Source organism: Nuphar pumila, chromosome 10, assembly GCF_984573655.1.
Source record: "Nuphar pumila chromosome 10, dmNupPumi1.hap1.1, whole genome shotgun sequence".
Classification (NCBI taxonomy): Eukaryota; Viridiplantae; Streptophyta; class Magnoliopsida; order Nymphaeales; family Nymphaeaceae; genus Nuphar; species Nuphar pumila.
The window spans coordinates 76,175,810-76,319,546 of record NC_143258.1 but is presented as its reverse complement, the minus strand read 5'-3'; the positions used below and the strand labels follow the sequence as shown (position 1 = coordinate 76,319,546).

The 143,737-nt window shown below is 39.4% G+C and overlaps 2 protein-coding genes across 2 annotated transcripts; one reads left to right on the top strand and one right to left on the bottom strand.

Moving 5' to 3' along the window:
- The first annotated feature begins 29,710 nt into the window (after nt 1-29,710).
- LOC149826873 (ubiquitin-conjugating enzyme E2 22-like) lies at nt 29,711-99,518 on the top strand. Its single transcript, XM_090019012.1, has 3 exons — nt 29,711-29,840; nt 97,896-97,996; nt 99,005-99,518. Exons 2-3 carry the CDS (start codon nt 97,959-97,961, stop codon nt 99,327-99,329), a joined length of 363 nt encoding a protein of 120 aa, XP_089875138.1. The 5' UTR covers nt 29,711-29,840; nt 97,896-97,958; the 3' UTR covers nt 99,330-99,518.
- A 5,391-nt stretch (nt 99,519-104,909) lies between these two features.
- On the bottom strand, nt 104,910-112,690 carry LOC149826872 (calmodulin-7). Its single transcript, XM_090019011.1, has 2 exons — nt 112,528-112,690; nt 104,910-105,615 (listed from the first exon to the last, which is right to left on the bottom strand). The coding sequence occupies exons 1-2, from the start codon at nt 112,601-112,603 to the stop codon at nt 105,242-105,244; spliced, it is 450 nt and encodes a 149-aa protein (XP_089875137.1). The 5' UTR covers nt 112,604-112,690; the 3' UTR covers nt 104,910-105,241.
- Between the last annotated feature and the right edge of the window lie 31,047 nt (nt 112,691-143,737).

The window sequence follows — 143,737 nt, the reverse complement described above, 5'->3', positions numbered from 1 at the left end:
TTCTGCCCCTTGCGATGATTCCATTTATCATTTCTGACAGAGTGAGTGAAATGAGTTTTTTTCTTTGATTCATTCTGGTTGTTGTGCTTAGCAAAAGTGAAGCCCTCGTAAAAACCATTTTCCATACTTAACTCGAGCCATTCGGCTCGCTCTGTTAACTCAATAAATGTTCTGGATGGTGCAGTAGAGATGAGGCCTTTTAGAGGATGTGTACTCAAAATTAGGGACAAAGCATGCCCCTCTGATATGGGGTCTCTCATCTTATTGCAAGCTGACCTCCAACGATGAATGAAATCTCTGGCCTTTTCATTTTCTCTCTGCTTGAGGCCGCAGAGATGACTGAGAGTGGGAAGCGCTTCAGCATTAAAGAGGAATCGTTCAATGAACATGTTTACCACTTTGTTAAATTCTTTCAGCTCGATTGGGTTAACATGCTCTGAGTACCATTTGGTTGTTGTTCCCTCTAGACTGCGAGGGAAATAAAGGAAAAGTGCCCGGTTATCTCGCTTGAATTTGGAACATTCAACAAAGAACATAGCGAGGTGTGCCTTGAGATCACCAGAACCATCGAATTTAATGAATTTCTTAGGGAGATTATCCAGATTGTCATCTCCCTCCAAACTGTCACAGAAGTCTTTGTTGGTGAAGACCCTTTTACCCTTGTCGCGGACCTGTAGATTTCTAACTATTCTGACCATCTCCTTGAATTGTGGCTGGTCAGAATCATTGACGAATTGCTCTTTGAATTTGTGGGCCGACCTTTGCCCTTGGGTTGATTTCTGAAATGCCTGATGAGTTTCGAACTCTTCATCTGAATCTTTCGCTGACTCTTCTTCATCGGTCGCATCGGTATACTGAATGGACTTTTTGGCTGCCTTCGAGGATTCTTTCATTGCCCGACCTCTTTCCTTTTGCTTAATTTGGGTCTGCTCTGTACTGGCTTCAGCTGGCTCTGCCAGCATTTTGGTCATCATCTTTTTAAACATAGCATACATTTGAGGATCAATGTCATCCTTAACCTGCTGCCCTTCTCTTCTTCTGAAGCTGTTGAGTGTGTCATGCCTTCGACTGGTGCGGTTTTCTTTCCTGACCTTGTCTGAACCATTGAATGTCACGAAGGCTCTCTTGAAGTTGCTAACGCTCTCTGCAGAGCAGAATTGGTGGTTAGGCTTTTGAAAGAAAATTTGATTGGAGAAAAAAGTTTACTGCGAATTTTAGTAGACAATTGAAAGAGTATCCCATTACTAGGGATTGAGTCATCGCTGGGGTTATGACAATTGTGTTGTCATTCCTTTGCAAAAATAAACAACTAAAAAATATGTCTTGTTACCTAGGCGCGGTCGTCAAACCAAGATAGGATGAAATTTAAAGGAATTTTATTAGTAATACACTTGACAAAGGGGAGGGGGGCAAATAATTTTCCACCACTCCTGATAATCAGAGGACACTCGAGGACCAGGAAAAATAGTAAGAGTAACAAAAGAATCTCAGCCATGTCTGGCAGAATGGTATGCTCCGAACCACTGATCTGATGTGAGATCGAACTCTGGCAAGATCCCTGATACTAGACGAATTTCTATGCGCTTCTGTCTCTGGGAGAATTGCCTGACACAACGCTCTGGATGATAGCATGCGTAGAAGAATGGGCCAAGTAGCCTGAACCGTTTGTCGTATGCATAAGTATATTTGGGAGATGATTCCTGACGATCAAAATAATCTCACATGACTTCTTCCTCCTGAAGGTTGTCGATCAAGAACCGGTATCGCGCAACTGGAAGAATCTTTTCACCATTGTATCTGAATGAACTGGCTCGGGCTGGCACATGTCGGAGGAACCAAGATTGTAATGCGTAGATGCACCCTTCAACTGGAATTGATTCTCTGAGTGTGAAACGGGTCAACCCTTGGTACAGAAAGGTGAGTGCGGCTATGGTTATAGAGATGCGGTTGGTCTTATGACTTCCCCACCTTCGCAGAAGTTGAACTATCCTGATATCCATGTAGTTTCGTCCATCGTGAAAGAGAGTCAATCCCACAGTGCATAAGAACATCGCATGCTGGATTCTCTCTCGGGTTGTTCGAGATAAAGAACTGACTTCCACAAATGCTCCATACTGTTTATAGATTTCGAGCAGGTCCACATATTCGTTTCCATTCTCCTCGATCAAGGGCTAAGACTTGCGTCCTGTCATGCGGGCTAAAGCGTCTCGGGGGTCCAGACCCTTGACATTGATCAAAAACTATTTCTCCAATGGATCTTCAGGCTGACCAACTGGTTCAAGTAATCCCATACTCTCTGAGAATTCGTCCATCAACAAAGTCATTTCCCCCCATGGGAACCAGAAGGTACTAGTGCTCGGATTCCACCGCTCTGCCAGTGCATGGATCAGATTGCCGTTAACTATCTGCTTTCCCACTGCGGATGCCAGTTCCAATCCACAATCGTCCAAATGGTCCGGAAACATACGAGAGAAGTTTTTGAGCCATGAATAATACCACCGGGGAATGAAGGATCTGGTGCTGAGGACTCGATGCTCAGGAAGACTTTGTCGCACCTCGTAGGAGATGTGACCCTCGGGAAAGACCGAATCAAGTTGACTGGATGCCATCAGACTGGAAAACATAGAGAATTGGAATAAGACTTGGGAAAATACCGGAATTTTGAAAAGAATGCAAGCAGGATAAAAAATGAAGCTGGAAAATTCGAGATCCAGAAGAAAGGAATGATGGAAATCACCTAGAGTTTTGAAGAAAATAAGAAGAATTTGGAAAAATCGCCCAGGTTTGAATAAAATAGAAAATTTTAGACAGTATATGGAAACAAATGAAAAAATTTAGGGATTTCTGAAAAATCGTTCAGTATTTTGGAAAGCTTGTAAAAAATGTAATAAAAGAAGCTAACATTCAATCGCATCTTGTATAATCAAGTATGCACATACAACATTCCCTAAAAGCTGACTCTAGATGCACAAGTTTTGAAATAGTTGTAGGACCTTAATCCTGACTCTAAGGTTCAGATCATCTGTGTCCAATCATGCTATGCCTATATACTCAAGCCAAAGCTCGATGTATGTGGCATAAAATCAATTTCTCCGGTTCTAGGTTCAAGTTTTTCAACATCCTTGAGCACCTGCCGATATATGTTGGACTATGGCCTTTGGTACGTGGCAGGGGGGGTTTCACCCAAATAGGTGGCCCAGTTGTGAGGCTTTGTCCCGAACTATGGTTCTGGAAGAAATCCTAGCAACGTGAAGACCGGGTAAAGATAGGTGGGGTGGCTTTTGAAAATATGAGCACATGCAATCAAATCAGAAGGCTCTAAAACCTAAAGAGATAGAGATTTTGAAAAATTTGAAGGAGCAAACATTGTTTTCAATCAAACCTATATTAAGAAGGGTTGTATTAGACCTAAGTCTATGTGAGCATGAATAATTCTCCTCAATATAGTCCTATCAAACCATACTTAGTCTGTATGCAATCCATGTCAGCTGGGTTCAAGTCTAGGCTCCTAGGTTCACATGATAACAGAAAGTAAAAGCTGACATTCCATGGAACACGATTTTGACAATTTGAGCTAAGTCAAGCATACAATTGATAAGGCGAAGACAGGTCCCATCACGGTCGCCAAACCTGTTATCATCGCAAAAATTTTACTTTTGCGAGTCAAACTGACATTTGAAAAAGATTTTGAAAATAACTCGCCTCCGTTTTAAAATGCGGGATAATTCCGAAGAATGGGACTCGCCTGTTGGTACGAGGTTCAACCGTTCCTGGCACCTTTACCAGGGGTAATCAAACCAAGGATCAATTGTATGCTTAACTTTGCTCAATTTGTCTAAATCATATTCTATTTCCTAAATGCACAAAGAATCAGGCCTGTGCTATGAATTTCTGAAAATGCATATTTGAAAACATGATGTTTGCTTCAAAGATTGGAAAATATTTGGAGATTCTTGGAAAAGATAACACTTGAAAAATCATGAACTTAGTGAGAGAATATTTCTGAGGAAAGTGAAAATCGATTTCTGAAGAATTTCAGTGTTTTATGAAAATCGATTCTGAGAAATTTGGAATAACTTTGGAAAAACTTAATTTCTTTGAATTCAAACTTTGAAATATAACTTGAAAATCAAAATTTTGAACTTGGGAAATGCTTGAAATATCATTGGAAAATCAATATTTTGAGAAAATCAATTTCTTAATAAGACTTAAATTTTTTTGAGAAAATCAATTTCTCTGAATTGAAATTGGAATTTTCAAATGAATGAAATGAATGAAATGAATGAATATGGATTTGAAAGACTTAATTTTGAGGAATTGAGGAAATCTTTTTTGTATTTTTGAGAAATGCACTGCATTTTTTTAATTAGCCTAAGAGTGTAGGCTGAATGTGGCTAATATGAACATTACAAATCTGGGTATCATTCGTATTCTGACTATAGTCATAAATACAATTTCCACCGAGTTTGTTAACTCCATAAGAGCTAGTGCACGTGCCATTCGTGTAGACCATAGTGAATTAGTAAAAATATACATGAATTGGGCATACATTGCAGTTATATATCAAAGTTTAAAATTATATGCAATGCAAACCTTAATCTAAGCAGAAAATATAAATTCTTATTCCAAAGTTTACATTTAATTTACATCACTAATTGAATTTAAATACAAGAATGTAAAGGAAAATAAAGTCTTCAATGTTCCTGCAAAACTAGAAAACTTGTTAGAGAAGAAATGTTGGCTTTTCTAGATTTATCCAGTAATATCTAGAAATTACTGGATTTTGCTAGACATAAGCCATTTTCCATATGATTCCCTTATATAAACTAAATAAAATATGAAATAAGATGTAATGAATATGGAAATGAAATTTGAAATTTCGAAATTAGGGTCAAAATGACCAAAATACCCCCTGATAACAAGAATATGACCTTGAAATCAAGGTTTTTAGAAAGATATTTTGTAAAATGCAAGTTTTAAAATTCAAATAAGGATAAATTAAACCAAATATGATATGACATGATTAAAAATGAGAAAATTAGGGTTTGGAATTTCGAAATTGAGGGCAAATGACCAAATTACCCCTGATAGCAAGACTATGGCCTTGAAATCAAGGTTTTCTGAAATAGATTTTGGTAAAAACTTGGGATTTATGATTGAAATAACCACAAAATCAAACATGAAACACACTAACATGATTTTAAACATGAACAAACCCTAAAAACACACACTTATGCACAAAAATCAAGAAATATCACAAAAATTATGATTTTGGCAATGTTTCGGGATCCTGCGGGTGCCCTATTTTGCAATTTGATTAATTCAAGCATCAAACGGATTCGAAAATTCATAAAAAATGGTACCTGCACTTTTTATGACCCTAAAATCAGATTGAAATCATAAAAATAAATTTTTGACATTATTTTAATCCGAAAATTATATTAAAACCCTAAAATATGTTATTTTTAACCTAGGTCATAAACCAGTTTTAGAGTTAGACCCGAATCAGGAGTCAATCTTCCATGAAAATTTCTGAATTTTCATAGAGGCAAACTAGACATAAAAATAGAGGTTTTCCTATTTACAGTTTGGAAAAAGCATCTTCGGTTAGGGAGAAACCTTTCCGGCAAATTGAACCAAAATATAACAAATCTAACAGGGGTTAAAACAGATACTTCGGGTTGCAAATACAAAAATAAATAATAAACTTAATCAAAAATTTTTGAAATTTTAGCAGTGAACAGAAGACAGAAAAATAATGAACCTCCTTTTTTACAGATTTTGAATCAGATCTGCGGTCTGAGATCTATGATCAACACAAGTCAGATTAGGGTTTTGGTAAACTCTAACGAGTTTTAAATTTAAAATCTGACTCTCTATTAGAGGGAAAATACTAAACAGAGACCAAAAATTACCAAAATTTTACAGTAAATAGATGATTTCAACATGAATCCATAAAATTTTACGAATCTCAAATCGGATATAGGATGAGAAAAATAACATAACAGCAAGTTACTCTTTTGATTTTAACAATGATTTTAAAGCTTGAAAATCCTGATTTGATGTCTGATTTTTCTGTTAGGGTTCCTGAATCCCAAACCCTCTGATTTTTTACAGTAGTTCATTACACATCCATGTATCACATACAAAAAAATCAAAAATTAACAGTGAATATTTCAATCCTAAATAACATGCTCTTTTCTGTTCTAAACTAAAAACACACAGAAATTTGATAAAACCTAATAAATCATGCTTTAACTAATGAAAATAATAATAAAAAATACCAAACAGCAAAACAAAATTAATTTCTATGCTAAAACACATGTAATAAACATAAATAAGTAAAATAAATAAATAAACACAGGGAATCCATGGCTGGAATTCGATTTTACCTTAAAAAGCATGGATTTTACCCATTTAACGGGTAAATCGCATGTTTTAATGGTTAAGAACATGAAAAACCACACTATAATCGATTCTAATGGATTAGAATCCCTGGAAAAACATTAAAACAGAGTTAAATCATTTTCTTGAACCTCTCTTGAGGTTCTTGAACTTGAATCCATGGTTTAATCCATGAAGGGAATGGCACCAATGGCTAAAATTGATTTAAAACATGAAAAGTATTGAATAAAATTAGAAAAATATTAAAAATATTACCTTGGTGCTTGCAGCAATGGAGGAAGGGCTGGAGAGGAGAGAGAAGCTCCAAGTATTGCCAAAGAGGTAGCTTAGAAAATAGTCCCCCCTATAGCCTCTATTTATAGTAATTTTTTAGGTTTTAAAAATCACACTTTTGAAAATTTTGGACTCTTCTAAGGGGGGGCAATTTTGGGGTGGAGTTACCTATCTACCCCTAGTCTAAATTATCCTAATTAATTCCTAATTAACCCCTAGCTAATCCTAAAAAGCCCCCAAATGTGGTGCCACTTGGCATTTTCTCACATTGGGATTTTAAAGTTTTAACTAAAACTTTTAAAACCAATAATTTAAAAACCAAACTTTGAAAATGAGTTTTCAAAATAGATTTTAACTCTTATAAACTTCTAAAACTAACCAAGATACTGACTAAGCCTAAACTAACCCTGGCTTTCTCAAATGTGGCGCCACCTCGAGTGGGCCCTACTTGAGTTTTTCAAAACGATTTTAAAACTTGAAATTGAGAGAATTTTCAAAAGATTTCCAAAAGTAAGCTTGAAATTAAAAGTTTTGAAATGACATAGAGTTCCAACTGGGTTAGAACTCCTCTGAATGTGGCGCCAATTGAGCGATCCCACATCAGGTTTTGAGAAATTTGAAATAAACACTTAAAATAACTTGGAAAAGAGGTTAAAATCAATAATTGAAATTCAAAATCTTTGAGAATAGAGTCTCAGGCGAACTGGAACTCCGGGCTAGAGTCCTGGAATTTTAGGACTTTGAGATTTTGGGTTTTAAAAGCCAAATGAAGGAGTTTCTGAAAAGACTTTATAAAAAATGATAAAATAAGTCAGAAAACATTATGAGGGTTAGACTCCTAACTCAATCAGGACTCTGAAATAGAGTCCTGATTAATTGGACTCTACAAAATGACCTAAATTTTGAAAACAAATAGAAAGAAGCGAAAATGGAAGTAAAAACAGACTACTGACTAGACTAGGACTCTGGGACAGAGTCCTGATCGGACTGAAACTCTAGAATTTTTTTGGTATTTTCTGAAAAACAGACGAAAGAACTTGTCAACACAGTGAAAACAATAACGAATATTAAAATAAAACAGAGTTCTGATTCAACTAAGACTCTGAGGACATAGCCCTGATTGAACTAGAACTCTTCGATTTTTGGATTTTCTAAGAAAACAAATGAAAGGATTTTGAACAACAACTGAAAATGAGGTAAATATTGAAGTTTTGGTTCAGAGTCCTGGTCTGATTAGGACTCTGAGAAAGAGTCCTGATTCGATCAGAACTCTAAGAAATTTTAGTTTTCTGATAAGCAATTGATGAAATTTGGGCAAAGCTTTTGAAAACCAGTGAAAATGAAGTATGAAAACCAATTTTGGATAGAGTCCTGATTCGATCAGGACTCTGGGATAGAGTCCTGATTTGATCAAGACTCTGGGATAAAACCTCAGAATTTTAAAATTCTTTGATAAAAGTATAACAATTTTGATAGATGGAAAGATTTTTGAAAGATTCTTTCAAATTTGAAATCAGGATCAGAGTCCTGATCCAACTAGGACTCTCTGAACAGAGTCCTGTTTTGACTAAAACTCTGAGTTTCTGACTCATTTTGAAATATTTGATTGAAAATAGATAAAATAGCTGTAAAAGATTAGAGTCCTATTCTGATTAAAACTCTGAAGAAGAGTCCTGATCCTACTGGATTCTGAAAAAGGGTCATGATCCAACTAGGACTCTAAAATTTTGGGCCAAAACAGAAGATTTTAAAAGGTTTTCTCCGAAAACAGGTAAAAAGGTAGTGAAAAGTAGAGTTCTGATCTGATTGGATTCTGAAAAAGAGTCTTGATCCCCCTAGGACTCTAAAATTTTGAAGATTTTTGACAAGTAAAGGAATCCAGAAGCGACACCACCTAAATGGGTCTCGTCTGAGAATTGAAATCAGTTGAAAATTGAGTTTAAAACGAATCCAGATTGTTTTCTGAGGAAAACACTTCAAAATATAAGGTCCTGAGGGTTGGCGAATGACATAATGTTGATTAAAACCTCAGGTTTTAAAATTGATTTTGACAAAAAAGTTTAAAAAGCTCGAATCTGGATTTAATATTTTGAAAACAAGAGTTTTGGATCTCGAAAATGAGATGTAATGACATGCAATGCTATGCAATGTAATGAAATGATATGTCGAATGCATGCAATGATATGCAATGACACATGAAATGTAAGCACTGGATGAGGGTGAAAATTTGAGGTGTTTACAACCATACAAAATATTTATCTCAGAATTCACATCAGGAATTGAATTTCCTCAAAAAATTTATGGGACTTACACCTATGCCGTCAATCATGATTCATATTAGCACTGATGCTAATTCAGAATTGAAGGAGATTGTCAATCCACAATACTCAGCTTGAAAAAATAAAATCGTATTTTGAATGACTGGATCACTGAAACCTTGTCCAAAAGTGTTCTTGAACTTGTTGGATTGGAGACATCAATGGAGATATGGCTGACTCTGGTCGTCACTTTTGCCCAAGAATCTCAAGAAAGAGAATTTCACCTTATGCACATGTTGACTATTATCAAGAAATATACAGATTTCATCGACACCTATATTAAAAATTTTAAATCTATTTGTGATGATCTTGTCGCCATTGACAAACCCATTGAAGACGATAAAAAGGTTTTTTGGTTGTTACAAGGATTTATTCCTGAATATGAGTCCTTTGTAACAATCATATTGAAGTCTCTTGTCCTTTCATATAAGAAAATTATTCCTCTCTTACAAAGTCGAGAAGAAAGAAATAAAATGCATGAGTCCAACCAACCACAAATGACTTTTTACAGTATGCATCGAGTAAATGAAGAGGGCATATAAATAATAATTACATGTTTAACTCAAAGGGTCATTTTTTTTAAATAAAAGTTTCAATGATTCAAAGAAAAATGGTGAATCTCAACTGCAAAATGAAAAAAAGAAAAGAAAGGAAGTGGTTGTTGTTTGTCAGATTTGCAACAAGAAAAATCATGATGTATTGAAGTGTTTCAATTGTTTCAATCAGACTTTTAAACTTGATGATGCGCCTCAAGCTTTGGCAACAATGACGATGTCTGAGAGTCAAGATGTTGAATGGTTTGTCGAAACTGAAGCCATGGCACACATGTCAGAAAACTCAGGTAAATTGCATAACATGAAATCTTATACTGGCAATGACCTTGTGATGGTGGGAAATGAAGAAAAAATGCCCATTACTCACACCAAAAGTGCCAGTATTAAGGCAAATTCAGTTTTTATCCATTTACAAGATGTTTTATATATTCCTTCTCTCAAGAAAGACCTTATATCCGTCAGGCAGCTAATAAGGGACTTGCTATATATTTTAAAATTTTCTTTATTTGAATATGTTATAAAAAATATGAAAAATGGGAAGAATAGTGGCCAAGGGGAGTAGAAAAGGCGGCCTATATGCTTTTGGCGGAGGTCCAGAGGCATTCTTCTCTACATGGTTCTGAAAGGTTTCAGAAGAAAAATGGCACGAGCAGCTTGGATATCCACAAATGAGTACTGTGAGATGTTTGAATAAAAAAATGCATCGATGGAATTCCCAGTAATAAGAGCACCATTTGTGCTAGTTGTCAGCTTGGTAAGGCTTGTCGCCTACCATTTTTAGATTCTGATAATATAGCTCAAGAACCTTTTGAAAATGTGCATTCTGATATTTGGAGACCATCTCCCACCCTATCTCAAGATAATTATCACTATTATATGGTTTTTATCGATGATAATACAAGGTTCACGTGGATATACTCTTTAAAGCGAAAGTCACATTTTTTTGAAAGCTTTGTTCACTTTCATAAATATGTTGAACGCCAGTTTGATAAAAAGATTAAAGTGTTTCAATCGGATGGCAGTGGTGAATTCATAAGTCATAAATTTATCAAATATCTTGATGATATTGGCATAAGACGTCAAATATCGTGTCTCATGATACCACTACAAAATGGTGTTGTGGAAAGAAAACATTGAAATATCATTGAGCTGGGTCTTACCATGATTTTTCACAGTGCCATTCCAAAAAGATATTTGGTAGAAGCATTCTCAATGACCTTTTTTTTTATAAATCATCTTCCCCCTTCCAGTTTAAACATGGATTCTCCATATTTTAGACTGTTTGGCACACAACCGGATTATTTGAGCCTATGAGTTTATGGTTCTCAATGCTTTTCCTATTTTAAAGATTATGGAAAAACTAAATTTGATCATAAATTACTTTCTTGTGTTTTTTTATCATATAGTGTGCAATATAAGTGATACAAGTGTCTTCACCCCGCTACTTGGCATATATGCATGTCAAGATATGTTGTTTTTTATGAGTATAATATGCCTTACAAAGACTCGCCTTCATTATATAAAGATAAAAACATTTCAGGAGACTTTTCGGTTAGTAAATATTGGAATCACAAAGGTTTTTTTGAAAATTGAGAGACCAATAGTAATTCAAAATTCCTCGAAAGTACTAAAATCTTTGGGGTCATAGACAACTGAAATGTTATTTGTTATGATAACCAACAACTTACTGAGAATATGTAGGTCTTTGATAGTCAAGGTCCTAACACCGACAGTTAGGAGATGGGCATCGAGCAACCTCTCCCCAATACTAATGAACATTCTAATCAGAGAACAACCATTCCGAATATTGTTTAACAGCCAATACAGATTGAAATGGATGCTAACATATAGTCTTACCATCCTCATGAGCTGGATCTCAAAGATCATCAGGTTCTTCCAATGCAACATGATGTGGCTACTCAGGAATGAAATCGGACCCCTCACTCTATGGTGACTAGAAGTATGACATATATCTTCAAACCAAATCCCAAATATCTTAATCTTCACGTTTTATATGATTTCATTCCAAGAGAGATGAAGTCCATCAAAGAGCTTGCCATAGATGAAGAAATCACAACTTTAGTTGCCAACCACACTTGAGACTTAGTTCAATGGAAACCATCCATGAACATAGTGGGTTCAAAATGAGTTTTTAAAGCCAAACTAAAAGTTGATGAAAGATTGGATAGATTTAAAGCATGTTTAGTTGCGCGTGGTTTCAATCAAATCGAAAGGATTGATTTTCAAGAAACTTTTTCTCCTGTCATACGCCCTGCTAGTATTAGAGTTGTTCTCACGGTGGCCACTGTTTAGAACTGGGCTATCAAACAATTAGACGTAAATAATGTTTTCCTTCATGGGAACCTGAATATAGTTGTTTACATGAAACAACCCCGAGGTTTTGAAGATAAAAAACAACCTAAGCATGCTTGTGAACTCAAGAAGGCTTTATATGGGTTGCGCCAAGCTTCTCGTGCCTGGTTTGAATGATTGAGAAATTTTTTGTTCTCCTACAATTTTTTTAGCTATGTGTCAGATCCTTTCATGTCTACTTTTCATTCCAAACTGAATATTTTGATTTTACTGGTTTATGTTGATGATATGGTTTTGACTGGTAATAACAATGCTCTTATAGATGATTTTTTTGGCGAATTGCAAAAAAAAAAATCTGTCAAAGACCTTGGAAAACTTCATTACTTCCTAGGCATCGAAGTTGTTTATACTAAAGATGGCATGTTTCTGTGTCAAACTAAATATGCTAAAGAAATTTTGGAACGGGCAAAAATGTTTGAATGCAAGCTGATGAAACCCCCATGATTTCCAAGGGATAGATAAATAAGGAGAGTGATCAAGACTTTGAAGATCCTACATTATATAGAAGTATTGTCGATTCTCTATAATACCTCACCATCACAATACCAGAAGTCGCTTTTGGAGTAAACAATGTTAGCCAGTTCATGCACACACCAAAAATTGGACATTTCCAAGAAGTTAAGCAAATTCTTTGGTATGTCAAAGGAATCATTGATTTCGAGATGAAAATTCTCTATCACAACACTCTTGAGTTATATGTGTTTTGCGACGTCGATTGGGTTGGTTGTCCAATCACTAGGCGATCAACAATCCGATTTTATACTTTTCATTAAAGTAATTGCATATCATGGAGTGCAAAGAAACAAAATATTGTCGCTAGGTCAAGTTTTGAGGCAGGAGATCGTGTTATGGCATAACTGCTGCTGAACTCACTTGGTTGTTGTAAAACCCACAAATTTTTCATATTTTCCAAAAAATAACATTGAATTAAGGCTAAATATTATTTAAGATTAAGATGAGAATTAATTTATAATTTGAACATTTATTAGGATTCAGAATAAATTTCCAGTGAAGAATTTATTCTAAATTAGGGTTTCGATTTTTAATCAGGTTTGAATTTGAATTCAGATTTAATAAATGTCTCAAATATTATAATTAGATTTGAGTTTTATTCAAATATAAATTAAGACTTAATCGAATGTTAATTTAAGTTTGAAAATTACAATAAATTATATTTTAATTGAAATTGAATCTACGATTTTAAATTTAGTTCAGAAGTAATACATGTGATTCTTTAGGGTATTTCTAATAAATAAATAATAATTTTATGAGAAAAAAGCATAAAAATATAAATTAGCCTAAGAAGAATTATAAAAAATATCGTATGAAAACTTAAAGTTTATTCAAGTTGTTTTTAATGGAATTCACATTTAGAATCGAATTTATGAAAAAGATCAAAATTTAATAAAATAACTAGGATTTAAGACAAAATTAGGATAACTCGATATATATATATGTAATATAAATTTAATAAATTTGAATTTAGTTTCATGAGTTTAAAATCTAATCTACAAAAAAATAAAATAAAACACTGCAAATGACACTGGGTCCTGCCGACCCTGGTAGGGATCACATTTGAAGTTCATTTTTGAGAAAACATTATTTAAAAAAAAATAAAATAAATTGTCTAAATAATGATAATTTGTGTTGAGTATAGAGTTTGTAGGACTTAGACAAAAATTTCTAAGTATAAGAAACACTCCTACGCGTCCAAAGGTCTCATCGACCCTATTGAGTTTCAATTTTTTAGAAATTATTTCTAAAAAATTCAAATTAACCTCTCAAAGAATATTTAAAATAAATAATTTAAATACATAGAAATTAAAAAATTTATAAATAAAATCTAATTACATGTAAGCCTAATTCAGAGTCATTTAATGTCATTTTATCTAATTTCATATTTGAATTTGTAAGAATTGAATTTTTAATTTAATTATGCATGAAATTAGAGTTTAATCATAAATAAAAAAATTTATATGGATTTGGACCTTAAATTAGGTACTGGATTTAACTAATGATATTTGGATCAAACCCAATTAAGTTGAATATAATTCATAACATTTAGATCAGTTTAGGGATAGATTAGATTGGATATAACTTAAAAAATTTTGAATCATATATTATTGGATTGGACCCATAGGGTCGGACGCTCTGAAAAATGTCATTATTGTTTTGACAAAAATTTTGCCTGATAAGTGGCTTATCTATTAAATTGGAGTTGACCTTGACGTTCCTCATTTTGAGGGCATCAAAAATGACTATTTATATGCCCAAATTGGTGTTGATTTAAGCATTTTATCATCGACTGAAATTCATGCCTAATTGTAGGTCAAAAATTAACATTCTTCAATGTCAACTAAATTTTTTTACTGATCCATATGCGTATGATTAAATCTAAGACCACCACGATAATCTATATTTTGAAAGCTATCAAATTGACTATTTAAACATCAAATTCTGATAAATCTCTAGATTTGTAGGCCTCCCAAAAGGTTACCATGTTACTACAGCCCAGCCAGGGTAAAAAGTCCCTACTTTTCTTCTCTAGCTTAGTTAATTTCAAAATTTAATAAGTTAAAACCTATAATTTATTTAGTTATTTTATTAATAAAATATATTAATAGATATAAGATGAAACTCTTGTCTAAGCCCATCTATAAATAGAGACCCTCATAAGGAGGATTAACAATGTTAGTTCTTTCTCCCTCTCCTATTCTCATTAGAATTCTTAATCTTCTTCTTCTTCCTTTTTTTTTCTTTCTTCCTTCTTGGAGCTTTTCCAACAGTCATTGAAGTTTCTCTAAGGTTTTAAGATAGGAGATGAAGGTCGATCTACGTTTGAGAATCCGATTATGGTAGGGAGTTATATACTCTACACGTAATCTAGAATTCATGGGTATGAATTCGTACATACCATAAATCATGCCTCCCATATGTGGGTTTGGTTTAGGGATATCGAATCATATAGTTGAAAGGGGTTTTCGAAAGAAAACTCTTCTAAAAATCGTTTTCTATCAAACCAATTTTCTCAAAAAATAAAATCTTAAAAATTATAAAATATGTGTATTACTTGATTGTTTTTTTGGATATTTTGATTTGGGTTAGTAGATTATGATGATATTAATGTTTTGTAAAAATTTGAAGAATTTCTATAGTCATTTTCATGAGAAATCATATGTTTTGGAATTCGGGTTTATTAGAAATTTTTTTAGTATCATATTTCTAGCCTAACACCCGATTGGTATATCGCTCGTATCTCCCTCGTTCAAAGAAGTTTTAGTGAGTGGTTTATTGTGTTGGAAGGCTAACAAAATTTTGCATCTACTATGAAATTTTGATCTTTGTTCATGGAATGAGCATGAATTTGTGATAGTCGGAACAAAAAAGCGTAGGTCTACACTAAAATGTTCGTAACTCCCTCATATGAATGATTTGCGGCATTGGAAAGCTGACAAAATTTTATATGATCTGAGAAAAGTTCAGATCTGTCCACCATACAAAAAAAGTTTTATAGCTTCTATAACAGTCATATAGAGTTAAACTTTTTACAAATTCAGGATTGGTTCAAGAACCGATCCTCAATGTAGGATTTTGGATGTTATTGTTAAAGAAAGATTATCTAAGCATATAGGATAAATTATTTCATGTATAGCATGATTAAACAAAATGTCATTGCATAAAGATTTCATGTTTCATGATTGTTTAGGGTTTTGTATGATTCTTGCATATGTAAGCATGCTTGAGATATTTCTTGATGGATTTGTGATTTTGATTAATGTAGGCTATTGTTTTAGCAATGATTAACATGAATCAATACAAGTATGCATTATATGATGATGTTACCATGTTTGGAGCATCAAAATTTATGAGTTATGTATTTTTACCTTGAGTCTTGTTCTTTCTTGATGAATCTTACATGTGTTTGAATCTTGTTCTTTCCTGTCCTCATTTTTTTTATCCTAACTTATTTTAGAAAAAATCAATATCTTAGTAATAATAAAGCCAATAAATTTAAATAAAAATATTGAAGTGTTCTACACATCAAGAGCTTGAAATTAAAGTTTTATTTTGCTTTGTTTGGATTAATATTGAGTTTGAAACGCTCCTTGCAACAAAGCACAAATTTTCTACTCTGTTTACATGATTGTTTCGACCTACGATTTTATGGTTATAAAGACCCATCCAAGACTGATCAAAATAAAAAATAAAAAAAATGGGTGAATGATTATATATAAGATGATCATGTAAAAAGAGTTTTATGAAAAGATTTATCTGTAGGTTTGGAGAAATTCTCCAATCCGAACAAAAAATCTGTAGATGATAGGGTCTGTCTTATATTTTTCCTGAACAAGATTTAGTCCCAAAATTTTCTTGATTTTACTATAACGAATTTTTCAGTTCTGTTTCTTGGATTATTTTTGTGAGACATATGTGCATTCATAGTAAAATTAGGAGAGTGTAAACCAGTTTCTGTAATTTCTAGTGAATTTTCCAAAATCAGGTTAATAAAATTTTGAATATGCACAATATGATATGTATGATTGCTTAATTGTACTTGATGTTATGCATGCAAAGTTATGAAAGTTTATCATGCTAATTATGTATATGTGCACCTGATTCTTAAGTAGGATGTATGAGTAGATGATTAAATGCCCTATTCAAAACATGCATTCATTGGTTCCGAAGTGGCCAAATCAGCTTTCATGAAATCTGTTATGTTATTACATATAAGAAATTAATGCATATAAGTGAAACCATAACACTAAAGTAGTGGCTTGTAAAGAGAGCATAAGCGGTACTGTTGGCTTCGTAAAAATGTGTTTTGAGTATAAAAGGTTGCTCCTTCTACACCCACGAAGATAGGAGAAAACCTTTACAAATACTACAATGTAGAGAGTATGGAACTCATGAGAAAATTCTAATGCATCGGGTTAGTGATGTTGGGAGTCTTTATCCTCTTGGCATCCTGCAGACTGGTAAAAGGTGCCCGATCAGGCCAAAGTCACCATTGTATGAAAATACTCATGTGTCATAGTCCTTCACCAGATAATTGTTTGTGTTCGTACTCACGGGGCTAAGAAGTGAAACCTAAATGTGTGTGTATTAAATAAGTATCACATGCATCATATAAGAAAGAAAAGTTAATTAAAGATAATAATTGATGCATGCATATGAATGAATTCTACTTTGGTACGTTTATACATTTTTAACTGTTCATGCATTTTACTTGATTAAGTTGAATGATTGATGAATAAATATTAACTTTTGATAATTACATATTTACTTGAGATAATTATTATACTTGTTGAACCTTATCATATTTGAATTGGTACGTGCATGAAAGTCTGAAGAGATTCTTGCTTATGAATTCTAGATTATATGTTTAGTATAGCTCTGCCCTACTAAGACATATTTTGTCTGATCCTATGAATTTATAATGTTTTTCAAAAAGTAAGTGAGCTTTCATGCAATGACAGAAGGTTGCGACAAGGACCGAGTCATACCTTTCTCAAACTTCTGAAGTTTCAGAATAAGAGCATATTAGTTGCTCAGGACTCTGATATATAAATTGATAATTATTATTATTATTGATGGACATGTGAGAATATTTATTTCAATTATGGATGTTTAAATTTCTAAGTTCAAATGCATGTTTGAATGTTAATGTGAACAAAAAGTAATGCGCAAAGTTTTATTCTTGTTTGATTTTCCACTACAATTTCTTAAAGGAATTTAAAAGCATTAAAAAATCATGATTTTTGAGACTTTCAGTCACTCTCATTATTGCATGACATTAGCATTCCTGTTACTAAAACACCTACTCTTTATTGTGCCAGCATCAGTGCTCTTTACATGCCTATTAATCTTGTATTTCATAACAGATCAAAGCACATTCATATAGACTTTCACTATGTCAAAGAGATGGTAGCTCATGAAAATCTCATCACAAAGTTTGTGACATTGGACAAACAACTTGGAGACATTTTTATTAAGGCATTAGAAAAGTATTAATTTGAAGTTTTGAGGGGCAAACTTGTATATGCAATCAACTTAGTTTAAGGAAAACTAAAAGCATTTTTTATAAGAAAGTATCTAACAAAATATTAGATAGAGGTGATACAGGGGATAAAGCTACATTTGTGGATAGAGAACACAAAATGGAAAGAGATCAAGAAAGATTACCTCAAATGAAGGAGTCGGTTATGGACAAGATGGACAATTGCAAGATTATGATAAGGTTGGATCAGTTGAAAACGATCGACCTTATCATATTGTTCAGCATGAGAATGCTAAAGAGATGGAGGATCGTACTTACAATGATTTGCGATTTTTCATCTCAAAAATCAAGGGAAAGAAATCCATGGACATAAGATTTTCAAATTCAAACCACGTTTATCTTGTGTCTTGTTCTTTTACTTTTATTTTATTTTCTCTTTATCAGTGTTAAGGAGATCCTAGAGTTGGATCCAGTGAAGATAGGAGGTGGCAAAGACGCGGAGGAAAGGGGGGTTGAAAGCGAGGCCGCAGAGGTGCTTGAGGGAGAGGGTGTGAAGTGAGGGGAGGCGGAGAGGAGGGAGTTGAGGAAAGTGTCCAGGAGGAGGCAGGGGAGAGAGAGGGAGAGGAAGGTGGTGGCAGGACTTGGGGAGGAGGAGGGAGGGGAGGGTGGCATAGGGGATGGAAGGAGAGAACAAAAGATGAACGAGGGAGACGAATGTTGGGGTTCCCCCTAATGTTGTGATTTCACACCCCCATCCCTTAGGGTATGTTTGATGCGTCGTTCCTAGCGTGATTCAGATAAAAATCTTGCTGGGAATGGCAATTATCAAAAAACGTTGGACACGACGGACGACGTTTCGTACATCCGCCGCGTCCTTATACACGTGAACTTTTCATTCCACCCTCTCCTGTTACAAAAGTAACAGGGATGAAGGGAACGTTGATTTCATCTCGACGGGCACACCTCTTTGAGCCCCATGCCCTCCGCACCCCCCTCGCTATCTCCTCCACGAAGCTCAGGGGGCATCACAATCTCTCAGAGGCCCATCGACTTGTAGTATGCCTTTCCATCGTGGTTCTTCGTCATGTTGGAGACCTGCGAGAATAAGAGGGATCCGACAGAGTTGATGACCTGATCAGCGGAGATGTCTGGCAACAACAAGCGAGCATCAGCATTGTAGATAACAATCTGATTGGGGATGCCGAAGGTCTCGCTCTTCTGTGGGATTCAGAGCTCGGAGACCGCCTGTAGCATGGAGTTCCTGTTATGGAGCTGCTCGATGGCCTTTGATGGGTCGATCACGTCGGCACCAGGGTTCCTCATTGCGAATTTTGAGATGTTATATTTTGTACTGCCATTGTTGATCAATAAGTTAAATTTGAGGTCACCGTTTTTGTCAATGTGAAGTTGCACTTCAATTGTTTGTTGTAATGTCTGCAAGAGATGGTAACCCATGTAATGGCCATAGCAGAACTCCATTTAGAACACCTCAACAAATGAAACTTTGATTCTATTTGGAATGCTAGATATTATAAAAGAAAATGGAATCATTTTTTGTGAAATGATTATTTTGTGTCTAGCTTAGTCTTTTCTCTTGTACATGTAAAACCTATTTCAGAGAAAAAATGCTCCTGTATAAGATGTGTCTCACTTGTATATTGTCTAGTGTACCTTATCACACACTTACTAAAAGAACAAAGGGTGCTAATGAAATTGACCTCAGTCACAAACGTCTTTGGATTTTCTAGGACATGCTAAATGTTTATTCATCCCGATAGTATGCTCTTTGCATGATTATTCGACTTAGAATGATATTTTCCCAGAAAACAAAAGAGAATGAGAAATCACAACCATGGTAAATGTCTCATTTTCATGCAAATGCTCATTTCTTGGAGAATTTTCAACTGCTACATGTTATGTACTTGTAAAAATGGTTGTCATTATCATTATACTCATTGAAACTTGGATTTTTGATTGCTATTTCGTTTTCAGTTAGTTATTTGCAATTTAACTGTTGGAAAGCCGTAAGGAATTTTCTTGAATCTATGGGTATGTCTGGTTGGATACAAATGTGATTTGGAATATCATGCAAGTGAGAATGAATCTCATTTTCACAGCTAACCAAACATGTGATTTGGAATCTCATGCAAATAAGAAATGGAATGTGGTTCGAAATCACATTTGAAGTGAATCTCATGTGATTCTAAATCACATGGAATTTGTGATTTGAAATCGTATGACCTCAAATCACATTTGATTCCATCTCATGTGCTTGCTTCCAAATCACATGAGATGCAACCAGACATACCTATATGTATAACCTAAGCATTGCAAAACACATGCCTAATGTTTTGAATGGGTTGAAATACTCAAGTCCATTGAATTGGTTCAACAACATCCAATGCAAGCTTATCCTTGTTTCCATAAGTCACATGATGTATTTTCACTCTACTTAAATTTCTATCCGGAAAGCCATCCAATAAATAGGTATGGGGACTGACTGATTGAATACACTTGGGAACACCTTTTTCAAAGAAACATTGTCCTGTCAATTTTATTAGTGATCCTATCTTGTCCAAAAGTTCTTGATTCTCACTGGGTCTAAAGATGATCGATGCAAAGCAAGTTTGCTTCACAGAAAAAGATAAATACTGGGCACTCCTGTGAATTTGTTGTTCCTAAGTAGTACTCTTTTGAAAATTATGAGCTCTGTCTTTGACTTGCTTAACCTCTTGCCTAACACCTGTATCATAAATTCACACTTGTCTACTTCAAACTTCTCATAACCACATTTAGCATAGCATATCATTTAACATTCTGATCCTTTCAGTATGCTATCTAATGGACCGTTCTATATTCCTTTTTCAAATACCATGCATATATCCTGTGTAGCGTGGAGGGGCCTCAAGAGTAAGGTGTGGTGCAAGGCTATCATCAATTAAGTACTTTGCTTGGAAGAAGCAAACAAAACAAAAATATGAATATTTGTGAAGTACATAATCTGCTTTAGCACCAGCTAGTTTCCTACAACATGACTAACAATTAACCTGAGGATACTCGGGGACATCTAATATTGCTATTTTCTTTGCCTTTATAGGGATAGAATTGAAAATTTTGATATCCTAAACATGCATGCTCATTCCATGCATCTCTTGAATAGTCCAAGTAGTTTGGAAGTGGCGATTGCACATGTATGCTTGGATTTGGGAAATTGCTTCTTGAGCATCTATATTTCAGTTCTCTTGAAAAAAAGAAAAAGAAATTCAAAAAGATAAATTTTGAGAAATCATTTTCCTAAGTGGAGTTCTACATTTTCAAGAAGATGATAATTCTGGTTTCCCAAACAGGTTTGCACTATAGTCACAAATATTGGCTAATGAAAAATCTAAAGAGATGATTTTTTATTCAGAATATATTATTGTTTTTTTTAGGAATTAAAACTTGTTTAAGAAATTACATTTTTTCATAAATGTGTTAGTATTTTTTGGCAAAAATTTCTTGTCCAGAACAAGTTGTATTTGTCCAAGACAATTTGTCCTGCCAACTCAAACATAGGACAAAAGCTGGTATTAAGCCTAAACAAGTTGATTTTTGGCCTTGGAAGTTGAGGTTTTAAGGTATTAACAATGACCTTTTCATTCTTTCTTTATGGAGCTCGTTTGTTTATTTTATTGTTCATCAAAATGTTATCAACTTGATGCTACAAAATATGATAACGGTAAAAATTGAAATATTGGCAGTTTCGTGTGAATTTTGTTTGCTTTATGAGAATTTAAGAATATGAAAATTCAATTCAAGATCCATATTCGGGGGAAAAAACATTTTTTAAATTCATATTCAGGGTAAAAAAATCATGATTTTAGATATAATTTCTTAATTGAATTTATATCCCGGCAAAAAATCATAATAAACTTGTTAAAACATATAAAATGGTGGATGAATCAGGTCATACGATCTAAAACGAAGTAATTTGACCCGTTATCCATGACTGTCCAAGTTGTCTGCGTATTGTCATCAAACAACAAACATTTGGAACATAGCATTTGAGTATAATCCAAACAAACATTTGACTTGGAACAGTAGTTATAGATCAATCAAACGTAACCATGTTTTGTTCCATTCTTTTTGTTCATTTTGTTCAACCCTGGATAAACCATCAAACATACCCTGAACGTCTAAACCTCAACTTGAGCATCAAAATAATAAATGGTGGATGTTAAAGATCTGATGGCCAGGAATGCTCACTTATTGGACAAGGAAAGAACTTGAAATGTGAGCTCCACAATGATGTTTCAAGTGGACCGTTCAATCATCGATGTCCTCATTCAAGATATATAGGCATGAGCCTCACAGGACAGCCTCTCGTGACATTATCATTGCACGCCATCTGTCCAGTGTCCATTACATTATCGTCTCCATCATTGGGGTTTAACGTTTAAAATTTAAATGCCTATTCTCTTTATGGAGTACGCACTTTAACGTCAACCGTCCATCCCTGCAACGTTCCACGCCAATTTGGAACCTCAGCCGTTCGATCGAGGTAGGCTATCCCCACTAACGGCTACCTGCTGCCAACCTTGCGTTGGACTTTGTGCCAGCGCCAGCGGCTACGTTTCACGGTGTCGGGCCCACCGCGATCCCACTCTCTCTCTTAACCTTGGTTAAAAGCATGACGGGGAACCGGAGCGTGGGGCCCACTTGATGGGTAAAGTTTTATTTTAATCTTAAAATGGATACGCTTTACAAGAATACCCTCCATGTTGTAATCTGACCACAAAAATACGCCGTGATGTCTGTTTGAGAGACTGGATCAGATCTACCCAATTTGGTTCGAATCTGGCAGAGTTCGGATCCAAATCAAATCCAGTAAGAGTCTAGGTTCTAGTCCTGCAAGTCTCAAGTCAACTATTTCAGAATCTTCTAAGGGTCCATCAAGCTAATCCAGTCTATACACGACTAAGCCAAGCTAACCAAGTCAACCTTGACTCTTTTTTTAGTAACGGGCCTTTGACTTGAATGAAATCAGGTAAGCAAATGTGGTCAGGACTCGTACACGAATTAAAAATAAGAGCATAATTTGACCCTTCAATTTTCTCCGCATGAAAATTGATAGATTTTACCTATTTTTAGTGGATTTGGTATTAGTAGGACAAGTCATGACCGGATCGGGGTCTCCATGACAAGATTCGAGTCAGATCTAAATTCAGAACAAATGTTCACTTTTTAAAAATCAGATACAGTGTTTTGGATTAACCCGGAATTTTACCTTGCAGGGATACGGGCCCATTAAGTGAGCCAGTTCTGGGTAAGTCGGACATAATGTTGGATTGATCATATCTGACCCATTTGCGAAGTAAGGATATAAAATGGTTTAGATTTGGATTAGATGTGGCATATGGCTCCACATACGTGGCTAGGACTTAAGGACAGTCAGCTTAAGGACTTTAGGGTTTCAAGCCGAAGGATGTTGAGAGTTTGATGCTGGGGTACGTCTCTTGCTACAAGGCTAAAGCAGCAGGCCCTCTAGTAGAAAAGAGCTGAGGTGTTTTAACCAAGTTGTCAGTATCGGTGACGAAAATTGATACGATACTAACCTGAATTAGCTATTTTTTAATATTATTTTAATGGTTTTAACATGCGTCACATTTTGATTGGACATAAAATGTTTTTTTGTGCAAATTACGTTATATCATTCTCGCCAAAGCTCCACCACCTGACCTTGGGTCTTCTTGTTAAATATAAAAAATAAATAAATTTATTGTATTTTATTTTTCAAACACAATTAAAGAGTCTCGTTCCCTCATCAGGGACCATGAGAATTGCGGAGAACGCTAAGGACAGGGATGCAGTGTCCTGTCTCTTACTGGCAGGACGGGCTTGAAAAACAAAGATAAGAAAAGGTCTGTGTATTGCATTACTTTGGAGACAGACGAGTAGGTTATTTATAAGTTGAACAATGTACAACCGTTTACATACATAGAAGAATGATAACTCTAAAATTATCATTTTTGATCATGATTAACACAAACGATAATCAACAATCTTTAGTTGAACTCTTCATTGACAGGACTCTTCATAGGTTGAAATATTCTGGACACAGGAGAGGTTCACTATGTTTTGAAGTATACGTAGTACCTGTGTCTACCGTATCCTTATTATGCTCCTGCGAGCTCAACGTGGCATAAACGATGTTGAGCTTATCACGAAAAAAGATGAACCTTGAGAACGAAAGAGGCTTCATGAGCCCATCAGCCAGTTGGTCAGACGAGGAAAGAAATTGAACCTGGATATAACCCTTTTGCATATGATCCTGTACAAAGTGAAAGTCGATTTCAACATGTTTAGTGCGAGCATGAAAGATTGGATTTGCAACAAGATAAAGTGCACCAATATTGTCACACCAAAGTATAGGTGGTGAAGAGGGGGGGCGACCAAGATCAGTCAAGAGAGACTGTAGCCAAAGAAGCTCTGACGCAGCGTCGACGAATGACTTGTAGTCGACTTCAGTGCTGGAGCGAGCTACGGTCTTTTGCTTGCGGGAAGACCAAGAGATCATATTGGTACCCAAAAACACAACAAAAACCACTTATGGATTTGCGGTCATAAAGACTCCTGATCCAGTCGGTGTCGGAATAGGCGGTGAGTTGAAAAAAAGAAGACTGTGAGAAAAAGAGACCATGTTGAATGGTGTTTTTAACATATTGAAGAATACGCTTGACTATCGACCACTGAGTCACTGTGGGATGATGCATGAATTGACACACCTTGTTGACGACAAAAGCAATATCAGGCCTAGTGATGGTGAGATACTGAAGGTCGTCGACTATACTCCGGTATAGTGTTGGCTCATGGAACGCGGAGGCGTTATATTTAAGTAGCCGAGTAGTTGAGCTCAAAGGAGTGGAGACGGGCATCGTATCCGCCATAGAAGCACGATGAAGGAGATTCAAGGCATAAGTACGCTGGCACAAATGAAGACCTGAGGAAGCGTAAAGCACTTCAATGCCCAAGAAATAATTTAGATGCCCAAGGTCTTTGACAGAGAAGGCACAGCTAAGATGTTGAATTAACTTGTTGATGGCATTGTGTGAACTTCTTGTAATTATGATATCATCAACGTAGACGAGAACATCTATAATCAAAACACGGTTCCGAAAGATGAACAAAGAAGCATCAGAGAAAGACATCTGGAAACCACATGATAAAATCTGAGGCAGTGGTACCAGGCACACAGAGCCTGTTTGAGACCGTACAAAGCATGGTCCAACTTACAAACATAATGAGGATGAGAAATGTCTTCAAAATTGAGAGGTTGTGCCATATAAACATCTTCTCATAGAAGACCATTGAGAAAGACATTGTTAAAATCCAATTGATGTAGAGGCCATGCGAATGAGACCGCAAGGGCAATAACCACACAAATAGTGGTAGGTTTTACCATGGAGCTGAAAGTCCCAGAAAAATCAATACCTTCTTCTTGATGAAATCCCTTGGCAACAAGTCGAGCTTTGTATCGAGCAATGAAGCCATCAGGGTGGCGTTTGATCCGAAAGACCCATTTGGAGCCAACAACATTATATTGAGGAAGATGAAAAACAAGGTGTTATGTGTGATTAAGCTGCAGGGCGTTAAATTCTTCTTGCATAGCTGAGCAATACTTAGGATCAAGACTAACCTGTTTGAAAGAGTTGGGTTCAGGTGTAAATAAAATCGGGCTAAAGAGAGCAAGTTAAATCGGGTAGCGAGAGGAATAGATTAATACGCGGTTTAAGTGAGTTGGTCATGGATTGAGTAACCATATGATGAACATGATCAGAGGGGCGGTTTAGAATGGGTTCGAGAGAGCCATTGGGTGGTAGAGATGGAGGTTGTAAGGTTGGTTTAGGGAGGCCAACATTTGGTACGGGACTCATACCATTAGTGGGGGACGGAGGGGGAAGAGAGGAATCGGGTGGAGGTGGTGGTTTAGAAGTCGACAAAGGTAGGTAATTCGAGGGAAGAAGAATAATGGGTGGGGAGAGAACCCAGGTAGAGAAGGAAGGGGAAGGGGAGCAGGATTCTGAAAGTATGAGTCCAAGAGTAGGCTCATCAAAGTAAACATGGTAGGAGTCATAGGTGTGGTTACGAGACGAATCAAGACATAGATAGCCCTTGTGGCAAAAAGCATATCCAAGAAAGATGCAGGGGACAGTCTTGGGGTGAAATTTGGTGGTGAGATATGGTGTTAACAGGGGGTAGCTACGGGCATAAAAAATGCGAAGATGATCGTAGGTAGGTGGTTTATTAAAAGGTAGCTCGTGAAGAGTTTTATGATGAAGGACTAAGGTGGAAAGACTGTTAATGATATAGACAGCAGTACAAAAAACTTTGTCCCGGAAGGAGTGTGGCAAAGACGAAGAATGAATCAGGCTCATACCAGTTTCAATAACATGTTGATGTTTCCGTTTAACGAGACTGTTTTGCTCGGGAGTGTGCGAGCATAAAAACTGATATAGCATGCCATGGTCTCATAAGAAGTTTTCAAACTCACGACTAGTGAACTCTCCTCCATTATCAAACTGAAAGGTGCGGATGAAGGTTTGCAGTTGCTTTTCAATAACAAACTTAAAAGCTTTAAATCATTAAAAAACTTGTGACTTAATTAGTGCGCAAAGGAAAAAGTCTGGAAACCAAGAAAAAGTAACAACAATAAGACGATAAAAGCAAAAATCTTCACGTGAGTTGACTGAAGAGGGTCCCCAGACATCAGAGTGAAGAAGTTCAAGGGGAGATTGTGTGGATGAAGTTGAGTGTCCATAAGGCAGTTTATGAGCCTTGCCACTAAGACAACTTTCACACACCTTTATTTTGTTATTTTTATTAATAAAAATAACAAGACTAGAATGTAAATGAGAGATAATCTTCTTGTTTGCATGATCGAGACGTTTGTGCCAAATGTCAAATAAAGCTACTTTGTCTGCATATGCCGACACCTGTGTATGAGGATCCAGTTTAATTGGGTAGAGCCCTAGTGGGATTTTGGTTCCCGTCGATGAATCTTGCTTGTCTGACAATCCTTGACAAGAAATTCAAAGGGAGTAAAAAATACAGTCATTATCTTAAGTAAACTTCTCCACAGATAAAAGATTTTTCATAATAGCCAAAACGTGAAGAACATCTTTAGGCGAAAAGTGAAGCCTTGAGAATTCAAAACAAGATTACCGGTGTGGGAGATAGAGAGCATCTTACCATTACCCATCATAACCTGCTCACCACCATAATATCATGTTTTTTTAGAGGATTATTGATCATCCATGGTTAGATGATTTGTAGCACCAGTATCAAGATACCAGTAATCATTATTGGATTGCTGAAGAGACATGACAAAAAAGACTTTAGGAATATCCCAACAGGTTTTAGCAGTGTGTCATTGTTTTTTGCAAAACTGACAGGTTATGGTGTCATGCTTGCCTTGATAACCGAGGTTATTATTATTATTGATCATGTTGGGAGAGGGACTTCTTTCTTGACCCTTCCCACGACCTCTATTAAAATTACGGCCTCAGCTCTGACCTCTGAAAGTGGTGAAGGCTATTTCCTGGGATCCAGATGTTTTAAGAATCTTGATCTGAGATAATAGTACATGTTTTTTCTGATTCAGAAGTAGATCATATAAATTCGTAAAGGAGTATGATATTGAATTGGTTGTAACAAATGTCATAAAGCTCTCATATTCATGAGGAAGACCATTCAACGTAATTTGGATTAATTCTTCATCATCTACGGGGTGATTTGCGTCAGTGAGTGAGTTGGCTGGAAATTTGATGTGGTCCAAATAAGAAAGTATATCCAGACTTTCTTTCTTAATGAAAGTTAAGTTTTTCTTTAGAATCATGAGTCTTAAAGGAGATTGAGACCCATATGATTTTTCTAAAGTAAGCCAAGCCTCACGTGCTGTTTTGGTTCTTATAATTTGACCAAGAGCAGTTTCTGAAATGGTAGCTTTCATCTAGCTAAGTGCTAGTTGGTCGGAGCGAGTCCAAATAGGATAACTTGGATTCTCTATATTACCTTCGTCTAACATGGCAATAAGAAGCTCTGGTTGAGGAGACAACCCATCAACAAATTTAAGAAGGTTCTGGCTGATCATGACAGACTCGAGCTGAGATCTCTACAACAAATAATTGTCCACATTAAGCTTAATCGAGATGAGGCTTGCAATAGCGTTCCACTGGGTTATAGAGCAGGGAAGAGATGACAATGAGGCCATGTCAAGCTCGATGGTGAGTCGTGGCTCTGATACCATGAAAGAACTACAACAGAGAGAAGAAAATGTTTGTGTATTGCATTACTTTGGAGATAACCGAGTAGGCTATTTATAAGTTGAACAATGTACAATGATTTACATACATGGAACACTGATAACTCTAAAATTATCATTTTTTATAATGATTATCATAAATGATAATCAACAACCTTTAGTTGAACTCTTCATTGATCAGACTTTTCATATGTTGGAATATTCTAGACACAGGAGAGGTTCACTATGTTTTGAAGTGTATATAGTACCGATGTCTATCATATCCTTATTAGGGTTGTCCCACCATGTCCACACACCCAAAAAATGATTTATTTATTATTTTTTTCAAGTGTTCATCCTCCGTTGTTCTGTAACGAGGAACAAAACAGCAGAGGATGCCACACGTGAATGAGAGTGGGGCCCACGTGTAGAGCATCCCGCGGATGTGTGTGTTTCACGAGTCTAAGTACAACACCCAAAACTCTTAATCCAGCCATTCCAGAGAGTAGGGATGGCAGACCAGGGGAAAATGGGGCCCCACCCCGCCTCATCCTGTTTGGACCGGGGATGGAGGCAAGGATGAAGGTTAAAATCAAAACCCGTGCGGGGATGGACTTACGCTTTCCCCTGCCTCGCCCCATCCCCATCCTCAATCTCCACTTTGCCCTGCACCGCCCTATCTTTGATCCTTCTTTAGAGATGGCAGTGGACCGAAGGGAAATAAGCCCCCGCCCTGCCTCACCCCGTATGGACTGGGGATGGAGGACATGATGAAGGTTAAAATCAAAACCCGTGCGGGGATGGAGGGTAGGATTTTGAGATGGGGTGGGAGTGGAGACCTTGTCCTCTGCCTCTGCCTCGGTCCACTGCCATCCCAATAGGAGAGCCTTGTGGATGGACCAGCATTACAGGCTACAAATGGATCCAGACTCATTATTCTATAAATTGAACATCAAATCCAAACTTAAACTTGTAATTGAACTCAGACTTACATGACCGCATTTGTTGGATTTGGATCCAGGTTCAGATCAGCATTTTGTTGGTTCTGCATTCGAATCCAAATTCTTTGTACTTCTTAAGATGTAAAACAGTCAAAATCTGAGTTTTTTGGCCATTTCCTTGTTGAATCCAGGTTCACTATATCAATTTTGGATCTGGAGAAAAACCAGTTTTATTGGATCTATTCATATTCGTTTCAGGACTACAATGTTCAGATTCAGTGTAAAAAAAAGGTTCATGTAGAGATCTGGATCTACTGTGATTCGGATCGTATCCAACCCGTTCTTCCCATTTGGTAATAATTTGACGATGGAGCGAGCGATCGTATACTGTGATTCGGATCTATATTTTGACGATGGAGGCTATTTTGGTAATAATATCAAATTAAAAAACCTTATCAGTTCTTCCCAGTTCCCAACGGCAAAATACAATACGATTAATTATAGTTTGGCGTCCGCGAATCCAAAAGAGCCCGAATATGAATACAAAACAGATGAGTGTCGCGTTATTTTTGGCCCCGGAAAATTCCTCCCATTTCTTTCTCAAAATAGTCTTCGAAGAAGAGGAGGAGGAGGGAAGAAATCATCCAAAAGGAGGAAGTTTTCACTTGTTCTCCGATTCTCCTCCCTAATCCTCTTCAGGTTAGCCCTCTCTCTCTCTCTCTCTCTCTCTCTCTCTCTCTCTCTCTCTCTCTCTCGCGCGCGCGCGCGCGCGCTCGCTCGCTCTCTCGCTCTCTCGCTCTCTCGCTCAATATTCTATGATTTTGAGTAATCGCTGTTTCTTGTGAATTATACTGCGTTTTGGTGTAGATCTTTCTCGTTTAGTTGGTTTCATTTTCAGTTTCTTCTGTTGAAAAGAAATTCTCCTCTATCGGGCTATCTTTTCTTTCGATTGAGATTGCATCAGCATTTTCTTAGTCTGATTTTTTATTTTTAGTGTAGATTGTTCTCGTTTAATTAGTTTCGTTCTCAGCGTTTTCAGTTTCTTTTGTTGAAAGGTTCTCCTCTATTGGCCTATATTTTCTTTCCATTGAGATTTCATCAGCATATTTTTAATCTGATTTTTTATTTATCATCGACTTTGGTTTCTGGTGAATAACGTGTTTTTTTTCTTCTATTTTTTGTGATTATTTATGGTTGTTTTGACTGATGATTGTTTCTGAGTTATTTTGGCCTATGATTTTGTATTTTTTCAACGTATCGTATCTTTGTTTGCTGTGTTTTACTTATAGATTGATTAATTAAAAAAAATCCTCACTTGAGTACGTAGAATTTAATCTGATTTTCCTTTTATCATGCAATTTAAACAATTTTTTATTTAGATGACTCTTGTCTGTCTTTTAAATCTCGAAGTTTTTATTTCATTTACCGTGTTCAGTTTTGTTCTGCCAATTGCCTTGGTTTGATCAATTGTGAGATTAAATCTGCATATTCTTTTTAGTCAGAAGGTTTAAATATTGTATTTTTTTCTGGTTCCCGGTACATGTGAAGAAATTTTGTGAAAATTTCTTCATCAACTCATCTTCTACCCGTTTGACGTAATACATCATTTTGTGTCTGCTAAATATTTTCGATTCTTGTGGCGTTTACCCTTTTATTGTTGTTTATTTGATATGAACGTACTCGTTTTTTCCTTTTCTGATGAAAAAGATCTTGAGCTTATTTCTGTACTTGAATTTTAGGCTGGAATATTTTGGAGATATCTCCATTTTCCGCAAAAGATTCTGTTAATGTTTGTGGTCGCTCGTTTTAATTTGTTTTCTCATTTAAATAACTTCCATTTCTTGTGAGTAATCTCTGATTTATGAGAAGATTTTTTTTATTTTTTTATTTATTTTGCGTATACCTTCTTTATTCCTGCAGATGATTGATGAACCAATCTGTATTTGAACTCTGGATTTTTTAATATATTAGGTTTCTGTTGGCTTATAAATAAATTGATTACAGTAAAATAGTTCTTTTTTAATTTTTAAAATTTCTTTTCTGTATAATGAATCTTTCATCTTCCTAATTATTTGAATGTTAGACCTAAATTTGTCTCTGGGGGACTACTGCAGATTCCCCCAGGTTGATGATCTTGCTTTTATTGGAGGGCTACCAAACCCTTGATTCTTGAGGTCTCTTGCCCTTGTACTTTTTACCCCAGGTTGATGATCTTGATTAGCCCTTGTACTTTTTACCTTTCCAATTCTGGTAACTAATTTTGCTTTTTACCTGTAAGTTTTTGTCATTCTCTGCGTCTTTCTAAATAATGAACATGTGAGCAAGATGTGATGAGTTTTGCCCGATTCTTTACTAGCATCGCTTTCAACTTTTGGTGAATGACACAGTTTAGGCTGTTATCTTACTTTCTGTTCTTATTTTTTTCCCCAACTTTTGAAACTTTGTAAATTTTTTCTTTTTAAGTTTTCCTGTTTCTATGTAAAATGTCTGCTTTTTGATGACTCTTTTTATTGGCCTCATAACTGTCGTGGCTTTGTCAAGTTACATTTGGTTTGTTCTAGTATTCATCAAAGTAAATTTTGATGCCATATGAATACCTAAATTAGTATACTTTTTACACCTTTCCTGAATTGCTCCACCTTATGGCCTTGCTTCCATTTCCACTTATTATATCCCTGTTTCCTTTAGGGGCCTTATAACACTCCAAAAACTAATTTATTTTGTTTTCATGTATAGAACTGCAATTTCTGCTAAGTGATCAAAACATGCTTAAACTTTATCTATTCATTAAAACAAATTAAAAAAAAATGAAATTTTCATATCTTTGACTTGGTTTCTTTTTATTTTAAGAATGTTGATAGTTGTGCTCTATGTTACAAAGATATGTGGACATGAGGATGCATAATGTGGGTCCTACTCGCAAGTTCAAAATTTTGTTGGAAAACTAGACACATAATTTTTATTTTTAATTAATAAAAACTATTTTTGATATTTTAATTAAAAATAAATTTTATTGAAACAATACTAACAAATTTAAAAACATTAGAATAAGATTAAAATAGTGGCAGCATGTGTCAGTGTTTGGGTCCTTGTGTCACGAGGGACACTGCCAAAATGGCATGTCCATGTGACATACATAGATTGTGTTTTTCATGATGACCTTTTTTATTTATATTTTTATGTGAATTTGTTACTTCTTTTAGGACTTAATGGTCTTTTTCTATTGAAGAAGCATCCCTTTGGTAAATTAAACATATATCTTTTAGTCACCTAAATATGTAGGTGTCTATATGTTCCTATGTCACATGGGTTATGGGTACAACGGGTACAACACCACAATTCCAAAAAATGTGAGTATGGGGATACAATGATATCTGTATCGTTAAAGGCAATTTCTCGGCGAGGGTATTTCTCAGAGAGATTTTCAAAAGTTGATAAGTCTCAGGAATATCATGGAAGTTAAAAAAATTGAAAAAATATAAATATCAACAAAAAAGCTAAGAAAATAATAAGTGTTACATTGTTTTTCTTCTAAAAATATAAAGAAACATGTTTTAAAAGCTTTAAAATATAAAAGAAACAAAAAAATAGGAAATGCAAATTTAAAATAAAAAAGAATTTTTTTTCAAAAAATATCATGATATTATCGCAATAATATCACGATATTTTGACTTTTGGTGATAATTTGAAAATATTGCAAGATATTACCTTTAATATCGGCTACCTTAAAATATCGGTATTTCTCGTGATATTTTCAAAATATAGATGATATCAGTGATGGTGATATATAATATCAATAAATACAAAATAAATTAAAAAAAATCAAAATCCATTTTTCCAACCAGAAGACAACAACATAAATTAATTTAACATTTAACAATTATAATTTAACAACTAAACTAAATGTATGAAAACACCCTATATTTGTAAAACCCAGTTTTAACAAAAAAAAAAATCGGACCCGGGTCGGGTCCAGACCCGACCCGAATCCAACCCGTGCCCAGCCCCTCGAAAACCCCTTTTTCACAGGGGCTGGCAGCCCACGGCAGGGGGAGGATCTCCAACGACACAGGGGGCGGGCCCTGTGTGCGCCCCCTCCCTATAAAAAGGCGAGAGGGGAGAGGGGAAGGCTTAAGAGCCTCCCCCGACCCCCCGACTCTCTCTCGGCTCTCCCCTCTGTCTCTGCTCTCTCTTCCCCCCGACTCCATCCCTCGCTCTCCACTCCGGCGAGCTTCCTTCACGGCAGCCACTCCCCAACGACCTCCCTTCCCTCGGCAGCCCAAGTAAACCCCCCTTCTCCTCTCGTTCCCCCCCCCTCTTTCTTCCTCTGGTTCGTCGGAAGGCCAGCAGGTGGCCGACGGCCCCTGCCGAGCCTTCCTCCTCCCTTTTCCGTCAGGCAAGGGGCTCCGCCCCCCTTGCCTTCCTCTTTTTAGCAGGCAGGGGGCTCCGCCCCCCCTTGCCCTCATCTTTTAGCAGACAGGGGGCTCCACCCCCTGTCCTTTTTATCGTTTCGACAGGGGCCATGGCCCCTGCCCTTCCCTTTCATGTAGGGGCCGGTGGCCCCTACCCTTTCTCCTTAAGAAGGGAGGCAGGAGCCGAAGGCTCCTGCCTCATTTCTCGGAAACCCCTGCGCTCCCCCTCCCTACTCGTTTCCTTGGCAGGGGCCATCGGCCCCTGCCCCTGCCCCTTTTCTTTTAAAAACCTGGCAGGAGTCGAAGGCTCCTGCCCCTCCTTTCTTTATAATTCTTTATAATTCTTTGGATCTTCTAACAGCACTCTTTGTGAAGATTTTTCTAAGTCCATGCAGAAAGAATTTGAAATGAGCATGATGGGAGAACTCACCTACTTTCTTGGACTGCATATCAAGCAAACCAAGGATGGAGTTTTCATCAATCAATCTAAGTATGCTCGTGAACTTCTGAAGAGGTTCAACATGAACTCAACTGCTTCAAAATCTACTCCTATGAGCACTACTACTGTTTTGTACAAAGATGAAGATGGTAAGTCTGTTGATACAAAGGTATACCGAGGTATGATAGGATCACTTCTTTATTTAACTGCTAGCCGTCCAAATATAATGTTTAGTGTTTGCTTGTGTGCTAGATTTCAGTCAAATCCAAAAGAATCACATCTTAAAGCTGTAAAAAGAATAATGAGATATTTAAAAGACACAGTTGATTTTGGATTATTCTATTCAAAATCCTCTACATTTGATCTAATCTCATACAGCGATGCTGACTTTGCTGGAAGTAAATCTGACAGAAAAAGCACAAGTGGAACATGTCACATGCTAGGGCACTCACTAGTATCATGGTTCAGTAAGAAACAAAACTGTGTATCCTTATCAACTACTGAAGCCGAATACATTGTTGCTAGCCTAGCCTGTACACAAGTCATCTGGATGAAACAAACTTTGAAAGATTTTGGTTTAAAATTCGAAAATACAACTATTTTATGTGATAATACAAGTGCTATAAACCTTTCTAAAAATCCTGTTTTACATTCTCGAACTAAACACATTCAAATTAGACATCACTTTCTAAGAGAACAAGTCTTAAATAATATAATTAAACTAGAATTTATACCCACAGATAAACAACTAGCAGACATCTTTACTAAACCTTTAAAAAATGAAGATTTTATAAGAATAAGAAGAGAGTTAGGTATATGTAAATTGAATGATATATAAAACTAAAATATTAAGTTCACTCGAGTTCATAATATTTACTAAATTCATCTTAATAAGGATAATAAAAGAACTTTAAAAATTTAATAATCGTGTCTTACTTTTACATTTTTTTGGTTTTACAAAAGAATCATTTCTAAGGGTCTCGAATACCACAAATTGCCTTAAAAGTTGAAACTTCATGTCAAAGTACATTCTACCTCTTGTCACAACATCTTTCACATCACTTTCATAATTATTGTTTCTCATAACTTGACTTTCTCTTTACTATATAGTTACTTTAGTTACTTTTCTCTCTCTCACACATACGATTTGAATCTCCATTCATAACTTTGACTTCTTTACTATTTTCCTAAAGAAACTATGACCCCTTCAATCGAATTCCTCCAAAAACCTTGTTCCTCTAACCAAAACTTCTATGAATAACAACACATTCTTTATGTCTTTCATTTGGTCACCTTTCAAGTACACATTAATAATCACATTTTGTCCTATCCTCCTCCACGCATACCCATGAGTACTACCTTCTTTAAATATAGGTAATTATGACACTCTTTCATATCACTCATCTCATAACATCCTTTCATCACCTTTTGTCCTCTTGTGACAACCCCTCATACGAATAACAATCTTCTACACTTCAACCCATGCACTATATTTTAATAACACCCACTTGTTTCTTGTTTTAGTAGGCCATCATTTCTCACTTTTTTTTCTCTCTCTCTCTCTCTCTCTTCACGAGTTTGTCTTTGTTTCTCTCAAAACAACTTTATGTCTAATCAAAATATCTTCTTCTTTCCATTATCATCACTCCTCTCTCTCACGATAGGCTAGTCGATCTTCAACAGAATAGTATATTCCTCATATTCAAATGATATATCTTTTTCTTTGTCCTATCAATATACTTCTCTAAAAACTTGGGTCAAAATTTGATTATTTATCCATCAATCTTTTTGTTGCTACACTTCACTTAAAATTTGTTTTACTATATCATCTACTATATCATAGCTTATGTACAATCAATTATCGTCTTTAGCAATCATGACCTTTTTCATATTGTATATCTTTCTCTCCAATCAAGACTCATTAAAAACTTCCTCAAGAAAAACTTCATCTTATAAAAGAAGTTTTATTCCACTTGGATCACTCACACATCTCTATTTGTCTTATTCCAAACACATTCTTCACGAATACTCTCCATAAAGCAAAAATATCTTATAAAAGGATATTTGTTTTTATTAGGCCATTATTTCACCTCATCTCTCGAAAACCTTTAACAAAACCATAAAAATTCACTCTTTTGACTTTATCACACATCAAGTCACTCCATACATGACACAAACTCACAATTTGATAAAACTCTCACATGATAATTCTTTCTTATATAAAAGAATAATTCGAAACCATATCCTCCTTGACTTCCTCTCAAATATAATACACTATCTTCTAAAATTGATTTGATTTGTCATTCACAAGCCTCTTGATTCACACCTCACAGATTTCCTCTTTCAACTAAAATCTAAAAATCACCCACTTCCAATGTCATTCATTTCATATCAACAATTATTTTCTTCTTTCTATTTAATCAATTGGTTCATCTCTCACCATTCCATTCGAAATTCTCTACCCTCATACAAACTCTCTCTCGTTTCAAGCTCCATTCTCTCCTAGTGCTTTATTTTCAAGACATTCGATAATGGCTTCCTCCTCCACCAATGTGATCACCTCCGCAGATCTACGTTACCCAGACCTTGTTCAACACTTTCAGTACATTAGCACCTTGCCAATTCAAACTGGCAAACTAGTAAACTTCGACGCCTTCACATCCCTTGACCTCCATACCTCTCTTCAAGATTTTGTTCCCATCTTAGGAACGACTAACTCCATGACCTACTATCCTCATCTCATCAAAATTTTCTATACCAACCTCTCTGTAGACCGTGACCACACCACCATTACATCTATGGTACATGGAAAACTCATCTCCTTCAATATCTCTCAACTAGGCTGCATTCTAAACCTTTCTTCCTATGGCATTGAGCTTCCTAACATAGTTCCGATAGATCGAACTGTGTTTAAGAAAGTCCTTCTCTCCACTCGCTGCACCCATTTCCCATGGCATACGAGCAATCTGAAACCTCATGCTCTAATGCTCTCACACATCCTCTCATCCAACGTCTTTCCAAAGCTTCCTTCCAAGGGTTTCGTGGCAAACGAAATCTCACTTCTCCTATATGCAATCTTCTGCAACTTTCCCATCAACTGGTCCAGTATCATTTTCAATAACATGATCAATTTTCGGACCTTCCACTCTTCCCTTCGGGTACTTCATCACCCATATTCTTCAGCACTTCCAGGTGCCTCTCCACCAAGACATCGTTCACCGGTCTGTTCATGCATTCGATGACTCATACCTCCCCGAGGAAGGGTCCCCTCGAGACCACTCTGACGATGAAAGCACCAGTGAAGCCGATCCCCCAACAAGCTCTGACCACGACATCTTCTCTACCCTCGTCGACATCCAAAATACATAGGCTCTACTTCTCAGGAATCAAACCTCTCTTCAACAGGCCTTTGACTCCTTGACAATGGGCCAAGATTCAAGTCGCCGCCGCCGCAAGCTCAATCCCACTGACTCTGACTAAAACTCTTTGTCTGTAATAAACTCATCTGTTTTGGTCTGTAATAATAACTTTATCTTACTCTGATCCCTCCTTTTTGTCCATGACAAAGGGGGAGAAATCCTGTCTCCATTATTGGAGAAATACTCTCTTTAAACATTTTTCAAATTTTTATCATATTATTATTTCTATGCATAATGTCTTTTTGACAGGGGGAGCATATTTTGTCATCATAAAAAAGGGGGAGAATGTTGAGAAACTCGGTTTTGATGTCACATAATATGATACACTGTCTCATTTGATTTTATATGATATGATAATATGTCCTCTTGAAAAATGTTATATTATGACTGAATATGTTTTGCCACAAATCTAACGAGTATTTGATGCAAGGATATCTCACCCAATAAGGATGGAGACTTCCTGTTCAAGTACAACTATGGTGCAATCATACTCCTTGAAGAAAAAGCTTGATGAGCCATGCATTCCTAAAGTTCAAATGAAGAGATCGGCTACCTCAAGATGAAGACTTTTTTCTTCCTTAGAGTCATATGTAACAGAACCTTCAGGAACTTGCATATTGCATATTACATACTCATTCATAAACACTATATCATCAAAGTATACGATAGTTTCAAAAAGCTCCTTTTTGAAAACTAATAATTGTACCTTCTTACAACCTTTTATGAAAAAGATATTTTGTCATGTAATAATTGTACCTTCTTATAACCTTTTATGAAAAAGACATTTTGTCATGTAATAATTGTACCTTACTATATACAAGACAACATGAAAAAATGAATGTAGGAAAAAGACAAAAACATAAAATCGGCTACATGGAGAAAACAAATATAATATGTTTTTGAAAAGACTCTAGTTTCCTTCTTTAAAGAAATACTTTTAATATAAGAAGAAGAAATACTCTCTTCAATATGTCACTCCATACTCCATTCATGTCATTTCTCACTATCCGATACACTCTCCCATAGTATATTTGTTCTAATCTATGTCCTTTCTTAACTTACACACCAATATGATACACTATCTTCCACCATTGATTTGATTTGTCATTCACAAGTCTCCTAATTTACAACTCACGGATTTTCTTATTCAACTAAATTCTAAAAATCACTCACTTCCAATGTCACTAAAATTATTGTCACAATTATTTTCTCTCTTCTATTTAATCGTGTGGTTCATTCCTCACCAATACCACTCGTAGCTCACTATCTTCATACATACTTTCAAACTCGTTCCTTCCCTCTCAACTTCCTGTTGCAATGGCTTCCTCTTCAAACTCTCCGATCACTGCCGCAGATCTTAGGTATCCAGATCTTTTTCATGACTACAACTTACTTTGTTCTCGACCCATTCATGAAGGAAAATTAGTTCACTATGAAGACTTCATGCTATTTGACCTTGACAACTATCTCCCCGAACTCAAACATCTACTAGGATCTTCATCCCAAGCTGCCTATTATCCTGAATTAGTTCGATTATTCTATACAAACTTTTCTACTGATCATGAACAAACTACAATCACCAGTAAAGTCCGAGGAAAGCTGATGTTCTTTCATGCCTCCTCATTAGGTCGTATTCTAAACCTACCTTCCACCGGCACAGACCTCAACAACATAGTACCAATCGAACGATCGGTACTTCGAAAAATTCTTCTTTGCACCAACTGCTATCCACTTCCCTGGCACATGAGGAATCTCCAACCTCATGCTCAATTACTTGCCCAGATTCTTCTCCACAACATCTATCCCAAACTTCCCCGCAAGGGATTAGTTCCACGAAAAATCTCTCTCCTTATCTACGCAATTTTTTCTTCTACTCCGATAAACTGGTCCTCCATTCTTTTCAACCTTTTTATTCGTTATAAAAAATTCAAGCCTCTTCTTTTCGGGTGTTTCATAACTCCCATTCTAAAATACTACAAAGTTCCCCTTCACAACGAAGTTATCCTCCATCCCTCTCAGGTCCTCGATGCTACCACCTTCAATCTAAGGTCTCTGCACATGCCCGGCTCCGATGAATAAGATCCAACATCCACCTTCAATTACTTCCCTGCTCTGATGGATGTCCAGCGCTCTCAGGATCGTATTCTTCGCCGTCAAGCCTCGTTGCAGCAAACCCTACAGACCCTCCAGTCGGATCATGTCAACCGAACACATCAACCTTCGGGATAAACTTATTTCTTTGGACTGTAATAACTTTTAATTACTTTTGGTCTGTAATAACTCTCTTACTCTGATCCCTTCCTTTTTGTCTATGACAAAGGGGGAGAAAACCTGTCTCCATTATTGGAGAAATACTCTCGTTAAAACATTTTTCAATATTTTATCATATTATTATATCATATAAAATCAAATATGACAGTGTATCATATTATGTGACATCAAAACAAAGTTTCTTAACACTCCCCTCTCCCCTGTCGCCTTTTTATAAGGAGGGGGCGCACACCGGCCCCGCCCCCTGTGTCGCCGGAGATCCCCCTCCCCCTGCGGGCTGCCAGCCCCTCTGAAAAGGGTTTTCGAGGGGCTGACACGGGTTGGATCCGGGTCGGGTCTGGACCCGACCCGGGTCCGATCTCTTTTATTTTTATTTTTTTTTAAACTGGGTTTTACACGGATGCCTACCAAGCACCGCTAGCCACGACATGGGCAGCAGTGCACTTTCGGGAAGGAAGTCGCGTACCAAATCCCCCTTTGGGCTGCCAGCCCCTCTGAAAAGGGTTTTCGAGGGGCTGACCCGGGTTGGATCCGGGTCGGGTCTGGACCCGACCCGGGTCCGATCTCTTTTATTTTTATTTTTTTTAAATTGGGTTTTACACGGATGCCTACCAAGCACCGCTAGCCACGACATGGGCAGCAGTGCACTTTCGGGAAGGAAGTCGCATACCAAATCCCCCTGTGGGCTGCCAGCCCCTCTGAAAAGGGTTTTCGAGGGGCTGACACGGGTTGGATCCGGGTCGGGTCTGGACCCGACCCGGGTCCGATCTCTTTTATTTTTATTTTTTTTAAACTGGGTTTTACACGGATGCCTAACCCGACCCGGGTCCGATCTCTTTTATTTTTATTTTTTTAAACTGGGTTTTACACGGATGCCTACCAAGCACCGCTAGCCACGACATGGGCAGCAGTGCACTTTCGGGAAGGAAGTCGCATACCAAATCATGTTTTAGTTAATTAGCACACTTCTCTAGAATCTTCTGAAGCAGAATTTACTTGGCAAGCCCAGATGGAGTGCAAATTCTGTGGTGAAAAAGGTCATGCAATAAATAATTGTCAACTTAGGGAAGCATACGATAGAAGGACGTCTGCAACACAAGACCTGGAAGACACAACATCCTCAATCCAGGGTACTTTTGACACACCAACGTGTGATGGATAAATATTACCCCTAGAGAGTGCTCAGGACGTCGCTCCACCCACTCATATGCCTTCCCCCAACTCACCAATATACACACCAACCCCAGACTTGCCGCAGTACATATCAGATACTCCGGTGAACACTCCGGCTTCACCGCTGTACATATCGGATTCTCCGGTATACACACCAGTTTCACCACAATACATACCAAATTCTCCAGTATACACTCCGGCTTCGTCGCCCTATGCGCCGAATGCCTCACCACATTTTACACCCCCACAACTCCTCTTCACGGGCAAGGAGTCCCGAATGAGGATTTACATCCTTTTCCTTCACTGCGCGGGTTAAGGCGCACAGGTATCGCAAGAGAGTACTTGAAGAAGTACTCTCATTATCCCTAAAGGAGATAAAACTCGTTGATTTTTGTGTACCCGTGGGCAGTTTTTGTTTTTGGCTTTTTGTAAGTGCCCTCTTGTACCAGCACTGTTGGGCTTTTGTAATCTCTATTACTCGAAAATACGATAACCTTTTTGATATTATTCTTCTCCTTCAAGTGTTGATTTATGTATCATCTGGTTATTTTAAGGATGGTTCGAGGTTCGAACGAGGGTTCGTCTGACGAATGGTCAGATCAGCGAGGATTCATCATGGATTCCCTGAGCGCATTAGCTAGCGCCATGCGAAATCAAGTGCATAACCATATCAATTTTTCCGTTTCTCCGAGCAGATTTTCTATGAAATCTGCCTTATCCCTGGCATCTGTGAAACCTTTGTCAGCGACAAGGTTCCTCGTTTTAGATTCCCACCTGGAGAAAACATCGTGGAAGAGACCAATTTGCTGAGGAATCACGAACATAGCTCCTTGGGATTGTTTTGCCGAAGGCAGATCCCACATTTCGTCGTTAATTCCTCGCCTGAATATTACTCTGCTACTAGAAGCTCCTTCAAAATCAGGCTTGATTGGCGGAGTCTGACCTGTAGCAGGTGGATATCCCGGACAGTTCATTGCTGTATCTGTCTGGGCAGGGTTATACACAGATGTTGATGAAGACGAAGCTGCTGCTATAGCAGTCTTCCGATGAGAGAAAGTTGGGTATTCCAACTCTTCTTCTAGAGCAAAGGTTTGCGCTTCTGAAAAAGGATTGACGAAGTCTGAACCTTCGTCATCCGGGTCTTCATCAAATTTAGGGCTACTTCGAAAAATTCTTCTTTGCACCAACTGCTATCCACTTCCTTGGCACATGAGGAATCTCCAACCTCATGCTCAATTACTTGCCCAGATTCTTCTCCACAACATCTATCCCAAACTTCCCCGCAAGGGATTAGTTCCACGAAAAATCTCTCTCCTTATCTACGCAATTTTTTCTTCTACTCCGATAAACTGGTCCTCCATTCTTTTCGACCTTTTTATTCGTTATAAAAAATTCAAGCCTCTTCTTTTCGGGTGTTTCATAACTCCCATTCTAAAATACTACAAAGTTCCCCTTCACAACGAAGTTATCCTCCATCCCTCTCAGGTCCTCGATGCTACCACCTTCAATCTAAGGTCTCTGCACATGCCCGGCTCCGATGAATAAGATCCAACATCCACCTTCAATTACTTCCCTGCTCTGATGGATGTCCAGCGCTCTCAGGATCGTATTCTTCGCCGTCAAGCCTCGTTGCAGCAAACCCTACAGACCCTCCAGTCGGATCATGTCAACCGAACACATCAACCTTCGGGATAAACTTATTTCTTTGGACTGTAATAACTTTTAATTACTTTTGGTCTGTAATAACTCTCTTACTCTGATCCCTTCCTTTTTGTCTATGACAAAGGGGGAGAAAACCTGTCTCCATTATTGGAGAAATACTCTCGTTAAAACATTTTTCAATATTTTATCATATTATTATATCATATAAAATCAAATATGACAGTGTATCATATTATGTGACATCAAAACAAAGTTTCTTAACACTCCCCTCTCCCCTGTCGCCTTTTTATAAGGAGGGGGCGCACACCGGCCCCGCCCCCTGTGTCGCCGGAGATCCCCCTCCCACTGCGGGCTGCCAGCCCCTCTGAAAAGGGTTTTCGAGGGGCTGACACGGGTTGGATCCGGGTCGGGTCTGGACCCGACCCGGGTCCGATCTCTTTTATTTTTATTTTTTTTTAAACTGGGTTTTACACGGATGCCTACCAAGCACCGCTAGCCACGACATGGGCAGCAGTGCACTTTCGGGAAGGAAGTCGCGTACCAAATCCCCCTTTGGGCTGCCAGCCCATCTGAAAAGGGTTTTCGAGGGGCTGACACGGTTTATTTTTTTTAAACTGGGTTTTACACGGATGCCTACCAAGCACCGCTAGCCACGACATGGGCAGCAGTGCACTTTCGGGAAGGAAGTCGCATACCAAATCATGTTTTAGTTAATCGGCACACTTCTCTAGAATCTTCTGAAGCAGAATTTACTTGGCAAGCCCAGATGGGGTGCAAATTCTGTGGTGAAAAAGGTCATGCAATAAATAATTGTCAACTTAGGGAAGCATACGATAGAAGAACGTCTGCAACACAAGACCTGGAAGACACAACATCCTCAGTCCAGGGTACTTTTGACACACCAACGTGTGATGGACAAATATTACCCCTAGAGAGTGCTCAGGACGTCGCTCCACCCACTCATATGCCTTCCCCCAACTCACCAATATACACACCAACCCCAGACTTGCCGCAGTACATATCAGATACTCCGGTGAACACTCCGGCTTCACCGCTGTACATATCGGATTCTCCGGTATACACACCAGTTTCACCACAATACATACCAAATTCTCCAGTATACACTCCGGCTTCGTCGCCCTATGCGCCGAATGCCTCACCACATTTTACACCCCCACAACTCCTCTTCACGGGCAAGGAGTCCCGAATGAGGATTTACATCCTTTTCCTTCTCTGCGCGGGTTAAGGCGCACGGGTATCGCAAGAGAGTACTTGAAGAAGTACTCTCATTATCCCTAAAGGAGATAAAACTCGTTGATTTTTGTGTACCCGTGGGCAGTTTTTGTTTTTGGCTTTTTGTAAGTGCCCTCTTGTACCATCACTGTTGGGCTTTTGTAATCTCTATTACTCGAAAATACGATAACCTTTTTGATATTATTCTTCTCCTTCAAGTGTTGATTTATGTATCATCTGGTTATTTTAAGGATGGTTCGAGGTTCGAACGAGGGTTCGTCTGACGAATGGTCAGATCAGCGAGGATTCATCATGGATTCCCTGAGCGCATTAGCTAGCGCCATGCGAAATCAAGTGCATAACCAAGTGCCTACCCAGAACCAAGCCACCCTGCGACAATATCATATGAAAAGTTCTTAAAGCTCGATCCTCCAACCTTCGCAGGCAAGCCTGACCCCGATGCAGCTGGAAACTGGATATTGGAAGTAGAGCGAGTATTCCAAGTTTTGGTAGACCCAGAAGACAGAAGACTCTTTATGATACTTTCAGACTTTTGGGTGCCGCCTGCCATTGGTGGGACACGACCCAGAACATACAATTCCCTACAGCTTCATTTATTCCTTGGGAGTCTTTCAAAAGAGCTTTCTTGGAGAACTATTTTCCTCCTCACGCAAGAGAAAGAAAAAAGGTGGAGTTCTTGGAACTTTGCCAAGGCACGTCAAGTCTGGTAGACTACATCTCCAGATTCCAGGAGTTGGAGCGTTATTGTCCCAACTTATTCGAAGATGATCGAGAGCGGGTGGGGAAATTCATCCTCGGATTAAAGGAAGGAACCAAGGGTCCTAAACAGCATTCCATCGACTCTCTCCGCAGCTGTTGCTGCAGCCACTCTCTTGACCGAGGATTGAGAACGCTCCAAGAGCACCCAAAGCAAGAAGCTACCCGTTGTTGGTAGCGATCAAAAGAAATATCCCTCTGGCGGTCAAACCAAGCGACCACCCTTTTTCGCAAACAAGGAAGGTGGAAGAAAGTAATATCCTCCTTCAAAACGTCAACGACGGTGGCTAGAATTTCTCAAAGATTACGATTTCACCCTTTTCTACCATCTAGGAAAGGCGAACGTGGTAGCTGATGCTCTCAGTCGTAAGGCTTCTAGCATTTCCGTCAACCTATTATACGTTGGTTAGAAGTTGATTGAGGATTTGGTCTCATGGAAATCGTTTGCAGTCTCGTCGAATTCTATCAGTCTTTCTAATCTGATAGCTCAACCTGAGCTATTAGCCAAGATCCTTGTTGGGCAAAAGATTGATGCGCAGTACGAGAAGCTGAAGGCTCGTACATAGCAGACCGATACTCCTTTCCGAGTTAAGAACGATGAAAGCATTTGGCTCAAAAATCGTCTTTGGGTCCCAGAGAATCCTGTTTTGAGAGACGAGATTCTCGAAGTGGCCCATAAATCCAAATATATGATTCACCCGGGAGGCACAAAGATGTTCAAAGAGTTGCAACGTAGATATTGGTGGAGCAGAATGAAGCGATATGTGGCCGATTATATCTCTAAGTGTTTGACTTGCCAACAGATTAAGATCATCAAGGACCTGACGGAGTGATGCAGCAGATGAAAATCCCACAATGGAAGTGGGAAGACATCACTATGGACTTTATCGTCGGTTTGCCTAGGACACGAAGAAAGAACGATGCGATTTGGGTGATCGTTGACCGACTCACCAAATCGGCTCATTTCCTTCATATCCGTATTAGTCAGCCTTTAGACAGTTTGGCGGATCTCTACATTCGTGAGATTGTGAGGTTGCACGGTGTTCCGGTATCTATCATCGCCGATCATGATCCGAGGTTTACCTTAAGGTTTTGGGGACAACTTCAAATCGCTTTGGGTACGAATTTAAAATTCAGCACCGCTTTCCACCCTCAGACAGACGAACAATCTGAACGCACAATTCAGACTTTGGAGGACATGCTGCGTGCGTGCATGCTGGACTGGAAGGGAGAATGAGATTCTCATACCAGTCTGGCCGAATTGTACAACAACAGTTATCACGCTAGCATCGGGATGGCCCCTTACGAGGCATTGTATGGAAAGCCCTGTCGTTCGCCTCTCTACTGGAACGAGGTTGGCGAGCGAAGGATGAAATCTCCTGTAGTGCTACAACACTACACTCAGCAGGTGCATATGATACGAGAGCGACTCCGTACTGCACAGAGTCGGCAGAAAAGTTACGCGGATCATCGTCATCGAGAGCTCACCTTCTCGATAGGAGATATGGTTTTTGTTAAGGTATCTCCCACAAAGAGCGTATTTCGGTTCGGGAAAAAGGGAAAGCTAAGCCCTAGATTTGTCGGATCGTTCGATATCCTGAAACAGATTGGTGAAGCAGCTTATCGTGTGGCTTTACCTCCTCAGTATGCTCAAATCCATAATGTTTTTCACGTATCCATGCTTCGGAAATACGTTCACGACCCATTACACATTATCCATTATGATGATGCAGACATTCAGAAGGATTTGTCTTTCGAGGAAAGACCAGTCGAGATCGTTGATCGTCGAGATCAAGTGCTTAGATCTAAGACGATATCTCTTGTAAAGGTGCGTTGGAAGCACCATGGGATAGAGGAATGTACTTGGGAGCCTGACTCTGATATTAGGGAGGAATGTACTTGTACTTTGATCGATAAGTTCAATTTAATTTCGAGGACAAAATTATTTTAAGGAGGGTTGTATGTAAAACCCAGTTTTAAAAAAAAAAAAACGGACCCCGGTCGGGTCTAGACCCGACTCGGATCCAACCCGTGCCCAGCCCCTCAAAAACCCCTTTTTCAGAGGGGCTGGCAGGGGGAGGATCTCCGGTGACACAGGGGGCGGGCCCCTGTGTGCGCCCCCCCTCCCTATAAAAAGGCGAGAGGGGAGGGCTTAAGGGCCTCCCCTGACCCCCCGACTCTCTCTCTCATCTCTCGGCTCTCCCCTCTGTCTCTGCTCTCTCTTCCCCCCGACTCCATCCCTCGCTCTCCACTCCAGCGAGCTTCCTTCACGGCAGCCACTCCCCTGCGACCTCCCTTCCCTCGGTAGCCCAGGTAAGGCTCCCTTCTCTCGTCCCCCCCCCCCCTCTTTCTTCCTCTGGTTCGTCGGAAGGCCGGCAGGTGGCCGGCGGCCCCTACCGAGCTGACCATTTTCCATCAGGCAAGGGGCTCCGCCCCCCTTGCCTTTCTCTTTTTAGCAGGCAGGGGGCTCTGCCCCTCCTTGCCCTCATCTTTTAGCAAGCAGGGGGCTCCACCCCCTGCCCTTTTTATCGTTCCGACAGGGGCCATGGCCCCTGCCCTTCCCTTTCATGTAGGGGCCGGTGGCCCCTACCCTACAGCTTCGCCTTCATCGACCGAAACTATATCGTAATCATCAGGAAGTTCTAGACCTTAAAAAATAGCCGCTCTCCTGATGTTTCTCTTTTCATTTGGGCATTCTCTTGCGAAATGCCCTTCCTCTCCACAGAGGTAGCATTTACATCTTTTAGTTCTTAAAAGATGTTTTCTCTTCTCAATCCTGGCATGAGAAGGATGGGGCTTTCCTTTGTAAGTAGAAGATTTTCGAAGCCTGTACCTTTTCTTTTCTCTGGATTCTTTGTAATACCCAGGTATAGGTATTTGTGAACAGAAGGACAGATTCTTCAAAGATCGTTTGAATGCTGCATCCTTACACTCTTGTTCCAAATACTGGTATGCAAATAAGATCCTTGGAACGAGTCCAATATTGACAGTTGGATATCGTTCGTCAAATCCCTTTTTAATGCGGCTACCGAGATCATCGGGCATTTTCATCCAGAATTTTTCCGATATTTCATCGGAAATCCAAACTCTCCCAGTTTTTGCAGCAAGATGCAGATAATCGTTCATGTACTGAACGATATATTTTATATTGCTGCATGAGAGTTTTTCCAAATCCCTGTACGCTTGATCTTGTATCCCTGTAGTTCCTTGGGCAGGATCTTCAAGCGTAAACACCAACCGCATCTGGGCCAATATGTTATTGGTCCCTTCTCTTCCATCAGCTGTTGTAATGAGATGTTCGTACTCGTTCTGGTACTTCATCCTCCACTGTACCCATATCAGCTTTTCAATTTCTCCTAGCAGATTTTTAATGAAATCTGCTTTATCCAGACACTATAATGACGCTCGGAGACTTCTACCACAATTTTCAGATATCCATCAGAACCAGAGGATATCAAAATTGGAGAAACGGTGAGGCGAATCTCATCGTTACCAGAGGTCTGATCGGGAGGCTTTCAAATACTCCTAATATGGCATTTGCATATCAGATCAGTCACGTGACTGATTATTTATCAAGCCATGGGGTAACAGCCCTACCTGGAAGGCGCATAACAAATCAGGGTTTACAAAACCTTGACTGATCCAATCAATGACTCAACAGTCCCGCCTCCAGCCATTCCCGGCAGCATGTCGTCCTCAGATCTTATTGACGGACGAATATCAGTCAGATTTGCTGACTATGAGCCTGCACCAAATGATGATGAATCGATGCAGGAGACTATTGCCTTCTTCTCAGAAGAAGAAGAAAACAGCGAGGACGATCTCAGCTATTATCAACACCTCGCAACCTGGCAAGAGGGTCCGAAATTTGATGACGGACCAAAATTTGACTCATATGATGATGAAGAGGAGTTTGTTAACCCCTTTGCCGGGGAACAAACTTTTGCCTTAGAAGAAGAGCTGGAGTATCCAGCCTTCTCTCACCTAAGAGCGGCGATGACATCTGAAGGATCCTCCATATATAACCCGGCACAGCAAGACACTGCGATGAACATTCCGGGATATCCACCTGCTACTGGTCAAACCCCTCCAATAATTCCAAATTTTGAAGGGGCCTCAAGCAGCAGGACGAATTTCAAGAGGGCATCCAACAATGAAATGTATGATCTTCCCTCTCCCAAAAATTCGCAAGGGGCTATGTTTGTTATTCCTCAACAAATTGGCCTATTCCATGAAGTATTCTCAAGATGGGAATCCATCACGAGAAATCTTGTTACGGATAAAGGATTTACAGATGCTCGAGATAAAGCAGATTTTATTGAAAATCTGCTAGGTGAGACAGAAAAATTGATTTGGGTCCAATGGCGGATGAAGTATCAGACAGAATATGAACATCTGATCACTACCGCAGATGGACGAGAGGGCACAAATAACATTTTGGCCCAAATGCGACTAGTTTTTACGCTTGAAGACCCTGCACAGGGAACTACTGGTATTCAAGACCAAGCGTATAGAGACTTGGAAAGACTCTCCTGCAGCAACATCAAATATATCCTTCAGTACATGAATGATTACCTTCATCTCGCTGCAAAAACAGGAAGAGTTTGGATCTCTGATGAAATATCAGAGAAATTTTGGATGAAAATGCCTGGTGACTTGGGAAGTCGCATAAAGAAGGGGTTCGATGAACGCTACCCTACTGTAAAAATTGGGTTGGTTCCAAGAATCCTTTATACTTATCAATATTTGGAGCAAGAATGCAAAGATGCCGCCTTCAAAAGATCTTTGAAGAATTTATCATTTTGCTCGCAAATACCAATACCAGGGTATTATGGAGGAGGTACGAAAGAAAGAAAAAGGTATGGCCTCTGAAAATCATCTACCTACAAGGGTAAGCCTCATCCTTCTCATGCTAGAATAGAGAAGAGGAAGCACCTTGTAAGAACGAAGAGGTGCAAATGTTACCTCTTTGGTGATGAGGGACATTTTGCAAGGGAGTGTCCTAATGAAAAGAGAAGTATTAAGAGGACGGCCATTTTTGAAGGCCTCGAACTCCCAGATGATTATGAAATCGTCTCTGTAGACGAAGGAGAAGCAATGAGTGACGCCATTTTCTCAGTCTCTGAAAATGAGGAAAATGATGAGTCACTGGAACACCAGTTACAATCCCTCAGTCTCAACATGATTCGAAGATTGGGAGAAGATAAAATCGACAGTTATAGGCCCAGTATTCTGCTGAAACCAAATCAAATGGATTGTAACCGCAACTGGCAGCACAATCAGGTGGTGGAAAACCCAACATGTTGTTGCTGCAAGATCAAAACAATGAAGAGGGCAAGAATTCATTGCCCAAACTGTGGAATTGTTGCATGTGGCCTTTGCGGACCACATTACTTCAACCGGAATGTGCCGGTTGAACCTGTTCAACAAACGCCGGAGGAGCCGGCAAAGTTCAGAAAAATAATCAAATCTCAGATTGATTACATTCAGTGGTTAGAAGCCGAAAACACACGGCTTCAGAAGGAAATTCAATACCTCAAGGATCAGCTGCTTATCCATGACCTTGAGAAGGACTTCAAGGAACTTGAAATAAATGATAAAGCCAAAGGCAAACAACTGGATCCACTTGAAGGTATAGTGGAAGAAGATTCTGATGAAATCTTCGTTCTCCAGGGTCAAACATCATTCGCAGCGGAGTGTGGTGGGAGTGTTAAAGGTGGTAAGACAATTCAAAACCGCCTTTATAATTTAAATGTTACATTTGAGATCCCTGAAACTCCAAGCTTTACTGTAAGAGCAATCCTGGACACTGGCGCAACCACCTGCTGTATAGACGAAAGGTCTATACCATCATCAGCACTGGAAGCTAACACCTTCACAGTGCAATTTACTGGAGTAAATTCGAAGCAGAGCGCCAACAAGAAATTAAAATATGGAAAGATGATTATAGGAGATAACATCTTTAAAATTCCATATACATATGCGTTTCCAATGCAGTTAGGAGGCGAAATCCAGATGATCATCGGCTGCAATTTCATAAGAGCTATGCAGGGTGGCCTAAGAATAGAAGGAGATATCATCACCTTCTACAAGAACGTGACCACCATCCAAACGCAGCAGACAGCGCAGATCTCTGCATTTGTTCAAGAGATCGATGATCTGGAATACATTCAGCTACAGAAAGCAGTCCTGTACTCTGCCGGACCAACGCCTGAAAACTTTCAGAAAAAGTTTAATCTTTTGATTCAAAAACTGAAAGATGCAGGATACATAGGGGATGATCCCTTGAAGCATTGGTCAAAAAACAAAATCACCTGCAAAATCACTTTGAAGAATGCCGATTTTATCATAGAAGATCGGCCACTGAAGCAGGTTACACCGCAAATGAAGGAGTCATTTGCGAAGCACGTAGCAGCGCTACAACAATTAGGCGTGATTCGACCGTCGCAGAGCCAACATCGAACCACAGCCATCATCGTGCATTCGGGGACTACACAAGACCCGAAAACAGGAATTGTTACAAAGGATAAAGAACGTATGGTCTTCAATTACAAACGATTGAATGACAATACAGAAAAGGATCAATATTCATTACCAGGTATCAATTCCATTATTAAGAAGGTAGCAGGCAGTAAGATATATTCAAAGTTTGATTTGAAAAGTGGTTTTCATCAAGTAATGATGGAAACCTCATCAATTCCTTTAACTGTCTTCTGGGTGCCTCAAGGGCTTTATGAATGACTTGTAATGCCATTCGGTTTGAAAAATGCACCAGCCGTCTTCCAAAGGAAGATGGACAACTGTTTTAAGGGGACTGAAGATTTTATTGCAGTGTATATTGATGACATCCTTGTGTTCTCACAATCTGAGGACGCTCATGCAAAGCATCTTCGAATCCTCCTGGAGAGATGCCAGCAACATGGACTTGTCCTTAGTCCAACAAAGATGACGATTGGACAAAGGAAAATGGAGTTCCTGGGCGCAATCATCGGAGAAGGAGATATTTTCCTACAGCCCAACATCATCAAGAAAATCCTTGAGAAAACAGAAGCGGAACTCACAACCAAAGCTGGTATGAGGTCATGGTTGGGCATATTAAATTATGCAAGAAATTTCATTCCCAACCTTGGTAAGTTGTTAGCCCCCCTGTATGGCAAAACAAGCCCTACAGGAGAGAAAAAAATGAACGAACAAGATTGGAAGCTTGTTCGTCAGATCAAGGAGCAGGTCAAAAATCTGCCACAATTATCCATCCCACCAGCAAAGTGTTACATGGTTCTGGAAGCAGTTGGATGTATGGAAGGATGGGGATGGGTCATCAAATGGAAGCCACAAAAGTATGACCCGAAGACAATGGAAAGGCCGTGCGCATACGCCAGCGGCAAGTTTGATCCACCAAAATCATCCATTGATGCGGAAATTCATGCAGTGATGAACAGTTTGGAAAGTCTTAAACTTTATTATCTGGAGCAGAAAGAACTGCTAATTCGAACAGACTGCCAGGCGATAATAAGTTTCTTCAACAAGACTAATGTCAACAAGCCCTCGCGAGTCAGGTGGATCGCGTTTGTGGATTTCATCACTGGTCTAGGCATCAATATAATTTTTGAGCATATTGATGGAAAAGAGAATGTTTTGGCCGACACACTATCCTGGATGATTACTTTTGTAATCAATGAAAAGGAAGAATTATCTGATGAAAATTTAAATTTAATTAACATCTTTACTAATTTTTCAGAGGAATGGCGGACAAAACCATCAAATTCTCAGAAATTGCAGAAGGAAGCGAGTCATCAATGTGGACAGATGATGACTCTGTTGGAGAATACAGGGCAATCATGGAAAAACTCCACCCTGTCTACAAGTATGGTTACACCGATCCAGGAAGGACGTGGGACGAATACCAGAACCTCTGCAAGGCTCTATTCGACATAGAGCGCACCATGTCCGAAAAGGCAAAGAAGAGCCTGAAATGTTTTATTGAAATTCAGGAAATAAAACTCCAGGCCTGCACTCGGTGTTGCACAAAGGACAACCATTGGGGTGACATCAGAAGCACCCTTCAACAGTTACTAGCCAAGCTGAAAGAGGCCGCATCTGCCCTAAACGGCATAATCACAAGAATAAAAAACATACACGTTTAAAGGGGCCCATTTATTGTAATAATTCGTCAAAGTAGGACAAATCTGCTTTTCATATTTGTCGTGTTGTAATAATTCGCCCAGTGGGACGAATTTGCTTTTTAGTGTTTGTCGTTTTGTAATGATTCGCATGTGCGGACCTGCTTTTATGTTTGTCGTCTTGTAATGATTCGTCAAATGGACGAATCACTTTTAGCTTTTGGCGTCTTGTAATAATTCATGCATTATTGATGCTGCGTCAGCTGCAATAATGCTAGTTTGTTTTGTAGCGCAGTACGCGCAGTAACTTGTACTACTGGTCTCTGTGACCTGTACTACCGGTTACCAGTTCGAAGGTCTGTATAAACGACCTTCAGTAGATGTAAGAAAGCATCGAAAGCCTCAGACCGAGTTCTTTCCTGCTTTCCTTTCAGCGTCGTCTCTCAGTTCTGTAAGCTTTTCCTGTAAGTGCTTTGCAACTTGTGACTTCAATAAAAATCCCTAGTTCTTGTTCTAGTTCCGCACTGTCTCTTTTGTTTTCCGCACTCTGTTTTCCTTCTGCAATGACGTCACTCATTGCTTCTCCTTCGTCTACAGAGACGATTTCATAATCATCTGGGAGTTCGAGGCCTTCAAAAATGGCCGTCTTCTTAATACTTCTCTTTTCATTAGGACACTCCCTTGCAAAATGTCCCTCATCACCACAGAGGTAACATTTGCACCTCTTCGTTCTTACAAGGTGCTTCCTCTTCTCTATTCTAGCATGAGAAGGATGAGGCTTACCCTTGTAGGTAGATGATTTTCAGAGGCCATACCTTTTTCTTTCTTTCGTACCTCCTCCATAATACCCTGGTATTGGTATTTGCGAGCAAAATGATAAATTCTTCAAAGATCTTTTGAAGGCGGCATCTTTGCATTCTTGCTCCAAATATTGATAAGTATAAAGGATTCTTGGAACCAACCCAATTTTTACAGTAGGGTAGCGTTCATCGAACCCCTTCTTTATGCGACTTCCCAAGTCACCAGGCATTTTCATCCAAAATTTCTCTGATATTTCATCAGAGATCCAAACTCTTCCTGTTTTTGCAGCGAGATGAAGGTAATCATTCATGTACTGAAGGATATATTTGATGTTGCTGCAGGAGAGTCTTTCCAAGTCTCTATACGCTTGGTCTTGAATACCAGTAGTTCCCTGTGCAGGGTCTTCAAGCGTAAAGACTAGTCGCATTTGGGCCAAAATGTTATTTGTGCCCTCTCGTCCATCTGCGGTAGTGATCAGATGTTCATATTCTGTCTGGTACTTCATCCGCCATTGGACCCAAATCAATTTTTCTGTCTCACCTAGCAGATTTTCAATAAAATCTGCTTTATCTCGAGCATCTGTAAATCCTTTATCCGCAACAAGATTTCTCGTGATGGATTCCCATCTTGAGAATACTTCATGAAACAGGCCAATTTGTTGAGGAATAACAAACATAGCCCCAACGCATTATTGCACTGCATTATTGTACTGCAGTGCAATAATTGTACTGCATGTCTTGAGGGGCTATATATACCCCCTCATTGTGTCTTTGAAAAACATCAGAGCGACCTCCGTCTGAGTTTCCTCTTGTTTTTCCAGTCTCGAGTCTCTCAAGTCCTTAAGTCCTGTAAGTCTTCTTCTTTAACTTATGAAATAAAGTTTTGTTTGTTTATCTCTGTGTTATTTTCTGTGTTTTTGTTCTTCCGCCCCCGCTCCACAAACGCGATCCACCTGACTCGCGAGGGCTTGTTGACATTAGTCTTGTTATAGAAACTTATTATCGCCTGACAATCTGTTCGAATTAGCAGTTCTTTCTGCTCCAGATAATAAAGTTTAAGACTCTCTAGACTGTTCATTACTGCATGCAGTAATGAACAGTAATGATACCAAAAAGGAAGCGGGGGCGGAGTAAAAGAAACACACACAGGAAGTAACACAGAGATAAACAAAACATAAAACTTTTATTTCATAAGTTGGAGAAGAAGACTTACAGGTCTTAAGACTTGAGAGACTCGAGACTGGAAAAACAAGAGGAAACTCAGACGGAGGTCGCTCTGATGTTTTTCAAAGGGGAGGGCGAGGTATATTTATAGCCCTCAAACTTTGTAACTTGTAGTACCGGTTATTGAAACTGGTAGTACAAGTTGCCTAGCAGTACTGGTGTACTGCGCTACAAAACAAAGTAGTATTATTGCAGCTGACACAGCAGAGCAATAATACAATACAACAAAATGAAAAAAAAAGGTGACCGCAATAATGCCAAGTCACGACAAAGACTAAAAAGTAAAAGATGCTGCAATAATGCAGCAATACGACAAAATATTTGCTCGCAGGCGAATTATTACAACACGACAAAATTAAAAAGTTTATTCGCCTTTCGGCGCATTATTACAACACGACAGACCAGGTGGGTTCCAGTAGTTAGATCATTACTTTTTCATTCCTGGACAGGATTTTGCCCAGTTCTACAGTGATCTCCTTGATTTTTGCCAGAGACTGTTGGATTATTCCGCGAATATCGCCCCAATAGTTGTCTCTGGTAGAACTCATGATACAGGCCTTTAGCTTTATTTCCTGTATCTGAATTACAAGCTCCAGGGTTTCTTCCACCTGTTTATGTGCGGCATGCTCTATGTCGCGTAGAGCACCGCTGAGTCGGATGCATTCCTCCATGGTCCTTCCTGAATTTGTTCGTCCATATACTTTGGTTGGGTGCAGCTCTTCCATGGTGGCCTTGTATTTTGTAACAAGGCTATCACTTGATTGCCCAGAAGATGGGCTTCCTTCGTCATTTGAGGTGATGGGGATGTTCTGGAACTCCATTCCTGTGAAAAATCAGAAAACTTGTTAATAACAATTAATTTTTCATCTGAGAAACATCTCTTTTCTTTGATGATCACGGCGATCATCCTTGATAACGTGTCTGCTAACACGTTCTCCTTCCCGTCAATGTGTTCAAACAACACATTGATGCCCAATTCAGTAATGAAATCTACGAACGCTATCCATCGAACTCTTGAGGGTTTGTTCACGTTCGTCTTGTTGAAGAAACTGATAATGGCTTGACAGTCCGTTCTGATCTGTAATTCTTCATGCTCCAAGTAATATAGCTTGAGACTCTCCAGGCTGTTCATTACTGCGTGTATTTCCGCATCAATTGACGATTTAGGAGGATCAAACTTGCCGCTTGCATAAGCGCACGGCCTTTCCACAGTTTTTGGGTCATACTTCTGTGGTTTCCACTTGATGACCCCTCCCCATCCTTCCATGCATACATCTGCTTCAAGTACCATGTAGCATTTTGGTGGTGGGATGGACAATGGCGGTAGGTTTTGTACCAGTTCTTTGATTTGACGAACAAGTTTCCAATCTTGTTCGTTCATCTTCCTTTCACCTGTATGACTGGTTTTTCCATACAGGGGAGATAGCAATTTACCAAGGTTCGGAATAAAATTTCTTGCATAATTTAGAATACCTAACCATGATCTCATACCAGCCTTTGTGTTTAGCTCGACATCCGATTTTTCAAGAATTTTCGTGATAATATTCGGCTGGAGGTGGATGTCGCCTTCTCCGATGATTGCTCCGAGGAACTCCATCCTTTTCTGTGCAATGGTCATTTTTGTTGGACTCAGAACGAGACTATGCTGTTGACATTTCTCCAGGAGGATTCGGAGATGTTTTGCATGGGCATCCTCTGACTGTGAAAACACAAGGATGTCGTCAATGTAAACTGCTATAAAATCTTCAGTACCTTTGAAGCAGTTGTCCATCTTCCTTTGGAAGACGGCTGGAGCATTCTTCAATCCAAATGGCATTACAAGCCATTCGTATAATCCCTGTGGCTCAAATATGGTACCTGCAGAGGTACTTAGAACAAGAACTAGGGATTTTTATTGAAGTCACAAGTTGCAAAGCACTTACAGGAAAAACTTACAGAACTGAGAGACGACGCTGAAAGGAAAGCAGGAAAGAACTCGGTTTGAGGCTTTCGATGCTTTCTTATATAGACCTTCGAACTGGTAACCGGTAGTACAGGTGACAGAGACCAGTAGTACAAGTTACTGCGCGTACTGCGCTACAAAACAAACTAGCATTATTGCAGCTGACGCAGCATCAATAATGCATGAATTATTACAAGACGCCAAAAGCTAAAAGTGATTCGTCCACTTGACGAATCGTTACAAAACGACAAACATAAAAGCAAATCCGCACACGCGAATCATTACAAAACGACAGAATCTAAAAAGCAAATTCGTCTTTACTGGACAAATTATTATAACACGACAAATATAAAAAGCAGATTCGTCCCACTTTGATGAATTATTACAATAAATGGGCCCCCTTAAACGTGTATGTTTTGGATTCTTGTGATTATGCCGTTTAGGGCAGACGCGGCCTCTTTTAGCTTGGCTAGGAACTGTTGAAGGGTGCTTCTGATGTCACCCCAATGGTTGTCCTTCGTGGAACACCGGGTGCAAGCCTGAAGTTTTATTTCCTGAATTTCAATAAAACATTTCAGGCTCTTCTTTGCCTTTTCGGACATGGTGCGCTCTATGTCGAATAGAGCCTTGCAGAGGTTCTGGTATTCGTCCCACGTCCTTCCTGGATCGGTGTAACCATACTTGTAGATCGGGTGGAGTTTTTCCATGATTGCCCTGTATTCTCCAACAGAGTCATCATCTGTCCACATTGATGACTCACTTCCTTCTGCAATTTCTGAGAACTTGATGGTTTTGTCCGCCATTCCTGTGAAAAATTAGTAAAAATGTTAATTAAATTTAATTTTTCATCAGATAATTCTTCCTTTTCGTTGATTACAAAAGTAATCATCCTGGATAGAGTGTCGGCCAAAACATTCTCTTTCCCATCAATATGCTCAAAAATTATATTGATGCCTAGACCAGTGATGAAATCCACAAACGCGATCCACCTGACTCGCGAGGGCTTGTTGACATTAGTCTTGTTAAAGAAACTTATTATCGCCTGGCAGTCTGTTCGAATTAGCAGTTCTTTCTGCTCCAGATAATAAAGTTTAAGACTTTCCAAACTGTTCATCACTGCATGAATTTCCGCATCAATGGATGATTTTGGTGGATCAAACTTGCCGCTGGCGTATGCGCACGGCCTTTCCATTGTCTTCGGGTCATACTTCTGTGGCTTCCATTTGATGACCTCTCCCCATCCTTCCATATATCCATCTGCTTCTAGAACCATGTAACACTTTGCTGGTGGGATGGATAATGGTGGCAGATTTTTGACTTGCTCCTTGATCTGACGAACAAGCTTCCAATCTTGTTCGTTCATTCTTTTCTCTCCTGTAGGGCTTGTTTTGCCATACAGGGGGGCTAACAACTTACCAAGGTTGGGAATGAAATTTCTTACATAATTTAATATGCCCAACCATGACCTCATACCAGCTTTGGTTGTGAGTTCCGCTTCTGTTTTCTCAAGGATTTTCTTGATAATGTTGGGCTGCAGGAAAATATCTCCTTCTCCGATGATTGCGCCCAGGAACTCCATTTTCCTTTGTCCAATCGTCATCTTTGTTGGACTAAGGACAAGTCCATGTTGCTGGCATCTCTCCAGGAGGATTCGAAGATGCTTTGCATGAGCGTCCTCAGATTGTGAGAACACAAGGATATCATCAATATACACTGCAATAAAATCTCCAGTCCCCTTAAAACAATTGTCCATCTTCCTTTGGAAGACGGCTGGTGCATTTTTCAAACCGAATGACATTACAAGCTATTCATAGAGCCCTTGAGGTACCCAGAAGGCAGTCAAAGGAATTGATGAGGTTTCCATCATTACTTGATGAAAACCACTTTTCAAATCAAACTTTGAATATATCTTACTGTCTGCTACCTTCTTAATAATGGAATTGATACCTGGTAATGAATATTGATCCTTTTCCGTATTGTCATTCAATCGTTTGTAATTGAAGACCATACGTTCTTTATCCTTTGTAACAATTCCTGTTTTCGGGTCTTGTGTAGTCCCCGAATTCACGATGATGGCTGTGGTTCGATGTTGGCTCTGCGACGGTCGAATCACGCCTAATTGTTGTAGCGCTGCTACGTGCTTCGCAAATGACTCCTTCATTTGCGGTGTAACCTGCTTCAGTGGCCGATCTTCTATGATAAAATCGGCATTCTTCAAAGTGATTTTGCAGGTGATTTTGTTTTTGGACCAATGCTTCAAGGGATCATCCCCTATGTATCCTGCATCTTTCAGTTTTTGAATCAAAAGATTAAACTTTTTCTGAAAGTTTTCAGGCGTTGGTCCGGCAGAGTACAGGACTGCTTTCTGTAGCTGAATGTATTCCAGATCATCGATCTCTTGAACAAATGCAGAGATCTGCGCTGTATGCTGCGTTTGGATGGTGGTCACGTTCTTGTAGAAGGTGATGATATCTCCTTCTATTCTTAGGCCACCCTGCATAGCTCTTATGAAATTGCAGCCGATGATCATCTGGATTTCGCCTCCTAACTGCATAGGAAACCCATATGTATATGGAATTTTAAAGATGTTATTATCTCCTATAATCATCTTTCCATATTTCAATTTCTTGTTGGCGCTCTGCTTCGAATTTACTCCCGTAAATTATACTGTGAAGGTGTTAGCTTCCAGTGCTGATGATGGTATAGACCTTTCGTCTATACAGCAGGTGGTTGCGCCAGTGTCCAGGATTGCTTTTACAGTAAAACTTGGAGTTTCAGGGATTTCAAATGTAACATTTAAATTATATAGGCGGTTTCGAATTGTCTTACCACCTTTAACACCCCCACCACACTCCGCTGCGAATGAAGTTTGACCTTGGAGAACGAAGATTTCATCAGAATCGTCTTCTACTATACCAAAAAGTAGAAGAACTGCAACCAAAGAGACAGTGCGGGGGGCGGAAGAACAAAAAACACAGGAATTAATTCAATTATTAAGAAGGTCGCAGGCAGCAAGATCTACTCCAAGTTTGATCTGAAAAGCGGCTTCCATCAAGTAATGATGGATCCATCATCAGTACCCTTAACTGCTTTTTGGGTACCACAAGGTTTGTATGAATGGCTTGTTATGCCATTCGGACTGAAGAACGCTCCAGCCGTCTTCCAAAGGAAGATGGATAACTGCTTTAAAGGTACAGAAGAATTTATAGCAGTTTACATTGATGATATCCTTGTATTTTCACAGACAGAGGATGCCCATGCAAAACACCTCCGAATTCTCCTAAAGAGATGTCAGCAGCATGGATTAGTCCTTAGTCCAACGAAGATGACAATTGGACAGAAAAGGATGGAGTTTCTGGGAGCGATAATCGGAGAAGGTGACATCCACCTCCAGCCTAATATTATCAAGAAAATACTTGATAAAACGGATGTCGAGCTTAGCACCAAGGCTGGTATGAGATCATGGTTAGGTATTCTAAATTATCCCAGAAATTTTATTCCTAACCTTGGTAAATTGCTAGCACCCCTGTACGGAAAAACCAGTCCTACAGGAGAAAGGAGAATGAACGAACAAGATTGGAAACTTTTTCGTCAAATTAAAGAACTTGTGCAGAACCTGCCACCATTGTCCATCCCACCACCAAAATGCTACATGGTGTTAGAAGCAGATGGATGTATGGAAGGATGGGGAGGGGTCATCAAATGGAAACCTCAAAAGTATGACCCAAAAACTATGGAAAGGCCGTGCGCTTATGCAAGCGGCAAATTTGATCCTCCTAAGTCGTCAATCGATGCGAAGATACATGCAGTAATGAACAGCCTGGAGAGTCTCAAGCTGTATTACCTGGAACATGAAGAACTGCTAATCAGAACCGACTGTCAAGCCATTATCAGTTTCTTCAACAAGACGAACGTCAACAAACCCTCAAGAGTTCGGTGGATAGCGTTTGTAGATTTCATTACTGGTTTGGGCATCAACGTGTTGTTTGAACACATCGACGGAAAGGAGAACGTGTTAGCAGACACGTTATCAAGGATGATCACTTTGATCATCAAAGAAAAGGGATGCTTTTCTGATGAAAAATTGGTTGTTATTAACAAGTTTTCTGATTTTTCACAGGAATGGAGTTCCAAGACGGGATTCCCCAATCACCTCAAATGACGAAGAAAGCCCATCTTCTAGGCAATCAAGTGTTAACATTATTGAAGAATACAAGGTCACCATGGAAAATCTCCACCCAACCTGGGTCTACGGACGAATTAATGTAGGGAGGACCATGGAAGAATGCAGCAGACTTAGCGGTGCTCTACGCGACATAGAGCGTACCGCACATGAGCAGGTGAAAGAAGCCCTAGAGCGAGTAATTGAGATACATGAAATCAAACTGAAGGCCTGTATCAACAGTTCTACCAGAGACAATTACTGGGGTGATATCCGTGGAATCATCGAGCAGCATCTGGTCAAAACTAAGGAAATTACTGAAGAACTGGACAAAATCTTGTCCAGAAATGAAAAAGTAATGATTTGACTACTGGGGCCCACATGGCCTGTCGCGTTGTAATAATTCGCCGAAAGGCGATAACTTTTAGATTCTGTCGTGTTGTAATAATTCGCCTGCGAGCGAATATGCTTTTCGGGCACTTGTCGCCCACTTTACTTTATTTTGTCGCTTTGCGTACTGAGACTGAGTCCAAGGAAGACAAAATCATAAAAGAACTTGCTGAGAAGTTCAAAGGTCTTACCGTTTCTGAAAAGAAAGGTAAGTTCAAGGTCTTCAAAGATCCCTATACCATCCTCAACGACGAGATAAAGAAGATCAAACAGTGATGGATCGCCGTCCTGCTGCTATTGCAAACGCTCCATCAACGTCTTCTTCCACAACTGAGTTCGAGGACCAGATCAGAGATTACAGATCTGGTCAGAGGCGTTTACATAACCTCCAGAGAGGGGTTAACAGATTCCTTCACCGGCGACCACATCTGGAAATCTTGGAGTCACAGCTCCAACCAGAACAACAACTTCGCCGATCTCTACGGGAGCGCTCAAATATGGTACCTGCAGAGGTACTATACAACTCCCGACAGGATACAACCCAGCACAGGGTGTATCAGCACCTGTCAGAAGAAGCCATTTCCTGCCTGGACGGTCAGCAGGTTGATCGTCTGTTCATACAGCCAGAAAGCTACCAGGATTTACGAAGAAGCAATCTTCATTTCATTCATATTGGTCTGGCTCAAGTAAGGCTTCAGATCCTGCACAGGATGGATAAGGGCACACAGGCTCTCATAGTCTTCCGAGATACAAGGTGGCAAAACGACCAAGCGGTCTTTGCTACCATGGAGGTGGACCTTTCCAGAGGACGTCAAATTACGTTCATTGTGCCAGACACAATTATGACGTTGCGGGACTTTTATCACCACTTCCAGATCTCCATAAGAACCAGGGGTTACCAGAATTGGCGAAACGGTGAGGCCAACCTCATCGTCACCCGAGGTTTAATTGGGAGGTTGTCTAACACCCCCAACATGGCTTTTGCTTACCAGATCAGTCATGTTACTGACTACCTGAACAGCCATGGAGTCACTGCGCTCCCCGGACGGAGGCTTACAAATCAAGGTGCCCAAAGCCTTGATTGGATTATTTCTGACTCAACCGTGGTACCGCCACCATCCACCCCTAATGAATCAACGACATCTAATTTGATAACACTCAGGAACCTGAAGAGAAGACGTTTGCCCTTGAAGAAGAGTTGGATTATCCAACCTTCTCACACTTGAAGAAGGTCGTAGCTGCGGCCACATCAGAAGGTTCATCAATCTACAATCCTGCACAGCAGGATACTGCTATGAACCAACCCGGCTATCCTCCTGCTACAGGTCAGACTCCTCCCATAATTCCTAATTTTGAAGGAGCATCAAGTAGCAGAACAAAGTTCAAAAGAGGATCCAACAATGAGATGTGGGATCTACCCTCTGCAAAACAGACCCAAGGGGCGATCTTTGTGATTCCCCAACAGATCGGCCTGTTTCATGACGTGTTCTCCAGATGGGAGTCCATCACAAGAAACCTTGTTGCTGACAAGGGTTTCACGGACGCTCGGGATAAGGCAGATTTCAATGAGAATCTGCTAGGAGAAATCGAGAAGCTGATATGGGTACAGTAGAGGATGAAGTACCAAAACGAATACGAACATCTCATTACAACTGCCGATGGAAGAGAAGGGACCAATAACATATTGGCCCAGATGCGATTGGTCTTTACGCTCGAAGATCCAGCCCAAGGAACAACGGGAATTCAGGATCAGGCGTACAGAGACCTAGAAAAACTCTCCTGCAGCAATATTAAATTTATCGTTCAATACATGAACGATTATCTTCACCTGGCTGCGAAAACAGGAAGAGTATGGATCTCCGATGAAATATCGGAGAAATTCTGGATGAAGATGCCTGGCGATCTAGGGAGCCGCATCAAGAAGGGATTTGACGAGCGTTATCCGACTGTAAAAATCGGACTCGTTCCAAGAATCCTATACGCATACCAGTATCTGGAGCAAGAATGCAAGGATGCTGCATTCAAAAGGTCTCTAAAGAACCTATCCTTATGCTCCCAAATACCCATTCCAGGGTATTACAAAGAATCCGGAGAGAAAAAGAGGTACCGGCTTCGGAAATCATCAACGTACAAAGGGAAGCCCCATCCGTCTCACGCCAGAATTGAAAAGAAGAAGCATTTACTGAGAACCAGAAGATGTAAATGCTATCTCTGTGGCGAAGAAGGGCATTTTGCAAGAGAATGCCCTAATGAAAAGAGAAACATCAAGAGGATTGCTATTTTTGAAGGCCTCGAACTTCCTGATGATTATGAGATAGTATCGGTCGGTGAAGGCGAAGCTGTCAGTGATGCCATATTTTCCGTCTCGGAAAATGAAGAAAATGATGAATCTTTGGAGCATCAGTTGCAGACATTAAGTCTGAACATGATTTGGCGTCTTGGAGACGACAAGGTTGACAGCTACAGACCGAGCATTCTGCTCAAGCCAGAGCAGATGGACTGCAACCATGACTGGCAACATAACAAGGTAGTAGAAAACCCCATTTGTTGCTGTTGCAGAATCAAAACGATGAAGAGAGCAAGGATCAATTGCTCTAATTGCGGAGTAGTCGCATGTGGACTCTGTGGTCCACACTATTTCAACCACAACGTGCCTGTTGAACCAATTCAACAAACGCCGGAGGAACCAACCAAGTTCCGAAATATTATCAAGGCGAAGGTTGACTATATTCAGTGGCTGGAAACTGAAAATAGGCGACTGCAAAAAGAAATCCAGTACCTGAAGGATCAGCTACTTATTCAAGACCTAGAAAAGGATTTCAAGGAATTAGGTCTACAAGACAAAGGTAAGGAAGCAGCTGAAGACTCAGATGACGTGTTTGTTCTACAAAAAGAACAAACATATGCAGCGGAGTGTGGGGGGGAGAAGACGGGTAAGATTGTTCGAAACCGTCTTTACAATTTGAATGTCAGTTTTGAAATCCCAGGCACCCCCATTTTTGCCGTTAAGGCAATACTCGACACAGGCGCAACAACGTGCTGCATAGACGAGAAGTCTATACCTGCATCTGCACTAGAAGCTAACACCTTCACAGTGCAGTTCACCGGTGTGAATTCAAAGCAAAGCGCCAACAAGAAGCTAAAGTATGGGAAGATGGTTATCGGGGATAACAGCTTCAGAATCCCATACACATATGCATTCCCTATGCAACTTGGAGGAGAAATTCAAATGATAATCGGTTGCAATTTCATTAGGGCAATGCAAGGTGGACTGAGAATAGAAGGTGACATCATCACCTTCTACAGAAATGTAACGACAATACAAATGCAGCAAACAGCCCAAATCTCAGCGTTTGTACAAGAAGTTGATGAACTCGAATACATGCAACTGCAGGAGGCAGTCATGTATCATTCTGGACCAACTCCAGAGAACTTCCAGAAGAAGTTCTCTCCATTAATTCAAAAACTAACGGATGCCGGTTTTATTGGTGAAGATCCGTTAAGACACTGGTCCAAGAATCAAATCACCTGCAAGATCATCCTGAAGAACGCCGACTTCATAATTGAATACCGGCCATTGAAGCAGGTAACACCGCAATTGAAAGAGTCATTTGCGAAACATGTAGCTGCTCTATTGCAGCTAGGAGTTATCAGGCCTTCACAAAGCCAGCACAGGACGACAGCAATCATAGTGCATTCGGGAACCACTCAGGACCCAAAAACAGGCGTCGTGAAGAAAGGAAAAGAGCGCATGGTGTTTAACTACAAGCGCTTAAATGATAACACGGAGAAAGATCAGTATTCACTGCCTGGAATTAACTCAATCATCAAGAAAGTTGCAGGCAACAAGATCTACTCCAAGTTTGATCTGAAAAGCGGATTTCATCAAGTAATGATGGACCCATCATCAATTCCATTAACCGCTTTTTGGGTACCACAGGGATTATACGAATGGCTTGTAATGCCATTTGGATTGAAGAATGCTCCAGCCGTCTTCCAAAGGAAGATGGACAACTGCTTCAAAGGTACTGAAGATTTTATAGCAGTTTACATTGACGACATCCTTGTGTTTTCACAGTCAGAGGATGCCCATGCAAAACATCTCCGAATCCTCCTGGAGAAATGTCAACAGCATGGTCTCGTTCTGAGACCAACAAAAATGACCATTGGACAGAAAAGGATGGAGTTCCTCGGAGCAATCATCGGAGAAGGCGACATCCACCTCCAGCCGAATATTATCAAGAAAATTCTTGAAAAATCGGATGTCGAGCTAAACACAAAGGCTGGTATGAGATCATGGTTAGGTATTCTAAATTATGCAAGAAATTTTATTCCGAACCTTGGTAAATTGCTAGCTCCCCTGTATGGAAAAACCAGTCCTACAGGTGAAAGGAAGATGAACGAACAAGATTGGAAACTTGTTCGTCAAATCAAAGAACTGGTACAAAACCTACCGCCATTGTCCATCCCACCACCAAAATGCTACATGGTACTTGAAGCAGAAGGATGCATGGAAGGATGGGGAGGGGTCATCAAGTGGAAACCACAGAAGTATGACCCAAAAACTGTGGAAAGGCCGTGCGCTTATGCAAGCGGCAAGTTTGATTCTCCTAAATCGTCAATTGATGAGGAAATACACGCAGTAATGAACAGCTTGGAGAGTCTCAAGTTATATTACTTGGAGCATGAAGAATTACTGATCAGAACGGACTGTCAAGCCATTATCAGTTTCTTCAACAAGACGAACGTGAACAAACCCTCAAGAGTTCGATGGATAGCGTTCGTAGATTTCATTACTGGATTGGTCATCAATGTGCTGTTTGAACACATTGACGGGAAGGAGAACGTGTTAGCAGACACGTTATCAAGGATGATCATCAAAGAAAAGAGATGTTTCTCAGATGAAAAATTAATTGTTATTAACAAGTTTTCTGATTTTTCACAGGAATGGAGTTCCAGAACATCCCCATCACCTCAAATGACGAAGGAAGCCCATCTTCTGGGCAATCAAGTGATAGCCTTGTTACAAAATACAAGGCCACCATGGAAGAGCTGCACCCAACCAAAGTATATGGACGAACAAATTCAGGAAGGACCATGGAGGAATGCAGCCGACTCAGCGGTGCTCTACGCGACATAGAGCATGCCGCACATAAACAGGTGGAAGAAACCTTGGAGCTTGTAATTCAGATACAGGAAATAAAGCTAAAGGCCTGTATCATGAGTTCTACCAGAGACAACTATTGGGGCGATATTCGAGGAATAATCCAACAGTCTCTGGCAAAAATCAAGGAGATCACTGTATAACTGGGCAAAATCCTGTCCAGGAATGAAAAAGTAATGATCTAACTACTGGAGCCCACCTGGTCTGTCGTGTTGTAATAATGCGCCGAAAGGTGAATAAACTTTTAAATTTTGTCGTATTGTAATAATTCGCCTATGAGCGAATATTTTGTCGTATTGCTGCATTATTGCAGCATCTTTTACTTTTTAGTCTTTGTCGTGACTTGGCATTATTGCGGTCACCTTTTTTTTTTTGTTTTGTCGTATTGTATTATTGCTCTGCTGCGTCAGCTGCAATAATACTACTTTGTTTTGTAGCGCAGTACACCAGTACTGCTAGGAAACTTGTACTACCAGTTTCAATAACCGGTACTACAAGTTACAAAGTTTGAGGGCTATAAATATACCTCGCCCTCCCCTTTGAAAAACATCAAAGCGACCTCCGACAGAGTTTCCTCTTGTTTTTCCAGTCTCGAGTCTCTCAAGTCCTTAAGTCCTGTAGTCTTCTTCTCCAACTTATGAAATAAAGTTTAGTTTGTTTATCTCTGTGTTATTTCCTGTGTTTTTGTTCTTCCGCCCCCGCTTCCTTTTTGGTATCATCACTGTTTTCTTCAGGTTCCTGAGTGTAATTCGAGAACTTGACAGATACACGACCATCTATCAAATTAGATGTCGTTGATTCATTAGGGGTGGATGGTGGCGGTACCACGGTTGAGTCAGAAATAATCCAATCAAGGCTCTGGGCACCTTGATTTGTAAGCCTCCGTCCGGGGAGCGCAGTGACTCCATGGTTGTTCAGGTAGTCAGTAACATGACTGATCTGGTAAGCAAAAGCCATGTTGGGGGTGTTAGACAACCTCCCAATTAAACCTCGGGTGACGATGAGGTTGGCCTCACCGTTTCGCCAATTCTGGTAACCCTTGGTTCTTATGGAGATCTGGAAGTGGTGATAAAAGTCCCGCAACATCATAATTGTGTCTGGCACAATGAGCGTAATTTGACGTCCTCTGGAAAGGTCCACCTCCATGGTAGCAAAGACCGCTTGGTCGTTTTGCCACCTTGTATCTCGGAAGACTATGAGAGCCTGTGTGCCCTCATCCATCCTGTGCAGGATCTGAAGCCTTACTTGAGCCAGACCAATATGAATGAAACGAAGATTGCTTCTTCGTAAATCCTGGTAGCTTTCTGGCTGTATGAACAGACGATCAACCTGCTGACCGTCCAGGCAGGAAATGACTTGTAATGCCAGCGGTCACTCCGTGAACGTGCAAACGTGGTACCTGCAGAAGTTCTGTACAACTCTAGGCAGGATACCAATCAACATCGGGTGTATCAACACCTGTCTGAAGAAGCTGTATCTGTCATAGACGGCCAGCAGATTGACCGGCCGTTCATTCAGCCGGAAAGCTATCAAGAGCTGAGGCAGAGTAATTTCTCTTTTATCCATATCGACCTAGCACAAGTCCGGCTGCAGATCCTGCACAGAAGAGATGAAGGCACACAGGCCCTCATCGTCTTCAGAGATACACGGTGGCGTAATGATCAATCAATATTCGCCACCATGGAGGTAGATCTATCTCAAGGACGTCAGATTACATTCATAGTGCCAGACACTATAATGACGCTCGGAGACTTCTACCACAACTTTCAGATATCCATCAGAACCAGAGGATATCAAAATTGGAGGAACGGTGAGGCAAATCTCATCGTTACCAAAGGTCTGATCGGGAGGCTTTCAAATACTCCTAATATGGCTTTTGCATATCAGATCAGTCACGTAACTGATTATTTATCAAGCCATGGGGTAACAGTCCTACCTGGAAGGCGCATAACAAATCAGGGTTTACAAAACCTTGACTGGATAATCAGGGACTCAACAGTCCTGCCTCCAGCCATTCCCGGCAGCATGTCGTCCTCAGATCTTGTTGATGGACGAATATCAGTCAGATTTGCTGACTATGAGCCTGCACCAAATGATGATGAATCGATGCAGGAGACTATTGCCTTCTTCTCAGAAGAAGAAGAAAACAGCGAGGACGATCTCAGCTATTATCAACACCTCGCAACCTGGCAAGAGGGTCTGAAATTTGATGACGGACCAAAATTTGACTCATATGATGATGAGGAGGAGTTTGTTAACCCCTTTGCCGGGGAACAAACTTTCGCTTTAGAAGAAGAGCTGGAATATCCAGCTTTCTCTCACCTAAGAGCAATCCTGGACACTGGCGCAACCACCTGCTGTATAGACGAAAGGTCTATACCATCATCAGCACTGGAAGCTAACACCTTCACAGTGCAATTTACTGGAGTAAATTCGAAGCAGAGCGCCAACAAGAAATTAAAATATGGAAAGATGATTATAGGAGATAACATCTTTAAAATTCCATATACATATGCGTTTCCTATGCAGTTAGGAGGCGAAATCCAGATGATCATCGGCTGCAATTTCATAAGAGCTATGCAGGGTGGCCTAAGAATAGAAGGAGATATCATCACCTTCTACAAGAACGTGACCACCATCCAAACGCAGCAGACAGCACAGATCTCTGCATTTGTTCAAGAGATTGATGATATGGAGTACATTCAGCTACAGGAGGCAGTCCTGTACTCTGCCGGACCAACGCCGGAAAATTTCCAGAAAAAGTTTAATCCTTTGATTCAAAAACTGAAAGATGCAGGATACATCGGGGATGATCCTTTGAAGCATTGGTCCAAAAACAAAATTACCTGCAAAATCACTTTGAAGAATGCCGATTTTATCATAGAAGATCGGCCATTAAAGCAGGTCACACCGCAAATGAAGGAGTCATTTGCGAAGCACGTAGCAGCACTACAACAATTAGGCGTGATTCGACCGTCACAGAGCGAGCTCCGGTTGAGTTTCTCCTCTTGTTTTTCCAGAGTCTCTCAAGTTCCTAAGTCTTGTAAGTTCTTCGTCTCCAACTTATGAAATAAAAGTTTTTATAGTTTGTTTAATTCTCCTGTGTTCTGTTTTTATTACTTCCGCCCCCGCTTCCATTTTGGTATCAGAGCATCCTTAATCACTCACATCCAGGGGAAAAGGTTAGGCATGAGATAAGTCCTGAAATACCGAAGTACTATAGTGGTGTTAGTATTGAGGAGGTTCAACGACATCTAACTTGATAGATGGTCGTGTATCTGTCAGGTTCTCAAATTATACTCAAGAACCTGAACAAGAAGAAGAAACTGAGCACATACTGGCGTTCTTCTCAGAAGACAGTGATGATGACTTTGAAAGTTATCACAACTACTTGGCAGCCCAAAGTGCTCAAACTGATGAAGGGCCAAAGTGGGACTCTTACGGCGATGAAGATGATTTCATCAACCCGTTCGCCGAAGAAAAGACGTTCGCCCTTGAAGAAGAGTTGGATTATCCAACCTTCTCACACTTGAAAAAGGCCGTTGCTGCGGCCACAACAACAGAAGGTTCATCTGCTTACAATCCTGCACAGCAGGATACTGCTATGAACCAACCCGGCTATCCTCCTGCTACAGGTCAAACTCCTCCTATAATTCCTCATTTCGAAGGAGCATCGAGTAGCAGAACAAAGTTTAAGAGAGGATCCAACAATGAGATGTGTGATTTACCCTCTGCAAAGCAGACCCAAGGCGCGATTTTCGTAATTCCACAACAAATCGGCCTGTTTCATGATGTTTTCTCCAGGTGGGAGTCCATCACACGGAACCTTGTCGCTGACAAAGGTTTCACTGATGCATTCTTCCATGGTCCTCCGTGGATTAATTCGTCCGTAGACCCAGGTTGGGTGGAGCTTTTCCATGGTGACCTTGTATTCTTCAACAATGTTAACACTTGATTGCCTAGAAGATGAGCTTCCTTCGTCATTTGAGGTGATGTGGATGTCTTGGAACTCCATTCCTTTAAAGCAGTTATCCATCTTCCTTTGGAAGACGGCTGGAGCGTTCTTCAGTCCGAATGGCATAACAAGCCATTCATACAAACCTTGTGGTACCCAAAAAGCAGTTAAGGGTACTGATGATGGATCCATCATTACTTGATGGAAGCCGCTTTTCAGATCAAACTTGGAGTAGATCTTGCTGCCTGCGACCTTCTTAATAATTGAATTAATTCCAGGCAGAGAATAGAAAAGACGTTCGCCCTTGAAGAAGAGTTGGATTATCCAACCTTCTCATACTTGAAAAAGGCCGTTGCTGCGGCCACAACAACAGAAGGTTCATCTGCTTACAATCCTGCACAGCTGACGAAGGTTTCACTGATGCACGGGATAAAGCAGATTTCATTGGCCCAGATGCGGTTGGTGTTTACGCTTGAAGATCCTACCCAAGGAACTACAGGGATACAAGATCAAGCGTAAAGGGATTTGGAAAAACTCTCATGCAGCAATATAAAATATATCGTTCAGTACATGAACGATTATCTGCATCTTGCTGCAAAAACTGGGAGAGTTTGGATTTCCGATGAAATATCGGAAAAATTCTGGATGAAAATGCCCGGTGATCTCGGTAGCCGCATTAAAAAGGGATTTGACGAACGCTATCCAACTGTCAATATTGGACTCGTTCCAAGGATCTTATTTGCATACCAGTATTTGGAACAAGAGTATAAGGACGCAGCATTCAAACGATCTTTGAAGAATCTGTCCTTCTGTTCACAAATACCTATACCTGGGTATTACAAAGAATCCAGAGAAAAGAAAAGGTACGGGCTTCGAAAATCTTCTACTTACAAAGGAAAGCCCAAAATGGAAGCGGGGGCGGAAGTAATAAAAACACAACACAGGAGAATTAAACAAACTATAAAACTTTTATTTTATAAGTTGGAGACGAAGAACTTACAAGACTTAGGAACTTGAGAGACTCTGGAAAAACAAGAGAAACTCGACCGGAGCTCGCTCTGTGTTTTTCAAAGACACAACGAGGGGGTATATATAGCCCCTCAAGACCTGCAGTACAATTATTGCACTGCAGTACAATAATGCAGTGCAATAATGCACTGCAGTACACTTTATGACCCGTTGCCACTACGCGACGCGCTGTACTATTAGTAGTACAATAATGCAGTGCAATAATGCGCTGCCTTAAAGTCAAAAGATACCGTAATAATGCGGCCGACAAAGCATAAAGTAAAAGATGCTGCAATAATGCAGCCGACGCAAAAGGACAAAATAAAGTAAAGTGGGCGACAAGTGCCCGAAAAGCATATTCGCTCGCAGGCGAATTATTACAACACGACAGAATCTAAAAGTTATCGCCTTTCGGCGAATTATTACAACGCGACAGGCCATGTGGGCCCCAGTAGTCAAATCATTACTTTTTCATTTCTGGACAAGATTTTGTCCAGTTCTTCAGTAATTTCCTTAGTTTTGACCAGATGCTGCTCGATGATTCCACGGATATCACCCCAGTAATTGTCTCTGGTAGAACTGTTGATACAGGCCTTCAGTTTGATTTCCTGTATCTCAATTACTCGCTCTAGGGCTTCTTTCACCTGCTCATGTGCGGTACGCTCTATGTCGCGTAGAGCACCGCTAAGTCTGCTGCATTCTTCCATGGTCCTCCCTACATTAATTCGTCCGTAGACCCAGGTTGGGTGGAGATTTTCCATGGTGACCTTGTATTCTTCAATAATGTTAACACTTGATTGCCTAGAAGATGGGCTTTCTTCGTCATTTGAGGTGATTGGGGAATCCCGTCTTGGAACTCCATTCCTGTGAAAAATCAGAAAACTTGTTAATAACAACCAATTTTTCATCAGAAAAGCATCCCTTTTCTTTGATGATCAAAGTGATCATCCTTGATAACGTGTCTGCTAACACGTTCTCCTTTCCGTCGATGTGTTCAAACAACACGTTGATGCCCAAACCAGTAATGAAATCTACAAACGCTATCCACCGAACTCTTGAGGGTTTGTTGACGTTCGTCTTGTTGAAGAAACTGATAATGGCTTGACAGTCGGTTCTGATTAGCAGTTCTTCATGTTCCAGGTAATACAGCTTGAGACTCTCCAGGTTGTTCATTACTGCATGTATCTCCGCATCGATTGACGACTTAGGAGGATCAAATTTGCCGCTTGCATAAGCGCACGACCTTTCCATAGTTTTTGGGTCATACTTTTGAGGTTTCCATTTGATGACCCCTCCCCATCCTTCCATACATCCATCTGCTTCTAACACCATGTAGCATTTTGGTGGTGGGATGGACAATGGTGGCAGGTTCTGCACAAGTTCTTTAATTTGACGAACAAGTTTCCAATCTTGTTCGTTCATTCTCCTTTCTCCTGTAGGACTGGTTTTTCCGTACAGGGGTGCTAGCAATTTACCAAGGTTAGGAATAAAATTTCTGGCATAATTTAGAATACCTAACCATGATCTCATACCAGCCTTGGTGCTAAGCTCGACATCCGTTTTATCAAGTATTTTCTTGATAATATTAGGCTGGAGGTGGATGTCACCTTCTCCGATTATCGCTCCCAGAAACTCCATCCTTTTCTGTCCAATTGTCATCTTCGTTGGACTAAGGACTAATCCATGCTGCTGACATCTCTTTAGGAGAATTCGGAGGTGTTTTGCATGGGCATCCTCTGTCTGTGAAAATACAAGGATATCATCAATGTAAACTGCTATAAATTCTTCTGTACCTTTGAAGCAGTTATCCATCTTCCTTTGGAAGACGGTTGTAGCGTTCTTCACTCCGAATGGCATAACAAGCCATTCATACAAACCTTGTGGTACCCAAAAAGCAGTTAAGGGTACTGATGATGGATCCATCATTACTTGATGGAAGCCGCTTTTCAGATCAAACTTGGAGTAGATCTTGCTGCCTGCGACCTTCTTAATAATTGAATTAATTCCTGGCAGAGAATACTGATCTTTCTCCGTGTTGTCATTCAGGCGCTTGTAGTTGAACACCATGCGCTCCTTTCCCTTCTTGACGACGCCGGTCTTCGGGTCCTGAGTGGTTCCCGAATGCACAATAATTGCTGTCGTCCTGTGCTGGCTTTGAGAGGGCCTGATGACTCCTAGCTGCAACAGGGCAGCTACATGTTTCGCAAATGACTCTTTCATTTGCGGTGTTACTTGCTTTAATGGCCGGTCTTCAATTATGAAGTCGGCATTCTTCAGAATGATCTTGCAGGTGATCTGATTCTTGGACCAATGTCTTAACGGATCTTCACCAATAAAGCCGACTTCCGTTAACTTCTGAATTAATGGGGAGAACTTCTTCTGTAAGTTCTCTGGAGTTGGTCCAGAATGGTACATGACTGCCTCCTGCAGTTGCATGTATTCTAACTCATCCACTTTTTGTACAAACGCAGTGATTTGAGCCGTTTGTTGCGTTTGTATTGTTGTAACATTTCTGTAGAAGGTGATGATATCACCCTCTATCCTTAATCCACCTTGCATTGCCCTGATGAAATTGCAACCTATAATCATCTGGATTTCTCCACCAAGTTGCATTGGGAATGCATAAGTGTACGGGATTCTGAAGCTATTATCTCCAATAATCATTTTCTCGTACTTCAACTTTTTGTTGGTGCTTTGTTTGGAGTTTACGCCTGTAAACTGTACCGTGAAGGTGTTAGCCTCCAGTGCAGATACAGGTACAGATTTCTCATCTATACAACAAGTTGTAGCGCCGGTATCCAATATTGCTTTGACAGCAAAAATTGGAGTGCCTGGGATTTCAAAACTGACATTTAAATTGTAAAGACGATTCCTTACTGTCTTACCCCCACCACACTCCGCTGCGTATGTTTGTTCTCTTTGTAGAACAAACATGTCTTCTGAATCGTCAGCTACTTCTTTGCCTTTGTCATGGAGACCCAATTCTTTGAAATCTTTCTCCATATCTTGTATTAGTAGTTGGTCCTTGAGAAACCTTGACTGGATAATCAATGACTCAACAGTCCCGCCTCCAGCCATTCCCGGCAGCATGTCGTCCTCAGATCTTATTGACGGACGAATATCAGTCAGATTTGCTGACTATGAGCCTGCACCAAATGATGATGAATCGATGCAGGAGACTATTGCCTTCTTCTCAGAAGAAGAAGAAAACAGCGATGACGATCTCAGCTATTATCAACACCTCGCAACCTGGCAAGAGGGTCCGAAATTTGATGACGGACCAAAATTTGACTCATATGATGATGAAGAGGAGTTTGTTAACCCCTTTGCCGGGGAACAAACTTTTGCCTTAGAAGAAGAGCTGGAGTATCCAGCCTTCTCTCACCTAAGAGCGGCGATGACATCTGAAGGATCCTCCATATATAACCCGGCACAGCAAGACACTGCGATGAACATTCCGGGATATCCACCTGCTACTGGTCAAACCCCTCCAATAATTCCAAATTTTGAAGGGGCCTCAAGCAGCAGGACGAATTTCAAGAGGGCATCCAACAATGAAATGTATGATCTTCCCTCTCCCAAAAATTCGCAAGGGGCTATGTTTGTTATTCCTCAACAAATTGGCCTATTCCATGAAGTATTCTCAAGATGGGAATCCATCACGAGAAATCTTGTTACGGATAAAGGATTTACAGATGCTCGAGATAAAGCAGATTTTATTGAAAATCTGCTAGGTGAGACAGAAAAATTGATTTGGGTCCAATGGCGGATGAAGTATCAGACAGAATATGAACATCTGATCACTACCGCAGATGGACGAGAGGGCACAAATAACATTTTGGCCCAAATGCGACTAGTCTTTACGCTTGAAGACCCTGCACAGGGAACTACTGGTATTCAAGACCAAGCGTATAGAGACTTGGAAAGACTCTCCTGCAGCAACATCAAATATATCCTTCAGTACATGAATGATTACCTTCATCTCGCTGCAAAAACAGGAAGAGTTTGGATCTCTGATGAAATATCAGAGAAATTTTGGATGAAAATGCCCGGTGACTTGAGAAGTCGCATAAAGAAGGGGTTCGATGAATGCTACCCTACTGTAAAAATTGGGTTGGTTTCAAGAATCCTTTATACTTATCAATATTTGGAGCAAGAATGCAAAGATGCCGCCTTCAAAAGATCTTTGAAGAATTTATCATTTTGCTCGCAAATACCAATACCAGGGTATTAGGGAGGAGGTACGAAAGAAAGAAAAAGGTATGGCCTCCGAAAATCATCTACCTACAAGGGTAAGCCTCATCCTTCTCATGCTAGAATAGAGAAGAGGAAGCACCTTATAAGAACGAAGAGGTGCAAATGTTACCTTTGTGGTGATGAGGGACATTTTGCAAGGGAGTGTCCTAATGAAAAGAGAAGTATTAAGAGGACGGCCATTTTTGAAGGCCTCGAACTCCCAGATGATTATGAAATCGTCTCTGTAGACGAAGGAGAAGCAATGAGTGACGCCATTTTCTCAGTCTCTGAAAATGAGGAAAATGATGAGTCACTGGAGCACCAGTTACAATCCCTCAGTCTCAACATGATTCGAAGATTGGGAGAGGATAAAATTGACAGTTATAGGCCCAGTATTCTACTGAAGCCTAATCAAATGGATTGTAACCACAACTGGCAGCACAATTAGGTGGTGGAGAACCCAACATGTTGCTGCTGTCAAAGAACTAGAAATAAATGATAAAGCCAAAGGCAAACAACTGGATCTACTTGAAGGTATAGTAGAAGAAGATTCGGATGAAATCTTCGTTCTCCAGGGTCAAACATCATTCGCAGCGGAGTGTGGTGGGGGAGTTAAAGGTGGTAAGACAATTCGAAACCGCCTTTATAATTTAAATGTTACATTTGAAATCCCTGAAACTCCAAGCTTTACTGTAAAAGCAATCCTGGACACTGGCGCAACCACCTGCTGTATAGACGAAAGGTCTATACCATCATCAGCACTGGAAGCTAATACCTTCACAGTACAATTTACTAGAGTAAATTCGAAGCAGAGCGCCAACAAGAAATTGAAATATGGAAAGATGATTATAGGAGATAACATCTTTAAAATTCCATATACATATGTGTTTCCTATGCAGTTAGGAGGCGAAATCCAGATGATCATCGGCTGCAATTTCATAAGAGCTATGCAGGGTGGCCTAAGAATAGAAGGAGACATCATCACCTTATACAAGAACGTGACCACCATCCAAACGCAGCAGACAGCGCAGATCTCTGCTTTTGTTCAAGAGATCGATGATCTGGAGTACATTCAACTACAGGAAGCAGTCCTGTACTCTGCTGGACCAACGCCTGAAAACTTTCAGAAAAAGTTTAATCCTCTGATTCAAAAACTGAAAGATGCAGGATACATCGGGGATGATCCCCTAAAGCATTGGTCCAAAAACAAAATCACCTGCAAAATCACCTTGAAGAATGCCGATTTTATCATTGAAGATCGGCCACTGAAGCAGGTTACACCGCAAATGAAGGAGTCATTTGCGAAGCACGTAGCAGCGCTACAACAATTAGGCGTGATTCGACCGTCGCAGAGCCAACATCGAACCACCGCCATCATCGTGCATTCGGGGACTACACAAGACCCGAAAACAGGAATTGTTACAAAGGGTAAAGAACGTATGGTCTTCAATTACAAAAGATTGAATGACAATACGGAAAAAGATCAATATTCATTACCAGGTATCAATTCCATTATTAAGAAGGTAGCAGGCAGTAAAATATATTCAAAGTTTGATTTGAAAAGTGGTTTTCATCAAGTAATGATGGAAACCTCATCAATTCCTTTGACTGCCTTCTGGGTACCTCAAGGGCTCTATGAATGGCTTGTAATGCCATTCGGATTGAAAAATGCACCAGCCGTCTTCCAAAGGAAGATGGACAACTGTTTTAAGGGGACTGAAGATTTTATTGCAGTGTATATTGATGACATCCTTGTGTTCTCACAATCTGAGGATGCTCATGCAAAGCATCTTCGAATCCTCTTGGAGAGATGCCAGCAACATGGACTTGTCCTTAGTCCAACAAAGATGACGATTGGACAAAGGAAAATGGAGTTCCTGGGCGCAATCATCGGAGAAGGAGATATTTTCCTGCAGCCCAACATTATCAAGAAAATCCTTGAGAAAACAGAAGCGGAACTCACAACCAAAGCTGGTATGAGGTCATGGTTGGGCATATTAAATTATGTAAGAAATTTCATTCCCAACCTTGGTAAGTTGTTAGCCCCCCTTATGGCAAAACAAGCCCTACAGGAGAGAAAAGAATGAACGAACAAGATTGGAAGCTTGTTCGTCAGATCAAGGAGCAAGTCAAAAATCTGCCACCATTATCCATCCCACCAGCAAAGTGTTACATGGTTCTAGAAGCAGATGGATATATGGAAGGATGGGGAGAGGTCATCAAATGGAAGCCACAGAAGTATGACCCGAAGACAATGGAAAGGCCGTGCGCATACGCCAGCGGCAAGTTTGATCCACCAAAATCATCCATTGATGCGGAAATTCATGCAGTGATGAACAGTTTGGAAAGTCTTAAACTTTATTATCTGGAGCAGAAAGAACTGCTAATTCGAACAGACTGCCAGGCGATAATAAGTTTCTTTAACAAGACTAATGTCAACAAGCCCTCGCGAGTCAGGTGGATCGCGTTTGTGGATTTCATCACTGGTCTAGGCATCAATATAATTTTTGAGCATATTGATGGGAAAGAGAATGTCTTGGTCGACACACTATCCAGGATGATTACTTTTGTAATCAATGAAAAGGAAGAATTATCTGATGAAAATTTAAATTTAATTAACATCTTTACTAATTTTTCAGAGGAATGGCGGACAAAACCATCAAATTCTCAGAAATTGCAGAAGGAAGCGAGTCATCAATGTGGACAGATGATGACTCTGTTGGAGAATACAGGGCAATCATGGAAAAACTCCACCCTGTCTACAAGTATGGTTACACCGATCCAGGAAGGACGTGGGATGAATATCAAAACCTCTGCAAGGCTCTATTCGACATAGAGCGCACCATGTCCGAAAAAGCAAAGAAGAGCCTGAAATGTTTTATTGAAATTCAGGAAATAAAACTCCAGGCTTGCACCCGGTGTTCCACGAAGGACAACCATTGGGGTGACATCAGAGGCACCCTTCAACAGTTCCTAGCCAAGCTGAAAGAGGCCGCGTCTGCCCTAAACGGCATAATCACAAGAATCCAAAACATACACGTTTAAGGGGGCCCATTTATTGTAATAATTCGTCAAAGTGGGACGAAGTTGCTTTTTATATTTGTCGTGTTATAATAATTCGTCCAGTAAGGACGAATTTGCTTTTTAGATTCTGTCGTTTTGTAATGATTCGCATGTGCGAATCTGCTTTTATGTTTGTCGTTTTGTAATGATTCGTCAAGTGGACGAATCACTTTTAGCTTTTGGCGTCTTGTAATAATTCATGCATTATTGATGCTGCGTCAGCTGCAATAATGCTAGTTTGTTTTCTAGCGCAGTACGCGCAGTAACTTGTACTACTGGTCTCTGTGACCTGTACTACCGGTTACCAGTTCGAAGGTCTATATAAACGACCTTCAGTCGATGTAAGAAGGCATCGAAAGCCTCAGACCGAGTTCTTTCCTGCTTTCCTTTCAGCGTCGTCTCTCAGTTCTGTAAGCTTTTCCTGTAAGTGCTTTGCAACTTGTAACTTCAATAAAAATCCCTAGTTCTTGTTCTACTTCCGCACTGTCTCTTTTGTTTTCCGCACTCTGTTTTTCTTTTTGGTATCAGAGCGGAAAACAAAAGAGACAGTGCGGAAGTAGAACAAGAACTAGGGATTTTTATTGAAGTCACAAGTTGCAAAGCACTTACAGGAAAAGCTTACAGAACTGGGAGACGACGCTGAAAGGAAAGCAGGAAAGAACTCGGTCTGAGGCTTTCGATGATTTCTTACATCGACTGAAGGTCGTTTATATAGACCTTCGAACTCATAACCGGTAGTACAGGTCACAGAGACCAGTAGTACAAGTTACTGCGCGTACTGCGCTACAAAACAAACTAGCATTATTGCAGCTGACGCATCATCAATAATGCATGAATTATTACAAGACGCCCAAAGCTAAAAGTGATTCGTCTACTTGACGAATCATTACAAAACGACAAACATAAAAGCAGATTCGCACATGCGAATCATTACAAAACGTCAGAATCTAAAAAGCAAATTCGTCCTTACTGGACGAATTATTATAACACGACAAATATAAAAAGCAGATTCGTTACACTTTGACGAATTATTACAATAAATGGGCCCCAGTGGTTCTACACTACACTTTTGGATTTTGGGAATTGTTGCAGCCTTAACTTTGCTAGGGTACTTTGAAGAGTGCCTTTGATGTTACTCCCATGGCTGCTGTGTGCTTTAGCTCATCCATTTCCTGCACAAACACTGTTATCTGAGCGGTTCTCTGCGTTTGTACTGTAGTCACATTTTTATAGAAGGTGACTACGTCATCTTCTATTCTCAGGCCACCCTTCATGGCTCTGATATAATTGCATCCGATTATCATCTGAATTTCACCTCCGAGATGCATTGGAAAGGCATAGGTGTATGGAATCTTGAACTTATTATCCCCAATAATCATTTTTCCATACTTCAGCTTTTTGTTGGCGATCTGCTTGGAGTTAACACCTGTAAACTGAACAGAGAAGGTGTTGTCTTCCAGGGCGGTAGTAGGTATAAATTTTTCATCTATACAGCAGGTGGTAGCGCCTTTGTCCAAGATTGCTTGAACAACAAATCTTGGTGTTCCAGGGATCTCTAAAATCACATTCAAATTGTAGAGGCGGTTCCGAATTGTCTTACCACCTCCACCACTCTCCGCTGCGAGTGAATAGTGTCCCTGGTAGGTGGATGATTTACGGAGTCCATGTTTCTTCTTTTCGCTGGGACTCCGTAATATCCAGATATGGCTATCTGCGAACAAAATGAGAGATTTTTCAAGGATCTCTTGAATGCAGCGTCCTTGCATTCCTGTTCCAGATACTGGTAGGTATACAGGATTCTTGGTACAAGCCCAATTTTTACAGTGGGATATCGTTCGTCGAATCCTTTCTTGATATGATTGCCGAGGTTTCCCGGCATCTTTATCCAAAACTTCTTTGATATTTCATTAGAGATCCAAACTCTTCCTGTTTTTGCAGCGAGGTGAAGGTAATCATTCATTTACTGAAGGATATACTTGATGTTGCTGCAGGAGAGTCTTTCCAAGTCTCTATACGCTTGGTATTGAATACCAGTAGTTCCCTGTGCAGGGTCCTCAAGCGTAAAGACTAACCGCATTTGGGCCAAAATGTTATTTGTGCCCTCTCTTCCATCCGCAGTTGTGATGAGGTGCTCGTATTCCGTTTGATACCTCATCTTCCATTGAACCCATATCAATTTTTTCGTTTCTCCGAGCAGATTTTCTATGAAATCTGCCTTATCCCTGGCATCTGTGAAACCTTTGTCAGCGACAAGGTTCCTCGTTTTAGATTCCCACCTGGAGAAAACATCGTGGAAGAGACCAATTTGCTGAGGAATCACGAACATAGCTCCTTGGGATTGTTTTGCCGAAGGCAGATCCCACATTTCGTCGTTAATTCCTCGCCTGAATATTACTCTGCTACTAGAAGCTCCTTCAAAATCAGGCTTGATTGGCGGAGTCTGACCTGTAGCAGGTGGATATCCCGGACAGTTCATTGCTGTATCTGTCTGGGCAGGGTTATACACAGATGTTGATGAAGACGAAGCTGCTGCTATAGCAGTCTTCCGATGAGAGAAAGTTGGGTATTCCAACTCTTCTTCTAGAGCAAAGGTTTGCGCTTCTGAAAAAGGATTGACGAAGTCTGAACCTTCGTCATCCGGGTCTTCATCAAATTTAGGGCTACTTCGAAAAATTCTTCTTTGCACCAACTGCTATCCACTTCCCTGGCACATGAGGAATCTCCAACCTCATGCTCAATTACTTGCCCAGATTCTTCTCCACAACATCTATCCCAAACTTCCCCGCAAGGGATTAGTTCCACGAAAAATCTCTCTCCTTATCTACGCAATTTTTTCTTCTACTCCGATAAACTGGTCCTCCATTCTTTTCGACCTTTTTATTCGTTATAAAAAATTCAAGCCTCTTCTTTTCGGGTGTTTCATAACTCCCATTCTAAAATACTACAAAGTTCCCCTTCACAACGAAGTTATCCTCCATCCCTCTCAGGTCCTCGATGCTACCACCTTCAATCTAAGGTCTCTGCACATGCCCGGCTCCGATGAATAAGATCCAACCCACCTTCAATTACTTCCCTGCTCTGATGGATGTCCAGCGCTCTCAGGATCGTATTCTTCGCCGTCAAGCCTCGTTGCAGCAAACCCTACAGACCCTCCAGTCGGATCATGTCAACCGAACACATCAACCTTCGGGATAAACTTATTTCTTTGGACTGTAATAACTTTTAATTACTTTTGGTCTGTAATAACTCTCTTACTCTGATCCCTTCCTTTTTGTCTATGACAAAGGGGGAGAAAACCTGTCTCCATTATTGGAGAAATACTCTCGTTAAAACATTTTTCAATATTTTATCATATTATTATATCATATAAAATCAAATATGACAGTGTATCATATTATGTGACATCAAAACAAAGTTTCTTAACACTCCCCTCTCCCCTGTCGCCTTTTTATAAGGAGGGGGCGCACACCGGCCCCGCCCCCTGTGTCGCCGGAGATCCCCCTCCCACTGCGGGCTGCCAGCCCCTCTGAAAAGGGTTTTCGAGGGGCTGACACGGGTTGGATCCGGGTCGGGTCTGGACCCGACCCGGGTCCGATCTCTTTTATTTTTATTTTTTTTTAAACTGGGTTTTACACGGATGCCTACCAAGCACCGCTAGCCACGACATGGGCAGCAGTGCACTTTCGGGAAGGAAGTCGCGTACCAAATCCCCCTTTGGGCTGCCAGCCCATCTGAAAAGGGTTTTCGAGGGGCTGACACGGTTTATTTTTTTTAAACTGGGTTTTACACGGATGCCTACCAAGCACCGCTAGCCACGACATGGGCAGCAGTGCACTTTCGGGAAGGAAGTCGCATACCAAATCATGTTTTAGTTAATCGGCACACTTCTCTAGAATCTTCTGAAGCAGAATTTACTTGGCAAGCCCAGATGGGGTGCAAATTCTGTGGTGAAAAAGGTCATGCAATAAATAATTGTCAACTTAGGGAAGCATACGATAGAAGAACGTCTGCAACACAAGACCTGGAAGACACAACATCCTCAGTCCAGGGTACTTTTGACACACCAACGTGTGATGGACAAATATTACCCCTAGAGAGTGCTCAGGACGTCGCTCCACCCACTCATATGCCTTCCCCCAACTCACCAATATACACACCAACCCCAGACTTGCCGCAGTACATATCAGATACTCCGGTGAACACTCCGGCTTCACCGCTGTACATATCGGATTCTCCGGTATACACACCAGTTTCACCACAATACGTACCAAATTCTCCAGTATACACTCCGGCTTCGTCGCCCTATGCGCCGAATGCCTCACCACATTTTACACCCCCACAACTCCTCTTCACGGGCAAGGAGTCCCGAATGAGGATTTACATCCTTTTCCTTCTCTGCGCGGGTTAAGGCGCACGGGTATCGCAAGAGAGTACTTGAAGAAGTACTCTCATTATCCCTAAAGGAGATAAAACTCGTTGATTTTTGTGTACCCGTGGGCAGTTTTTGTTTTTGGCTTTTTGTAAGTGCCCTCTTGTACCAGCACTGTTGGGCTTTTGTAATCTCTATTACTCGAAAATACGATAACCTTTTTGATATTATTCTTCTCCTTCAAGTGTTGATTTATGTATCATCTGGTTATTTTAAGGATGGTTCGAGGTTCGAACGAGGGTTCGTCTGACGAATGGTCAGATCAGCGAGGATTCATCATGGATTCCCTGAGCGTATTAGCTAGCGCCATGCGAAATCAAGTGCATAACCAAGTGCCTACCCAGAACCAAGCCACCCTGCGACAATATCATATGAAAAGTTCTTAAAGCTCGATCCTCCAACCTTCGCAGGCAAGCCTGACCCCGATGCAGCTGGAAACTGGATATTGAAAGTAGAGCGAGTATTCCAAGTTTTGGTAGACCCAGAAGACAGAAGACTCTTTATGATACTTTCAGACTTTTGGGTGCCGCCTGCCATTGGTGGGACACGACCCAGAACATACAATTCCCGACAGCTTCATTTATTCCTTGGGAGTCTTTCAAAAGAGCTTTCTTGGAGAACTATTTTCCTCCTCATGCAAGAGAAAGAAAAAAGGTGGAGTTCTTGGAACTTTGCCAAGGCACGTCAAGTCTGGTAGACTACATCTCCAGATTCCAGGAGTTGGAGCGTTATTGTCCCAAGTTATTCGAAGATGATCGAGAGTGGGTGGGGAAATTCATCCGCGGATTAAAGGAAGGAACCAAGGGTCCTAAACAGCATTCCATCGACTCTCTCCGCAGCTGTTGCTGCAGCCACTCTCTTGACCGAGGATTGAGAACGCTTCAAGAGCACCCAAAGCAAGAAGCTACCCGTTGTGGGTAGCGATCAAAAGAAATATCCCTCTGGCGGTCAAACCAAGCGACCACCCTTTTTCGTAAACAAGGAAGGTGGAAGAAAGTAATATCCTCCTTCAAAACGTCAGCGACCTCAGGGCAACCCTCCCGCTCGGCAGCAGGCGGGCGATGTCTGCCTTAAATGCGGACGACCTCACCCTGGGCATACATGCCCTCTTCTTACAGGTGGATGCCTGTACTGTGGCAAGATGGGCCACTTCGCTCGCGAGTGCCGCAAGAAGGCGGCTGACGACCTCAGACGGAATGGTGGAGCACCTCTGCTCCCTCGACCACCGCCACAACCGCAACAACAACAACATTCTTACCAGGCACAACAACCACAGTCCAGCGGCTAGAAGAAAGCACCGGGACGCGTTTACACTGCCACGGTTGAACAACTGACCAAAGGCGAGCTTGTGCAAGGTACCATCGTGATTGCTAACCAAGCAACTTTCGTACTCTTTGATTGCGGTGCCACTCATTCTTTTATTTTTGTAAAATTTGCTAAACTTTGCACGTACCTGTAAGTTCGTTAGATAATGCTCTCAACATCTATAACCCAATTGGGAAAAACACTATTTGTGCGACCTACGTGCCAGCTTTGGACGTAGTTTTGGCGGATCGACATTTGCCGGCCTGCGTTATCCTTCTAGATATGACCGAATTTGACGTCATCTTAGGCATGGATTGGCTGCATAAGTACCATGCCAAAATCTTTTGCCATGAAAGCAAGATTGTGTTGTCTCCACCAGGGATGCCTAAGGTGGAATTCAAGTTCGTGAAGGCGGTCCGTGCAAGCAAGTTGATTTCTTCTCTAAATGCACAAAATTACCTAAGAAGGGGATGCACTGCCTTTTCAGTCAGTGTTGTCCAGTCCGAGCCGACGCAAGTTTCGATAAGAGATCTAGAGGTGGTTCGGTATTTTCCAGACGTCTTCCCAGAGGAGCTGCCAGGACTTCCCCCACCACGGGATTTTCCAAATTCAACATCGAGTTGCTGTCGGGTACTGCATCAATTTCTAAAGCTCCATACCGTATGGCGCCAGCCGAGCTCGAGGAAATCAAGAAGCAGCTACAGGAGTTGATGGATTTAGGATTCATTCGCCCTAGTGTCTCGCTTTGGGGAACTCCTGTTTTATTCGTTAAAAAGAAAGACAGATCATTGCGGTTGTGCATCGACTATCGAATGCTCAATCAGGCCACAATAAAGAATAAGTATCCGTTACCGCGTATCGAAGATTTGTTCGATCAACTGCGGAATGCCAAGATTTTCTCAAAGATCGACCTTAGGTCAAGATACCATCAACTCAAAATTAAGGGAGATGATATCTCCAAGACGGCTTTTCGAACCAGGTATGGGCATTTCGAGTTTACTGTCATGCCTTTCGGACTCATCAACGCACCTGCAGCCTTTATGGACCTCATGAACCGTGTGTTTAAACCCTTTTTAGACACCTTCATCATCGTGTTCATCGATGACATCCTGGTGTACTCGGAGACCTGAGATCAACATCGCGAACACCTGATCATCATTTTGGAAACCTTGCGGAAGGAGCGTTTGTTTGCTAAATTCTCTAAAAGCGAGTTTTGGCTCAAGGAGGTTATGTTTTTGGGTCATGTTATATCCGAGAGAGGAGTGTTTGTGGATCCTGCAAAGGTGGAGGCCGTATTAAGCTGGCAGCAACCGAGGAATGTTCGTGACATCAGAAGTTTCCTTGGATTAGGCCGTATTAAGCTGGCAGCAACCGAGGAATGTTCGTGACATCAGAAGTTTCCTTGGATTAGATGGATATTATCGAAGATTTATCCAAGACTTTTCCAAAATCTCTCTACCTATGACAAAGCTGCTAAAAAAGGAGACTAAGTTCATGTGGGGACGATTCATGCGAAAACAGTTTTCAGTTGCTGAAGGAGCGACTTACTACCACTCCTATCTTGATCTTGCCTTCAGGACAAGGCGGCTTCGTGATTTATACTGACGCTTCTGGGACAGGCTTGGGCTGCGTCCTAATGCAGAATTGTAAGGTAATCGCCTACGCCTCGCGTCAACTTGAGATTCATGAGAAGAATTATCCGACTCATGACTTGGAATTAGCGGCTGTGGTGTTCGCATTGAAGATATGGCGACACTACTTGTACGGGGAACAATTCGAGGCTTTTACGGATCATAAGAGCCTCAAGTACTTATTTTCACAGAAGGAGCTAAAACATGAGGCAACGACGGTGGCTAGAATTTCTCAAAGATTACGATTTCACCCTTTTCTACCATCTAGGAAAGGCGAACGTGGTAGCTGATGCTCTCAGCCGTAAGACTTCTAGCATTTCCGTCAACCTATTATACGTTGGTTAGAAGTTGATTGAGGATTTGGTCTCATGGAAATCGTTTGCAGTCTCGTCGAATTCTATCAGTCTTTCTAATCTGATAGCTCAACCTGAGCTATTAGCCAAGATCCTTGTTGGGCAAAAGATTGATGCGCAGTACGAGAAGCTGAAGGCTCGTACATAGCAGACCGATACTCCTTTCCGAGTTAAGAACGATGAAAGCATTTGGCTCAAAAATCGTCTTTGGGTCCCAGAGAATCCTGTTTTGAGAGACGAGATTCTCGAAGTGGCCCATAAATCCAAATATATGATTCACCCGGGAGGCACAAAGATGTTCAAAGAGTTGCAACGTAGATATTGGTGGAGCAGAATGAAGCGATACGTGGCCGATTATATCTCTAAGTGTTTGACTTGCCAACAGATTAAGATCATCAAGGACCTGACGGAGTGATGCAGCAGATGAAAATCCCACAATGGAAGTGGGAAGACATCACTATGGACTTTATCGTCGGTTTGCCTAGGACACGAAGAAAGAACGATGCGATTTGGGTGATCGTTGACCGACTCACCAAATCGGCTCATTTCCTTCATATCCGTATTAGTCAGCCTTTAGACAGTTTGGCGGATCTCTACATTCGTGAGATTGTGAGGTTGCACGGTGTTCCGGTATCTATCATCGCCGATCATGATCCGAGGTTTACCTCAAGGTTTTGGGGACAACTTCAAATCGCTTTGGGTACGAATTTAAAATTCAGCACCGCTTTCCACCCTTAGACAGACGAACAGTCTGAACGCACAATTCAGACTTTGGAGGACATGCTGCGTGCGTGCATGCTGGACTGGAAGGGAGAATGAGATTCTCATACCAGTCTGGCCGAATTGTACAACAACAGTTATCACGCTAGCATCGGGATGGCCCCTTACGAGGCATTGTATGGAAAGCCCTGTCGTTCGCCTCTCTACTGGAACGAGGTTGGCGAGCGAAGGATGAAATCTCCTATAGTGCTACAACACTACACTCAGCAGGTGCATATGATACGAGAGCGACTCCGTACTGCACAGAGTCGGCAGAAAAGTTACGCGGATCATCGTCATCGAGAGCTCACCTTCTCGATAGGAGATATGGTTTTTGTTAAGGTATCTCCCACAAAGAGCGTATTTCGGTTCGGGAAAAAGGGAAAGCTAAGCCTTAGATTTGTCGGATCGTTCGATATCCTGGAACGGATTGGTGAAGCAGCTTATCGTGTGGCTTTACCTCCTCAGTATGCTCAAATCCATAATGTTTTTCACGTATCCATGCTTCAGAAATACGTTCACGACCCATTACACATTATCCATTATGATGATGTAGACATTCAGAAGGATTTGTCTTTCGAGGAAAGACCAGTCGAGATCGTTGATCGTCGAGATCAAGTGCTTAGATCTAAGACGATATCTCTTGTAAAGGTGCGTTGGAAGCACCATGGGATAGAGGAATGTACTTGGGAGCCTGACTCTGATATTAGGGAGGAATGTACTTGTACTTTGATCGATAAGTTCAATTTAATTTCGAGGACAAAATTATTTTAAGGAGGGTTGTATGTAAAACCCAGTTTTAAAAAAAAAAAAACAGACCCCGGTCGGGTCTAGACCCGACTCGGATCCAACCCGTGCCCAGCCCCTCAAAAACCCCTTTTTCAGAGGGGCTGGCAGGTGGAGGATCTTAGGTGACACAGGGGGCGGGCCCCTGTGTGTGCCCCCCCCCCCTCCCTATAAAAAGGCGAGAGGGGAGGGCTTCAGAGCCTCCCCCGACCCCCCGACTCTCTCTCTCATCTCTCGGCTCTCCCCTCTGTCTCTGCTCTCTCTTCCCCCCGACTCCATCCCTCGCTCTCCACTCCGGCGAGCTTCCTTCACGGCAGCCACTCCCCTGCGACCTCCCTTCCCTCGGTAGCCCAGGTAAGGCTCCCTTCTCTCGTCCCCCCCCCGTCTGTCTTCCTCTGGTTCGTCGGAAGGCCGACAGGTGGCCGGCAGCCCCTGCCGAGCCGACCATTTTCCATCAGGCAAGGGGCTCCGCCCCCCTTGCCTTTCTCTTTTTAGCAGGCAGGGGGTGAAAAGAAGACATTATTATCTTCATTGTATGTCTGACCCGATCCATTTGTATAATGGATCAGGTCCAGATCCAGTTCATGTATTGTAAATTATTATTTTGTAAAAGGGTATTTTCGTACCCTAATGTTTACACTTTATGTTAAATAGAATGAGAGGGCAGTCACGATGGACTGAACCCTCCTTTCAGCTGGAAATTTCTCTCTCCCTCTCTTCTCTTCTCTCATCGTAGATTAGGGTTTCATTCTTTCATGGTATCAGAGCAGGGCGTGGATCTGCGTGAAGAAAGCACAGCGTGTGCATCAGCGTGGATCTGCATCAACGTGGATCTGCATCAGCTATCTGCGTGAATCTGGGTGTGAATACCCAGCGTAAATACCCAATGAAGAATGTCTGGTCGTGAATCAGCGTGATTTCAGCCTGCGTGAAGAAAGAAAGCCCGGCCTGCGTGAAGAAAGCCCATCTGCGTGAATCTGCGTCTGCGTGAAGAAAACCCAGCCTGAGTCTGCGTGAGAAAATCCCAGCGTGAATCCACCAGCGTCAGCAGAGTGAACTTATCAGCCGTGAATCCCAGCGTGAATCTGTGTGCCGTGATTTGAATCTGTGTGGTAAATCTCTGTGAATCTGTGTGGTATTGTGGCCCTCAAATACCTAGTGTGAATCTGTGTGAAGAAAATCTTTGTGAAGAAAATCTGTGATTTCTTTCAGCCGTGTGTTACAGCATCAATCTGTGTTTTCTTTTCAGACGTGATTGCTTCTTTGTGAAATCAGGTTCATCAGGTTTAATCCCTGCTGTTTTCCTGCTGTTTTTCCTACATTTAATCTCTTGATCTGTGGTTTAATCCCTGCTAACCATTGTTAATCTCTTGATCTGTGATTTCCTTTTCCTTTCTGCTGTTTTTCCTGCTAATCACTGCTAATCATTGTTAGCCATCTGTCATATCTTATCTGTCTTTTTCTGTTAGTCGAGTTCTTTGTTCTTCATACCTAAGTGTCAGTTCAAGCATATTCATCAAATGGAATTTACTCACGGGCAATCATGCCTGTCCTCAAGTTTTCTTGGTCAACTAGTCTCTGAAAAATTGAATAACTGTAATTTCTTGACCTGGAAAAGACAGATTATTCCGTTTATAAAAAGTCAGGACCTTTCTGGTCATCTGGATGGATCGGTCCCACCGCCTCCAGAATTTCTTTCGCAAGAAAAGGTGGATGATAAAGGCAAACAATCTGTTGTTTTTCACAAGAATCCAGAATATGTTGCTTGGATGAAGAGAGATCAATCGCTAGTGGCATATATCACTTCAACTCTTTCACAGGAGGTCCTTATTGCTCTTCCTGATGATTGTTCGACAAAGGAACTGTGGGATATGTTAGTTCAAACATATTCACAAATTTCTGAGGCAAGAATTATGTTTCTTAAGCGAGAATTTCAAATGCTGAAGAAAGATTCCATGTCTATTATGGAATACCTGAATAAAATGAAAGGCATCACAGATCAGTTGGCGGTTGTTGGGTGTCTCGTCAGTGAAAAAGATAAAGTACAACAAACCTTGAGTGGATTGGGGCCAGATTATCATGTTATGACGGCAACCTTACTATGTTTACCAGAACTTCCAAAGTTTGAAGATCTTCGTGCAAAACTGTTGCAATATGAGATGAATCTGAAAGGTTCCTCTGAAGCTTTTCATGGGAATTCCGGAACACAAGATGTGCTGGCTATGGGAATGAGTTATGGTCAAGGTAGAGGAAATTCTTTTCGAGGAAAAGGAGGACAAGGGAGAAATAACTATGGAAAAAGATAAAGTACAACAAACCTTGAGTGGATTGGGGCCAGATTATCATGTTATGACGGCAACCTTACTATGTTTACCAGAACTTCCAAAGTTTGAAGATCTTCGTGCAAAACTGTTGCAATATGAGATGAATCTGAAAGGTTCCTCTGAAGCTTTTCATGGGAATTCCGGAACACAAGATGTGCTGGCTATGGGAATGAGTTATGGTCAAGGTAGAGGAAATTCTTTTCGAGGAAAAGGAGGACAAGGGAGAAATAACTATGGAGGTCGTGGCATATTTCCAACACCCAATGTTCAGGGACAAAGACCCATTCCCACCTGTTTCCTATGAAACAAGAAAGGGCACATTAAAGCGAACTGTTGGTTTAATCCTCAAAACAAAGGGAAAGCTCCACAAGCAGAGGCTAGAAAGGATGGAGAAGTAAAAGAGTTGTTGTTGGCAGCCTTGGCAGGATTGAATATGAAACAAAATGACAAAGGAACTTGGTATGTCGACTCTGGAGCAGCTACTCATGTTACAGGTGATGTAGGTAAACTCTTGACTCTTACACCTTATGTTGGAAAGAATAGCATTGTCACAGGAGATGGATCACATCATGCCATCTCACATACTGGAAATGCCATTATACACATGTCAAAGTCCTCTCTTAAACTTCCAAGTGTCATCCATGCTCCTAATATTCAAAAGAACATTGTTTCTGTCTCAAAGCTTGTTGATGATGCAAATGCTTCAGTTGAATTTACTCCCTCTTCTGTTTATGTCAAGGATCTTCGCACAAGGAGGACATTCGCTGAAGGAAAACGATGGGGCAACATGTACATCTTCCAAGAAGATCCTTCCTTCATTCATCCCAACTATTCATCCTTGAAGCCTCACCAAGTCTTTGATTCTGATTTTTTATTTAATGTTTCTGAAAGTAATAAGCCAAGACTTTGGCATAGTCGTCTTGGCCATTGTGGTCGCCATTTTATTGAAAAACTTGTCATGAATAATCTTATTCCTAAGTCCAGTCTGAGTTCAGAAGTCGTTGATACAAAATGTTCTAGCTGTCATCTATGTAAGAGTCATGTCTTACCTTTTGCTTCCATTAATAAAAGAGCTTCAAGGCCATTTGAGGTCATTTGTTCAGATGTCTGGGGTCCTGCTCCAATTACTTCTTTTTCTGGCAGTAAATACTATCTTATTTTCGTTGATAGTTATTCACGTTATACTTGGATATTCTTTATGAAGCACAAATCAGAAGTTTTTGGATTGTTCTAGAAATTCCACTCTTTCGTTCAAAATCATTTCTCTACCAACATTCTTAATTTCCAGTGTGATGGAGGAGGTGAATTCTCCTCGAGTGACTTTGTTAATTTTCTTCAACATAATGGGATAAAGAGAAGAGTGTCTTGCCCTCATACACCTCAATAAAATGGGATTGCTGAGAGGAAGCATCGACATATTGTTGAGACTGCAATGAGCATGATGCACGGGAGCAATCTCCCTACATCATTATGGACTGAGGCCTTCCACTCCACAGTTCATGTGATAAATCGCTTGCCCATGAATATCTTAGAAAATAAGTCACCATACTTCTCTCTTTTTGGCATACAACCTGATTATCATGAATTACGTGTGTTTGGGTCTGTTTGTTATGTGCACATTGATAGCTCACTCAGGCACAAGTTTCAAGATAAAGCTTTGAAATGCAGGTTTATAGGATATGCCGAAGATTACAAAGGGTACAGGTGTTATGAATGAGTGGGGTTCTGTTGAAGGACCCATTCTTTATGTATCAATCTAGTGTAACATGTCGATACTAAGATAAATTTTGGATGTAAGATTGATAGTGTTGTGTCTTGTGTGAATGACTTAATGTGGCATTATGGCTTTTAAGGATGAATCATGCCAAATGAGCACTCCTATATTCTTTGAATTGTTATGAAGTTGTGTTTTGGGTATTCCTTTTGAGAAGCCCCCAGACCTCCCTGGTTCAGTATAGCGTACTTTTAGACATGCACAACATGTTAAGTACTTTGTTGATCGGACGAGAGATCCGAGATGACCTTGCATCATGAAATATGAAAAATGTTGTTGAAGTGAATTCAAGATTTATCTTGCCAGGCTGTGTTGTATTAATTCTTTTGCAGATAACATCTGTTGGGGTTTCTTTTGTGGAACCATATCCCTTTCATCGTAGTCGTACTTATGACATGTACGACCGTACTTTTTGACAAGTACGTCTTCTTACGTTGCGATGATTGGATGAGTAGGTTGTGGCAACCTCGATGAGCGCAAATAACAAAATGTTGTGATCACCTAAATAAGTGATGTTTTCGCCTTCACCGGCAAGATACTCGAGTGGGTCGAAAGAATAAGTCTTCAGTTAACTACCCCTGATGTACTCATTCGAATCGCTGACTCCTGTCAGGAGAGAGGACAGGAAGGTACAAAACTTCGATGGACAGGCCATTAATGGCAGTTACGAGCAAAAGACTCGGCTTCGCCAGTCATCGGAGTTGGGGGAATGAGACTACCATAATTATCCTAGGTGGTAGCTCTCCATGTTTGGGATGCATCCATTGTTTATGCTGCTTTGGGGATTTCTCTCTTGGTCACCGACCGTCCCCTTAGGTGCGGACTCAGTCAGCTATCCGGGTTATCATAAAATACATAGCATAATAAACCCCCGGATCAGTCTAGGCTGTTTCTAGAGTCGTGCCTTGTGCGTACCCGCTTGGCCAGTTAATATCGAAACATAATTTAAATCCGATTACACAATGTGTTCAGTTATGCACGTATGAAAGTTATAGGGTACAATATGTTCAATACTTATGGAAGTGTGTGTGTGTGGTTGATGAAGCATTGTATTTTGCTAGTTAACTTTCTTGTGCAGTGCTTTGCTTGTAATAGTTAGCTTACTTGTGCCAGTAAAATGCTAGTAATAATTTTAGCATTATGCTCATGATAGTTTGCTCTATGACTCTACTGAAATTAAATTGCTATTTAATTGTCTGTCTACTTGACATATTAAATTATTTTGCTTAACTATGTTTTATATTGTCCTGTCTGTGCACCTACCAGTTTTTAGTGAAACTGACCCATTTTATGGGCAAGTTTTGGATAGGTAATACAGTCTGCGATGGCACGATGGCGTGATGAGGTCAAGATAGAGCTTTTTCCCTGACGTTTCGCTCCTGAGGACATGTTGGTAAATTTGGTTAAAGTGTGTTTCAAAATTTCTCTTTTATTAAACCGTGAGTTAATAAAACTGTTTTAGTAAGCTTCTTCTTGGTTTCAACAAACGAATTCTCAATTATTGAAACTCTGTTTCTAAACCATTTGATTTCAATGATTGTGCGGGATTTGACAAAAGGAAAGTTTACGTTGTAATGCCCTCAAGGTCCATCGACTTGTGGTTTTAAAAACATCATTTTTTTGCTGAAGTACTATTCAAACTCTGATTATTGTATGATTTCAAAGCTTTCTAAACTATTCTAAAAAGTTACAAGTCCTGGATTTTTGGGGCGTTACATCAATACCCAAAAAGTAAGTCAGAAAACCCAGATCAGACATTTCAAACTTATCTTTCAACATTGATTTTATGCTCTTAACCCTTTATGAGCATGTAATCCACATACAACAGTAAGATGACAATACTTGCATTGGATTTTATAACAAACAAAGCAGTATCAGTAAAACATGATGAAAAATCATTTTCTATCATTACGGAATCAAACCTATCATACCAAGCCTTGGGGGCTTGTTTCAAACCATAAAGTGTTTTTCGAAGGCAAAGCACTTTTCCTTTAGGAGTCTCCATTCCAGGAGGAGCATCCGTATACACTTCTTCAGATAGATCTCCGTTTAGAAAAGCATTCTTAACATCCATTTGATAGATGTTTCATTTGTTGATTGAGGCAACAATTATAAAACATCAGACAATAACCATCCGAGCTACTGAAGCAAAGGTCTCCTCATAATCAATCCCATATTCTTGACTATACCCCTTTGCAACCAGTCGAGCCTTATATCTTTCGAGGGATCCATCACTCTTAGTCTTAACCTTAAATACCCATCTACACCCTATTGTTTTCTTACCTCTAGGAAGGTCTTGAAATCCCCATGTCTTGGCTCTTCTCAGAACTTTGAGTTCATTATCCATGGCGGCTATCCATTCAGGACATTCGTGTGCTTCCTCGAAGTTTCTAGGTTCTATGTAAGAATGAATGGCACTTAGAGACGCTCTATGTTTAGGTGAGAAAGTTTCATATGAGATGAACCTAGAAGGACTGTTTCTATGTCTTTCGGTCCTACGAAGGTTCTCCTCACTTTGAGGGGCAGTCCTACTAGCATCATCATATCTTTCAAGGGCACTTCTGAAGGTGTTTCTATCTCTATGAGTATAAGTGATGGGATCCCTAGGAGGTTCTTCATCGACATATTGAGGAAATGGAGAGGACACAAGACTGGTTTCTCTGGTTTCATTATCACTTGAGTCATTCTGATTTGACTCATCATCACTAGTATCATAACTTTCAGTTAACTGATCAAATAAAAAACAATAATCTACTTTTTCGTCATTAGATTCAAGGTTTTCAAAACCACTAAGATTTTCCAAAAAACTTACATTTCTGGAAACATATAATTTATCATTTTTAACATCATAACATCGAAAACCCTTTTGGGTTTTAGAATAACCAAGAAAGGCGCAAGGAATGGCCTTTGGGGAAAGTTTGTCGTTTTTATCAGTAAGAATTACATCCAAAAACCCTTCACCTGCTATAATCAGTTTCTTTCTCATACAAATTTTCAAATAGAGAAATCTTGTTCAAATTTTTTGATGGAAGTCTATTTATGAGATAGACGGATGCGAGGGCTGCCTCAACCCAGAGTTTTTTTGGAATATTTTACGAAATTAGCAAGGTTCTAGTTGTTTCAATGATATGCCTATGCTTTTGTTCAACTAACCCATTTTGTTGTGGGGTTTTAGGACAAGATTTTTTATGGAGGATACCATAACTTTCAAGATAACTCTTGAATTCATTTGAAAGGTATTCACCACTAGAGTTAAAAACTTTCATTGAATTGGTTAAAAACCATCATATGAAAAGTTTTAAAAGTTGAAAACACTTCATGTTTATGTTTAAGAAAATATATCCAACAAAATCTAGTGTAATCGTCCACAAAAATCACATAGTACGAGAATCCTCCTTTAGATATCATAGGAGTCGGGCCCCATATATCGGAATGAACAATTTCAAAGGGTTTTGTTGTAAACATGGATCTTTGTGAAAAATTTATACTTTTCATTTTCCCAAGAATGCATTCATTACATACAAAATCTTCTTTACAAAGATGTTTAATAAAAGGCAAATAAGAGATTTTAACAATGTTGGGATGTCTTAGTCTTTTATGCCATACATGAATATCTTTGTTTTGAGCAACATTACAAGATTGATTTTTTGGAACTTTAAGAAAATCAACATAGTAGAGGTCTCCTCTCCTAGAGCCTTCCCCAATCAATCTCCCGGACCGGCGATCCTGTATCCAACAACATTTGTTAGAAGAAAATTTTATATCGCAACTATGGTCCGAGAGTTGAGAAACCAAAAGTAAATTTAAATTTAGTTTTGGTATAAAATGAATTTTTGGAATAAAGAAATCTTGTTTTTCAAAATTACCTATTCATTTAATTTTCAAGAGGTTCCATCCGCCGTTGAGACAAAAGATAGAAAAGAATTTTTAGAAAACTCGAAAAGAGAACAAGCACTTGGGGTCATGTGAAAGGATGCACCGGAATCTAGAAGCCAAGATGTCTTACCAGGTGGTGAGGAAGTAGACATAGCGGCTCCGGAAATCTCTCCTTTGAGAAGAGGTTGTAAAGCTTCTACAATTTATTGAAGGGAAAGAGACCCATTTGACGATGAAGGTCGTTCCTCCAGTTATGATGTCATAGCCGTTGCAAACAATTTTGTCCATTTTGGACAAATAGGTTTAATGTGCCCCGGCTCTTTACAAAAATGACATGTAAGCTTGCTATAGTCCCTCTTTGCTCCTTGACTACTTGAGTTTTGATTCTTGAAGTGAGGGGGCTTGTAGGTCCTTAAATTGCTCCCCGGCCTTGAGACGACATTAATACCTTCATTTTCTTCATTGTTGGGAGGTGTAGCTAGAACACTTGGGTTGCTCTTGCTTATACCCATCCGAGTCTCTTCCCCACTAAGTTTAGTAATTACATCTTCAAGAGAGGGGGAAGAGAAAGTTGATAAAAGAGAAGATCGGATTTGTTCAAATTTGGGCCTAAGCCCATTCAAAAAGTTAAAAAATCTATCTTCTTCCAATTGTTTATGGCGGAGCTCTATGGCTTCTCCACTCCACTTAGGTTCGAGCATAGCAAGCTCATCCCAAATAGAAGAGAGCTCTGCAAAATACTCTCTTATAGTGATCTCCTCTTGTTGAAGCGTTAGCGCCCTTTTTTGGGAGGTGTACATCTTCTCAAGATATTTCTATACTTGAGAAGCATTTTTGAACTTTATGATATTTGCATTAATTCTTGTTTCAACGAACGAAAACATCCAAGAGAGGATTTTAAAATTCCTCATTTTCCATTATTCATGCTTTTTCGTATATTCTTCAAGAGCCTTGGTCCTTTCATCACCTTCAAGAATTTTTATCTCTCCTTTTTCTAGCAAGGTTATCTTGGGTTCCGGTTCAGGAATCGAGCTTTGGACATTGCCCCAAAGCCCTTTTTCTTTGATGTGAGCTTCCATATTTTCAGCCCAAACATGATAATTTGACCCATTGAGTTTGAACCCAAGAGAGAAATGAGTCTTTTTCATTCATTAGAGATGAGAGATGATGAAAAACAATACGTACCTCAAGGGTTTTTAAAATCTTTCTTGATAAAGGAGGCTTCTAAAATATTGCATGAAGAGGATGATCCACTCCAAAAAACAATAGCTTGAAGGCACATTTTTCGAGGTACTTAAAAATGAAAACACACACGATCCTTCTTCTTCAAACGAGGCTTTGATACAATGTGAAAGTATCTTCAACAAGATACTACGATCAAGACCTTAATATTCTTGATAACAAATATGTGCACACATGCACAATAAGAACACTTGTGCATAAAAGCACAAAATCACAAACTCTCACAAATGCACCAAAGGCATAAAAATAAATATTCAAACTTTATTAGAGGCTTGGGATTTGACTCAAAGCCATGAAAATACAAGAGGGGAGAAGCCCCTATTTATAACCAAACAAGGAGCCACATAGGGGGCTCCCAAGAGAGTCATTGGGAGCCCCCAACGGTCACATATGTGACCGTTGGGGGCTCCCCAATGACTCTTTGGGGAGCCTCCCTATGTGGCACAAAATACAAAAAATAAAAAAGAAAGAAAGAAAAAGAAAAAGAAGAAAAATAAAAGAATTAAAAAAGTTACAATCATATTCCAAAATGGAATATGCGTAAAATAAGTATTTACAGAAATACCCTTTTGGGTGAACAATGACAAAAAATAAATACACACACACACGAGATTACAAGGTTGATACATAATTTAACACACAGGTCAGGCGTATAACTTGATAGTTTTTTCATAGTGGATGTTCAAAAGGGTATCCATATGAGATCTGATTATAGTTTGAGGGAGGATTAATTATGTCAGAAACTACTCTTTATTGATGTAATTAGTTTTCTGTTCTTTTTAGCATAATATGGCTTCCTTACCAACTTGGACGTGAAATAAATAGGTGGTCAGGTGCTTGTTAATAGAGCCATTTCCAGAATCAGCTCTGAATGAACAAGCTGGCAAGATGCTTCTGGAGGATTATGAGTATGCTCGTCATGCTCGGTAAATAGTTTTCCTTTACTGTTTCATGTCGCTTCCGCTTGCACCTAATTTTACTGATTTTTTTTAGGTGAAAATAAACTGTTATCATATTGTTATGCCCATAAATAGTTTTCTTTTTTACTGTAAGGATGGCTCCTTTTGCATCTAATTTTGCTGATTTTTTAGGTGAAATTTAACTGTATCATATTGTTATGTTAAAATATTGGAAGAGTTTTATATTTCTTACCGCTTTAGTTTCTTTGTAACCACCACATTTTTATGCAATTTGCCATCGAAACTGGAGTTCCCAACTGAGGCATATTTTATCAAGCAAATGTTTTATATGTTGAAAGTCTGAACTATATTGAACTTACTGCTTATTGCTGTTTCAATCATGAAATTAGTTGCTCCATGTCTAACATGGGACTCTAAATGCTGCATGCCCCATACATGGATCTCACTCCCTGAAGCCTTTCAGCCTACTCTTGTGGAGTTCCCTGATACATGAATCTCTCATTTTAAGTTTTAATTAACATCCAGCAAACTGCAAAGCCACAAATATCACTCATATTTTGAAAATGTCATGAATTTAACATGATATTTTTATTGCTGTTATTTGGCATATTTTCAAAAGTTTACCTATTTTGAAAATATCACATAATGTTAGAAACAGTTCTTGCAATTCTTTATATTATTTATATGTTTATGGTTGCTCTGTAGTAACTTTGGATATTCAATTTAGTCATGTCCTTGAGTTGGGTGATTGATTCATTATCCTCATTCCACATCTTAAAACTCCAGTTTTCATATAAGTTTTTTTTCTTATGGTGCTGTCTTATTTTGTGTATCATGTAATATCATTACATAAATGGATAAAGTGCAGATGCCACAATATCCTTCTCACACAGACATAAATTCCCATGCACGACGACACTCATTTAAACAGTTTCGTGCATAGTCAGTGCCTATGCAAATCACTGCTTGCTTTGGAATGAATATTTGCTGACAGGTGTTTATGATGCCTTGTAGGCTATACACTGGCATTCATGCTAAGCCCAAACCCAAATCAAAAGCAGCAGCCATCTCTGAATCTACTACTGCCCTTAATGTCCCACAAACGAACACAGCTGTGAGTGGAGCAGCTGCTGTGGCAATGCCAACACCATCCCCACTTGGTACTTGCATGAGCGCCAAAGGAAACTGTGGTCAGGAGCCAGCTGCAGCCAATGCAAGTTCAGCAACAGAGCTTGCAGTCATGGGGGCATCAGCAGTTCAAAAGAAGGAAGTGGTGGCCAAGGTTCAGGTGGGCAAGAAGAAAATGGATGCAAGAAAGAAGAGTTTGAAGAGATTATAACATGAACGCAAAAGAGCAGATATGGAGCAAACAGGAAAAACAAGATTACTGCAGATTTGGTCGCCATGAGTTATATGGAAGCTTCGGAAGAGACCAATAGTACCTGTGGAAAATAATGATAATGGACTTGATGCATTTTTTAGTGCAATCATTTCATTTATTAGATATGTTTATTTTCTTCTATTGTCAATATGAAAGAATGTAGAACCTATAAATGAGGCTAGTCATTCTGTCACCTCCGTTTGATCGTTTGCATTGGACACACCCGTAGGGGGGGGGGGGGGGGGCATGGATGGGGTACCTGACCTGGGATTGGCTGGGCCTAGTAAGACCCTGGTTCCTGGGCGAAATGGATTTTTGATGGAGTTCAGTAACCTGACACGAGCCCTGGTTTCTGGCTCTTGGGCCTGAGTTCAATAAGACCTACACCCAGCCCGATGAGGGATTGCCTGGTCCTACATGCTGTATTGGACATCAGGTTCAGCCTGCCAATGTTCGTTTTACTCCTTAAATTTAACAAAAATACTGCAATAAATCCTTTGTATTTGATTAAAAACGTAGCAAGATTGCAGAATTACTGCGGTAAGATTTGCCAGTACTTTAGTGGTGGTTAAATTTGGTTATGTATCTCAAATCTCAGTTTAAAGATCTGATTCCGCATTCAAATGATGTTTAAAGATTTGCCAGTATTTGCTCACATTCACGGCATTCAAATGATCGTATATCCTCACTTTTTGAGGACCCTGAGATGCATATTTGAAGGGAAAATGCATGATCATTGGCTCGACCTACAGTGTTGGGGCGAGAATCCTTGGTTCTGAAACCCTCTGTTTGGATTTGAGAACTGAAGCATCCAATCACAGCCTCATGTTCACTACTTAACAGTTTTAGTATTCATTATCATCATCAATACTTGCCCCCTCCGTTTCAATTCATTTGGTGGCCAATGGAGATCAGCTGACAGGCATTAACTAGGGCACGGATCAGGTGCAATCACATTGCCCACTTTGAGTGTGCCACTGCACTTGACTGTCCATCTCTGGGGTACAGCTTGTTAGCTGTGGAGCCCAACAGAAAATGGAGGGCAGATCAGGTGAAACCACATTGCATACTTTAGTGTGATTCTGCACCTGATCGCCGTCCATTAAGCTTTTCCCCACACTTCACACAATATTTAGAATTTTTCATTTCGAATGTGATGAAAACAGCCGACTGCGGTCAGAACTACACTAAATTCTAGCATATTACATCTGTAGGCGTAATATGTAAGGCATCACCCTTCACTACTCATCCATTTCGACTGTTGCTGGACATGTACTTTAGTTAATAACCTGTCAAAGTATTAAATACGATTCATAAACCTTCCTACTCCATTATTGAGAATGCCCTGACACCTTATTCGGTTATAATCCATTAAGCAGGAACAGTCTTTCCAGAGGTACTTCAATCCAAAGACAGTCCAATGGGGGACTAAAAGGCCAGACAGGGAGTATCTGTTAAAGCACCAGGCAGCGGCTCCAAGGCCTTTTACGTACACGAGGTGGGCTCTTAACCGACGCATGCTCTCTAGCTCTTCTTCTGCACAGATGATGCAGATATAGCTTATCAAATATTGTGGTCATATGATAACTCTGAAAGAAGTGAATGTTATGTGACAATGAACTCTAGAACCGTTTCTTGGCGCACAATGCCTGATTCACACATTGCTATAAAAAATAAGCAGTCACCATCATTTTGATGAAAGCCAACAAATGTGGTGGTAGCCCCACTGATTCCCTTGGAACCAAGCAAAGATGACAGACTACAAAATCTTGAAAATACCGGATCACCACTTGAATTACTCCATGGCTCGTCACCCAGATCATGGGTGACCACTATAGCTCATGGGGCGCATCACTTTCGGACCCACAAAGCCATCTAAGCGTGTCTGAGCTAAGAAAATATATTCTTTTGAAAAAAACGACTAGGAATAAAGCCTCTGTGTGCCGCTTGCATTATCACTATGCCATATATACAGAATAAAGGAAAAGGTTAGCATATTTAAAAGAGAATTTTCGTGCTTGTTCTCAGGAATTGATTCTTTAAGATGGACGGATGCTCCCACCTCATACAAGTGGATGCATCCAAACACTTTAAAAAATGCTTATCTCAGAAGATTTAAAAAAAAGGTGCAACACTATACGAGGTCACCTATCTCAATACTACTCTCGCCTAAGCATGCTTAACTTAGAGTTCTCATGAAATCACCCTTTAAAAAAGATTCATCACATCTCAACTTTTCAAGACTGCGTTAAAGGCACCGCCTAAAGTTACTAATTAAGGAGAGAGCCTATATTTTGAGGACAACACAATGGGCTCAGCTGCACCAGTTTATCAAACGACAATATTATCATGTTAGGTATAAGAGTTATCACGGACTCTAAGTCCAAGGAGGGCTGCAAAACGAGACAAGCCCCTCTCGGTTTGGTTGGTGCTTATCTTGTAAAGAGGTCATAAAATAAACTCAGCCAGCCAATTATGAAGAGGTGCTTGGCCCCTGCTTGTACAGGCTGTTACATAGTAAAGAATATATTTTCGATGTATTTTATGATGAATAATGTAGATCAGTAAAATAAATAGTTTTAAGTGTTTGCCCTGAAAGCAATAGGCTTAGATTTGAAATCCTTTTGCTTCCAACTTTGAAACAATGTTTTTTTTTGTTTAAATGAGTCAGGCGTGACTCAATACATATTCAAATCAGACTTCCTGCTCTAAAACAATATTTTTTTTTTACTTTCCTCTGTTGTTTGGTGATTGCTTGTCACCTTTCTCTAAATAAAGTTCACTTCTTGATTAAAAAAAAAACAAAATTCTTTTTGGCAAACAAGGAAGCCTGAACGCGGGTCATATAGCTTGAGTTCGTCATGAGCTCAAGCCTCATCTCAAACGGACACAAAAAACAAGCTGAGCATGAACACCCCATGTTGGGTTTCATCAGCTTGTTTAACGGCCCTACGAAAGTCTATGCAACGGCAACCGGCGATCAATATCCTGCACGGCTGCACCACTTGATGAGCAGCAACAGGAAACGGTAAACAGATCTAGAAATTAGTCATCAGAAGATCCAAAGCCAGCCATCATTCAGTTGAGGCAGAGTACGGGTTCAAATCACGCAGCCCACGGGCGTGACCACCAATGATGCGGACATCATGTTTGGCATTATCTATAGTGCCTCGAGTTGAAGCAAAATATTAACATAGTCATCATAGGTCACATCACAAAAATCAAGAGCATCACGAAACAAGGAACATGTCAAGCATTTAAAGAGAGCAAAAGATAATTTGTCATGTTTGAAGTCGCTCAAGTCGTGGGTTCGTACAATCCGACGGGCCCACCAACTTCTCAGGCCATCTCTCTCTATTTTGGTTTTGTCCAGTGGTTCTAGACCTGTTTTTTCAAACTTGGCTGCACTTCAAATTCGTCCCTGTTATTGGGGACCTTTTGCTTGGTCCATTTGGACTCAGAAGAAATAACATCTTCTTCGGGGGCATCAAATTCGATTTTGGAAGCCAACAGGTTGTCTGATGTGTATCTTGCTCTTCAATTATATAGTAGAGACGGGGTTTGATCAGCTTGTACTCTGAACTGTGCACAGTCACCATCTAGATTATGGCTGTCTTACTAGTATGTTCTTTCTCTCTTCCAATATTCTGTTGGATGTATTTAAGGTAGTTCAAAGACGGCAAACACAAACTCAATATCAAGCCACATTTTGGAACAAGACTATCCACACCTACCTAGCTTTAGGTAATCTTGGAAATTTTGATCCCTACTAGTGAGGTCAGACCAAGCTAAGGATGGCGGTGGATTAGGGCAGGTGCTGCGGGACAAGGTCTCCATCCCTGCCCTGTCTTAAAATATTGCCCTTCATCTCCGTGATGAGAAACTTTGGACCTCCACTCTAGCCCCGTCCCCACTTTGGGTAGTTTAATAGGCAATAAAATTTCATCCCCACCTCCATCCCCGCACAGGTATTGACTTTCACCTCCATTCCTCATTTCATACCTTCCATCCCCATCCCCATCCCCATCCCATTTGGAGCAGGGTCAAACAGATACCAATTCCCCCCGGTCCATTGCCATCCCTAGACCAAGCAAAAGATAACCCACGAGAAAATAAAAATAAAATCAATCCATCTAAAAGGAGTAATTGTCCTCAGCTGACCTTCAACCCTCAAGCAAACGATCAAATAGGGGTAAAAGTAGGGATGTCAACAGGTCGAGTTTGGTTTGGACCCAGGTGAAACTAAACTTGGAGTAGATTTTCAAATATGGTATCGGGTCCGAGCTCAAGTCTAATAAGGTCCACTATAAGAAAAACCATACACGGACCCTATAAAAACATGAACCAAACCCAGACCATACTCTGTAAAACCATATTTTTTATCATTTTTACATTGAAAAATTGCAGGTCTTAATAGGAACTCAGATAGTGTACGAGTCTAGTATAAAATTTCACAAACTATACCTGAGTCCATGCATCAATCAGACCTTCAAGTCCAGACCCAAGTCTTAATCGGCTCTTATAATTTATCACCATACCTAGTCTTAATCGGGTCTTATTATTTATCACCGTAACCAAACCCAACCAGGCCCGTTGTCGCCCCTAGGTAAAAGGAGTTTAACTACAAATCAGGCCTTCTTACACAAGGTACTGTGGTTTAACTTTGGCCCTTGGTCCCAAGGTCTGTTAAAGTAGCAAGTTCTTGATTCTAGAGAAATCAAGAATCACTGATAGATGACTCCAGAACATAGCCCGACGGACTCATACATCTTATGCCCTTCCCCTCATTTATTCCTTCACCTTTAGATACAGATTGAGAGATGTCAAGATCAATATGGGGGCTCATCTAACAAACAAGGAAACAATTTATTTTAAAGGCAAGCTGGGGTTAGGAACGAAGAAACAATTTTATTTTGAAAGGCAAGATGGGGTTAGGAACGAAGAAACAATTTTATTTTGAAAGGCAAGATGGGGTTAGGCAGACCCTCACCAGTTATTATTCAACGTACCACTGGGATTTTGAACCTGCAACGTCCCACCACAGGGAGACATGCACTGACAACTACTACCAACCACGCGGAATCCCCATTGGTAACAAGCAAACACTTTTTTTTTGAAAGGCAAGCTGGGTTAGGCAGACGCCTACCAGTTATACATCGATACCATTGGCATTTGAACTTGCAACGTCCCAACACAGGTGAGGGGCACTAGCTCTGCTCCTACCAAACAAGGAGAGCCCCATTGTTAACAAGGAAACATTTTACCACCAAAGGAATCACACCAACACCAGGAGCAACATGATAGGAAAGTTTGCAAGGATTCATAACCAATGAAAGGTCGCAATGGGCTACCATCCAGTCTCTAGTTTTACAAACGAAATAGATAAGAAGAGCGCACATTTGTGAAAGACTAATAAGAGTCAACCAACATATGATCATGTATATCTGGTTTCACATGGCCCGCTTGCTGCAAATGAAATGAAAATCATGCAGCAATTCCTCTTAACGTTTATTCTTGTTTAAATGGGTGCTTGTGTGCCCGAAAAAATAAGAGATTAGGGTTTGAATAAAATTTCAGCAGTCATCAAAAAAACAAAGCAAGGGAAAAAACCAAAAAAGAAACAAAAATAAGCATCAATGTCCCCCTTTTGGACAGACTAATTGTTCATTCGTCCGACCTACAAACACAAACTTCTCACCACACCACCTCGACACCCAAATTTATAGAAACCAAAGATTACCACAAACACGCATACACAGAAACAGACATCACCAAGGACCATTGGAAAGGAGAGGCTATGTAATAAAAGCTACTATGGCGATAGCGATCCTATGCATATGAAAATATTTAATACTTATCTGCATGTTTCCTCACTTTGCCATCATGACTTTAACAAACTCCTCATAGTTAATCTGGCCATCGCCATCCACATCAGCCTCACGGATCATCTCATCCACCTCCTCATCAGTGAGCTTCTCCCCGAGATTGGTCATCACGTGACGGAGCTCAGCAGCAGAGATGAAGCCATTCTGGTCCTTGTCAAAGACACGGAAGGCCTCCTTGAGCTCCTCTTCGGAGTCTGTGTCTTTCATCTTCCTTGCCATCAGGTTGAGGAACTCAGGGAAGTCAATGGTCCCATTGCCGTCAGCATCAACTTCGTTGATCATGTCTTGCAGCTCTGCCTCTGTTGGGTTCTGACCCAGTGACCTCATGACAGTGCCCAGCTCCTTGGTTGTGATGCAACCTGTGCTCATGTGGATAGATAAAAATCAGTTCAACCAATTACATAAATATCACGCTCTATGATATCATGTACACCTTGAGATTCAGAACATTTTTACAGCAGCACACAAAACTATACCAACCAAATTGTTCTTAAAAGACAGCTGCACCTATCCCTCGTTTCACCAGCAAGCACCACAGTAAGTCTTTTTTTCAGGTATCAAGGAAGACCAAAGCTTGAACCGGTGGAACTGTAAGGCACAACACCTATATGACATAAAGGATTTTAATCTTTGACCAAAAGCCTAGATTCAGTTTCCCCATGCCCAAGAGAAGGATCTAAAGCAAACACGTAAACTGTTCTTGCTGTTTAAATCTCAAAAATATAAGTTCTCTGCTTAATGCAGAGGCCTGGACCTACTCCTTTTGACAGCCATTGATATTGCCAGGCAAATAATGCAAGCAGCAGTCGTGACCAACTGGTATCCAAAAACAATACTGCAGGCACTAAAAAAAAGGCTTGATTTTCTGAGAAAATAGAAAGCTGGAGATGGTCTAGAAGGCATGCAAGGGGCATGTCAAGGTAAGGAGCTGAAAACAAAACACTTCTATATTTGTTGCTAAGAATCCTACAGGGAAAATTCTCGGAGATAAAAGTAGTTTTCATTGTAATTGGCAACAAAGAACAAACAATTGGTTAAACACAGGGATGAATAGGGTCTCTAATGAATGGCTCTGGACATTGACGTCAATCCAAAACAAAGCAAGAGAATACCAATACAAATGTGGTAATGACATGAACATAGTCTGTGAATCCACATGAAAGCAGCTGCAACACATGGTACAGAGGTACATAACCAAAAAATTACATGCTGTTTCTAAATTTGATGATATTCATACAAAATTTCAGGAATTAAGAGGATTGCATCAATAAAAAAATCATTTATATCTACGAGTTGTGATACATAAACATATTAAACAAGAAACTGAGGGAATTTAATAAATATATGATCTATCATGCGCAACAATACACACAATTGTGCAACAAAGTTGGCAGTATCTGTAAGATATTCTTAGCAAGTACTAGGAAAACAAGATAATATTTTTCTCAAAAAATGTCAAAGCAGTACATATTCTGGTCACCAAATCCAAATCCAGCATCTTTTTAATTCCTTGTGCTTTTATAGGATTTTTTTTAAAAACAAAAAAGAGAATATATGTAGATATACATATATGTAGAGAGAGAGAGAGAGAGAGAGAGAGAAACAATAAGTCTGATGTGTATGTACATATGGTACCAATGAGTTGAAGCTCAGCTCATATATGCAAGTTGTTTCGACTCAATCCAACCCTGCAGATGTGTTCAGCATAGTCAATTTGCTAGAGATCAACCCTTGGATCATGGTTTTTCAACATAAAAATACCTTTTATTAAGTCGTGAAAATTCAGAGAATTTATGACCGTTGATGTTTTACTCACCAGAAAATCAGATTCATTTCTGATGATTCAAAAGTTGTTCCCCACCAAACAGAGCATGTAGATCATATCTGTAAGGTTAGATTCACTTTGAAAAACATGAGCGAAACGATATTGCTTGTTACAACTCATTGCTACCGTATGCACATCGACACCACACACACACACACATTTTATATATATATATATATATATATATATATATATATATATATATATATATATATATATATATATATATATATATATATATATATATATATGCAAGAAAATGGATTCATCGCAATGACATTGGGATATCATCACCAAGGTTCGAAAACCCAGACTCATGATCCAACTTGGCCATGCCAGACTTCTATCTTGTCCAAGTCAATTCAGTGAATGATCATGATAGCCACGTGCACATGCATGCATACACACACAAATAGGTCAACCCAGTAACTTAGCTGGGTAACCTGGTGAACCTACTGCATTCACCAGGTTATAGATGCCAATCCAGGTCAGCTCATGCGAGTCATTGGATTGACTCATCAGCGTTTAAAGTATACTAATCATGCAATTATCCTAAAAGATCATTGTTTCAGTTCTTTTTGTTCTAGATTTCAACTAAAAAAGTCTCTAATATTTTCTCCAGAAAAGCCCTTGCAAACATTACCGAAAGACCAATGTTGGTGATATAATTAAGGACTAAGGATCAGAAAATGAAAACAAGTAAACTCCTGAAAAGACAAGCATGAAGATTATCATACCATGAAGAACATAAGTAATCTCATCTTTCCTGTGAAAAGGGAAGACAATAAACACCAATTTTTTCGTACCAAAAATATAAGACACAAGGTTTATCCTTTTGAAAACTTCCAAACAATATAAAATGGAAACAAAACTCTGCTGTCTTAATAAATGACATACATGGCCAGTTGTACAACAGAGTGATCTGGAATCAGTTTAAAACATTGCTCATAGACTCATGGGCACCAGATAGGATAGATGAAGACATCCGGATGTGTCTACCCCCCCATCAACACCATGTCATAGCCCGTGTATAACACTAGCAGGGTGGAAATGCCTTGGTTGAGAAGCTTCTGATATCAAAGACGCAACTTGACCAATTCCTGGTGTTATAATTATTGCCATAAGGAATTCTGACATTTGATGCACCTAAAAATAATCTGCAGACTGCATCCACTGTTTACCACTCCAGCACATTATAGTGCTGGTGATCTCTGGGGCTACAACTTCCAAGTTGAGTGCCACACCTCAACTATATTAAGCTAACATTTATAATAAACTACAAAACAGAGAGTAATAATGTAACAACAAGAGAACATATTTAATACGCCAAGTGTCAAACAAAGTTTTAAAAATAAAAAAGCGAAGCTATGCTGTATTAGTAGTTTGAGGCATTGTGTAAGCCTTGAAAATACATCAAGGCACAATCATAACCAGTATATAAAGAAAGAAAATGTTTGAAAGTTGCTTAAAAGTGGGATTAAATACATACAGAACCAAATAGAAAACAAAACTTTCAAAAAAAAGGAAAATTGTAATTGGGTCATTTAGAGGCAGAAAAAACAGCCACTAAAAACTCTGACTACCCCTGCAGATAAGAAAGCCTGTGAGTCCAAAGTGAAGTTCTTTATCCTCAAAATGTCTGAAGGGGCAGAAGCATACACCTTTTAAAACACTGGTGCTATGTCACATAGGTACAAGTGTGGGTATGGGTGCTGGTGCATGTACATAAGTTATGGTATGAGAGTTTCTAAATTCTGAATATGGGGCTATGGGTATTACATACATACATAGATTCAAAGGTATGCTTTTTGAAAGAAACGCATGTATGTATGCATGTGCGTGTGTCGTGTGTATCAAACACCACACAAGAATGGAAGAAAACAACCCTTCATGCACCTTAAAAATGGATCAACTGATCCTACATAATAGGTAACAAGTTGGGTTTGGAACCTGTCAGATCTGAAAGCGGTCCAATCCATACCCATGAAGTACAGTACCGTGTAGATATGTGTACAACACCCTTCTAAAAGTACCCATGTTACATAGCACTGCTATAAACAGAATATATATGCATAAATTTCTCATTAATGAGAACTCACACCAGTCTCATAGTTTCCTTGTTTGGAGAGAATGAGAGATGGGAGTTGTAAAACATCAAATTCCACAAATTTTCCAAAAACAAGGACAACATTAACCTTCTTTTAGAATAACTCTCTTTAGCACCTCCTTAGTTGGTAATTTAAATTGTCAACTTAGTAGCCAAAACCGCTGGACAGTGTGTAGGGGTGTGGTCAAGTGCCTACAAACCCCCAAAAAATAAAATTAGTTAAGTTAAGACATCATAAAAATCTAAAAAACTTGAATATTTCAATATATGCATCCCAAACATGATTATAATGTTTTAAACATTATACAAGACAAAGACAAAATATTAACCTAGGTGCCCCCTCCCCTTCATTCTCCATCTAGGCTCTCACCAAGGCAACAAATGCTTGTGCCAAGTTGCCTAGGTGCCGAGGAGATCGCCTAGGAGGGTTTTAACTACTAAAGTAACTAAATCTGTCAGAGATCCTGGATCCCACTAATCATGTGGGTTCCACGTTTTCTATTTTTCCATAGTTTAGATCAGAGTTACCAGTCGAGGAAGCGGGAGCGGAAAGCGATACGGGAAGCGGGAGCGGGAAGTGAGGTACTTTGAAAAATTTAGGAAGTGGGGAAGCGTGGGACCACTTAGAAGAAAATTATGAACCGTCTCGAAAGCAAACCGGAAGCGACCTAGGAAGCGAACCGGAAGCGAGGGGAAGCGAAAAAATGAAAAAAATGAGGGAAGCGTGCTTCCCAAAAAAGAGCGTGCTTCCCCATACGCCTAGGCGCTTTCAGTAACTCTGGTTTAGATTAAATATGACACCAAATTAAGATAAATTCTCTAGTCAAATACTTACCAAATGCACCATTACCAGGGTGCACAAAGAGCCAGGAAGCTCGAGCATAGTTTGGTTAAACTCGGGCTTGTTCTCTTAATAAACAAGCCAAGCTTGGGTCCTTGTTTGAGTCTCGCTTCATTAATAAGCTCAGCTTGAGCATGAATTTAAGCTGATTAAAGCTAATTAGGTTTGCATAAATTTGTTTTAAATATGTACATTAATATATTTAAGTCGTATAGATTTTTCGTTAAACAAAAGATGGAAAACCAAATCCTACCCTAATGAGTAGGATGTTGGGCACCATTGAAAGAGGCAGAGGTTCGAATCCCGTCACCTCAAAAGCATTTCAATTGATTTTTTTATAATAATGTTAATCCGCTCGAGCTGAACCAAGCTCAACTCTTGAGCTTGAACTAGACTGTTCAAGATGAGGTTGAAGATGCATTTTCTAAATTGAGACAAGCTTGGCTCATGCGCAGCCCTAACTATTGTTACAAATAAAGAAATGGAAGACAGATCAACCAGAAGACACATAACCAAATATCTACACAACAAGAAAATCAAAATTTTCTGATCAAAACATATGCTATAATTCCCAATATTTGCATCAATTAATAGCGACCAAACAAATGTCAACCATATCAAGATCACAATTAAAAATATTGCCTATTTAGAACATTGGAAACTTGATGGTTCACATGAACTTCTATAAGTTAATCCATTTGAATACTTCCTAGTAATTAAGCTTAGTTGTCATAGGTGCTAGGCGGTGAGCCCCTAAAAAGGCCTAGGCAGCACCCAAAATAAAAAGATAAAAAAAACAAGAAAAATATAATAAGAAACATGTATATTGTCTTCTCCTTCTTCTTCTTCTTCTTCTTCTTCTTCTTCTTCTTCTTCTTCTTCTCGAAGAAGAAGAAGAAGAAGAAGAAGAAGAAGAAGAAGAAGAAGAAGAAGAAGAAAACAAATGATGTCTTCAAAAAAAACTTCAAAATAAAAAATAAAAAGCCTAGGCTTTAAAAAAAGCTTAGGCGGTCACAGCCTAGGCGGCACCTAGGCAGAAATATAGGGCCCCACCGCCCAGACCTGGTCGCCCAGGCGGTGGGGCTGCACCTAGGTCTTCTAGGCGCCGCATTTGACAAATAAGTTCTTTATTCCTTTGTACACTTCCAAGACAGGGACTTGCTTCAACCTCATTATTATTGTACGACCATCACCAAAACATTAACCAAAAACCTAACCATTTTGAAGTCATTTCTTAGTTAATATGGTCATCTTTCAATGAAGAGAATAAAAAACACTGCTATTACATGTAAGCATGTAATCAAACAAAATAAATAAATCACGTAACTGATGGGAAAAAAATCAGAACAGATATCCACAAAAGTACAGATACAGACATTTCTTCCAAGAAGATTCATTACCACCTTAACTCCAAAAGACAAGATCTAAAAATACCTACGCCATCACAAGGCAACCATCTTATAGTAAATTTTGGATTCACTTAACCAATTTTCAAAAAACTGTGAAATATGCAAAATTATGATAAATGTTTTTCAAAAAATTCCCATGCAGAGGGCAAGCGCAATTTGATTAATGGTACCACAAAACCGGACAAGTATAGAAAGGGCCGTACGATTGCATTGAATCTAATACCAGCCTTCAGCATGAGCTTTTTATTGTGATCCACATAAAAGATGAAACTTTTAAATCGATTGAGATGAAACATTTACGTGAACTCTTGACGAAGCCTTTGCAACAACAGAAAAAAAAACGATAATATCAGCGTCCCCTTGACCTCCGGAAGTTTGCAATAAAAACAATTAATACATAAATTAAGTAAACAAGCAAATCGAACTATCATAATTACAAACTGGCTCCTTTTGAACAGACAAACATTCAGAAAAGGAAACCTTATATCCATCTCAGACATTACTCTTGATGTATCGGATAACTGCTAAACAATACGTGAAGAAAACAAAGATAAGACATCAAGATATTGATCATTGCCATCTTCTATCAATACCTCTTAACGATCTACGAAATTTATCCTGGCATACTCATACAGAAAAGATCAAACATAATTCAAACAGCGATCTAGATTCTCGACAAAACACACCAAATAAAGAAGAAAAATCAAATCTTAACATCGGAAAACAATCATCTCCTGATTATCATCACCGATGTCCAGAATTACTAACTCAAACACACACAAAAAATCGATCCTGTCACATCACAAACACCTCTACAGAGAACACACACACACACCGATCTTCGCAATCATCCATCCATCAATCCGAAAGTTTCCTCATGAACTATAAAAGAAAACCAATACGATCCGAAATTCCGCAGAAAAACGATCAAGAAAACATAAAGAAAAGCTCTTTCACAGCCAGATCGCATACGAAACCCTAGATAATTATGGCACGGAAAGGATCCACAAACTCCGAGCAAAAAAGAAAGCACGAGATCACACAAAAAACAGACAAGACAAGGAAGAGGAGGATAGAGAGTGATCTCACCGTCTCCGTCCTTATCGAAGAGGCTGAAGGCCTCCTTGAATTCAGAGATCTGGTCGTCCGTGAGCTGATCCGCCATTTCTTCTCTGCGAAAGAGATTGGAAATCTGAGGGATTTAGACAACGGAGAAGGAGAGGGCGATCGAGGGAGACGCTAGGGTTTTCCTTCTGAGTGAAACGCCCGAGCACTCGGCTTTTATATGGACGCGGCTCTGTGGAATGAGATGGCCATCCTTGGCCCATTCTTAACCGCGGTTAATTTGGGAAAGGGAAAGACATTATCGAAATGACCTCAGATTCTTTTTTAATTACAAGTTGCCATAGTATTTCCGAGTTTCATTGGTTCGCCCCGATCCTCTGGGGCCTGTTTGTTTCAAGCTGCATAATGGGAAATCAGCGGAAACTGAAATCACCCCAAAGCTCCTCCTTGAGAGGAAAATGCTTCCCCCAGGTAGGAAAGTGTGAGACGGGTTTTCATTGAAACCTTTTATTTGGGTGAAAATGTACGACCCCACTCGCTCTTTCCTGCTTAGTGTTTGCTTCAAGTTTTCAACCCGGGCGATGTGTGAGAGGAAAAAGTGTGGCCCGGCTCGCTCTTTCCCGCCTTTCACATGAAAGCGGGGCATAAAACAACAACCCTCGTCTCATTTGGAAGTGGGAAATGAATGGAAAATTTCTTTCAAGGTGTGAGAAAAACAGAAGCTTTTCGTGCACTTCCAAATTAGAGAATTTTTTTCCACATGAAAAGTCTTCATATTTTTGTGAGATTTCACCGGCTGATTATATGGGGGACTACTTCACCTAAAGATGTGGATAAATGTTGGTAAAATATTTCATACCGTGCATCTCATGCTTTTCGTTTGATGTGAATATTCATTTTTTTTAGGAGAAAGTGCTAGTTTATAAGTTGCAAAAATTTTCTGAGAAATTTTGAAAGTTTACATCATTTACATTTTCTATTTTTACTCACTTAAAGAACAAGTGGCCGAGGCTTCTGCTTGCGGGTTTGGAAGTTGGATGGACGTTCTTGGGCATCATCTGTAACAAGTTGCTGAACCAATGTTGTCAGTATCGGTACTGGCCCTGAATCGTTTGGCCAACCATGCTGATACCCATTTTCAAGTGAAATATTCTGAATCGGCTAAAAAAAATATTTCTTGTCAATCTGACCCTGACACATGTTAAAACTATTAAAGTAATATTAAAATAATATGAAATGAAAACCTGCCCACTAGAAAACCTAACATTTTATCGAATTTTCAGTGTTTTTTTCGACATTCTTACCTTACAGGTAGTGTGTTCAGCAGGATTGGTTTAATAGAAATTGACACTTGGATCATGCATTTTGGATGGAAAAATTGATATTAGGAGCGAAAAATTTATGAAAATTGTAAGCTGTTGATTTTTTAAACCTTATAAAAACCTATCCATACATCCTAATCAATCAAATGCTCCAACAACTGATTCCTATAAAAAACAAGCACATAGATCACATAAGGTCAGAATTAAAAAAAAAAAAAAAACATCGAAAATCGGATAAAATGTTTCTTAGTGCATAGGTTTGGTAGGTTTTCATTCCTCTTAAAATAATATTAAAAATTAATTTTAAGTATTTTTATATTTATTAAAAAATAACCGATTCAGGTATTGTTTTTCTGCTGATACAATGCATATCGGCTGACACTGACAACATTTTCCTTAACTGTCATGTTCATGCGACAAAGACCAAGTTCAACATCTCTACCGAAATGCTTACATGGCGTTCGTGAACTTAGTTGAATTTTGAGAGATTGAGCCCCTTTATTTCACCTGGGAAAATGAACCATTTTCATATGAAAATGGGCCAATTTCCTAAAGTGGGCAAAACAAACCCCTCCTCTCCCATAAGATCTGGTGTGCCTACATTTGCATGCAAAAAAAAAAAACATATTTTTGTATGAAAAATCCCATTGTAGACCCCGCAATTTCCAACGTAAGGGGCCTAGCACGCTTTTTGAAGGGTGGGGTTTTCATATATATGAAGGGCATTTCCTGTCCTACCCACTAAAACAAAGTGGCGCCAACGGCAATGACATGTAATTGGGAAGGTTTTACATGGATATATATAGTGTTGTGAAAAAGGCAAAAATAACTATACCAAGGTTAATTCACGAGGGGGGCTCCGCTTGTCCGGTAGGAGCAGCGAGTGCACGACACCTTCTGTTGGGACGTTGCAGGTTCAAAACTCAATGGTATAGTTGTATAACTGGGAGTGGTCTGCCTAACCTCAGCTAGCCTTTCAAGTATTTAAGGCAAGTTTTAGTTTCCGGGTCCAATGCCGACTCCAAATCTAATTTTGATTTGCAGTCATGTCAGGTATCGGTATGGGCAGAATTTTGGTATGCTGCAGGCCTGAATCCGCTATTTTTTAATAAATATCAAAAATATTAAAAAATAAGTTTTAATATTATTTTAATGATTTTAACACGTGTCATATTATGATTGACACATAATAAATTTTTATTATTTTTGGGCTGATACATAACCATTCAGTTGAGTATTGGTATCGGGGCCGATACAGCTGAATCGGTGGCCCAATGATTCAGTGCCGATACCGATACTGAAAACATTGGTCATGTGAATCATAATCACAGTAGGTCCCTGGTAAATGAGATTCTGAGAAGCTAGACTCTTATTTGCCTTCGCAAGTTAAAGTTGGTTTCTCACCACTCGGTTACCCAATGCCAATGAGATTGATTCTCTGGTTTGAGTTATTGATTAAAAAAGCTCGGATTATTTATTCCAGTTTAATCATATTAAAATTATTTTTATGCTTAAAAATAGTAATTTGATTGCTAAAAGTATTACTCATTTGGCCGTTGGACGCTCAGAAGTGGAAGGGCAGTTACGTCACACTCTATCGTGAAAAAAACACAAAAAGTGAAAAAGAAAAAGTGAAATGTAATATTCCGAACCCTTTAAGTGAAAGAGATTCGAGAGTCGTGGGGGGGCTCCCTTTTCCTCCTCTATTCACAGTATGAGCATTGGTAATATACCCGACCACATTCCTTACCCGGATGGCTTTTTTTTTTTTTTAAATCCGACCTTACATGTGTGTTCTGATCGATTCGCTAGAAATCGACTCTTGGATCATGCATTTTGGATAAAAAAAAAATAGGTTTTGGAGCCTCAAAAGTTTTAAAAATTTGTAGACCATTTATTTTTAAAACCTTATAAAAAACTATCCACTCATCATCAAGACCCGATTCCTGTGAAAACAAGCACTTAAAATATATATGTAAGGTTAGAATTTCGAAAAAACACCAAAATTTTTTAAAAAAACTCATCAGGTAAGGAACGGGCATGAATGAAGTCGGGTAGATTCTCATTTTCGCACTATATATATATTTAATATGAGAAAAAAAAAGGTAATGGAATCTAAAATTCGAAATTCGAGACGTCTCTTTTTTCTCAGCCTTTGTAGCCTTTTTGTGAGGGAGAGGGGCAAGACGGGAAAAATATTTTTCAACGCTACGCGGTTGTCACGCGGTATGTTCTTTCCGCCTGACCAAGAGATCGTGGTCTACGTCAGCGGACTGCCCGGTAGTATCGCTCGCAGTGGTTTTACGATACCACCCTAGCTCAATGCTGAAAATGACGGAAGGGGTCCCACTGAGAGAATCGTCCCGGCCAGTAACTCGGGTTGGATGTTGGTTAGATCTGCCACTTTGGGTGTTAGTCAATATATATTCAACAGTTTGACACAAAAACAACCTTTGGAATAAAATTATCTAATTCATTATACAGCTGATACCAATCTAACACGATACCTTTTCTTGTTTGTAATGATAATAAGAATCCAATTTAACGTAAAGCTGATATATATATATATATATATGGATAATGCGGGCCACACACATATACACACTTATATAATCACTAGAATATGAAAACTACTGTGTGAACTTGGCATTTCTAACACTTTTTTTTCCAAAACCAACAACATAGATGTGTTCGGCACGGTGAATTTGCAAGGAATAGATTGTTGGATCACACATTTTTGATGAAAAAAATGTGATTTTTGTATGCTTGAATATTTATCATGAAGATTATGGGCCGTTGATTTTAAACAGTAAATTTTTTTTTTATACATCATAATCAGATAATTCAAGAGCTGGTCCTTATAAAACCAAGCATGTAGACCACATCCGTATGGTTAGATTTAAGAGAAAAGAAAAAAATCCATAAAATTTGCAGTTTACATGATAGTTCTCATATCCTAATCTCTCTCTCTCTCTCTCTCTCTATATATATATATATATATAATAATAACTCTTAAATGGTTTATATTTTAAACCATCATAAACACTTCTAAAAAACATAGTTGCACTTGCTTTTTGCTTAATCCTATTTATAGATGCACATATTGCTTATTCACTAAAAGTCATGTTTTGGATCAAATCGATTCAATGAAAAACTTTGATTTCTATTTCCTCAAGTTTTGATGCATTAAGAGTCGTGGATTGCTAATTGTTTTAAATATGCATTTAAACATGAAAATTTATCTAATCCAATACATGTACTCTACTATATTAATACATGTACTCTACTAAGTAAGGTCACGGCAAACTTAAGTTTTATATATATATATATATATATGTGTGTGTGTGTGTGTGTGTGTGTAGAGAGAGAGAGAGAGAGAGGTAGGTGGTGGTAGCTGCTAACCACTTTTCTAGCTAACCAACCAGCTAACTAGGCTTTTGAAGTATTTTTTCATGTTTTACTTAAATCTGACAATACAAATGTGTTTTACATGGTTGATTTACTGGGAAATGATATGTACATAAAATTTCTTTCAATTAAAAACATATTTTTAAGCTTTAAATATTTAAAAAAATCTTATAAAAACATACCTGCATATCATAATCGGGTTTGAGTTGATTCCTATAAAAATTAAACATATAGAATGAATCTGTATGGTCAGATTTAAGAAAACCATAAAAAACACTTCAAAAGCTAGGTTAGCTAGAAAAGTGATTAGCTACTACCACCTTAACTCTCTCTCTCTCTCTCTCTCTCTCTCTCTCTCTCTCTCTCTCTATATATATATATATATATATATATATATATATATATATAAAGTCCAAGTCAATCTAACTATATATATGTAGATGTATTCAACATAATCAGTTTATTAGAGATGAAGTATCATCCCACTAAATAGACCATAACAGACCATGTAGATCATAACTATGTGGATAAATTCACTTGAAAAAATGAGTGATAGGACCTCATTGATATTGTATGCACATCAATGCTAAAGACTTGCATATTAATAACTTCTAAACATTTTATGTCCTAGACTGTCCTAAACACTTCAGAAAAAATAGTGGCTTGCATTTTTTTGTTTAATGAAAACTTGTAGATATATTCGTCATTGCTTATTCACTAAAAAACATGCCTTGGATCAAATCGATTTAATGAAACACCTCAGTTTTTATTTCATCAAGTTTTTGATGTAATTTGAGTTGATTTTGTATCATTCCTAAAAAAAATCTAAGCAAGAAAAATGTGTAATCTATATATATTTTATGCTGGTTGTACCCTGATATATGATTTCCAGTCAATCCGATGCAGAAATGTTGTTAAAAAATGCTTGAATATATCACCAAAATTAACATGTCTAATCTATTTTCTGTTGATGACCTACGGATGAGATGGACCAGGACTCTCCTAAGCTTTCACCTAGTGAGCTTTATATACCATAGGGTAAGTTCAAGTTAAATCATATTGGGTCAAACTTGTTCGAGGATCTAACTCCGTGATAGCCCTATCATCTTCATCATCATCATCATCATCATCCAGCCTTATTGCATCTACAGGTGTTCGACCCAATAGGATGTGTAAAAAGTTTCAGCATAATCACAGATCCCGTTAAATTGGGGAAATATCAAAGGAAAATTCTTGCAATATTTCAAAAAAACTAGTTTTTTTATATCTCAAGAAACCATCAACAAATAAAAGTATAGATTATTTACAATTATAAATAAAAAATTTAAATAACATAAAAACTACAAAAAGTGTTTTTTTATCATGTAAATATCAGTTAAAAAGCAGTATTTTTTTAAAATTGCTCGATTCATGTTTTTTAAAGTATAATATCTAACTTTGAGAGTACTTATCATGAAAAAATCATGATATTTTCAAAACATTTGTGAGGGTGCTAAGATGGAGGTGCCAAATCAGGAACCCTCGCCCAAGGGAAGAAAACCTCTGGGTGGACCCCACGGCCACCCTATCTTACATGGCCCACCTCTGAAAGCTACGAAAATACGTGTGCGTCAGTGGGGTTTGATCCAATGTCTTCATGCACAACCACCCGGTGGTAATTTTAATTTGTGTTCTTAAAACTTCATGTTTTGAACAAACCATATCCGTTCAAGGCTCATTTAATGAGAACCGCCCTAGACAAGCACCGACGTTTGAAACTTTTACGTCTTTCAGTCGTGTTATCATTTTCATCCTCTCTCTCCCAAAACACACAGTGACAAATATCATGATATTATAAAAATATCTCAAAAAATACATTTCCTCCGATGATTTATGGTGGCCAATAACATAAACTTCGATGAATATCATCATTACAAGGGTCGCTTTTTTTTTTATGATCGTTTATATTACTATTTTTGTTGATATTTATATATCGCTGTTTTTATAAAAATAAATATGACGATTTGATATAGTCTGTATAAAACGGTCAGCTCTAAAATATCGTTGGTAATAATAAATAAAGGCAACTTTTCTTGCTTCGGCAAGGGTTCATAAAAAAAAAATTAATGTGATATTTTCAGAAGGGGTAATGCTTGCAACTTTTGTGGGTAAGGAAGCTTATAGTGAAAAACCGTAATATTATTTTTATTTTTAAATTTTAAATTTTAAATTTTTTTTGCACATCTGACCCGATATCTGGATGTGATCTATGTGATTGATTTAGTAGAAAACACCTCTATGTTTTTCCAACCTATATGTCACAAATTTTTTCCGACCTATAATCACTACAAGAAAATAGGGAATTAGCGGCTGACATTTGAGACAGAATTGCTCTGTCGTCACCTAGCGACGGATTAACAAGAGAAACAAATCCATCGCTATAATCCGTAATATTTACGAAAATAGCGACGGAATAGCTTCTGTCGCACCATCCGTCATTAGTTAGCGACGACTTAGCGACAGAAGGTTTTGTCGTAATAACCGTGATATTTAGCGAGTTATTTGACGAGGGACAGTATGTCGTCGCTATCTAGCGATAGAATATTTTTGTCGCTAACTAGTTATGTAGATTTACGACAGCTTTGTGATGAAATTATTCATCGCTAAATCTGTCGCTAAATGTCACGTAAATCCCTAACCAGAGCCCTCTTTCTCTTTCCTGTTTCGCTGCTCCCACTCGCCGCTCTATCCCGCCCGTTGACCTCTCCCCGGCCCCCACCGCTCACTGCTCGTCGGCCGATGCTCCCTGTCAACCTCCCGCCGCTCCCCATCAGACACCCGCCGCTCGACGACGCTCAGGTAATAGATATTAAATTTGCTTTTTCTGGCAGGGGGGTCACCCCCCTGGTTTTTCGACAGGAGGTTGCCCCTGGTTTTCTGGCAGGGGGAAGCCCCAATGCCTTTCCGGATGGGGGGCGCCCCCTGCCTCTTTGGTTTTTTCGGCAAGGGGGTCGCCCCCTGCGTTTTCGGTAGGGGGGTCGCCCCCTGGTTTTCCGGCAGGGGGTCGCCCTCCTTCTTTTCCGGCAGGGGGGCGCCCCAATGCCTTTCCGGATGGGGGGCACCCCCTGCCTCTTTGGTTTTTTCGGCAGGGGGGTCGCCCCCCTGCGTTTCCGATAGGGGGGTTGCCCCCCTGGTTTTCCGACAGGGGGTCACTGTAAACACCCTAAATTTTCACCCTTATCCAGTGCTTACATTTCATGTGTCATTGCTTATCATTGCATGAATTCAGCATATCATTGCATTGCATAGCATAGCATTACATGTCATTACATCTCATCTTCGAGATCCAACACTCCTGTTTTCAAAATATTCAATCCAGATTTGAGTTTTAAAACTTTTCTTTCAAAATTCAATTTTAAAACCTGGGTTTTTAATCAACATTGTGTCATTTGCCAACCCCCAGGACCTTATATTTTGAAGTATTTTCTCAGAAAACAATCTGGATTCATTTCAAACTCAATTTCAATTGATTTCAATTCTCAGACGAGACCCATTTAGGTGGCGTCGCTTCTGGATTTCTTCATTTATCAAAAATTTTAGAGTCCTAATTGGATCAAGACTCTTTTTTCAGAGTCCTAGTCGGATCAAAACTCTACTTTTCACTACCTTTTTATCTGTCTTTGAAGAAAACCTTTTAAAATCTTCTGTTTGGGCCAAAATCCCAGAGTCCTGGTTGGATCAAGACTCTTCTTCAAGAGTCCAGTCGGATCAGGACTCTTCTTCAGAGTTTTAATCGGATTAGAACTCTAATCTTTCACAACCATTTTCAATCAAATCTTTCAAAATCTTTCAAAATGAGTTAGACACTCAGAGTTTTAGTCAAAACAGGACTCTGTTCAGAGAGTCCTAGTTGGATCAGGACTCCGATCTTAATTTCAAATTTTGAAAGAATCTTTCAAAAATCTTTTCATCTATCAAAATTGTTGCGCTTTTATCAAAGAATTTTAAAATTCTGAGGTTTTATCTCAGAGTCCTGATCAAATCAAGACTCTACCCCAGAGTCCTGATCGAAGTAGGATTCTATCCAAAATTGATTTTCTCACTTCATTTTCACTGGTTTTCAAAAGCTTTGCTTAAATTCCATCACTTACTTATCAAAAAATCCAACAATATAAGAGTCCTAGTTCAATCAGGACTCTGTTCTTAGAGTCTCTGTTGAATCAGAACTCTGGTTTATTCTAATATTTGTTATTATTTTAACTGTTTTCACAAGTTCTTTTAAATGTTTTTTTAGAAAATACAAAAAAAAAAATCTAGAGTTTTAATCCGATCAGGACTCTGTCCCGGAGTCCTAGTCCAGTCAGAAGTCTGTTTTGAAGTTTGTTTTTATTCCATTTTCATTTATTTTCATTTGTTTTCAAAAATTAGGTCATTTTGCAGAGTCCAGTTAGTTCAGGACTCTATTTCAGAGTTCTGATCGAGTTAGGAGTCTAACCCTGTCTGTGTTTTTTGACTCATTTCACCATTTTCTGATAAAATCTTTTAAAAACCTTTCATTTGGCTTTTTAAAATATAAAATCTCAGAGTCCTGAGAGTTCAGGACTCTAACTCGGAGTTCCAGTTCGCTTGAGACCCTATTTTCAAAGATTCTGAATTTCAATTATTGATTTTAACCCCTTTTCAAAGTTATTTTTAGTGTTTATTTCAAATTTCTCAAAACTTGATGTGAGCCCACTCAGTCGGCGCCACATCCAGAGGAGTTCTAACCCAGTTGGAACTCTATGTCATTTCAAAACTTTTAATTTCAAGCTTACTTTTGAAAATCTTTTGAAAACTTTCTCAATTTCAAGTTTTAAAATCATTTTTTTTTAAAACTCAAGTAGGGCCCACTCGGGGTGGTGCCATATTCGAGTAAGTCAGGGCTAGACTAGGGTTAGTCAGTGTCTTGGTTAGTGTTAGAGGTTTAGAAGGGTCAAAAGTTATTTTAAAAAACTCATTTTGAAGTTTGGATTTTAAAACTAGTGTTTTAAAGGTTTTTAAAGAACTTTAAAAACCCAAATGTGGAAAATGCCAAGTGGCATCACATTTGGGGATTTTTTAGGATTAGCTAGGGGTTAATTAGGCATTATTTAGGATAATTTAGGCTAGGGGTATATAGGTCATTCCACCCCAAAATCGCCCCCCCCCCCCCCCCCTTTAGAAGTCCAAAAATTTCAAAATTGCTAATTTTCAAAACCTAAAAAGTTTCTATAAATTGAGACCCATAGGGGGTCGATTTTTCCAGCACCTTTAGAGCAAGTCTTGGAGCTTCTCTCTCCTCTCCAGCCCTTCCTCCATTGCTGCAACTCCAAGGTGAGAAATTTTATTAATTTCTTTAGTTTTATTTAATATTTTTCATGATTTAATGCTAGTTTAACCATTGGTACCATCTATTTCATGGATTCAACCATGATTCAACCTCAAGAACCATCAAGAACGGTCCAAGAAGATGATCTAACACTGTTTTTAGTGTTTTCCAGGGATTCTAATCCATTAGAATTGATTTTAGCACTATTCTTTTTATTATTAACCAATAAAACATGTGATTTACCCTTTTTATGGGTTAAATCCATGTCTTTAAAGGTAAAATCAAATTCCAGTCATTGATTCCTTGATTTTATTTTATTTATTTGTTTATTTATGTTTACTTTACGTTTTCCAGTATAGAAATAATTTTTATTTACTGTTTTATGGTTTGTTTTATTGTTTTTCATTAGTTAAGGCATGATTTCTTAAGTTTCTTAGATTTCTGTGTGTTTTTTATTTTAGAACAGTAAAAAGCATGCTATTTCGGATTCAAATATTCATTGTTTATTCCTGATTTTTTTATATGTGATGCATGCATATCTAAAGAAACTACTGTAAAAAAATCAGAGGTTTTGGACCTCGGGAACTCTGTCAGAAAAATAAGACATCAAATCAAGTTTTTAAAACTTTAAAATCGTTGTTAAAATCAAGAAGGTAACTTTCTGTTATGATATTTTTCTCATCTTATATCCGATTTTAGATCTGTAAAATGCCATGGATTCATATTGATTAGGGTTAGCTACTGTGAAATTATCAGAATTTTTTATTACGGTTTAGTATTTTTCCTCTGTCAAAAACTCTGATTTTCAATTTAAAACTCGTTAGGGTTTTCCAAAACCCTAATCAGACTTGTGTTGTTTATAAATCCCAAACCACAGATTCGATTAATGATCTGTAAAACGTGAGTATTGTTATTTTTCTGTCAACTGTTCACTGTTAAAATCTCAGATATTTTGAATGAGTTATGCTATTTATCCCATAATTTTCAATTGAAAGTATCAGTCAGGACCAAAGTTAAAATCAATATATTCAAGTCCGGATTGTCGGATGGGTATCTCTCTGGTTTTAAAAGCTTTTTCATATCTGTAAAAAGGAAAAGTTATGTTTTCCTGTCTATTTGTTCTCTGTAAAGTTTCATAAATTTTCATGGAGGTTTGACCCCTGGTTGAGGTCTTGGACTGAGACTGGTTGGTGAGCTAGGTCAAAAATAGCATATTTTTAGGGTTCAATGCAATTTTTGGATTAATTTAATGCCAAAAAAATTATTTTTATAATTCTAATTTAATATTAGGGTTATAACAAGTGCAGGTACCAATTTTTAGGATTTTTAGAATCCGTTTGATGCTTGAATGGTTTGAATTGCAAAACAGGGCACCCGAAGAATTCCAAAACACTGCAAAAATCACAAAATTTGTGATATTCTTGGATTTTCGTTTACAAGCATGTATTTTTAGGGTTTAATCATATTCATAATCATATTAAAATACTTTAGGTTAAATTTTATGTTCATTTGATTTCATTTAGTGCAAAAAACCTAAGTTTTACCAAAATATTTTCTAAAAACCCTGATTTCAAGGCCATAGTCTTGCTATCGGGGGCAATTTGGTCATTTGACCTTAATTTCGAAATCCCTAACCCTAATTTTCATATTTTTAAGCATGTCACATCATATTTAGTTTAGTATATTTTCATTTGAATTTCAAAACTTGCATTTTACCAAATATCTTTCTGAAAACCCTAATTTTAAGGCCATAGTCTTGTTATTAGGGGTATTTTTGTCATTTTGACCCCAATTTCGAAATTCCATATCTTATCTTTGTTATTTATTCAATTTTATTTCATATTTTATCAATTTTATTTAAGGGAATCATGGAAAAGGCTTATATCTAGCAAAATCCAGTAATTTCTAGATATTACTGGATAAACCTAGAAAAGCCAACATATTTTCATTAATCAAGTTTTCTAGTTTTGCAGGTACCTTGAAGATTTTATTTTTCTTGTATTTAAATTCAATAGTGATGTAAATTAAATTAAATTTGGAATAAGAATTTAAATTTCAACTTAGACTAGGATTGCATTGCATATAGTTTAATTCTGCAAATATTAAATGTCCAATGAATGTATCATTCATGCATATTTTTATAAATTCACCATGGTCTACACGAATGGCACATGCACTAGCTTTTATGAAGTTTATAAACTTGGTGGAATTCGTATTTATGGCCATAGTCAGAATATGAAGGATATCTAGATTTATGATCTTCACATTAGCCACATTCAGCCTACACTCTTAGGCTAACTTCAAAATGCACTGCATTTCTCAAAAATACAAAGAGTTTTTCCCAATTCCTCAAAATCATATTCATTCATTTCATGAATTTTCCAATTCCAATTCCAATTCAAATTTCAATTCAGAGAAATCAATTTCTTCAAAATCTCCTAAGTCTATTTCAAAAAATCGATTTTCTCAAAACATTGATTTGCCAATGATATTTCAAGTATTTTCCAAGTTCCAAATTCAATTTTTCTAAGTTATATTTTCAATTTCAAAGTTTGAATTCAAAGAAATCAAGTTTTTCAAAGTTATTTCATATTTCTCAAAATCGATTTTCACAAAAATCTCTTGAATACTTCAAAAATCGATTTTCACTTTCTCAAATACAGTATCTCAATCATGATTCATGATTTCAAAAGGGTTTATTTTCCAAATATTTTCCAATCTTGAAGCAAACATCATGTTTTCAAATGTGCATTTTTAGAAATTCATAGCACATGCCTGATTCTTTGTGCATTTAGGAATTGGAATATGGTTTAGACAAGTTGAACAAAGCAAAGCAGTAGATTGATCCTTGGTTCAATTACCCCTGTTAAAGGTGGCAGAAACGGTTGAACCTCGTACCGACAGGCGAGTCCCATTTTTCGGAATAATCCCGCATTTTAAAAACGGAGGCGAGTTATTTTCAAAATCTTTTTCAAAGGTCAGTTTGATTTGCAAAAGTAAAATTTTGCGATAATAACAGGTTTGGCGACCGAGATGGGACCTGTCTTCGCCTGAGCAATTTAATGCTCTACTTAGTTCAAGTTGTCAAAATCGATTTCCATGGAATGTCAGCTTTTAATTTATGCTATCATGTGAACCTAGGAGCCTAGACTTGAACCCAGCTGACATGGATTGCATGTAGACTAGGTATGGTTTGGTAGGACCATATTGAGGAGGAAATTTTCATGCTCACATAGACTTAGGTCTAATACAACACTCCTCAATTTAGGAATTGCATGAAAACAATGTTTGCTTCTTCAAATATTTCAAAATCTATCTCTTTAGGACTTAGAGCCTTCTATTTGCTTGCATGTGCTCATATTTTTCAAAAACCACCCCACCTATATTGTCCCGGTCTTCACGTTGCTGGGCTCTCTTCCAGAACCATAGTTCGGGACAGAGCCTCACAACTGGGCCACCTATTTGGGTGAAAACCCCCCTGCCACGTACCAAGGGCCATAGTCCAACGTATATCGGCAGGTGCTCAAGGATGTTGGAAAACTTGAACCTAGAACCAGAGAAATTGATTTTATGCCACGTACATCGAGCCTTGGTTGAGTATATAGGCATAACTGGATTGGATACAATTGATCTGAACCTTAGAGTTAGGATTAAGGTCCTACAGCTATTTCAAAATTTGTGCATCTAGAGTCAGCTTTTAGGGAATGCTGCATGTGCATACTTGTTTATGCAGAATGTGATTGAATGTGTTATTTCCTTTTATTTTCCATATTTTCCCAATTTTCTAAAAATACTGGACGATTTTTCAAAATTCCCCAATCCATGTCCATGTACTGTCCATGTTTTAAACCCTAGATGATTCTCAAAATACTTCATTTTATGAAGTACTTCCTTATATTTCATTAAAATCTGGACGATTTTCATAAAATTCCTCCATTTTCCTCAAAACTCCAGGTGATTTTCCATCTTTCCTATCTTCTGGATCTCGAATTTCCTACTTTATTTTTATCCTGCCTGCATTTTCCTCAAATTTCTTGTATTTTCCCAAGTCTTATTCCAATTTTCCATGATTTCCAGTCCGATGGCATCCAGTCAGCTTGATTCAGTCTTCCCTGAGGGTCACATCTCCTACGAGGTGCGACAAAGTCTTCCCGAGCATCGAGTCCTCAGCACCGGATCCTTCTTTCCCCGGTGGTACTATTTATGGTTCAAGAATTTCTCTCGTATGTTTCCAGACCACTTGGACGATTGTGGGTTAGAACTGGCGTCCGCGGTGGGAAAGCAGACAGTCAACAGCAATTTGATTCATGCATAGCAGAGCGGTGGAATCCGAGCACTTCTACCTTCTGGTTCCCGTGGGGCGAGACGACGGTGCTGATAGATGAATTTTCAGAGATTATGGGATTGCCCGAGCCAGCCGGTCAGCCTGGAGATCCATTGGAGAAACAGTTTTTGATCAATGTCAAGGGTCTGGATCCCCGAGACGCTTTAGCTCGCATGACAGGACGCAAGTCTTGGCCATTGATAGAGGAGGATGGAAATGAATATGTGGACCTGCTCGAAATCTACAAACAGTATGGAACATTTGTAGAGGTCAGCTCGATGTCCAGGACAGCTCGAGAGAGAATTCAACATGCGATGGTTCTGTGCACGGTGGGATTAGCTTTCTCTCCTGATGGACGGAATTAAATAGATATCAGAATAGTTCAACTTCTAAGGAGATGGGGAAGTCGACAGACCAGCCACCTCTCCATAGCCATGGCCGCACTCACCTTTCTATACCGAGGGTTGACTCGTTTCACACTCGGAGAATCAATTCTAGTCGAAGGGTGCACCTACGCGTTGCAATCTTGGTTCCTCCGGCATGTACCAGCCCGAGCCAGTTCATTCAGATATAATGGTGAAAAGCTTCTGCCAGTTGCTCGATACCGGTTCTTGATCGATAATCGTCAGGAGGAAGAGGTCGTATGAGACTACTTTGATCGTCAGGAATCACCTCCTAGATACACTTATGCATACGGCAAGCGGTTCAGGCTACTTGATCCATTCTTCTGCACATACTACCATCCAGAGCGGTGTGTCAGGCAGTTCTCTCAGAGGCAAAAACGTGTAGAGATTCGTCCACTATCGGGGGTCTTGCCAGAGTTCGATCTCACATCAGATCAGTGGTCCGGAGCATACCATTCTGCCAGACATGGCTGGGATTCCTTTATTACTCTTACTATTTTTCCTGGTCCTCGAGTGTCCTCTGATTATCAGGAGTGGTGGAAAATTGTTCGTCCCCCTCCCCTTTGTCGAGTCTATTATTAATAAAATCATGTCTTTTTTTCTTCTTCAATAAAATTTCTTTAAATTTCATCCTATCTTGATTTGACGACCTCGCCTAGGTAACAAGGCATATTTTCCAGTTGTTTATTTTGCAAAGAATAGCAACGCAATTGTCGTAAATCCAGCGACGACTCAATCCCTAGTAATGGGATATTATTTCAATTGTCTACCAAAATTCTCAACAAATATTTTCCTCCAAACCGAATTTCCTTCAAAATCCTAATCATCAGTTCTGCCTTGCAGAGAGCGTTAGCAATCTCCAGAGAGCGTTAGCAATCTTCAGAGAGCGTTAGCAATCTCCAGAGAGTTGTCGTGACATTCAATGGTTCATACAAGGTCCGGAAAGAAAACCGCAACAGTTGAAGGCGTTGCGTACTCAGTCACTTCAGAAGAAGAAATGGACTCCCCCCGATCAGCCAAAAGTCAAGGACAGCAGGTGGAGGATGACGTGGATCCCCAGATGTACATCATGTTCAAGAAAATGATGACCAAGATGCTGGCAGAGCAAGCTGAAGCCAGTACTGAGCAGACTCAGACCAAGCAGAAGGATAGGGGTCACGCGGCCAGAAATGTGAAGATCAGTAAAAAGCAGAATCGTCATGAGGTAATGTCTGATGAGTCAGAATCAGCAGATGATACTGATAAAGAATATAAAAACAAGCAAGAATTCAGAAGGTCGATTGAGAGACAGAGGTCGGCCTACAAATCCAAGAATCAGTCTGTTGACGACCCTACACAGTCACAACTCAAAGATGTGATGAAAATAGTTAAGGATCTTTAAACTCGTGACAAGGGCAAAAGAGTCTTTACAAGTGAAGACTTCTATGATGGACTGGATGGGGATGATGATCTTGATAATCTCCCCAAGAAATTTATCAAGTTTGATGGTTCGGGTGACCCAAAAGCATATCTCGCCCTATTCTTCGCAGAATGTTCCAGGTTCAAGAGGAACAATCGTGCCTTATTTCTCTGCTTTCCTCGCAGTTTGGAAGGTGTCGCAACAAAGTGGTACTCAGAGCACATTAATCCGATAGAACTGAAAGAATTCGACAAAGTGGTCAATTTATTTATTGAGCGCTTTCTATTCAATGCTGAAGCACTCCCGACTCTCAGTCATCTCTGCAGTCTGAGGCAGAAGGAAAACGAGAAAGCCAGGGATTTCATTTATAAATGAAGATCCGCTTGCAATAAGATGTGTGAGCCAATAGCAGAAAGACACGCACTATCTTTGATCCTGAGCAACTTCTCGCAACCCCTGAGGGGACTAATTTCTATATCTCCATCGAAGAGTTTCATAGAACTGACAGAACGAGCTGAATGGCTCGAGTTGAGTATGGAGAACGGATCTTATCAGGGTTTTATGTTTACAAAGAATAACAGTCAACAAGAATCAAAGAAGAAAGCTCATTTTACCTACTCTGCCAATAACAGTAAGAATCAAAACAAAGAAAATGAAAAAAATCACAGTTATGCTTCAGGAGGGTCAAATCCCAACAAAAGTGATCAGAAAGGCAAGTCGATTACTCAATATGATAAGCAGCCACAACAGACCCTCGAACAGAGATCAAGACCACAAGAAAAGCCGAAGCGGGAAGGATGGAGTTATAACCGCAAGTTTACTCCTCTAGACCAGTCCCTCGAGACAGTATTAGAATATATGCTCGGCAGTGATATGATTAAGTTTCCAAGGGTAGCTGACTCGCCAGTGGTTATGGAAAAAATGAAAGACAGATTTTGCAAGTTCCACCAAACTGTGGGACATGATACCGAGAACTGTTTCATTCTCAAAAACATCATACAAGATTATATTGACAAAAATTTGTTGGTAGAAGGGGCTGAAGATGAGAAAATGGAGATTCTAAAACAGCCTTTCTTGCAGCACTCAACAGCAATGATATCTGATCATCCCTTTCAGCCACAAGATCATATCCGACCATGCCCTAGCAGTGATATCAAGGTGCAGCATCAGGTATTAGTGTTGCGTAAGGCCCAGTCCAGTTCCCAAAAGATGGACCTCGTTTCAGCATTCAGTAAGCTGAAAGTTTCAAGAGAGCCCGCTGGGGTATCTCCAGAGGTAGCCAAAAGAATGCCATGGTTACCCAAGAGCCTTGTCAAATCTACTTCGGAAAAAGGGAGAAAATTAGAAGAAAAGGTCGATACAGTGCAAAGACCAATCACTGCCCTCTCTAATATCCCTATCCTTGAGTTGGCGCGTGCCTCTCCTAAGCATCAGCAAGTCCTGGATGATTTACTGCGAAAAATCAAGGTCAAGCCAGGCACCACACCTGAAGACATGGCTCAGATCGTTAATCAGGCCATGACCAATGCTCCCATAACCTTCTCAGATGAGGATCTGCCAAAACCTCACGCATTTCATAACAATGCTCTGTACATTGTGGTGCGAACCTGGGGAATGACTGTACCCCACGTGCTTGTAGATGGAGGCAGTAGCCTCAACATTTGTCCTGAAATGACTGCCAAGGCTCTGGGTATAAAAGAAGAAGAGTATACACCGGATCCGATCACTATTTATGAGTTCGATAATCATGGACAGACAACAAAGGGAAAGATTTTCTTGGAAATATTTATCAACTACTCTGTTCATACAGTGCTTTTCCATATCGTCAACGTGTCACCAACGTATAATCTTCTATTGGGAAGAACATGGATTCATAATGCCAACGCCGTACCATCCACTCTGCATCAGTGCATCAAATGGTCTAAAGGTGGCATGATAACTACTGTTTTGGGGAAAGATCCTGAAGAGAGGCTACCTCAGCCTATGATCCCTAGGCCAACTTATACTGCTGATATCCCCAGCATTAGGGAAAGTGAAGAGGTTGTTCTCAGTGAAAGCCTTGAAATGCTAAAGTTAGAAGCAGCATCAGAGACAAATCACACAGCAGCGATGGTCCAATGGCAAGGACCACATTTCTTTAAGATCGGAGGTCGTCTCGATTACAGTACTTTCAAAGACCATCATCTTTTCCTGCAGTTTGTTAGAACTAAGAAAGGATTTGACCTATTACTGAAGCATGGTTATCAGCCTTTCAGAGGATTGGGCAAGAACGGAGATGGCCGGCTAGAGCCAGTGATCCCTGATCATCATCCGCGCAGGGCAGGACTAGGATTCATGGGCAAAAGATCTCACAAAAATACTGTCTTCATTAAAGGGATCCATTAAAATTTTTCTACCATCTGTCTTTTCTATTTCATTCATTTGATTTCTGCAGTTTGTAGGGACAATGTCCCATTTCAGCTCATTTTAAATGTCCTTATTTCATTCCAAGTCTTCAATAAAGTTATCAATTTTCTCGTCTATCTGGATGTCATCTTTCTCTTATTCCTCTGTAATTTGTCTTCAAAATTCATTATTCTTATCTTTTTTATTCTCATACAATTTATGTCATAGTGAATGAACTTTTTCTAAAAGCTATTCTTTTTCAAAAATTTCAGAATGTCTTCTCAACCGATAAAAAGATTAGTCATCAATCCTTCAATCCTATCGAAACCGGCAAAGATACATCAGGTCCGGGTAAGAGAAGAGGACAGTAAGGTCACAAAGCAGTCAGAAAAAATGGCAGAATTTGATTCGTCGCTTCCAGAGTTGCCAGAATTTCCAGTGATTCAGAAACAAGATGAACCATCGACCCTAGTCCAGGATCCGACCGAGGACATCAATATTGGTTCAGAAGATAGTCCGAAAATTCTCAAGATCGGCACCAGCCTAAGTACAGATGAGAAGGAAAGGCTCATCGACTTTCTCAAGCAGTACCAAGAAGTATTTGCATGGACTTATGAAGATATGCCAGGTTTAGATCCTAAATTGGTGGAACATCGACTCGTTCTGAAGCCTGATGGGAAACCTGTTAAGCAGAAGTTAAGAAAAATGGATCCTCGAATCGAGCAACAGGTCAAGGAAGGACTTGAGGACTTGCTTAAAGCAGGATTCATTCGAGCAATAGATTATCTGGACTGGTTGGCGAATATCGTTGCAGTTCCCAAGAAAAATGGCAAAGTGCGAATTTGTATTGACTTTTGCGATCTCAATAAAGCTACTCCAAAGGATGACTATCCACTCCCAAATATTGATCTCCTAGTTGATAGCACGGCTGGGCATGCCATGTTCTCCTTCATGGACGGATACTTCGGATATAATCAGATCAAGTTAGTCACTCGTGACCAATCCAAAACATCCTTCACTACGCCATGAGGCACTTTCTGTTATACAGTCATGCCGTTTGGGCTCAAGAATGCTGGGGCAACCTATCAGCGTGCAATGACTGCCATTTTCCATGATCAGATGCACAAGACTATGGATGCATATGTTGATGACATCCTGGTCAAATTCAAAGAAGAAGAAGATCATATCGATGCTTTAAGTCAAGTCTTCAAGCGACTCATTTTGTACAAAATGAGACTCAATCCTCAGAAATGTGTCTTCGGGGTTGAATCAGGCAAATTGCTAGGCTTCTTGGTCAGCAAAAAGGGTATAGAAATGGATCCCGCTAAAGCAAAGGCCATAATTGACATGCCACCTCCAACTACTCTTAAGGAATTGCGTAGTCTTCAGGGACGTATGCAATCAATTCGGAGATTCATATCCAACCTTGCCATGAGATGTGAACCTTTCAATCATCTACTCAGAAAAGGAGTGAAATTTGAGTGGGGACCAGAGTGTCAGCAATCGTTTGAACGTATCAAGAAATATCTTCTTAATCCGCCCGTTTTGAAGCCAACAGAATTGGGAAAGCCTCTCTTGCTATATGTTTCAGTTAACCAAGCCGCTTGTGGTGGATTCTTGGCACAATATGAGGAAGGCAGTTTGATTGAACATGCCATCTATTATGTAAGCAAGACCTTCATTGATTACGAGAAGAAATATTCTCAGATAGAAAAGACATGCCTAGCACTAGTATGGATGTGTCAGAAGTTGAGACATTACTTGTTAGCATCAGAAGTCAAGATTCTCTCAAAACTTAATCCTCTCAAGTATATTCTCGAACAACCATTTCTCAGTGGACGGATTGCTAAGTGGCAAGTCCTGTTAATGCAGTATGATCTGGGGTATGTTTCTCAGCAATCTATCAAAGGTCAAGCAATTGCAGACCAATTGGCAGATTTTCCTTTAGCGAAAGATGTTAAAATCGAGGATAGTTTTCCCGATGAGCGGATCTGTAATGTTCAACAATCCCCAGTTTGGAATCTATTTTTCGATGGATCCAAGAACATGGCCGGCATAGGGGTCAGAATCTTGCTGATCACACCAAAGAAAGAGATGATCCCCTTTTCTCTGAAACTGGATTTTCAATGTACCCATAATATGGCTGAGTATGAAGCTTTAATACAAGGTATGAGAATTTTGCAAGACTTCAATGTTAAGAGAGTACACGCTTTCGGTGATTCATTGCTCGTAGTTAGCCAAGTCAAAGCTGAATGGCAGGTAAAAGATCAGAAGTTGCTCCCTTACCAAAAGATCGTTTTAGCCCTTATCAACAATTTCGAGGAATTTCAGCTTTTCCATATCAAAAGGGAGTTTAATCAAATAGCTGATGGTTTGGCCAGTTTGGGCTCCATTATGTCTTTCAGAAATGGAGAATCATGTCGCTCTTTTGAAATCGGTAGACTTGACCAACCTGCCTTCATTCTAGTAATGCAAGTCAACCAGGCGGAACAGAAAAAGAAGCCTTGGTATCAAGATATCAAAAACTTTATTGAAACTGGTGAGCTTCCACCAGAACTATCAAAGAAGAAGCAAAAAGCAATTCAGCATATGTCCGCTCGCTATTTTATCCTTGCCAATGTTCTTTATCGTCGTGGGTTCAGTTCTGAGTATTCCAGGTGCTTAGACGAAGAAGAAGCCAAAGAAATCGTGCGAGGAGCGCATGAAGGTATTTGCGGTGGTCATGTCGGCTACCAAACACTTGTTAAACAAATCATTCAGGCAAGATACTATTGGAGAACCATGCAGCAAGACTGCTATCGTTTTGTGAAGAAGTGCGTTCAGTGTCAGATACACGCACCTTCCATTCATGCGCCAGCCACGTACTTGCAATCAGTCGTGTCTCCATGGCCATTTTCTATGTGGGCCTTCGACGTTGTAGGACCCATCTCTCCTTCAGCTTCTAATGGTCATAAATATTTCCTTGCCGCAACAGAGCATTTCACCAAATGGGTTGAAGCCGTCACTCTACGTACAGTGGAAGGTCGACATGTAGTTTCGTTCATTCATAATAACATTCTTTGTCGTTTCGGTATACCGCACGACATCGTGTCAGATAATGGTACTCATTTCAAGAATGAGAGAATGAAGATCTTTTGTTCAAAATTCAGAATTCATCATCATTTTTCAGCTCCTTATTATCCACAAGGAAATGGTCAGGCAGAAGCAACAAACAAGAGTTTGATTCGCATCTTGGAAAGAACCGTTGAGACGGGTCGTGATTGGCACGAGAAAATCCATGATGCACTTTGGGCATATCGAACTACCATTCGAACCCCAACCAATGCGACTCCTTCAGAACTTGTTTATGGGACTGAGGTGGTGTTACCCCTTCATGTTCAGAAGCCCGCCCTTAAGTTCGCATCTCTTTTAGAGTTACCACTCGATCAGTATCAGCAACAGAGATTGGTACAGTTAGATTTACTCGCTGAGAAAAGACTCAAAGCAGCAGAGCACGCTCAGTCTTATCGTCAGAGGATAGCAAGGCAATATGCCAAGTCAGTCATCGAAAGGAGATTCCAAGTTAATGACTTGGTCCTTAGATCAACGACTCATCTCAAGCATCGTCCACGTGGCAAATGGTCACCAAACTGGGAAGGTCCCTATGTGGTGAAAGAAGCGTTGCCCCATAATTCATATCGTCTGATTAATGCAGACGGGGTAGAACTATCCGACCCCATTAATGCTCGACATCTGAAGAAATTCTATACCTAGAAAATCTTTATTCTATCTTTTGTATTCTTCAAAAATTCCTTTCAATAAATGATCAATTATTCTTTTGTCAAAATATCTCTCTTCCCCAGAATATACTGGGGCATTCTTGTTAAAGTTGCCTTTTATCCAAAACAATCTGTGTGCAGGCAGGATCTAATAAATCTCTCATTTTGTACGCATGTGCACTCAGTTGCATCCATTTGCATTTGCATGCATTCATTCGCATTCATCTACATCAATTTGCATTGAATTTCCCATTCAGGATAAGGGATAAATCCTGAGACCCCGGCAAGTCGTCTAAGTCATCATTAATTGATGACCCTTTAAAACCCAGTGCTCGTACTGGTAACCTTTTAAGACCCAGTGCTCGTACTGGTAACCTTTTAAAACCCAGTGCTCGTACTGATAATCTTTTAAAACCCAGTGCTCGTACTGGTAATCTTTTAAAAGACCCAGTGCTCGTACTGGTAACCTTTTAAAATCCAGTGCTCGTACTGGTAACCTTTTAAAACCCAGTGCTCGTACTGGTAATCTTTTAAAACCCAGTGCTCGTACTGGTAATCTTTTAAAACCCAGCGCTCGTACTGGTAATCTTTTAAAACCCAGTGCTCGTACTAGTAATCTTTTAAAACCCAGTACTCGTACTGGTAATCTTTAAAAAAAAAAAAACCTAGTGCTCGTACTGGTAACCTTTTAAAACCCAGTGTTCGTACTGGTAATCTTCCAAAATCCAGTGCTCGTACTGGTACTCTTCTAAAATCTGATGCTCGTACTAGTTGAACTAGTCCCAAATGTCATCTTTATACTTATCAACTTTTCTTTCCTTTAAATGTCTTGAATTGGTCTAGAAGATTCGAGTTCCGATTCGAATCTTCTTCCAAATCCAATTCAGAATTGGTCTAGAAAATCCAAGTCCCGACTTGAATTTTCTTACAAATCCAATTCGTATAATTTTCTTTCCTCTAGATTCTAGAATTGGTCTAGAAGAGTCGAGTTCCGATTTGAATCTTCTTCTAAATCCAATTCAGAATTGGTCTAGAAAATCCAAGTCCCGACTTGAATTTTCTTACAAATCCAATTCGTATAATTTTCTTTCCTCTAGATTCTAAAATTGGTCTAGAAGAGTCGAGTTCCGATTAGAATCTTCTTCCAAATCCAATTCAGAATTGGTCTAGAAAATCCAAGTTCCGACTTGAATTTTCTTACAAATCCAATTCGTATAATTTTCTTTCCTCTAGATTCTAGAATTGGTTTAGAAGAGTCGAGTTCCGATTCGAATCTTTTTCCAAATCCAATTCAGAATTGGTCTAGAAAATCCAAGTCCCGACTTGAATTTTCTTACAAATCCAATTCGTATAATTTTCTTTCCTCTAGATTCTAGAATTGGTCTAGAAGAGTCGAGTTCCGATTCGAATCTTCTTCCAAATCCAATTCAGAATTGGTCTAGAAAATCCAAGTCCCGACTTGAATTTTCTTACAAATCCAATTCGTATAATTTTCTTTCCTCTAGATTCTAGAATTGGTCTAGAAGAGTCGAGTTCCGATTCGAATCTTCTTCCAAATCCAATTCAGAATTGGTCTAGAAAATCAGAGTTCCGACTCGAATTGTCTTTCAAAATCCAATTCATCTAGTCTTTCCTTGAAGATTTGAATTTCGATTCGAACCTTCAAACCAAACCCAGTCTTACACCGGTCCGGTTAAATCCAATTTTCAAAATTGGTCCTTTTATGAAATCCAATCTCGCCTTGGTTGCTTTACCAAATCTCGTATTGGTAATCTTTTAAAATCCAGTGCTCGTACTGGTAATCTTTTTAAATCCAACACTCGTACTGGTAAATCTTTTGAAATCCAATGCTTATATTAGTGATCTTCCAAAATCCAGTGATCGTATTGGTAATCCTTTAAAACCCAGTACTCGTACTGGTATTTTAATTCGGTCTTCATACTAGTCGCAACATGACTCTCACATTGAGGTTCAGACTCGATGTTAATCTTCAAACCTGCGAACCAAACAATCTGTATCAGACCCTTGAGTCGTTCCATTCTGTTAATCTGACATTCGAGTTGCCGATTTTGTCAGACCTCTAGTCATTCGTGTTATCAAGCAGTTCTTTGAGTTATCAAAAGCTATCAAAATCAATCGTCAAGTATTTCTCTTGCGAGGGACCCTTTTTCCAGGGAGAGTTCGAGGGAGGTCGTTTCTTTTCGCATGTCTTTATTGTTCGTTTGTTGAACCCCTTTTTCTAGGGAGAGTTTGAAGGGACTCATGCTTCACGAACAATTTGCAAAACAATCTTTATTGTCATACAAGAAACCCTTTTTCCAGGGAGAGTTTCGACGGAAGCTCGTCCTCCTTGTAACCCTAAATGTCTTCTGTTAGACCACCCCCGTCGTCGAGGACCCTTTTTCCATGGAGAGTGTGATGGACTCGTTCCTCTATGATATCCTTTCAATCTTTGTTAGCGGACCCCTTTCCATAAGAGAAGCCTAGAAATAGGGAGTTTTGACGAAAACTCGATTTCTCTTCGAAAGTTCGTTTTGCAAACACCTCCTCTTCAGGGAAGAGAGGAGTATCTTTTGTTACCCATTCAGGTAAGGGTCAAGCCTGAGTCTCTCCTTTGGGGAAAGGAGAGGAGAATCTAGCCACAGATGTGTCATTTAGATCTCAAGTGATTTCTTTCACCAAGGATTTCAGGAATATTTTGCCAATTTGTCATGAAAAATAGTTGTTGATCTCAAAATCTTTACTGCATAAAATTGTACCTCAAAATACCTTTAGTATTACTTCCGAAAGGACAAAGCTTTTATGAAAAAAGATTCAAAATTCAAAATCTTTCTATTGTCCAACCAAAAGGATGAAGAATAAATCCGCAATATGGCCAGCAAAGAAAATTAAATGTTGTTGCAAAGCCAGAAGTGATTGATATTGATCGCAGTCAATGGCATATTTTTAAAGATCATTCTTGGAAAATAAGCAGTCGAAATATCCTGGGTGATACAAAAAAATCCACTCAATCTCCATGTCCCCTCAATCACCTAAGCTGCAATTAAATATCTGCAAAAGGGATCTCTCAACTGTCGTCAAGATGAAGGCGAATTAGACGAGTCGACCTCCGGGGCCAAAGAAGATTTGGATCATCTCCAAGATGACGGAGCTTGTGACGGATCCTTCTAGGGAAAGTTCAGATCACCGTCGAGATGAAGGCGAGTGTGATGAGCCTACCGACAAACCCTAAAAGATATTTAATTCCAGCTATCATCAAAAGATTTCCTACCAATGAGCCAATAATTGTCAAGATAATCCCTAAGAGAAAAGAAGGATCGAAACATCTCTGAGATGAAGAAGTTTGTGACGTACCCTTCCAAAAAAATAAAGAGAGAAAAAGCTAGGACATCTCCAAAATGAAGGATGATGTAATTCCTGAAAAATCCAAGAGAGCTCCAATTCTGTTAAAAAGAGAGTGCAGAAAGATCATCATGAGAAAAGAATCCCAGGATATCAGACTGCCAAATCTATCAAGAATCTTCTTTAATTTTGTGAAATTCTTTTATCAATATTCTTTCACCAATAGCTCTCGCAATATCAAGAATATTTTCTTTTCCGTCCATATCAAGGAAATTGATAGCTTCCTTGAAAGAAAGTCAATCGCAAGCAATTTGAATTCGAATCTTGATTCTACGGAGTTAAGCCCAGTCGGAGGTAATACTTCAGGTAGAAAAGAGAGAATATTTTTCATATATATATATATATGTGCTTATCATTCTTGAATTAACTACAATTTTGTATCTTATTGGCAATCTTTTCAAGTTATTTTGACATGAAGTGAGAACTTGATGTTTATTTTGATGTATCCAGGCGTTGTTGTTATCCCTTTTAGGATCGGATGATGGGAGTTGTCCAAGATCCTTCCCTTCTTGTTTTAATCTGAGTGCCTGGGCTCTCAGATTCGCACACTTCCCTGTGCTCCCCATTGTCCCACCATAGACAGTTCCCATTCAGGTTAAGGGTTAAACCTGATTTTTTTGCAAAAAGGTCATCTGTCTTAAAAGCCATTCAGTCTCAGCGATGAGACGTCCAAGATCAATCCCTTTTCAAGCTTTAGGGAACCCCCTTTCTTCCTTTTGCAAACCCCTCTCGGATTTATTGTGAAAAATTCGAAGGTCCCATCATGGTTTCTTCATTCGAGGACTCCGTATATCGTCCCCTTTCAGGTTAAGGGTTAAGCCTGAACCTCGTTTTTCCATGAGGTATCGTCCCCTTTCAGGTTAAGGGTTAAGCCTGAGCCTCGTTTTTCCACGAGGTATCGTCCCCTTTCAGGTTAAGGGTTAAGCCTGAGCCTCGTTTTTCCATGAGGTATCGTCCCCTTTCAGGTTAAGGGTTAAGCCTGAGCCTCGTTTTTCCACGAGGTATCGTCCCCTTTCAGGTTAAGGGTTAAGCCTGAGCCTCGTTTTTCCACGAGGTATCGTCCCCTTTCAGGTCAAGGGGTTAAACCTGAGCCTCATTCTGATGAGGTATTTCATTTGTCGTCCCATCCAGGTTAAGGGCTAAGCCTGAGCCTCATTTCGATGAGGTGAATCTTCTTCTTTATTCTTTATGCTATATCTACCACCATCATTTGAACTAATTCTTTTATACCCAGTCAAATTTATCCAACTGGAGCATTTTTATAGTCTGAATTTGGTGTGTTTTTCTTTGTCACTAAGCTCGGCTTACAACCGACTTAGTAGCAAAGAGGGGCATCTGTAAACACCCCAAATTTTCACCCTTATCCAGTGCTTACATTTCATGTGTCATTGCTTATCATTGCATGAATTCAACATATCATTGCATTGCATAGCATAGCATTGCATGTCATTACATCTCATCTTCGAGATCCAACACTCCTGTTTTCAAAATATTCAATCCAGATTTGAGTTTTAAAACTTTTCTTTCAAAATTCAATTTTAAAACCTGGGTTTTTAATCAACATTGTGTCATTTGCCAACCCCCAAGACCTTATATTTTGAAGTATTTTCTTAGAAAACAATCTGAATTCAATTCAAACTCAATTTCAATTGATTTCAATTCTCAGACGAGACCCATTTAGGTGGCGTCGCTTCTGGATTCCTTCATTTATCAAAAATCTCAAAAATTTTAGAGTCCTAATTGGATCAAGACTCTTTTTCCAGAGTCCTAGTCGGATCAAAACTCTACTTTTCACTACCTTTTTATCTGTCTTTGAAGAAAACCTTTTAAAATCTTCTGTTTTGGCCAAAATCCCAGAGTCCTGGTTGGATCAGGACTCTTCTTCAAGAGTCCAGTCGGATCATGACTCTTCTTCAGAGTTTTAATCGGATTAGAACTCTAATCTTTCACAACCATTTTCAATCAAATCTTTCAAAATCTTTCAAAATGAGTCAGAAACTCAGAGTTTTAGTCAAAACAGGACTCTGTTCAGAGAGTCCTAGTTGGATCAGGACTCCGATCCTAATTTCAAATTTTGAAAGAATCTTTCAAAAATCTTTTCATCTATCAAAATTGTTGCGCTTTTATCAAAGAATTTTAAAATTCTGAGGTTTTATCTCAGAGTCCTGATCAAATCAAGACTCTACCCCAGAGTCCTGATCGAAGTAGGATTCTATCCAAAATTGATTTTCTCACTTCATTTTCACTGGTTTTCAAAAGCTTTGCTTAAATTTCATCACTTACTTATCAGAAAATCCAACAATATAAGAGTCCTAGTTCAATCAGGACTCTGTTCTTAGAGTCTCAGTTGAATCAGAACTCTGGTTTATTCCAATATTTGTTATTATTTTAACTGTTTTCACAAGTTCTTTTAACTGTTTTTTTAGAAAATACAAAAAAAAAAATCTAGAGTTTTAATCCGATCAGGACTCTGTCCCGGAGTCCTAGTCCAGTCAGAAGTCTATTTTGAAGTCTGTTTTTATTTCATTTTCATTTATTTCCATTTGTTTTTAAAAATTAGGTCATTTTGCAGAGTCCAGTTAGTTCAGGACTCTATTTCAGAGTTCTGATCGAGTTAGGAGTCTAACCCTGACTGTGTTTTTTTACTCATTTCACCATTTTCTGATAAAATCTTTCAAAAACCTTTCATTTGGCTTTTTAAAATCTAAAATCTCAGAGTTCTGAGAGTTCAGGACTCTAACTCGGAGTTCCAGTTCGCTTGAGACCCTATTTTCAAAGATTCTGAATTTTAATTATTGATTTTAACCCCTTTTCAAAGTTATTTTTAGTGTTTATTTCAAATTTCTCAAAACCTGATGTGAGCCCACTCAGTCGGCGCCACATCCAGAGGAGTTCTAACCCAGTTGGAACTCTATGTCATTTCAAAACTTTTAATTTCAAGCTTACTTTTGAAAATCTTTCTCAATTTCAAGTTTTAAAATCATTTTTTTTGAAAAACTCAAGTAGGGCCCACTCGGGGTGGTGCCATATTCGAGTAAGTCAGGGCTAGACTAGGGTTAGTCAATGTCTTGATTAGTGTTAGAGGTTTAGAAGGGTCAAAAGTTATTTTAAAAAACTCATTTTGAAGTTTGGATTTTAAAACTAGTGTTTTTAAAGGTTTTTAAAGAACTTTAAAAACCCAAATGTGGAAAATGCCAAGTGGCATCACATTTGGGGATTTTTTAGGATTAGATAGGGGTTAATTAGGCATTATTTAGGATAATTTACGCTAGGGGTATATAGGTCATTCCACCCCAAAATCGCCCCCCCCCTTTAGAAGTCCAAAAATTTCAAAATTGCTAATTTTCAAAACCTAAAAAGTTTCTATAAATTGAGACCCCATAGGGGGTCGATTTTTCCAGCCACCTTTAGAGCAAGTCTTGGAGCTTCTCTCTCCTCTCCAGCCCTTCCTCCATTGCTGCAACTCCAAGGTGAGAAATTTTATTAATTTCTTTAGTTTTATTTAATATTTTTCATGATTTAATGCTAGTTTAACCATTGGTACCATCTATTTCATGGATTCAACCATGATTCAACCTCAAGAACCATCAAGAACGGTCCAAGAAGATGATCTAACACTGTTTTTAGTGTTTTCCAGGGATTATAATCCATTAGAATTGATTTTAGCACTATTCTTTTTATTATTAACCAATAAAACATGTGATTTACCCTTTTTATGGGTTAAATCCATGTCTTTAAAGGTAAAATCAAATTCCAGTCATTGATTCCTTGATTTTATTTTATTTATTTGTTTATTTATGTTTATTTTACGTTTTTCAGTATAGAAATAATTTTTATTTACTGCTTTATGGTTTGTTTTATTGTTTTTCATTAGTTAAGGCATGATTTCTTAAGTTTCTTAGATTTCTGTGTGTTTTTTATTTTAGAACAGTAAAAAGCATGCTGTTTCGGATTGAAATATTCGTTGTTTATTCCTGATTGTTTTATATGTGATGCATGAATATCTAAAGGAACTACTGTAAAAAAATTAGAGGTTTTGGACCTCGGGAACCCTGTCATAAAAATCAGCCATCAAATCGGGTTTTTAAAACTTTAAAATCGTTGTTAAAATCAAGAAGGTAAATTGCTGTTATGATATTTTTCTCATCTTATATCCGATTTTAGATCTGTAAAATGACATGGATTCATATTGATTAGATCTAGCTACTGTGAAAATTTCAGAATTTTTTATTACTGTTTAGTATTTTTCCTCTGTCAGAAACTCTGATTTTCAATTTAAAACTCGTTAGGGTTTTCCAAAACCCTAATCAGACTTGTGTTGTTTATAAATCCCAAACCACAGATCCGATTCATGATCTGTAAAATGTGAGTATTGTTATTGTTTTGTCAACTATTCACTGTTAAAATCTCAGATATTTTGAATGAGTTATGCTATTTATCCCGGAATTTTCAATTGAAAGTATCAGTCAGGACCAAAGTTAAAATCAATATATTCAAGTCCGGATTGTCGGATGGGTATCTCCCTGGTTTTAAAAGATTTTTCATATCTGTAAAAAGGAAAAGTTATGTTTTCCTGTCTATTTGTTCTCTGTAAAATTTCATAAATTTTCATGGAGGTTTGACGCATGGTTCGGGTCTTGGACTGAGACTGGTTGGTGAGCTAGGTCAAAAATAGCATATTTTTAGGGTTTAATGCAATTTTCGGATTAATTTAATGCAAAAAAAATATTTTTATAATTCTAATTTGATATTAGGGTTATAACAAGTGCAGGTACCAATTTTGAGGATTTTTAGAATCCGTTTGATGCTTGAATAGTTTGAATTGCAAAACAGGGCACCCGAAGAATTCCAAAACACTGCAAAAATCACAAAATTTGTGATATTCTTGGATTTTCGTGTACAAGCATGTATTTTTAGGGTTTAATCATGTTCATAATCATATTAGGATACTTTAGGTTAAATTTGATGTTCATTTGATTTCATTTAGTGTATAAAACCTAAGTTTTACCAAAATATTTTCTAAAAACCCTGATTTCAAGGCCATAGTCTTGCTATAGGGGGCAATTTGGTCATTTGACCTTAATTTCGAAATCCCTAACCCTAATTTTCATATTTTTAAGCATGTCACATCATATTTAGTTTAGTATATTTTCATTTGAATTTCAAAACTTGCATTTTACCAAATATCTTTCTGAAAACCCTAATTTTAAGGCCATAGTCTTGTTATTAGGAGTATTTTTGTCATTTTGACCCCAATTTCGAAATTCCATATCTTATCTTTGTTATTTATTCAATTTTATTTCATATTTTATCAATTTTATTTAAGGGAATCATGGAAAAGGCTTATATCTAGCAAAATCCAGTAATTTCTAGATATTACTGGATAAACCTAGAAAAGCCAACATATTTTCATTAATCAAGTTTTCTAGTTTTGCAGGTACCTTGAAGATTTTATTTTTCTTGTATTTAAATTCAATAGTGATGTAAATTAAATTAAATTTGGAAT

Bases quoted from the DNA above. Each gene is read 5' to 3' on its own strand.
- LOC149826873 (XM_090019012.1), top strand. From the start codon at position 97,959: ATGCTTCTGGAGGATTATGAGTATGCTCGTCATGCTCG. The intron at 97,997-99,004 runs GTAAATAGTTTT...GATGCCTTGTAG, and splicing joins GAGTATGCTCGTCATGCTCG to GCTATACACTGGCATTCATG.
- LOC149826872 (XM_090019011.1), bottom strand. From the start codon at position 112,603: ATGGCGGATCAGCTCACGGACGACCAGATCTCTGAATTCAAGGAGGCC. The intron at 105,616-112,527 runs GTGAGATCACTC...ACATGAGCACAG, and splicing joins CTTCGATAAGGACGGAGACG to GTTGCATCACAACCAAGGAG.